Raw genomic sequence first — 143,068 nt, forward strand, 5'->3', positions numbered from 1 at the left:
GGAGGAATCTCTTTGAATCTGTGAAAACAAGGGATGGGTTGCACCATGCAAGTTGTGTCAGGTTAGGTCAAGCAGGAGCCATCAGCGCACTTGGGAAAAGCCGGTGTGTGGCCAAGCATAATGCTGGGGTTTATTGCTCAGCTGTGCCAGGAAAGTGTGTGCCCAACATGGGAAGGCACTGTCCCTGCTCCCGGGGCCACCATCACATCCCAGGGGGTTCCACAGTGCACCAGGAACCAGCACATTTACCTGCACCTGGTTGCACCTGCTGAGACCACTGGGTCTCAGAGCATCCCCCCTGCCCCAAGCAGCTCCTGCTGCAGAGAGGAACAGCCACTGATTTTGCAAGAAATAAAAACCCTACAACCAGTCTGGGATGAGGAGGGTTGCCATGCGGCTGAAAATGTCACTCAGTTTATAAAAACTACTTGAAGTTTTTAGATCTTTGCCTTTTCTTATTTCGCTTGGTGTTTGGTTTTGAAAAAATGGAGAAGGCAGAGATGAAAAGCCACAGAAAGTGGTAATTTACCTCCATCCTTGCAAAAGCTTCTTTAATACCAACACACGAATTCTGCTTTCATTGATATTTTTCCCACATAAAGATCCCTTTCACTCTCCTTAGAAATCTCTCTTTTCCAACTGGAGGGAAGAGCTTTGCAGCGTAAAAACTGTAGCCAGTAAAAATGAGAAAGCAAAAAAAACACAATGGGGAAAACATTTTTGCGCAGTAGAGACAGCCTCTACCTTCACTATTAGCACTTTGCCAGGCTAGTCTTGCGGTGGGAGGTAAATTGATCTAACAGAATTTCAAGGGTGCAGTGCTCCTGAAGAAAATGCACTTTTCTACAGCTATGACAGTGATGAGAGATGGGATCTGGGAGTAGGACGGGCCACTAATGTGGACAAAGCCACAACTGGGAGAGGGAGAGACAAGAGGAACGAGCTGATCTCTGAGGGGGCTGAAGGACTGTGCCCTGAGAAACCACAACATCCAGACTGGTAAGCGGCTGCACAAGGTCTTGAAGGTAAAACTAAGTGCAAAACAGTCTGCAAAAGAAAAAGCAGAGGAAAGGGTGTGAGACGGGAGTATTGTCAGCCTAAGCAAAGGAGAAGGATGGTTATTTACTAGCTGTGTTTGGCTGGCATGGAGCGGGGCGATGCCAGAGCCTGGATGGGTGCAGGGGAGCAGAGTGTGTGATCAGCAGGCAGGAAACGCAGCGTTGAAAAGGATGGATCACTCCAGGGCTATGGCCTATACTTGCTTCATTATTTAAAAGTAGGCTGAGGCAGGTAATTACTCATGAATCTGACCACAAGGTATTTAGCAGTTGAACCACAGAAGAAAGTGCACACATAGGCTACCTCTGCCTGGCAGGAGGCATAAGTTGATGATTAATACAGCTTAAGTCATTTACAGCTCACCTCTCCTTGGGCCTGTTTTCCTTAAGGAATAGGTCTGCCACATACAGCTCAGCTCCTGCCAGCTTAGGGATGCTGTAAAATGATGCCCACACCTTGCAAGGCCATACAGGAGCCAGGCAGAACGGCAGTCCCTCACCCAAAGACATCAATCACTCCAATCCAGTCACTCATTGTGGTGTCCCAGCAAGGCTGAACGAGAGGCTGGGTGCTGCACCCTTGGGGATCCCCGGAACCCATGAGTCATGGGCTGTTGCCTGGAAGAAGTGCTGCACCCTGAGGCAGTGTGGGCTTTTCTTCCCTTAGGGATGGGAAAGAAGGCATGGTCATGCCAGCCCAAAGTCACAACCCTGCAAAATGCTGCAGCCTATTTGCACATGTTGGCTTCTCAGCATGTACCTGGGGGTGCAGAGCTCAGCAATAACTTCTTTTTCAGATGTACTTTGCCTGTTGTGACAACAGGAGGCTTAGTTTTGAACAACACTATGAAAACAGTGAGATAGGTGGAAGTATTGGTTGGACTAGATGATCTTTTGAGGTCCCTTCCAACCCTTGGGATTCTGTATTAGCTCATACTCAATACCATGAATGACCTGTCTTTCATGTCCTCTCACTGTTCTGGTAGAAGTCTACCAGAATGCAGGACACATGTTTTCCAACTCAATAGCAGGTATACAGCTGGAGAAATGTGTTTCTCTGAATTATGGCCATATGCTATATATCCCACTTCAACATATCATATCATGTTCCATCTGCACAGAATTTGACACTGCACAAAACAATCTGCTTTGAATTTGAATGCATATACTTCCTTGCACAAAACAAAACCCTCTTGCTAAGCTATGAGCCTAAACGCCCTGGAGTTTCTGGTGAAACTTGTGCCACAAGCAGAAAAGACCTGAACCAAAGTTATAGGAGAAGAAGACATCACTCCTAGGCTGTGTCACCTGACATAAATTCCACGTTCGCACCAAAGAGTTTGTCCTTGGTTGCTAAGAGTGGACAGAGCAGAACCCGGAACAAGAGATACAAGCAGACATGCTAGGACTACAAAGCCGTACAAAGCATGATATGTACGAGTACATCATTTGGGCTTTCTCTAGGCTGCTATAGCCCTTTCACATCTTTAATGGTGAAAACACTGAAACAGCTAGAGTAGATGTCTCAGCAATTTCTAATACTATAGCACTGAGAAGTATAGTAAAATACAGAACATCTTCATGCCTGTTGAAGACAGCTTCCCCTTGCCCAGGACAACTGCTATGACAAGTCAACCAGGTAACACAAAGTGTTTCTTGTGTTTTTTCAAGAAAATGTGAATGCTTTCAAATTGTTTGCCACTCTTCTAATGGCCCCAGGGTGATCCCATCTGCCTCACCCCCTCAGGCATTTATCCTCTCCTAAGGAGGCCCATTCCTCCTTAGGAAGAAATGTGAAGTCAGAAATACTTGTGAATTCCTTAAATGATGAACACTCCTTGTTTATTGCCTCTTTCTCTCGCAAAACCTTTCTTTTGGACTTGCTGTAGCTGCTTTTCATTTGATGGCTCTGTTGCCTGTTTCATTAATGGCGGATTAGTTTGCACTGCCACCCGGCAGACCAGCCTTTGGCAGAGGTACATCCCAGGTTAAACAGGTTTTTAGACTCTAGTCTAAAAGAACAGAAGGAACCAGCAAATGGCCAATAGTCAAGGGTCTGTACAACCTCAACACCATCAATGAAAAGAGTCTGCTCATAGGGTATTGACAAAAAGGGACAGGAGTACATTTTACAGAATTCCAGCTCTGGATGGTGGTAGTCATTTATTTGACTTTAAATTAACAGAATAAAGCAACTAATATTTGGGAGCCTGTGTCATATTGGATGCTGATCTTCTCCACTAATGAAAGATACATGTGAAGGGGCTGATTACCAGGTACACTGTATTTAGTTCACTAAATACATGGGCCTGCAGACACATCCCAGAATGACTTTCCCTCAGATTTGCAAGGTTTCTGGTTCAAGATGGAACAGAGCTTTCTATTGCTTGTGTCTGGCTGATCACAATAAGGACCAAAACTCCTCTCCAGAGATCCTCATCTGAACCAAAATGAGTAGTAAATGACAAACAGAACAGCAATGGCAGATTAAAACTCTTGAGGACACAAAACCCAGTCACTGAAAAGTATTCGGGAATCAGATGCAGGACACAGCAGTGCTGGCTGCAGAATATCTGCTGGGAAGTGGAGATAACTGGTGGAGATTGAGGTTTGAGACTTTGCTGGCCAGCACTGGCATCTACAGGAGAACATGCCTGCTGAATTCACAGAAGCCCATCAAAACAGCACATTGTTGTCATGCCATGAGCCATTGTCTGGCTTATGATGGCAACAAGAGACTCTCATCCAGCACAGGACTCCACTGGAGTGAGAGCAAACAAAGGGTCTCTCTCATTCTGAAGCATTCAGCCGACTGTATTAAACTGAATGCCTTACATAAAGTTATGGGAGACATTTATTCCACTCTGCTCAGTACTAATGACATCCCAGCAGGACTACTGCCCAGTTTAGGTGCCACAATAGGCATTGCAATAAATCCCCCTTTTCCTATTTTAAGAGCAAAATTCAGGCTTGTATTTCTTAAGGGAGTTAATTGCAGATGAGTGCATAACAGTTTTTAGGAGTACCACGGCATCCAGTTCTCCTCAGTCTCAGGCAGTTTGTGATGAAACGAACTCATTCACTGTGTGCACTCCGTGCAGAGTCCCTGGGAGCTCCACTTCTTCCTCTTTTGATATCAAGGAACCAAGCAAGGCCCATCCCGGTAGGTGTATTTGAAAATATTTCTCAGATAATAGAGGGAAAGAAAACGTAGAAGGCCTTGTCTGTGGACCATGAGCTGTCCAGTCTTACATACTTATCTGTCATGCCTAGATATATTTAGGTCCCAGGCCTTGTTAGTCAGTCTGTGATCAGCAGACCACCAATGGTCCAGAAGACATCAGAAAATGATCTGCAAAAATATAATCCCTAAAACCAGACACAAAACTTTGCCTGAGCCCTCATTAAACCAAAGCACCATGGGGTATTTCTGGCATCTAATATCCCAGTTGTTATATTCTAAAATATCCTGAGCAACAGCATCATTTATTATGTCATATTCAGAAATCATTCCAGTTTCTTTCTTGCAGAACCATTAATGTAGCCAGATTTACATCTTATGCTTGAGGTTATCCTTCCTCAGGCGTAGTATTTTGCATTTGTTGCTATTACATTTCACTGTACTTATGTCAAGCTGCTCCTTTAATGTAGCAAGATCATTTGGAAACCCATTTTCTTAAGTGCTTGAGTTACATTTCACTCTTATCACAGCAGAACATTAGACCATTTGGATATGATTTGTTCTGGATAAACTCATGTTGGATGATTTTATCACCTTATCATTCTGCAGTAGCCATTATATGAAGTACTTGAATTTTCTGCAGTAGTTCTCAAAGTATTTGAGATATCTGAGACAGGTTGGCTGATACGTAATTTTTGGTGCCTCTTAATTCTTCTGTGTGTTCTTAAATACACTCGTTAATATTTCATAAATCATTGTGGTTAGTTCTTTAATTATGTCAGAGCAAATGTCCCCAGAACTTCCTGCAGTACTCAAATGTTCCTTCTTTTCTGGGGCCTGCATTTCAGTTCCTTTGCTAGCTCTAAATGTGTTCAGCCTCTCACATCAGGTGTCCCCTACTTGCAAAGAAGCTGTTTCACACTTCAGCCTGCTCTGTTATTTGTCATTTGTTTACCATCTCTATGAAGTGATAATTCTTTTCTTTCTTCTTACTTATTTTTCTGGTCCCTTTTGCATTCTATATACTTCAGCCCTTCTCTTTTACTTTTCCTAATACAGTGTCTTTGCTCACTTTTTGTATGATGGGTTTTTGATAAAAAGTTTAACCAAGTGGCTCCTGACTCAGACCCCCTGATTTCTTCCGATGCTGTCCTCCTTGCCAGCAGGATAGCTTCCTATGGAACCTTTAAATAAGGACTTCTTCCAAACTGCCTGTTTCCTTAAGCTCCTTTTGGTTCCTCCCTGCAAACCTTCCCTATCAGTTCCCCAACACGAGGAAGTTTGCCTTACAAGAGTCATTTCGTCTTGCTCTCCTCCTCTCGAGCCTCCTTTTCCACAGATGTATGAGTTCAAATTGTCTTCTAGCAAGTTTCTCTTTATTAGCTATATCTATCATAGCTTATCTAGCCATGTCTCCTGTAAATGCCTCCACTCTTCAAAACAAAAAGTTGTTCCAACACATTCCAAAATCTTGAGGAACTGTCTGTGCTGTTGGTTTGGGGGTTTTGTTGGTTTTTGTTTGCTTGCTTGTTTTTCTTACAGCAGATATCTGGTTAGATAAAGTCTTCTTTTACCACTACCTCACATCCTCAGGACACTCCCAGTAGTTACTCAAAAAACATGACATTGGCCTCCGCCTCCTCCTCCTCATTAAGTAATCTTTAGTAGAGCTTTACAGTACCTCTCAATTTTATCTCAAACAGCTCTGTCTCTCCCCTTTCTGGCCTTCTACACATTCCCAATATACCAGATAATACTCTTCCTTTTTTTCCTGCCTGCTTCCTACACAAATTATACTCTTTCTGCGAACATTGAAGTGCTGCAATTTATTCCACCGCGTCTCTGTGATGCTGATTAAACTGTAGCTTTTGTTGTGTCCCAAGACTTCCAGTTCTTCCTGTTTATTCTCCATACTCCCAGCATTAGTGCAAAGACATCTCAGATGTTTGGCAGTGTGCCCTTACGTTATCCCTTTTGCTCTTCTATGGCCCTCCTGCAATTTCCCCTTCCACTGCAGAAATGAGTTGTCAACCAGTCCTTCAGTTTTCTTATTCACCTGAGATCTTTGCTGCTCACCCAATCGAAAACTGGTGTCCTCAGAGTCTTCTCACTCATTTGTCTCTGGTAATAAAACTCTCATGTTCTGAAAAACAATGTTTCTTCAGTGATCAGGCAATGCTTCATAGAAATGATCATAAAGGTCTTTTCCAACACAAATGATTTGGTGATTCTATAGAGATTCTTCTAAGGGTCTCCATAAAAAATGGTGCAGAAAGTTGTTACTAGGAACGTGGTCTTGTGGGATAAAAGTCCCCAGTCCAATTTCAGGCTTCTCAGTTTCAGAGAGAGGGCTGACAGCATTCATGGTTTAAACAAATGCTAGATTTGTCAAAATGCTAGCACATGGGCAAATATAGGATCCAATACTCTGTGTCAGGCTGATGTGCAAAATTAGCTCTGGATAAAACCTTGGGAGAACCTTTTCTAATTCCCAGCAGTATGATACACTATATAGGAATGTATATTAACTACAACAGTGGTACTTTTCAAGGCTGCAGTCATCAAGGAATAGGGAGATGATGAGCACAGGAGTTGTTGACTCTCCTCCCTCACAATTGTGAACAGCTGGAACATCCTCAGTTTACAACAGGTCTGACACTGCAAAGAAACAAGAACAAATATTTGGAAATCTGATCGTATAATATAGCTCAACGCTGACAAAAGGACCCCACTCAAGGGGAGGATACTCCTTAATAGCACATGGCTCCTACGTGAGAGAACAAATTACATGCTATTGAAATCTGCTGTCCTGCTGCCCAGCATCTGAATGATTGACAAAGGTGAAGTTCAGCCACTCGACTTCCTTAAAGCTTCAGATGTGCTTCTGAAGCAAACAGATTATGAAGGCAGATATTTCATACAATGTGATCAACTCTGTCCCTCAGGTGATACTTGAGGTTAAACACTGAGGTGTTAAAAATAAACATGATTAATTCATACATTTCAGTGAACAGACCAACCTCTCATCTGCATGCAGGTAATAAAGAAGATTGGATCTGCTCTTCCTGGGGGAGGTTCCAGCATTCTACCACAAAATTCACTTTCAGAAATACACCCCTCCCATAAATCAATCCATGCAAGAGGGAGTCTGTGGTCCAAAAAGAAGCAGTCTTTACAAAACTAGGGCTTAAGCTCCATACTAATTTTTCCATTCGCATATTCAGAATTTAACTGTTCCAATGTATATCTATACGTCAAAGAGGAGCCAGCGGTTTTCTTGCATTTGAGCAACACAGCCAATGCAATGGATGAACCGTGTAATGTCTTTTGATACGTACCACACCATGAGCTAGACCGACTTCAGCTGCCTGCTGTCTGCTGGTGTCTATTCCCACTACTTCATAGATTCTGCTCCCTCTTCTGGCCAGCAGCATAACAAAAGAAATCGTTTCCCCTTTTTAAATATGATTTTGAGCATGGAGAGTTGAGAAATGGAAACGAAAATTCATATTACTTTGGCAGGACAGGGAGATCTGAGCTGTGCATCTGCTGAATTTCCATATTTGGGGTTTTCTGTAACAAAGGCTTGCAGTATTTGTGGCAAAAGCTGAAAAAATAATTACTGCTATTTTTCATTCAGTTTACTAGTTAGCTCTTGGGGGCAGGGTGAGCGAAAGAAAAGGAGGTGCAAGGAAGGAAAGACCATCCATCAGCTTTGCTGTATCTTTTCACTTCTCCTTCTCAGCACCATACCACTCCTTCTCAGTTTTGTACGAAAGAATACTGCAGACCTAAAAAAGGAAATGAGCGGTGATCCCATCTTTAGGAAGAGCAGACTTGCCAAAACGGGCTCAGATAATGTTATATTAGCTGTAGCGTACAGAGCACACACTCAGAAAGCCAGTGTTCCCTCTCTCTCAGTAAGTAAAATCAGAAAGGTTTGCCTCCAAAGCAGGTAATGCAGATCCTGACTGTTTTTGCCTTTCTTCAGCTCTCTCACTGCCCTTAAAAAGTTAACAAGTATAGATCAGACATTTGGGACAAATGGCTTTCAAACCTTTTCTGGCCATTCAAGAGGTCACCAAAAAATCAGCTAATGTAGAAGATACAAACTGCTCTGTACTGTACATCCAAGACAGCAATGTCTTCTCTGTTGCCTCTTTGAGGACTTCCTTTCAGGAGAGATTTCTTAGGCCTCCCACAGTTGAACTTTGTCTGATGAAGTTCCCCAAAGCCACATCTGAGGCGGAGCAGAACGGATGCCTCAGTGACAGACCAGCTTGCTACCAAGCGTGCAATGTAGTCTTGCAATAGCAGGGATGCTGGTTTTTACATGGAAAGGAAACTGCATTGAAAATCTCAGTGCCTGGTTTTAGCCAAAGCATTGTCTGTACATGTGATAATGCATTTGCTCACCAGGCAGCAAAATAAAAAGATGATTCACTCAATGTTCATTTCCAGGGGATGGCATCTTATGGATCCTGGTTACCATTCCTCAGAGAGCATACTGCAGCCTGTTAGGCATCATTTGCCCACTGCTTTCCTTCTTAAAGAGAGAGGGAGCTTCATCCATAGCAGAAGACTGAACCAGTGTTGTCAGAGCAGCAACCAAAGTTCACACCACTCCAAACAGTAAACCCAGCTTTAAAACTAAGGCTGTTTTTAAAGCTGTGGTTTCCGAATCTACTATTAGTCATGAACTTGAAACACTAGTAAGTATTAAAAAGAAATATTCCTCTGGCAATTGTACCAGCTCTAAAGCTGGAGTCTTCTACAGATCTCTCAGCTGCTGCTATTCAAACACTTGGGCATGATTCTGCAATCCTTTGTTCAAGCACCAGTCCAAGGGGGTGAAAGCTGGCCAGGCAAAAATGTGATCAGATCTTGTGATAAGGTTAAAAAAAAATCCACTTTCTATGAAAAGAACCTTGTTTTCAACACATTCCACAAGGTGAGCATCTCTTTCAGCCCTTCTGCATATAAGATGAGGCACTTTTTTTCCCAAGAACCCCCACACTGCCTACACCACCTTCTCCGCATGCATTGCTGCAAGAGAGGAGGGGAATCCTTCTCTTACTGAAACAGCTACTTATTTAATAGTTCTTCATTATCTAAGAGATAGCCAAGAAATATTTAATAAATAGATTACCCATTGCATCAAAATAAATATCATTTATAAAACATTCATTGTCTTTTGCTCATCAGCATCATACAGTGTATATAAACGTACCCGGTACAGATGAGATTTACAAAGGTTTGTCTGAATTTTTCCCCTTAATGCGTTCTCCCACTTACAGTAATCATTGCATGATATGCATATAAACATAATGCGGCTCTGAGCCACCAGCATATACCAAAGACGAAACTAAAGATCTTGTGAGAGTACAAAAAGTCTTCAGACAGGAGGAACGGTTTCAGGTACGTCTCCAAGCGGCCCTTGCTCCAACTCAACTCTGCAGCATTTGTAGAACTGGAGCTAATGTTTACTTGAGAACTCAGCATTACTTAACCAAATAATAAAACATATAAAAGCAAGCTGACTTTTTGAAAAACAAAATGTTTAATAATACAGTAATAGTTGTAGTACCGTCCAGTAAAGGTGTATTGTAAAAATGGTCTGAATATTAATTTACCTCAGATAACTTTCGAGTTGTAAATACTTGCATTATAGTGAGGTAGACAGTAAAAAAAAAGTTCTTTTCTCCATTATTAGCACGGAATTTAAATCTTGCAATAATATCTTCAGGAAACGATAATGTTAAGTAAGGATGAAATATTTGATTAATGCTTAATTCTGTACAACTCAAATATAAACTTTTAAAAATATTAGAAATTATAACATTTCGAGTGCATATAATGTTTTGTACATTAAAAAAAAAAAAAAAGAAATGCATGTTGTTCATCTCCATTTTGCACTTTTCAGTCTGTTTAAATAAACAAATATTTACAACTTTTATATGAACAACAGTGCATCCAAAGCAAAATGTGCATTTTAAATTATTGCTCCTGGTCGAGTCTTTTTATTAGCATTTTATATTATTATTCTCTTCTCTTTTTTTATTTTTTTTTCTTTTCTCCACCAGCTCTGCAAAACCAGATAAGACGACTCTGAAAATCAGTGGGGGAAAGCCTAAAACTACGAACATAACAGTTACATTAAGAAAGGGCTAGGCATGCTTCGAAGTGCACTTTCCTCAGGTGAAGCCGCAGCTGAGACCAAAGGCGGGAAAGGAACAGGAATGTTACTTAGAACGCCTTTTCCAGCACAACATTCGCGTATAATACTGCTGCAGGTTGCGAGGGCTGCCGAGCTAGAGCTACTTAGAGACCTGGCAATGGCATCCTTGCGCTGTCCTGAAATCCGAGGGAGTTTCCTTGCCATTCACCCAGGTTGTGCTTTCTGTAACACTTCGCTCTTCACAGTTTTTCATTGCTGTCTTAAAATAAAACCTAACTGGTAATTACAATCTCGAGCTTTTTTTTTTTTTTTTTTTTTAAACTTTTCTCTTTCTTTTTTTTTTTCCTTTGGGGGTGGGGGCCGGAGGCTATTTCTGGCTGGTAAGCTTGCAGGAATGTGAAAGAGAGAGGGCAGAAATGAAGCAGCCCTCTTCAGAGCAACTTCAGAGAGAGGGCTCGGTCTGTTCCCTCTCCCTCCCCCGACTCTTTTTGTACTTGTTAAATTGCCTTCACCTTTGGAGGGAAGAGGACAGATCGCCAGATAAACCCCGGGAGAGAGAGGGAGGGAGGGAGGGAGGGAGGAAGAGAGGGGGAAGAGGGGAAGGGACCCGGCGGGGCCCGGCCGCCTGCTCTGCCCTCCTTCCCTTCCCCGCACGGTGGTCAAGGGCAGGCGCTGCCCGACGCCCGCCGCCACCTCAGGCACCGGCGCCCGCCCCTCCCCTACACGCCGAGCCCGCTCCGGGCGGGCGCGGGCCGTCCCCGCTCGCCACCGCCGGCGCTTCTCCGCCAGACGCAGCCCCGACGGGTGCCCGCCCGCTACCTGCAGCCGCAGGACTCCACCACCATGTCCTCGTACTGCTTGTACACCACGTTGTTGCCCGCGTCGATGTAGAGGATGCTGATGGGAGTCAATTTAGTGGGGACGCAGCAGCTGGGGGGGGTGGAGCTGGGGTCCATGGAGTTCATGAGGGTCTGAATGATGGCGTGGTTCGTGGGCTCCAGGTGGGAGCGCAGCGGGAAGTCGCAGACCCCCTCGCAGTGGTGGGCCTCGTACTCCAGCGGGGCGATAATCCAGTCGTCCCAGCCCAGCTCCTTGAAGTTGACGTGCAGCGGCTTCTTGCTGCAGCGCAGGCGGGACTTCTTCCCGTGCCGCTTCCCGTGCCGGCTGGCGAAGGCGGTGCGCCGCTGGCGCCGGGGCGGCGGCCGGCGGGCAGCGGGCGGCGGCGCGCCCAGCTCCGCGCGCAGCTCCCCGAGCAGGCTCCGCCGCCGGGCGCGGGTGAAGACCACCAGCAGCGCCCGCTCCTGCGGCGGCCGCGGCCGGCGCCCGAAGCCCAGGGCCCGCAGGTCCAGCCAGCGCGGCGGCCCGCGGCCCGCCGAGGCCCGCAGCTCCAGGCACAGCCGCTTCGACGGCCGCTGCTCCCGCAGGCCCTGCCGCACGTCGAAGACCTCCCAGTCGGCGGCCGGGGCCGCCCGGGGGTCCAGGGCGCGGGAGTCCAGAGGCCGCGGTGACAGGCAGGGGAAGAGCTGCATGTGTAACGGGGCGGCGGGCGGCGGGCGGGAGCGGGAGGCCCGGCGGAAGAGCCGCAGCTCGGCCCCCACCAGCTCCTCCGTCTCCGAGAGGGTCGATACATCAAACACATACTGCTGCCGCCTCAAGGGAGCGGGCGAGAGATCGTCTGCGAGATAAAAAATAATTACAGTCAGTTGCGCTCAGGGGGGATCTGCCGAGAGGTCTCCGAGGGCAGCTCCTGCCCGCCAACCCCCCGGCCACCCGCCGGGCCCGCTCCGGTCCGGGAACCGGGCCTCCCCCGGGAGCCGGGGCTCAGTCGGTCCTGGGGGAGGGAGAGGAAAAGGAGAAATAAGGAGGAGAAGGAGAAGGAGGAACTCGGAGAAAAGAAGAAGGAGAAGGAAGAATCAAGAGGGAAACAGAAAGAGAAGAAGAAAGGAAGAAGAAGAAAGTGGAAGAAGTAAGGCGACCAAGAACACTGAGAACAAGAAGAAAGAAAAAGAGGACGAAGGGAGGAGAAAAATGAGAAGAAGAGGAAGAATGAAGGAGAAGAAGAAAAGGAAGAAGGTGGAAGAGAGAGGAGGTGTGGAAGGACCCGCACCACATGTAGGACTGTTCTCCCACACCAGAGGCAGCCCCTGCTCCATGCACATCTTCTGCCCATCAGCCCCGCCACCAGTGTGGGACCGTCAGTGTTTGTGTGCTTGTGTACATTGCACACACACACACACATATATATACGCATATATATTCTCGTCCAAAAGAAAAACCTGGACTTCTTTTTTGACACATTGGTGTACGCAGTGCAGTGCAGAAAGCAAACCAGATTCCCCTGAGCTGCTTTCCAATAAAATGTTTACAACCCAGCAAATACAAGAATTCCCAAAGCCCCTGGGTTTCCCCAGAAGCTAGTAAAGCTTGTGTAGATCTCAGTAGTAAAAGTGTCACTGGAGCCTCTGTTCAGCAGCCCATGGCCGCTTTTCCAAGCTCAGCCCGCTCCAGGGGTAGAAACTGAGACTAAAGCCCTTTGTTATTTATTGATATCAAAGGTCATTGCGATTTTAATCACTGTATTGCACAACTTCGGTTATACCTGACATATCTGGGGGAACCTCCTGCAGGGCAGGAGGAACACGGGGATGATTTATGCAAACCAAGACCTTCAGACTCGCCACGGCAATGTAAAAATCAGTGCGGATTAATGTGCTTCAGAGCAGATTAGCATGCTCGAAAGTCCGCTGCGTTCCCCACACGCCAAGAGGGAGATGGAAAGTGGAGTGCAGCAGTGCCAGGGGGAATTGCTGGGCAAAAGACCTGCCCTGCGGCCAAGCCACAGGACCCAAGGGGGAGCCCGTCCGCCGGCCGCGCCGCTCCCCCGGACCCTGCCACACCGGGCACCCCCGGCTGCAAAGCTGGGTGTCCGTCGGGCCCCGCACCCTTGCCCTGTCCGCGGGGCGAGGAGGCCGGAGCACGACCGCTGTCCCCGCCTTGCCCCTGAGGGTCGGTTCGGAAGAGGAGCCGAAGCCGGACCCTTCCGGAGGGATCCGGAGGGGCCGGAGCACCCCCTCCGGCACCCGGTCCTGAAAATGGGTCAGACCCTCCAGGCATCCCGGGCCTGCCGCATCCCGGCCCCCGCCTCCCGCCTCTGGATCAGCGATTTCCTTCCCCGGCGAGAAGCGCAGAGACGGGAGCGAGAGGCAGCCCGCCGGCCGCTCACCCCTCCCGCGGGGCGCGGAGGGAGTCTGTAAGAAACATACACACGACCCGAAAAATGTTGTCACAGCCGCAGGTGACGACAGCAGCTGCTCTATGGAGCGGCTGGAAAGGAAAGTGAAATCCAGCGAGAGCTGCCCTGAAGAGCTGGACGATCTCGGCAGCGCTGCAAGGATGAAGCAGGGCTTGGCCCATGGGTCGCTTGTGGATTTGAGGGTGTTTTCCCCCTTGCACATGCTTGGGCCAGTAGGCCCGGGGGCTGGGTTGAGAGAGTTGGATGCGGGAGCTCAGGAGAGCTCTGGAGCCATTGTCTCCTTCTTCGAGGGGGTTCCGGGCAGGACTGGGGCATTCAGAAAGAGGGGATGTGCATCCCTCGGGCAAGAACGTTCGGGTCCCCTTCTTCCTTCTCCTCGCCTTTGGTTTTCCCTGTGCCCAGCGTCTGTCAGATGCCCGGGCATCCGACATGGTGCAGACGGGTCTCTTGGACCCTCGAGCTGCATCCTGCCTTCCTCCAGCGGCTCCAGCGACCGTCGAAGAAACCAGATCAGCGCCTACCCCCGGCTTTGGGGTGTGGGCAGAGCTGGGCCTGGGCACAGCTCCACTTTTAAGCCATCTCTTTTCTGGAGAGAGACAGGGGGTGTCAGGATTGATTTCAAAGAGAGATGCTCGCCCGCTTTCGTTCTCTGTCGCGATACGGTGGAGGTGGGGTAGTGCTGCCTCCAGCCCACTGTCCCTCGGGGGCAGACACCACTCCTCCTCTCCTCCCCGTCCTACTCCCGGCCCGTGCCCCTGCCGTGGGGACCCCGCATTCCTGCCAGGGTGCAGGAGCAGGGTCACTGTCCGGCCGCCCAAGCTTTCTGGGGAAGAGAGGACAGCCCTTTCCCGGGGGATAGGGGGACACAGGGGTAGCAGCGAGCTCCCCACCCCCGGGAAACCCCCACACAGGCGGATGGCTGTGAGGCAGCCCCTTCGGGGGTGACATCTCGGCGTGCGGGTTAGAAGGGAGGGAGACGGGGAGACGCTGAACTCCCCTGGGTCCCCGCTGCTGAAGCTGTTTAAGGGTGTGCAGACCCCTGTCATGCCTCGGAAAGGACGGCTGGAAGAGGGGGGACGGAAAGAACCAGCTCCGGTCCTGCGAGTGCCAAGGGCTTGCTCAGGGGGTGCGCCTATAACGCGCTCCCCAGCAGCATCCTATGAATCTCCAGCTTGGCGGAGGTTGAAAGAGTCGCACGACGACTCCGGCTGGCTCGGTGGCATGGCACGCTGGGGACACAGCAGAATGGCAGAGAAATGTGACCCCAGGCAAGCGGGTCCCCAGGCTGGGCTCAGGCAGCACGACTCTGCGCTGGAAAACTCCCACTGCAGCTGCCGGCTCCCGCTCCTCTCTCCGAAAAGGGGCAGGGCTGCCGGTTGTTTCAAATAAGCAGCTTTGAATCCGATCAGATAAAAGCTATTTATTCACTCTCGTAACTTAATAATTCCAGATGAATACATAATCCTAAACCAGTACTGGCTCGCTCCCAGCGCTGTCGAGAGGGTGGGAAAAGCAGCGGAGGGCGGGGAGGCAAAACGGTACCTCCGGAGCTCCGCAAGCCGGAGAAAGACCGGTCTGGTTTGGGAACCCTTTGTTCCAGCCAAGCTGACGCTCTCCCGGCATACAAAGAACGGCAGCGGCGACAGCGTGGGGATACCCGGACTCTTCCCTCCTCTCCGTGAGACGAGCACACATGCAAGGGGGCTTGTCCTCTTCAGTTTTGCTTTCGATCCAAGGAGCTGCTGGGGTGAAACCCGGGGCTTCTCACAGACAGTTCGAGATCTGCCTTTCTCTCGGGCCGGTTGAGGCTGTCATTACCGTTATTCCCGTTACCGAAATACTCGGAGAGAGCAGCAAAGTCATGTCACATCCATCCTGGCTGATGAAAGGCACATTGTGGGAAATGCACCAGAGAGGTGTGTTTGTATTTGCAACGTTAATTTAGCTGAATGCTAGTTACGCTGTATGCATTAGGTTTTTTTCGACTCTCCGTTGTTTATTTTTTTCTGGAGAAGATAAAATACTGGGAGTTGGACGGAGCGGGAGAAGCAGGGGGTATATCTCTCTGGAGTTTCAGCGTGTGTCCGCGGCGGATGACGAGGGCAGCCCTGCTCCGCTCTGCCCTTCCAAAAGCTTCCGTGCAGCCAGCGAGCCCTGCGCAACCCGGGCAGAGCCGGACGAAGCCGAACCGAGGCTCCCCCTTCCTCCGCCTCTTGCCTTCTCCCCCCGCTTCCCTCCGTTGCGCGGTGGTGGCGGGTTTATCATCTCCACGGTAAATGAATGGCTTGGCTGGTACGTTTCCCTGTGCGAAGCCTCTCCCGCTGCCCGGGCTCGGTTTCTCGCTGGCAGCCGGGGCTTTGAGGAGAGCGGGGGGTTAACGAAGGCTACACGAAATTTCCCTTTTCATGGCGGATCAGGTACTGGGCTCCCTGCCAATTCATCAGGGCTCAGATCTTAACTTTACATCACTGCAAATTATACCCAAACCACATTGAAGAAGAATTTTCCCATTCCCAAATTCTTTTTCAAGCCATATTTAAACTCGCAAACCAAAAGCACATTTTCAGTTTAAAGAACCTTCGCAGGCGCTCTCTCAACAGTAATCTGGAAATTAAAACATATATCCCCGCTAACTGAGAGGGGCTGCCCACGCGTTGTCTGCAGAGTCGCAGGGTTGACAGGTATCTCTTTCGGAGCATTACCCGAGCTGTGGAAGCGGGGGACAGACTCTCCATGTGTGGTATTTCTCCGGGTTTCAGTTCCGCATCTCCCAGCGCCTGCCTCGCCGCGGTTTTTTGTTACACAGAGTGATTAGGTTTAAATGTTTCGTTCGCCTCTCTATCGAGTAACCGGGAAAGACCACACCTTCCTCGGACGCCTTCCCAACCCTGTCAAAACCCCAGCGGGCTGATGGAGGGCTGCTTCCATCATTATTTTCTTTTGCTTTAAATTCTTTTTCGGACGGAGCGGGGAGGGACCTGGCTGCGATACACCTTTGATCACCGCTTCCCCGTCCCTGTGCGGAAGGCTGCCTGCCCTTGCCCCGCTCCCGCTGCCTCCGAAGGCCGCTTCTTCCCGCCGCTTCCCGGTACCGCAAGCGACGCTCGGCCCTCGGGTGCAGAGGAACCGTGGCAACACCCGCGGGGCATCCCGCGGGGCTCCGGACCCCTCATCTGTCCTCATCCCTTCGGGAGATACGCCTAGGCGGAGAAGGGCTTCCCCAGAGAGATTCTACCTGCTTTAACAGATACTAACCGAGTCCTCTTCTCTTTCCCCGTTTCCGGCGGTTTCACTGCCCGAAATATTTCGATCGAGGAGAAATCATTCCTCCAAAAGTATTCTTATTGAGAAAATCGGACTGAATATTCCCAGCCCTCGGAGCTAAGAAATGGAGTGAGGGGACGCTTTGGGGGATATTTCTGAGCGACGTGTGTGGAATACAGCAACACAACACGCCGATCTAGCCACAGCTAGCCAGGACCGAAACGTCCCCTTTTGCTCATAAACCAGACTTTGTGCACGGAACGACGGTCAACCTCAGTTCCAGCCTGAACCGAAATCGCAAAGAAAGGAGCATTTCTGCGATTAGCTGCTTTTCTTTTTCTATAGGACTACGGAGCAAAGAGGAGAACAAGGAGGGCGAGTGAACGTCCAGGGCCGGGCTGGCTCAGGGCGGCTGCTCGGCTCCCGGTCAGGACCAGCACAGGCTGCGGCACAGCATCGCCCCGCGGGCGGCTGAAGATAAACAACTGCGAAGGGGAAAGCTCGGTCCTACCGTCCTCAAAACCAACAACCAAAACCAAAATTAAATACTGCTAATAAAAACCTGAACGCGATCTTTCAGCAAGCCCCGCAGAGGGGCTTCTGGATTTAAAAAGTCAAATTAAAATATCAGGATCGGGTCCCAGAAGAGCCACCGCAATGGCTTGAGAGGCTTTAATGACTCCTTCCCGTTAGCAGAGCAGCTCCGCGGCCGCGCACCGCCCCGCCGAGCTCCGCGGGCTGCGTCCCCCAGTGCTCTGCCTGTCCCTGACCGCCCTCCCCGCTGTGCAACCCCCGCACAAAAGAACCCAAACAAAATAATAACCACACCCCACCCCCTTCCGAAAACCCGGGTATTGAACGGGGAGAGACGAGGGGCCGCGGCTCCCGTTCCTCCCGCTCTTCTCCGCTCCCTCCCGCAGCTGCCGCAGCGAGGGGAATGAAACCCCAAAGACCCTCAAGATCCCCCCGGCGCAGCAGCGCGGAGCCGCAACCCGCTCTCTCCGCCGCCTGCCCAGCGCTGCCGGCTCCGCTGGTGCGGAAGCTCCGCTGGGCCGGGCCGGGCCACCAGGTCTTTACCCGGGCCCCTGGCGGGGATGAGAAGCGGCTGCTCGCCGCCGCACTCCGGCCGTCTGGTTTGCATTAGTGTTTTTATAAGAGGCTCAAACAAATCGAATACAAGGTCACCAAATAATTAACAGTTGTGAATTCCCTCCTTCCCCATTAAAATACTTCCCTGCTTATATTTCATTTTCCTTCTGCCAACGACAACACTGCCTGGGCAAAGGCGCTGCGCAGATTACACTACATTGCAGCTTTCGGTCCACCCAGAAACCCGCTGTTTTGCATAAACATGTTGCACTAGATGAACTTCAAGTGGGATTTACTCTCTTTTCCTCTGACACATGCACAGCCGGGCAGTTTCCAGCTTCTGCACACGGGATCCCCCTTTCGTCCTGCCCTCCCGTCCTCACCCCCTCCCGACCCTAATGGCAAGAGAGAAATAACAACGGCCGGACCCCTGCCCGTCTGAACCAGCTGCCTCTCGACTGGATCACGAAACGGCACAAAGAAAGCGGGGAGGGAAGAAGGAGACGGTCTAGACCCATTTCGAATTCCTCATCCCTTGGGTGCTGAGCTCAAAGCTCCGCACACAGGAGCCCGGTGCGGTACCGCCGCTGCGGGCAGCTCCGCAGATGCGGAAGGCAAAGGCCCTTGAGGCATCCGCTTCCCGCGGGAGATCCTTTTGAAAATCGCGCTCATCGCATCCTGGCTATTTCTTTTTTTGGTTTTGGTTTGTCCCGAGCCGTGCCGTGTTTCTTGCTAGCTGTGGATTTGCTTGTTTATAGGTCCCTTCTCCCGCTCTCTCTCTATTTTCTCCCCCCTGCCTGGTGGAGTCCTTGCAGCTCCTAATTGTCCTGCCTTACTGTGGAGCTCCAATGCTGGGGGTCCTGAGGCCAGCGAGAGCACCATCTGCGTTTTAATGAGTTACTTCATGTGCCAACAGTAATTTTCCTACATTCAGCTAGGTCCTGTCTGATCTTGCGACCGTAACAAGGGGAAGCGAGTGGGGGGCGGGAGGGGGTGTAGAAGTGGGAATCGCAAATCCTTCCCTCCTTTCTGCGCCCTTTTCCTACACATGGGGGGTGTGGGAAAATATGTATGTATATATATGTATATATAACGCTGTAGTGAGGCTTTCCTCTCTCTCGAGCTGCCCTGAAAGCGATCTTCCTAGCTCCAAGCGGGAAAGAAAGCAAGGAGCGGCGGGGAAGAGTGGTGCCTGGCCGGTGCTGGTCTCCGCACCCTCAGCCGCCGAGGGCACTGGGCCAGGCTGTCCCGGGGCCGTTACGGACAGGAGCCGACGCCGCGTTACCTGTCCCAATGGATGCTCCCACGGGCACGCAGGCACAGCAGCCCGTGCCGTGCGGTAAGGGTATTTCTCGGCAGGCAGGACTAAAAGCTGCTCCGTGCTTCTCTCGGAGCTGCTGTCCCCCCGAAATCCTGCTCTGAGGGATGCCGTGCGGGCAGGGCAGGAGGGACGTCCACCGCCGCCTCCCCCGGTCCTGCCGCTTAGGTAAAGAGCAGCCCATCTAATTGGGTTAATTTGGTCGGCTATATTGCCTGCAAATTAATTGACAGAAACTTCCCCTCCCCTTTCCCGCTTTCACTGAGCAAAGACTGTTCATCATCAGCACAACTCCAGCTCGCCAATTAACTGGGCTAGGAGCCCACGGGGAGGTGGGCAGTAAAATAGCTACCACTTCAGAGGAACGGAAGCTCTCTTGAAGTTTTTTGGTGATGTGCCATTGGCTGGTCCGCTTCATTATGGGAGACTAGACAATATTTGATATGTTATGACATGAACACTCAATTAGATCACTGAGTTGAAATACTCCAATCAGTGGCTCGATGCTAAGCAACCCTCAGAAGGTCCAGCAGAAGGTCACAGTCTGTGACACATCAAATCAAAATCAATGGGGAAAAGTGAGGCTTTTCCTTAATCAAACCAGGACTTCTGTTAGCAAATCACTTCCCCCGGAGTAGAATCTCCCATGCAGCGAGATGAGCTAAATTTGTTAAATTAACTGTCTTTCTTCTCGTTATCAAGAATAAGATGATCTTGAGCACGGCTCTAGTTCCCCGCGGCTCGTAGAATTAGCACCCCGTTTCCTTCCCGGCGGAGAACGCGGGCCAGCTCCTTCTGACCGCTGAACTTTGCAAACCCTGTTTCTAGAAAGCGAGACCTCTTCCTCCCCCCCCTTCGTTTAACAGCGACGAAAAACAACAACCTCCGCACGGCGACAGCGGAAGGCGAACCCCAGTGTCCCCTCTCCTCCCCGGGGGCTCCCGACCGCGAGCACCCACTGCGGGCGCTTCCACGCATCCTCCCGAGCCCCGAGGGGCGCGACGGGCACCGGGGGTGGGCGGGGGGGGGGTGGGGGGAGAGCCCAGCCGCGCTCCCTCCGCGGCGAGGAACGGCCCCGAGCCGGGGATGGCCGTAAGGCCGTGGGTCCGAGAGGAGATGGAAAGCTCCGAACGGGGGGGAAAGCAGAGGGGGTGGTTGGGGTTCGGTTAGGGTAGCGAGCGGCTCCTGGAGTTGAGGGGAGCCGTGCGGTTTTCCCGGCGCTGCGTTTTGCCCTAAAACTGCTGGAAGAGGGGAGGTCGGCGTGCTCAACTCTCTGGGTCCCGGGGGAAAGCCGCTGCCAGCCGCCGGCAGGTACACGGGCAGGGTCTCGCTGGGGGCGGGCGGAGGGGTGGGTCTTCAGATATGGGAGAGGGGGAGAAGGAAAGAATGCACAGCACGCATTAGGAACCTGTTAATTAGTCTGTCCTTAATGGCTCACAAACCAGGGTAATGGAAAAGAAATAAGAGAAAAAAAGGGGAAGCGAAATGTTCCTCCGGATCGCCGAGAAACCTGCACCCGCCGCCCCGGTACTAGCGATAAAACAACGAGGGAAAAACAAAGCAGGACCCCGGCCGGGGCTGCAGGTCGCAGGGGGAGTCCCGGGAGCCCCGCGGTACCGGTGCTGCCCGGCGAGAGTGGGCACAAGGCCTGGGGCCCGGCCTGTCCCGGGCTCCGCCGCCCGCCCCGTCCTCTGCCCCCCTCCGCGGGCGCGGGGCAGCTGCCCCACTGCCGGTCCTGGACAGGACTGTTGCGGACCAGCCTTCCCCTGCTCAGCGGACTCGGGATGCAGCCCCGAAGCAGACGGCGGGTCCGCGCCGCCCAGAGGAGCGCGGGTCCGGCGTTTACCTGGGCTCCGGGCTGCCTCCCCGCAAGCGGAGCCGGCTACGTCCCAGCCCCAGTGCTTCCAAACGGCTGGTACTCTTCCAGGTAAACCCGATAAAGCGACCCTAGGCGAGAGCAGCTTTAGGCAGCAAATGTTTGCCCTCGGTCAGTTTGAACTTTCTATTTGCCTTACAGCCGCGGCGATAAGAGCGATCCTTTCTCCGACAGACGCAAAGAAACCAGAAGAGCGATTTTTTTTCTTTTCTCCCCCGAGGTTGCATTTACACCCAAAACGCGCCTGCAAAGCTGGGGAGGGTTTCCCACCATCCTGTGACGACTCGGGGAGGAGCACGCGTATTTCTCGCATGCAGCATTTGCGGCCGCCGCGGTGCGGGTGTAGCGCTGCGGGACAGTTCACGGCGCTACACCCGCACCGTGGGCTCGCCCTCAACTAAAACAACGCGACGCTGCCATTTACCGAAAGATCCACTTTTCTGCGATACCGAGGGGGCAGGAAACACCAGCGACCAGTGCAGCACGCTCCCCACCTCCCCAGCGCCAGACTCCGCGGGCCGGCAGCCTCGCACTGCAGAACGCTGCGGGAAGGGGCGCACGTAGCCCCGGAGGGACGGTGAGGGGCGTGAGGGAGGATAAGGGACAGAACTTACCTAGTCCCTTGTCTACAAAACTAGTGATGGTGTTGGCGGATTTGGACGACTGAAAAAAGCTGGCGTTGATGCCCAGTTTCTCTGCGATGGAGTAAGTCCTGAACAGAGACAGCATGTACTCGTGGGGTTCCGCCCGTGGGAACGCCCGGCCCACGGCGTGTCCGCCTTGCCGCTGGCGGTTCTCCCGTGGGGACCGCGGCACCCTGCGGCCCCGTCCGCCTTTGGAAGAGGCGGCGAGCGCCGAGGCGGTGGGGAGGGAAGCCGGGAGGCAGCAAGGTAAATCCCAGAGGACGCTGGCGAGCAAGGCGGCGGAGAGCAGGGCCCGGCGTGCATTCATAGCGAGAGGCGGCGGCGGTGGGGAGGAAGAGGAGGGCGGCCCGACGTGAGGCTCCGGCGGCCCACGGAGCGGCGCGGGGACTGCGCGGCGGCGCGGCGCGGAGCGGGGACTGCACCCGGGCGGGCTCGGCCCGGAGCAGCCCGCCCCGCCCCGTGGGTACCGCCCCGCCGCGGACCGCCCCGTGGGGGCACCCAGCCCGCCCCGCGGGGCGGGACACCCCGCTGACGGGCGCTCGGGGGTCCCTTTCCCCTCTCCTCTCTGCGTACTCCGCGTGGGAAGGGGGCATGAGGGCCCGCGGAAGATGCTGCGTGCCTTGCTGCAACCCTTCGGGTACCGCTCCTCGTCAACTGGCCGATGCTTTGGCGTGTTCAGGTGTCCCTTGGGTGCTGCAGTATCGGGTGAGGGCAGGCTCATGCAATGCTAGCGGTCTTGCTTGATATCCTTCGTGTTCCCCTGGCTATGTGAGCAAGAACTTGCCACAGAGCAGGGGTCTTGCAAGAAGGAGAATCTGGTGGAAAGCGGGGGTCTCACCTTGGAGTGCGCTAGGGCCCAGTTAGTGGGCAGCCTTGGGGCAGAGGTGGAGACAATTCTCATTCTCTCAAAATTTGCAAAGCCACCATGAAGGGACCAGTCTGAGAGGAGCACATTCCAGGACCTGGGAAAATGCAGCGCTGGGCAGGCAGTGCTGGCAAGGTAAGCAGGATGGGGCAGGCAGAAGAGCTCCTGGGAGCAGGGCACAATATTCTTCTTGCACTGGTCATGCAGAAGACAGCAGTGGAGCAGAAGCAGGAGGATTCACCCACCCCTTTTCGTTTGGCTTTTCAGAGGTGCATCCTCTCATGTAAGACTGGTGTCATATCTCCAAACAATTTCATCCAACCATCTATCTAGGGTTCACAGCCATGGGCAAAGCATGGTAACAAGCTTGTGTTACCCTACCTGTCCTGTTCCCTCCTTGCTTCTTCCAGACCTCCTCATCCTCCTTTACTTCTCCAGTTGCTTTCTTCTGCTCTGTGCTGAGTTTCCCTCCTCTCCTCTCCTGATCTCCCATTCTCCACATCTTCCTACCTTTCCACTGGTGGATTTTCCTCTTATTCCACCAAGAGATGCTACAGCCTGAGGGTTGTGCAGTGAAAGATCAGTCTGCAGCAAATAATGGGCATCTGGCTTTCAGTCCATGTTGAATTTGACATCTCCTCTATCAACAACTGTTCTTCATGTCATGATCATGCAGTCATACACTGGACTTTCTTGTCTTTTTCTTTCCCCTTCTCATTTTCTACCAAGACAGGACAACTTATACCTGTGCTTTTGGCACAACTCCTGGTGCAACACACACATCAGTCAATGAGGCAGACACAGCTAGGGCTTATGGAGCCAGCAACTAGCCTGGTAGGTCCCGGTTTGCTTATTGGGAGCTCAGTCCCACCCTGCTCCCCAGCTCTTGGGGAAAGATGCTAGGGGAGATGAGGAGCACATTCAAAGTAAGTGAGGGACTCAGGTTCCAAGTGACCAAAGCTGTATTGCCACTACCGAAGGAGATTACTGTCAGGCGCTTCCCCACAGCCCTCCACATATGGCTCTGTTGTGGGTTTGGCCCACAGCAGCTAGCACTTTCCCAAACAGTGCCCAGGACTGTTACAAGTTATGGCTTGTGCCAGGGGCTGTCCCTAGACAGCCATTTGGATGTGACCATGTGGATGTGAGGCACATGGTATAACTTGGATTAGAGAAGAGGCCTACCATTGCCTTAGTTTCTTTCCGGCAGGATAGATGTGCTGTGAGGTGCTGGCAGATGAACTGTGAAGAAACAGGGCTCCAAAAGAGTATCAGTGACAGTGCAGAAATGAGGCAAGTGTTCTGCAAAACCATTCCCACGTTGTTCCATACTGTTTTTTCACCCCCTTTTATTTATTGTCCCCTGCTTCACAGCCGCCCTCCTGACCATTCCCCTCCCTTTTCATCGGCTGCTTTTCACTCTGGGACCTTCCCCCCTCCTCCTGTCCCTTCGGTTTCACTTTTCTGACGCCTCACCTTCGTTGTTTCTGCCCCGCTTTGCCACTCCCATCCTTTCTGCTCTGCACTTAGCATTTTGGCTATTTTTTTCTTGCCATGACCCAGTTCCTTCTGTAGCCTTATCATCACTTTTTTTGTTTCCTTCTGCCCCGTTTGTGCCCTGTTCACTTATTCCACGCTCCTGCTTGCTATCTCTAATCAGCTGCCCAGCTCCAGTTTCTTCTCCGCCAACTTCTCCACCAACCCTAGTCCCCCAGGCTCTTTCTTTTCTCCCCTGCTGCATTTCATTGTCCTATTTTCCTTTTCTGATATTGTTTTCACTTGCCACATCCCCTCCTTGTGGTCTCCAGTGCTGCTGCTGCACGGCTGCCCTTTCCCACTCCCACCCCGCTGATTTCCAGGGTCCCCCCGCTGCTCCCAGAGTGCCTGTTCCCTTCCTGCCTTTGTCTCGCAGTCTGTCTCTCCTCTTCCCTCTTTGTTCTCAGCTTTTTCCTCCCTTGGCCTCCTCCTCTCCCAAGGGAAGGTGGCTTCATACTAATGCAAAGCTGCAAGGGTCGAGTGGTCTCAAGAGCAACTTCCATCAGCCCGATTTCATTTCTACCTGCTGCTTTTGCACATTTTAACTCATTCTCTGAAATCGACTCAGATGGCTGCTTTTCACTCTTGATTCTCTACTGGGAGCCTGACTTGAAGCCTTCTGCAGTCAACAGGGCTTTCCCCTGGCTCCAGTGACCTTTCAGGCAGCACAGGGGCTGGGGAGGCACATACCCGGTTGTTATCACCCCTAAACATTGATGCGCACCACATGATAGCTTACGCAGGTAGTGGCAACAGCCATAAAACAGACAGTGCTGCTCTCCTGCCTATTCTTCACAGTGTTAGGCCCCATTGCTCAGGGTGTCCCTTGTCATTTCGGAAGACAATGCCATTGTTCAATACGGATAATTACCAGGATCATCACTTAAGGGAACAGCGAAGTGTAGGGAACTGAGAAGATGTAGCAGTCATGGTGTCTTATGCAGCTACACAGTCAGATCACTGCAAGGGACTTGAATACATCAAACCATCTTCAGAAGTTTTGGTTTTGATGGGCATTGGGGAAACTGTGTGGAAGCAGACCTGGGAACCACAGGCAGGAGTGGGCACCTCGCTAGGCAGCAGGACAATGAATCAGCGTCTGTGAAACATTTGGGATCCTGGCTTCAGAGCTCAGCAAAGAGCCTAATAATGGCAGCAACAATAAGTAGAGTAAAATAATAGCAGCCACCAGAAAAGAAGAATAGCATTTTTTAAAGTAATTTCCTTTCTGGTTTTCTTAACAATAAAAGTTGGCCAGATTTGCGGTCAGAATTGCATTATGAATATTTTGTAACTTTTTTCATTTTTTTTTTTTTTTAATTTCAAATGTGTTTCTTCAAACTAAAGCAATTTGGAGGCTGAAAAACTGCAGTTTTAAAACCAGTTTAATTCATTTTCTTGCACTAGTACACACAATTTTCACACCCTATGAATTTTTTCCTTTCTGTGAATTTTTTATTCTGGGGAAAAGAAAAGTCATCAGAGGCAAGTTCGAAAGCCAGGAGGCAGCCCAAATCAAATCAGTATTTCCCCCAGAAATTTAATGCAAATTTCTCCTGTTATAAGCATAAAATGAGCAGCAATCTTGAGGGCTAGTGTCAGAGGTTAAAATTCATCCCTGCACAAGTGGTCAAGCCAAGGCCTAAGCATCACTCGTTTCACCTCTGGTTTGTGGAAGACTTACTGTTGTGCATAAGTGGTATTAGTAAAGAGCTGACCAGTTTGCAGACAATCCTTAATATCTTTAATATTTTTACAGCTATGTTGTGGCTTCTTTCAACATGAGTGATCATTTGTAAGGTTTTTATTTCTGTGAAACAGAATCATTCTTTATTAAGTTGAATAAAAAATGTACCCACTCAAAATACGAGCTTCTTCCCCTTTTACCACAAAAAGCTCCAAAAAGGCTGTGGTCACACCATGTAATTAGGGGGTAGGAAATCCTACTGGCAGAGCAGTTAGCACAACATTTTCTGAGGTTCCCATGCAATCCATATGTGCTGGTTTTCAGCAGAACACCAGCCTGCACAAGCCTTAGATTTGAAAATGTGACTCGTCTTTCAAATCTGAGGCATTAAACTCCAATCACTTTTAGCTTCAATGATTTTAGCACCTCTGCTTCCTTGCTGAATTACTCCTGAAAAGGTTGGGTTTTGGTGCTGCATAAGAGCAGGAACATTTGTTTTCAGAAGATAGTTTTTGACACAGAAGCTGCTTCCCTTTCCCCAGATGAACTTCCCATATGGGTAATGTTCTAGCTCCTCTCCCTGCCTCCTTCCCGGCTGAGATGCCCTGCTCTCAGCTGAGAGCATTCTCAGTGACAATGCACCAAGATCCCTTCTCAGCTGTCTGCATCCTGGACCATCACATTGGCCAAATGCAGATCTTTTTGTGCTTAATAGAGCAAACTATAATTTCTCAGCATATGTGTTTCATCCTGCCCACTCTCGAAACTGTTAACAGAAACCTCAAAAGCTTAAGAAGACAAAGAATTTTAACTGTCAAAACTATGGTATGTGAACTAACAGGAGGTGAAGAAGCATACCCAAATAAATAGGGTTGTTTGAGGAGAATCTGAACCAGCTCCCACATTGTGGTCCTCCACGGAAAGTCCTATTTTGCTTTCCAAGCATCCTGCATGGGATCTGTGCCTCTCTCTATGCCCCATGGCCCGGGGTACTCTTCCAGGCGAGTCCCCCTTGCTCCAGCTCAACTGAGGCTTGTACAACCCTACAGCATGGGGACAGGCTTTCCCATTTCTCTTCCTTTTGCTCCTGCTTTTGGCAGTTGTTCTTCTCACAGTAAAAGTCCGGAGAAGTAGCGGGGCTAACCCTGCGCACCACTGTTGCTTTTTACAGTGTTTCATTTTGCCACTAACAGTGGCGATGTTGCTTTTCTGCAAGCTCTCTGCATTTTTGTCACTGCCTTAGATTAGAACCATATTGTTTCTCACTGACAGTTAAAAACTTAATATATGGGCACGTAGAGTGAAGCCACTCCTTCATTCTTGGTGCGTCAAAACACATCCTGACATCGGGGAAACAAAGTGCGGCATGTAGAGCAGGAGAAAAGGAAGGGGTTTGCATGAGCGGTTCTGCTTTCATTCGCTCCAGAGTACAAAATTCAAACGATGTAGGAAATCGTCCTTCCTGTTTAGGATAGATTCGGTTTTGAAAAATTACTGCGAACTTTGTAAACATTAAAATAGAAGCAATAACGATGTGAAATTTCACACAGGGGATCTACAATGTTTGTATAATTATAAGCATATGGTTACTTTACATGAGGTCTCTGTTATACGTTTATTTACTAGTGTTTGGGGAAAACAGAGGTTCTCGAATTCAGTGTTTATTTACATGCTTAGGGAATGTCACAGTACCCATTAACCTGTCATAATCTGCATTTCTGTCTCAGAGCTCCAGCTATATAAGCTGATCCCCCAGTTACGCTACCATTTCTGATTTGTTCAGCTACACTGCTAACTCACACAATTTCCGTCGCTCCTGAATAATGCATATCCTGCTGCCAGCGGCAAGATGGAAACGGCTTACCATCTCAGTGCCTGCTCATTTCAGCTCTTGGGGGCTGAAAGTGAAAGGCTGTTGCTTCGATGCAGTTTTCTCTCTTCTGAGGAGTTTGGTGGCGTATGAATTTGTTGTTTCCTTTTTAGCCTGACTTTTAGTCTGTGAGCTCAGCCTCAGAGGGTATCGGCATTTCTGCTTCTTCTATGCAAAATATCCACAATTCCTGATTTTGTAGGACACAAAAGGACCAGCCCTCTCCATTTGTGGGCTGAATAATACTATTTGTTGTCATTAATACTTAGTGGCCGTATGATTATGGCTGCTCTTTGTTTCAGTGCAGTGAGTGCAGGAGCTCATATATGCATGGTAACTTCTGATCTTAGAAAAAATTTGTGGAATAATTTCCAGACATTTATTGCACTTCTATGTTCTACAGAAGCACACTTACAGTTTTCCTAAGCTCAATATAACTGTAGGGCTTTGGGGGATTTTTTGTGGGGGTAAGTACCTCAGCTCAGGCTTTCAGCTTTGGCTTTGCTCAGGCTGGGGTCGTGGAGCAATGCTCACTATCATCAATGATCACAAACACAAGTTCTGCTTGGAGATGGACAGGGACATACAGCAAATTCCTATTTAAAAAAGATGAGTCTGTTCAAAGTGCTGCACCGTCACAGTTTGGCCCAACACCACAAAGGAATTTATTTGCATCCTTTTATTTTACAGTTCCTTTCTCTCTCCTCTCATTTCCCTTGCTTCCCTCTCATCACTCCTTCACGGGCACGTTGAGCACAGCAGCTGGGTTTTCTTGCAGGCCCTGAGATGACTTTAAGGCATCTCAGTTACTGTCCTGCTACCCGTGTCAGGATGCAGGTGAATAGCTTACCTGAGACTCCAAAGGTGTGGGTACCAATCTCATCTGTATTCACACTACCCCAGGAGTGTCACTCCATCTCTCCTTGATGCTGTTTCTACCTCATGCCTTGTTTCAACTGCAAACACCTCAGGACAGGGGCTGCTTCCCACCATCCCACTGATATTTAACTTCTTCTTAGTAGGGAAAATTTATTTTTTCCTTGTATTTATTAATTTCAAAGCAGTCTGCCAGTGCCAGCCCTGCTGAGCCCATGAATGTTGTTTACTGCTTTCCTAGGCAAGGACCTACAGCCGTTTCCACTAAAGAAACCCTTTTAGGAGTCTTGTTGCATACAGACCCAAACCAGGGGGTACCAATTGAGCAGCCTCTGGCAAAGGAAACCAAATCCTGGGAAGTCCAAAATCCATGTTGACTCTTGTCAACACTTTGGTGTTGGAAGGAGCCATGCTCCAGCAGTCCTCAGGCTGGAGACATGGAGACATTCTCTGGTTTATGGAAGTTGCCTGAAGACAGTGGTAGGGAAAGAGGAGGCACAGACTGAACTGTGTGATGGTCACAGCTGTCAAGTTGGTTGCACTTCCCCCCCCCCCCCCCCCCCCCCGGGCTTTTTTGTTGTTGTTGCTGGATTCATTAAGGAGGGAGTGAAATGCATAGAAAGAGGAGGCAATCAAGGAAGGAGAGGAAAAGGCAGGCTGGCAGTGGTTTCATATCAGAATGTCAGCTGTCAGCTGGACCTTCCCTGCTAAGCAGAGGGGCACCCTCAGTGTGAATTCAGGTCCGTCTCAGAAAACATCCCCACACACTGCCAGTGACCCTTTCCCTTTGCATTCTAATTTTGCATTTTAAAATCTCTGCAATTTTAAAAAGCCAGTTTCCTACCCCTGGTCCAGCGTGAGAGACAAGCACAGCGAGGGGAAGAAGCTCACTTTCCCCGGGGAAACAGTTAAAGTGTTTGTCCCAGGGGCCAGTGCTGCGGCACACAGCCCCACACCACAGAGAGCTTCCCCGGCACACAGAGCTGTGGTGCCGAGCCCAAGCCAGCCATGGTGTCCACATCCTTTCTTGGACCCAAATTAACTCCGTTATTTTGCTGAGCAAAAGACGATTAAACAAGCAATAAGATGTTATCGTTAGAGGCTTCCTAGTAAACTGTGACTGTAAATACTGGCACAGGGAGGATAAAGCTTCCTCTAGCTAATCATGTTAGCAGCTAATGTTTCCTTGAACATTGTCCACAAAATGCATTGACTGACCAAAATGTTTATCACTGCTACTTCTTAGGAAACCAAACTGGTTTATTTTCAGTTCCTCTGACTGCTTTATATTTAGTTCAGCAATGTGGTTACCTTTTACATAAAACTGCATCATTAAATAGATTTCCCAGACGATTTTCAACACCACAAAGGCAAGAGAGTAATACAAAGGAATGCTGAGGCTGAAGAAGAAGGATTTCACCAGTCAGAGCACAGCAAAAACCTCTCACCCATAGCATATTTCGGGTTGGGTTTTTTTGTTGGGGTTTTTTTTTGGTTTTGTTTTTGGGTTTTTTTTTCAGCTTAATTATTCTTCTGGATCTCCTTATTTTAAATACTCGTTCTGAGTTTAATTAAACCAGCTGGTCTGATCCTTGAGCTACCAATGTGTACACTTATTCTTTCTTAATGTAGGATGGATTTTTTCTATGCATGGGAGTTGTGGTAGCGAGCCAGAGCAATGCCAGTGTGCAGTAGCAAACAAAGAGCTCCGCAGCAGAAGTGGATGTCAGAGTCACTTCTCCCTGCCAGCGCCAGCACTGCCCTGGCACAGGGAATCGCACCCCTGTCCCTCCCACCACCACATGTGCAGGGCAGCTGGTGTGGGCAAATGCCAGCAAGGCAGGAGCGAGCCGTGATCGACAGCAGACTAAATGTGTTGGTGCAGAGAAAATGTGAGCATTGATTTTGTCCTGGGTATTTTATCTATGTCAATCGAGCAACAGAAAAGTCCTTTAGGAAAGCCAAACTGAAAGTGTACAAACAGTGTAGATAACAACCCCCATGCTCGCTGCAGATGAAACAGAGAATGAATGTGCAATACTTTGGGAGGTGCTGGTTTGCCTCTGAATTTCCAAAGTCCAGAGAGATTTATTCGTTTTGGGCCTGAGCCCAAAGCCATCTGCAGGCAAGGGGAGTCTTGGCTGGGGCAGAGGGTCGACCTTTTTATGGCAGGGCTGGTCTGTGGTGATCAGAAAAAAGCTGCTTCCGCTCAGCCCATGTCTCCTTCGCACAGGGAATTATGCAAATGGTGCTCTCACTGATGTTAATGGGAATTACGGTTGCAGTTTCACTTCTGTATGTGTGAAGGTATCCCACAGGTGACAGCCCGGGTGTGTGTACACAAATTAGTTCTTAACGCTGCACACATTTCTCCTCTTTATAAAAGAAGACCAGGCACTTTGTAACTGCTAAGAACAGGCTGTCTGAAAGGTGTTTTATTAACTGAAGCTGCGGAAGAAAATGAAACTGAAAAGAATACGAACGCATATTAAACTACATGAAGTGCTCGTGACAACTGGGGATCTCACTATCATAAAACTTTAACAGCTGAATGCAGTCAGTGGGGATTTTACCTTTTTCTTTTTTGTTAAGAAAGGGAGAGAAGGTGGTGGTGGTGATGGGGAGAAGCTTCGTTTTACTCGAGCAAGCTCTTTATCCAGCTCAGTTTTCTTTGCTTAGTATCAGAAGTTGTCTTTACTTCTCTATAAATCTCAGCACTGCCTGTGCTCTGCTGACACCATCCCTTTCTTGGGGCAGGGATTCCACAGCAGGAGGTGTTCAATATCCCCAACAGCAGCATGACAAGGCATGGAAACCAGAGAAATGCACATTACGGGAGACTTCCCCAGCGTGTATACAGTTTTCAGTACTTATGAAATAATGAATTGACATCAAATGTTGGCTCAAAATTCGTCAAGATTAATTTGTGCCTGAAATCCCACAGTAGTTCTTCAGCAAAAGGGCCAATTTCCCTGGTAAGTCAATAGCATCACTTTATTGTTTGGTTGGGCATCTTCTATTTCACCACATCTAATCACAGTCCCAGCTTTCCTTTATATACATTTCTTTTTCTTTATTCTTTATTTTACAGAATGAGCTTTATCAGAGCTATAGAAAAGGAGAGCATTGGCCAAAAATAACATAATGGGCTTTTTTTAAAAAAAAAAAAAAAACCCATAAATTAATACCTATGTTTAGAAAACAAGTCCAGAATTGTACACGACTTACTGGACTCATGTTCCTCGATAGCTCCATCAAGGACCACCTTACTCATTCAGGGAGTAATAGGATATTATTCAGCCTGAGCAAGTTTGATGGCTCTCAGTCTGACTTACACGGCTTTGCTCAGGCAGTCTTACAGACGTGCGTGTTTCCTCTGCTTGTTTTTGCTTCTGTGTCTGTTTGCATTTTATGCAAACCAGCTCCAAACTTGTGACTTCACCTTCCAGTGCTTACATGTGAATGTTTACTACATAACTCCTTTTTTCATTTACTGATGCCTCATGAAACCTACAACAGCGTCCACACATCCAAAGGAAATCTGCTGCTCTTGCTGAGCTTTCAGCCTGTCCAAACCCCACTTGTCTCTGAAGTCACAGGTTTCCCAGAGCAGAGGTTGGGTTCTGGATAAACTCCTAAGCAGTTCTGAGAACTGTGGATGGGCTTTGCCTCTCCCACAGGACTCGGTGCTGCACGCTTGTACGGGGTTCAGAACAAGGCAGGATGGAGCGCCAAAGCTGCAAAAAGCAGCAGTCACCCTGGGGAGTTTTCACCTTCAGTCTCCCAGTTCCTTCGGCAGGTTGCCCTGAATCTTGTTTTCCATGTTTCTCCTACAAAAGTAATTTGGAAACACCTGTTGGAGGGCCAAAATAAACAGCAGATGCTGACTGGAAAATGTCATAAGCTGCCCTTTGCCCAAGTGCCTGGAAAGGGAGCGGAGCACCCTGAAGGGAGACCTGGCAGTGCCCAAAGCAGTGAGCTGTGGAGGCAAACACTGGTGGGCACCAAAACGCTGGCTGGACTCAGAGACTACAGAGAGCTGGGACAGGGATCTGATCTCTGAATTTGGGGGAGCTTGTCTGGACTGTGATGGACTTCTGAATTGTGTGCTGGCTGCAGTACCACATGCCTCTGGACTCAAGTGAGATGTTACTAAACGGTACTGTGAAGCTGCTGCAAGTGTCTTGGGCAGAGATGGGAGCTCAGAGCCAACAGTACAAGATGAAATGATCAGGAGGAAAAACCAAGAAGCGTTCTGTCTGGAGAAGACCAGTTCATAGTAGGAGCAAACCACAGGGGTTGAACTATGTGATATATTTTAGAGATTGGTATGGGGCACGGGCCAGTGAGAAGGCTTTTACTTCCATTCCCAGATAAATTGGTACCCCAGGGGGTCCTTGGGAAAATCACTGTGTTCCTCCATGCATCTCTCAAAAGGGACTCACAGAACCCAAGTGATAAACCCACGCAGGCTGTCAATACATCCTCCTGGGGGATGTGCTCTGTTGAAAACAAGGACCACTGTGAGGGTGCTGAGGCACTGGCACAGGGTGCCCCGAGAAGCTGTGGCTGCCCCACCCCTGGCAGTGTTCAGGTCCGGGTTGGATGGGGCTTGGAGCAACCTGGACTAGCGGAAGGTGTTCCTGGCCATGGCAGGGCAGCTGGAACTGGATGAGCTTTAAGGTCCTTTCCAACTCAGACCAGTCTGTGATTCCCTTGCCCTGCCTTGCCTTCCCTTTCCGTTCCCCAGCCGCCGGACTCGCGGTCCCCTGCTCCGCATCGTTCACCCTCCCGAGCTGCCGGGCCGTGGCGTGGGCGACGGCGCCACCTGGCGATCAGAGAGAGCCGCGCCACCTCCCTGCTACGGGGCCGGACCTAGCTCCGAGCGTGCGGGGGGGACCCGCGGGAGCCCCGGCCGCAGCCCTGCGGGTGCTGTGACCCCGCTTCTGATGCACAGAGACACGCACGCTATTCTGAGTGTCTCCTGAGTGCCGCTGTGGCAGTCACACGGGTCTTTTAGAGGACGGCTTGCTTAGTCTTCATGGAATCACAGAACGGTTTGGGTTGGAAGGGACCTTAAAGCTCATCCGGTTCCACCCTCCCTGGTACAGGCAGGGACACCTACCAGACCAGGTTGCTTCAAGGCACCGTCCAACCTGGACTTGAACACTGCCAGGGATGGGGCAGCCACAGCTTCTCAGGGCACCCTGTTCCAGTGTCTCACCACTCTCACAGTGAAGAATTTCTTCATAATATCTAATCTCAATCTCCCCTCTTTCAGTTTAAACTCATTCTTCCTTGTCCTATCACTACATACCCTTGTAAAAAGTCTTGTTTGTGTCTCCTTGGATAGGGCTGTATATGGAGCTGAACTGCTGAAGCGCCCCAACTTCATGGAAATCTCTGACCTCATTTCTGTGTTCATTTGCTCTGTGTGCTCAGAGAAGCAGCTCAGAGGCTTTTTCCATGTGACACTTGCCTTGCATGCTGCAGGGATCAAGCAGGGATGACAGCAGAGATATGAAGCAGCTATTGAGAGCTTCCAAGGTGAGGAAACAAGAAGGTAAATGTTGAAGGCATCCAACCTGGAAATCACACAAGCCATTCCCAGTGCAGGGGCATGCAGGGAGCTTTTCTCCCAGCAATGAAGAAGAGATATGCAGGGCTATGAAAATTCTAGTTGTTTTCGTACACTTGGCATAAATCCCGAAATAGTGAAAAGTCTGGGGAACAGCAGCTCAGTGTGTTCTGGTCAATGGGCATCATCAGCCTGATGGGTGCAACAGCTACCCAAGGGGCTTCTGTGACCTTTCCTGCAGATGCTTTTGCAGAGAACACAAACTTTCTGAGTATTCAGCTTATAAATCCTGCAAGAACTCTGCCGGAGATTACGGGCTCACAAAGGTACGCTGCAAAATGGTAAAGCCAGAGTGAGCTTCAGGAGCAGCTCTGTAGCACTTACAGACCTGAAACCCATGAGCAATGCTCTCATGAGGCTGTGCTGGAGCCAAAACCATGCTGTGTGTGTAACTCACCAGTGTCAGAAACACCACTTGTGCTTCCAGATTACTCTTTGTTGAGCGTGTAAAGTGCTAAACTCTAAATTGTGGCAAACAGAATCACTTATATTCAATTTTGTCACCCCTCCTAGGTAGTAACGACTTCCAGCAAACCACCAAGAGGCTTAACATGTCAAAGAGGCATGGTGATGTCTTGTGGAGCCTGTCTGTCCACAGGAGCCATGAGATACACAGGCTTAGCATCTTAACAGTCTGTGGGGTGACACATATGGCTCTGCACCTTTGCTCACACGGCCAGGACTCAGGTGCAGGAGAGGTTCCTCTGCTGCACCCAAGCCCTGCAGGTTCCTGTTTTCCACTCCATGGAAAGATTTCTTCTTGATGTAGAATGGCCTTTTAATGATTTTTCTTTTCTAATGTTCACATGGATTTTCTCCCTTCAGCTCCCTGATCAACGTAGCAGCCTGCTTTCCACTTCCATAATGTGTTTGCCCATGAACTTAATCTTCCTATCAGACGCCGAGAGCTGCAGAGGCACTTGGAAATCTCTCGTCCCACATGCACTGCCCCAGACCGCACCTTCTCCTTGAGGAATTCCCAGGCTTTCATCTGGAGACTGTGATCTCTGTAAACGCTGTCTGTGATGTCTGAATGTTTGCAATACCTCTCATTGCTCAGGGTTTAGCACTGCCCAAGTGCACGGGTGGCTTGCCATTCACTGGCAGGGATGTGCCAGGCTTCCTCCAGCAAACCTTCCTCACCTCCCCAAGCTCTCCCACACACGCCCGCAGGCTGTCAGGGAGGGCTGGGGGTGGGGGGGAATCATGGTCCCCTCAGCAGTCAATGAAACCTTTCCACCGGCCTTTGCTGAGTCCACGCCATGTCTTCCATGCAGGCACTGCTGCCCCCTGCGATGCTTGGGCAGTATCCCAGCTTGGCACCTGACCAGGACTTCGGCTGCTCCTTACCGTAAGCTGCATCTGGATGTGGCAGATGCTGTGGCCAGGAGGCAAGAGCCAACCGTACTTGGTGCTGGTGTCCTGCTGTGCCAGCTACCAGCCACCTCCATTAGATTCAAAGAGCTGTGGACCCTGAAGGAGTTTGTGAGGTGGAGCAGAAAGGCACCATCGCTCTGAAACATACTCATGAGAAAGATCACTGTCAAGTCTTCAAACTGCGTATGGACCACTCGGTGCTTTTTGAGCTTTGGCACAAGAGGAGAGCCTAGGAGTTCCAGTGAAGGAAAAAAGCCCACTGTATGTAAATAAGATTTAAGACTAATGGAGCTGTAAGAACAGTAATTGCAGAGCTACATGCTGGTAAATTTTTATCACACAATAATACATATGGCACCAGCAGAAAGAGTCTCTGTTTTCTTTGCTTAAGCATATAAAGTACTACACATTTATAAAAGCAACCATTCCTATTCTGTTATGCTGTTTGGAATATGTTTGAAAAGCACATTAAAGTGTGGGGAAGTGTCCAAAAAAGTTGGATTGGTCTGGTTTATGACTGACAGGAAAGGCCAAGCAATTATCTGAACTCCTGATGGGACAATTTTGTTCAGATGTATTTTGGGGTCAGGAGGCAAGGATTTCATCAGAGAGAGTTCTTCAGCTTATGAAACATGCAATGTGTCCAAAACAAGGTCTGAAGTTGATTAGACATAAGTATTCAAAAGGAAATGATTTACATGACAGCCCTGGATGTATCGTCCTCTCAGTAAGATCTGACCCAGCAAGGCTGAGATAACTTACTTATGAAATAGGGCTTGTGGACCCAGCTAGGCAATTCTTTTTTTTTTCATTGTAATGCTTTGCAGAGAATTAGTACATAAATCTTCATGAACCAGGTGAAAATACAGGAACAGTTCCTCAGCTGGTGTAAATCAGCACAACTCCGCCAACTGTGCTGGTTTACATTAGCACAAAACCAGGGCCATGGTTTCTAAATAGGCTGAATGGCTTTGCTGTGTTTGGATGCTATTTGTCAGGTGCCTTGAAAGAGACATTTTGGAGCATTTTTACTTCATTGTTAAGTAACTACCATGAATAAATGACAGGTTCATGGATTTTAGGGGAGCTCCTGTAAAATGATGCCAGTGTGATTGGCGTTCAGCACTGAGACTGCTGCCTGGCTGTGCCACGTGTGCAGCTTTGTCACAGGCTGGGTCTGCTCAGGCACAGATGCCAAAGGCAAAAGAGATGGCTCACTTGAAACATGAGGCTTTGCTATGATGAATACATTGGGGCACTTGCACTTTGTACTAGTGGGCAGCAAGAGGAGGAGGGTTTTGTCTGGTGCAGCACTTCTCTATCACCTGAAGCCATACAGTCTGAGTGCATTCATAGGGAAAGATCACATAGAAGGTATTAAAAAAATAGTTTTCCTGCATTTTCCCTTTTCTTTTTCCTATTATGTTGTTTTGTTTTGTTTTATTTGGCTGTGGGGTTCTTTGCATTTCAATAGAAAAAACAGCTTATTTGGAAGTGTTTTATCCTTGGTGTGTTTGAACGCTGTTGTTTACTTCCACACCTGCATTTTTGTCTTCAGACTCTGGCACGCACATGGTTTGCTGTGAAAGATGGAGAATAGATATTTTAAAACTCAAATAGATTCACTTTTGAAAGCTTTCTTATTCCAGGTGAGATCCCTTTCTCACACCTTCTTAGAGGGCTTTGTAGAGGTCCCTCAAGCTTTTAGCCAGACAGGCTTGATGTCTCTGGAAGATTTATTATGAGTCACAACTTAATCAAGGAACTGGGAAAGATTCATTTTTCATGCAACTTGTACAGCATCATCACCTGAGAGACTCAGCACTAGTAAATCTTGCTGGCATACATTGAAGGGTGATCCCAAATTTTCAGAGACTCCCCAAATGCAAACTGAAGGGATACACTGCTTTATGTCTCCTTCCAAGCCGAAAAGAAATATGTTTGGGAAATAAGCCCTTTAGATGGTAATTTAATTTGGGGCAGATGTGCCCAACAGCTATGACATCATGCTAAAGCAGGTCTTTTCTCCTCCTCCACCCCTCCATCCCCAGCTTTACAGGAAAGATACAGAACGTAAAGGGATTTATCAGGTGTCTTATCATAAATGTGCTTTATATCCTGAAGTGCGTCTGTGAGCTGGTTCTCATAGGTAAAACCAGCTGTTAGCTCAGAATCAGGACAAATAAACAGAAAAAAAACCCACCCAGAAAGACCGTGCACAGGAAAGAAACGATTTCCACCAGTGATCATGCATGCTGCGGGAAAGAAGAAGAACATTAAATATACGTATCCTTTGTCTTTAAGCGTGTGATTTCTTTCGGCGTCAGAACTGTAGGTGAATTTGCTTTCATGTGAAAGTGAATTCAGCTCTGGATTAAGCAGGGAGCAGTGCTACTCGCAGGGAACCTGCAGAGACCATCTTCAGCTGGTAAAACAGTCTCCGTCTGTTTAATCATTGGCAGCTCTGCCCAGGCAGCCAACACAAATGTGAAGTAATGGTGCCTGTCGTGGTGGTTTTGGATCTGTGAAAACTTCCACCCACCACTCAGTTAACATCAATTAACAGTTACCATCATGCCTGAGGAGTGCATGGATGGCAGAAGTTAGGTGCCAGGGACCTGGGAAGTGCCCAAAGAATGTAGGTGTTTCTCCCAGGAGGAGAAAACCCTAAAGCCTAAATCACAGCCTAGGATCTAGGTGGATTTTTGAGCTTCAAGTCCCAATTCAGTTCAGTATTAGGCAGCCTAGGTCTTGCCCCTATTTCATACTGGAAGGATTTTATTAGAAGGAAGACACATGCGGCTTCGAGACATAGCAGGCATAAAGGGATTTTGTAGCACATACATGCTTCTGACAAAAACACAGAGGTTTTGTGGCATAGGGCAGCTTGCAGAGAACGTGTAAGACACCCCATCGCTTCAGGCAGTGCTTGTGCCCCACCACACTGAATGTGCTCGAGTCACATGATGGAAAACCCCTGTGCTTTCACCATCCAAAAGCCACACGTTTTCTTGGGTAAGGGGGAAATGTGTCTATCCCACAGAGAAGGGCTGCTGGGACAGGAAGTGTTGCTCATCACTGTGTGATGCTTGCTGGGAGAACAGAATGGCCATGCTGGTGTTGAGGGGGACAGAGGAAACTCTTCATGTCCATAAATAACTATTTGTTCAAATTAACAAAGAGGAAGGAAAAATGCTAAATGAAATAAATACATGAAAAAGGAAACTGCAGCACTTGGTTTTTTTGCTCTTTAGATATCTGCAGCCAGCAATGCTCACAATGAATGCCAGGAATACGAAAACGTTGACAAAGGGTGAGCACCAGCAGCAACAGTCTTTTCACACGTGCTGCTGCCGAATCGTACAGAACTCCACATAACTCCATATAGTCCCGTTTGGGGCTGTGCGAGTCATTGCCAAGATAGTGCCACCTTTGGGCCAGCATAGACTTTCAGAGTATGGAGAGCTGCATTGACCATTCTGAGGGAACTGGGGGGGGCAGGATTTATCCAAACATGACAGAAATACCGGGGGGGGGGGGAAGGAAGAAAGGGAAAAAAAACCAGGATAAAATTAATTCTTATTGCATCCATTTAGATCTTGGCTGTGTGAAAAATGTTTCAAGCCACTGCCTTTCTTTAGATGGGTCAGCAGGGCAAATCCAATGATAAATACAAAACTCTGAGATCATTATTCCCTTCTTGGATTTTAACTGATGAAAAGCTCCATTCTGTTTGGCTGGGCTGTGATCCAAAGCACGGTGACCACCCTGCTGCAGCAAAACGCTGAATTCTTGAAAAACTCAAACATCACTTATGCTTTTCCCGATCGGAAACAGATAAAAGTCCGCTGTGTGTCTATCTTTAATTGTTCATGCCCTTGCAATTGCCTTCCCCTAGGCTTGATAAAACCCTCTTGCAGTTGAAGGGTGTACCAGCTGTGGCACTTGCTGCCAGCAGAGATTTTGAGCTGGGATTTCACTGCTTGAAGGCAGTGGAGGGCTGGCTGCCAGCCAGGCAGCGGGTGGGCAAAGCTGCCCAAAGCCCCCAGTGGGCTGGGGTTGTGCTGCTGGATGAGCAGTGGCTGGGACACATACCTCCGTGCTTTTGGAACCCAAAATCAGGGTTGAGAGCATCATTTTCACTGGTGTTAGCAACATCGACTGGATGCTGGTTAAAGTAGTGTTTTGCTTCTGCAGGTTTTATTCTGGGACATGAGTTAGTACACTTTCTAAACTGTCTTAAACACCAATTTCCAGTGGTTTTGTATGCTTCGGCTGGAATATTTTAACATTAAACCCCACCTTACTTCTGATTTCAAATGAGGATGAGCATTTCAGGACAAAAAGAAACCCAAACCCCTTAAACCTATCCACCTCCCCTGCAGTAGGTGAAACTTGCTTTCCACAAGAATTCCCAAGCATATTATGGCAATTTTCCCCAACCTCTCTGCAGCTGTGCTGGCAGGGGGCCAGCAGACTAAAGGCAGTATCAAATTGAATGTAAAGGTGCAATATACATAGCCCAGAGCTACCAGCACAAAAGGCTCTGCCCTGGATCCTGTAACTGCAGAGGCTGCTGTGGCATCCAGTGCACACCCAGCTGCGGGCAACCAAAATGTGTATTAAAAACTATTTTTAATAGCTTATTAAAAATAGTTTTTGATGATCAGCAAGTTCCTGTCACTCCTGGAGCATCTCCTTCAACCTTGTGCCTGAGGAGCACAGGCAGCTTTCTCCCATGCTTTCCCAAGAGGATGGTTCTCCTCCCTCTGGGGAATGCTCCACTGAAGGAGGCTTCCCTAAGACTTCCTTGCCTTTAACAGTCAAGTTCTTGGTCTGGGTAAAACAATGCTTTGCCATTTCCTGAACTCACTGGAAGGGCTGCATGGAAATATTAATCCTGCCTTGAATCAAGGAGGGTGATTTTTACATTGAAATGACAACAGTGGGACATCCCTCCGCCTTTCCAGGGCTGTGGTGCTGCTGCTCTCACTGCTGGCTACCAGAGGTTTGGTTTTTGGTTTGGAAGAGACTATGAATGAACACAGGTGCAGATGCAGGATGAGTGAAGCAGCCTTCGGACAGGCTGCTGCCTGTGTGGGGTGCTGCCTTGCTCTCTTCCTTCCCTTCTTAGCTGTTTCTTTGAGTGCTTAGCAGTAGCATTACGTGCTCATGATCACTACAGACTCCAGCATTTATCAGCAGTAAGAAACACTGAATTTAACAATGGGGTTTTTTTACAGTTTTAAAATAGCAATTGCCAAAAGCTTTCCTGATCCCAACTAATGCTTTGCAGGAGTCCTCCTCCTCCTCACGGCCTGGCATGGCATCACCAAGGCAAATCTCATTCAGAAGAACAAAGATGTCTCCCCTCTTTTGGTGACAGGCAGGGAGGAGCAATATGTACCTTGACTACAGTGGGGCATTTGAATGCATCCCCCATGACATTCTTATGGGGCCAGTTAAGGAAATACAGGCCAGATGAAATCATTAGGTGAAATGGTTGAAAAATGTACAGAACTTACCACGGTTTGACATCAAACTGAAAATTCATTTCTAATGGGGTCACCCAGGGTCTGTTATGGGCCTGTTTCTGTTTGATATTTTCGTTAGCAACTCGGATAATGGAATAAAGTATGCTTATAAAATCAGCCCATCACACTAAGCCAGGAGGATTGCAAGCATATTGGGGCCCAGGATTAAAATTCAAAATAGCTATGAAAAATCAGAGAGGTTTTCCAGAATAAACAAATGGAACCGAAGTGAGATGTGCATAGTGCAAGGAGGTCGAAAGGACTTGTATTGAAACAAGAGGTGACTGACCAGACGGCGGAAGGGACCTGGGAGTAAGCACAGACTGACCACAGTGACACCTATGAGTGCATGCATGGGGACAGGAAAGCCAAAGGCTGGGAACTTCTCAGCTCACATGCTGTGTCCAGCCCTGGGCATTATCTTGAGTAACCATATTGCTTTGTACATCAAGCCAATTGTACACCAGTAACTTGTTGTCTTCCTATTTCCTTACCTTTTTTCAGTGTGATACCAAGAACTGTGTGAATGAAACAGAAAGCCTTGAGAGACTGACAAGGGTGTTAAGAGGTTTATAAAACCTGACCTGTGAGGAAAGGTTGAAAGAGCTTGGGGTTGTTTAGTCTAGTGAAGAGAAGATGGATGGGTCTAGAGGGAGCAGCCTTCAAAGATTACTGTAAAGAGGATGAAAATCTATTGCCTTGATGTCCACAGAGAGTGAGACAAGGAATAATAGGTTTAACTGGAAGCAAGGGAGATTTAGATGAGATATTAGGACAAACTTCCAAATTATAGTCAAGAATCAGCTCAGGAGCAAGCTACTTTTGTGTGCTGGGTGAGTGCAGTCATCAGAGGTTTTTAAGAACAGATTAGATGAACATCTGTCAGAGACAGTTTGTTACAGCACCACAGCATAAACCACACGGCCTACCTTGCAGTGATGCTTTATCTTTCCCTGCAGCAATTTGCTGGAGTTTTGCAGGAGCTGAGGGAGTTGTGTCAATAGCTCTTGGTCTGCTGCTTGGGAAGCAGAGCAGCTCTGGCAGGAGGAAAATGCAAACATCTACCTGGGACATGAGTAACATGAGCATGTGGTGGCTGGTACTTACATAGGCATTAGCCACAGCTGCATGTCTTTCCTTATAGAGCAAGATATTGCAGAGCTCCACTTAAATTCAAGCTGTCCTTGAGCTTCCTCCCTCAGTTGGATCCTTCTTTTACACATCTCCTAAAGCACCTGAGAGCAGCTATGAATTTCTTCTCTGAAACCTCATTCCTGTGTGTTCAAGCAGGTTTGGTACTCAGAGGTGGCTCTTACAAGAACCCTGTAACACCACAGTACTGAGGTTATAAACTGAGTCTTTCTGCACGACACAGTTCCTAACTGAAGAGCTAAAACGTAGGACATCAAAGCTACAAATGGCAAAGGCAAGCGTACTGCTTTGCACATTAAACCAATTGTAAACCAGTCAGTAACTCATTGTCTTCCTGTTTCACTACCTTTTCTCAACGTGATGCAGCCTGTGATAAAACATGCTTTAAAAAGCAGATGGTTAAACAAGATGTGCAATCTGCTTACTATTGTATCTTCTGCCCCAGGATGTGAATCAGTGCCTCTGCACTGTGACAGCCCAAGATTATTTGAGCATAAAGGTTTGTGTTCTAGGAAACTGTAAGAATTGTCTACTCGATAATAAATACTTGCTTCTTCTTTAGAAGCACTTGTTATCACCTCTTCATACTGAATATTTTTAGTACTGGCAAAGTACTAAATATCTTCTTTTCAGCTCCCTTGAGACATCTGCTCTCCATATGGTGCACTTGCTGCTGCTTCCACAGCCTTTTCTGGGAAGAAGACTCCTGATATGACAAACTGGAATTATTTCCAGGTCTTCAAACACTTCACTAGCTCCTGACTCATGTAATTGAACCTAAAATAATTCTGCACAATTGTACATGTTTTAATCCCTCTTGCCTACCTGATTTTTGTCATATTGCTTCTGCTGTCAGCAAGCTGCCCTTACAGCATCAGCATGAGGTTGTCGGCATCAGAGAGCCACTTAGGAGCCAGCACTGGTGCTGAGCTCACCTAGGGGACATCAACCCACTGAGCCACCTTGCTCCTCTGCTCCTCAAAGGAAACCCACTGGAAGTCACCTCATCCTGGCTGTGACTGTGGGAATGCTGGCACAGGAATATAGCCCCTTTGAGCACCCGTGCCAGCTCCTTAGCTCTGCGACTCATGCAAGAAAAATGGGGCTATCCTATTGCCATGGACCATTCTGTTTGCTTTCCTTGGTTTCTAAACCTCGTTATGTAGTCACACAGAAAGGGAACAGCATTTTTTCTTCCTTCGGTTTGGCAGCAAATGCCAGAGAATGGATCAAGAGCTAAAAAAATAATCAGTCATGCTTGTGTGTTGTGCATATATCTATAGTTACCCTCTTATTCCCCATTGTAGCCTGTGATGTGCGTGTACTCTCTGACCTTGCACTATAAAACACATGGACTATTCAAATATATTTCCTCATGCCTTACTATAGGAACTGTCAGTCTGAATTCTTCTAGAAGCTGTTACAGTACAAAGAGACATAAAGCTCTGTCAAGTAATTCACCCCACAATACCATGATATTGCAAGTAACAGCGAAGGAAAAAACACACAGCTGGCATTTTAAGGGAAAGACCTTAGAGAATAGGTAGACAGTACTGGATACTGGTACCTCTGACTTGCACTGTTTGCTTATTTTAGTAACACTCAAAACACCCATTCTCCTTCTGCACTTACAGAAATTGGGGAAATGCAACGCCAACTGCTCTGAAGAAAGCTGCGTGAGTGGGGAGGAGCAGTAACAGCACCCTGCTGAGCTGCAGAGAAGTGGGGAGCACTCCACATCAGCGGACCCCCAGCATGCTGACCCCCAGCATGCTGCTGGTCTTATGTTATACTGAAAGAACTGTGATTTCATCTTGAAAATTTGATGCTTTAAACTATCCACATAGTATTTTTTCCCAAGATCTATAGCTAAAACTCCAAGGATACAATATGCGGCCATGAGAAATGCATCTAGCCATACTATCTTTTCTATGGTAAATATTAAATCCTTCTTAATGACAAATAAGAAAGGTCAATTGTTTTGGCAGCTGAGTGCCACGTACAAGTGAAAGAGACAAGAGAAATGTACAAGAGAAAAGAAAAATACTCCAGATCCTACTGAAAATACTGTGGACAAAGTAAAACAGGGTAACCCTGTTGAAAAATAAAACCTGAAAAGAAAAACCCCAATGTTTTTCTTGAATTTTTGGTTACTGAGAAACTAACCTACCGGTCTTTATCCTTTAAGTAAGATAAATGGAGCAAAGATTTTGTTTCTTGTAGATTAAAATGATATGTGGACTTGCTCTTTTGAGGCAGCTCAGAAATCTGTGTTTTATGAAGATGCAAATAAAGTTTGCATATGAAGCAGCAGACAGGGCACATTCAGCCAGCACATTATCAGTTAGCTTCTGTGTATAAGACAGTTTCTGCAGCTAAACAATATGAAATGTTTTAGTAATTCATTGCACCATTAAGGACCTAAAGGGCAAAGGCGTGTCAAACTGAGTACGCTGCTTTGTCTCAACTCTTCCTACATCCACGGTTACAGCAGGACGGTTCAGCGGCATGTTCCCAAACACAGAGCCACTGCCAACATTTTCTTAATGGGATTAAATTGTGCCTTGTTACTGTACAAAGACACTTTTTAAGTATGCTTGGCCATTTATTTGATGCATGATTCTCTTTGGCTGAATTATTATCCGAGATTTGTGAATAGTAAAGTCTTTATTTCATTACTTGCTGTAATTCTTCTCCTAAAATTTATCCAATTAGTGATAGAGATATTAATAGACTGGAGAAGCAAGAGGAGTCACTGCTGTTAGTATCTCTATCAATAACTGAATAAACACTAGAACTACAGCATCTTCATGTACGTGCAATTAAAAAAATAATAGTATTGACTTGACAAACAGCTGTCTGGAGGGACTGTGCTACGATGACACTCTGCCTTGTGGAACCAGGAGGAGGAGTTTACAGATGACAGCAATGCTAACCACAGCTTAAATGAGGCACAGGCTGATCAGGAACAGGGCTTGGAGGCTGGGATGGGGAGGGTATTTCTGCCAAACTGCCTTCTATCTTTCTGCTGCAAGCAATAGAGCAGCAGGGATCATCACTCCAAGCACAGTCATAGTTGGGCCATGATACAGGCAGTAGCCACAGTCAAGGCAGATTAAATATGTTGAAAATATTTCTGGTTGCTGCAAATTCCAAATTAAATTGTAACGAGAAGGCAGCTGTCCCTCCTCTGAAGCTGGCCAGAGAAACGTCTACATGCTCAGGTCTACCAGGTCCTTTCCTGCCAGCTCACCCCTCACATGGATGCAGCAGCTCAGCCACCCAGCCTAGTGCACCACAGGCTGGTTTCACAGCGAGCCCAGCACAAGAGTCCTCCACTTGTCCGAGTACAGCAGAAACACATACTGTGCTGCTAAGACTGTTTTCAGGGTCTCATATGGAGCAGTTTGCTACTTAAGCCCCCGTAGCAACAGTTTGCAGGCAGAGGGGACTGTTTCCTGCTGTATCACTTCACTGCAGTAGCTTTACAACAGTACCTTGTCCTCAGGTCAGGACCAGTGTCTGGCCTGGGCAGAAATACCCAGCCTGATGCAGGAGAGAGGGAGTCCCTGCTACAGGGCAGTGGGCACTTCAGTCAGGCTGAGCAAATCATGCGAGTGCTGCCTGTTGCAGAGGTGGGGAGGAAACAAAACCTGTAATTAGATGTATTATATGCAGATGCCATCTCTAGGCAGGTGACACCCATGCAGGACCCAACCAGCAGTGCTGGAGACCTCTGCGTGCCCACAGCAGGTGGCTTGCTAGATAGCAGCAGCATGCTAAAGTCTTACGATAGCTGCAATCTGTATTAATGTGGACACAAGCCCTTGATGCAGAGTTGTTAACCATTGTAAAAAGTGTTCTACAGTAATTTTTTGAGAACTCAGCACTCAGTACAAACATATCATGGCTGGGACCCTAAACCACTTGGTTCCTGCAATTGTTCAGCAGTTGAAGTCTTTCACTCGCTCGAACACTGATTTATTAAAGACTTTATTCTGATCTTACTTTACAACCATGTAATTTTACTGCTATGACGTTATCCCAAATGACTTTCAAATACAATGCATAAATGTGGAAAAAATAGGATTGCCAAAAGGTGCATGGGCAGAACATTCATATATTTGATTTTGATGCTGAAGACCATAAGCCTGATTCTCCCCTTATGAAGACAAGTATATTCATAGAATCGTAGAATGGGTAGAGTTGGAAGGGACCTCAAAGATAATACCGCTCCAACTCCCCTGCCATGGGTAGGAACACCTTCCACTAGATTAGGCTGCTCAAAGCCCCATCCAACATGGCCTTAAACACTTCCAGTTTACTGCAGTTATGTTGGTAAATATGAAGACAATGACATTTCACAGATCAATGTTTTCTGTCTTTCATTTTCTTCTAAAAACCTTTCCATTTGTGTGTATAATCACCAACGGTGAGCACTGGTGACTAACTGTATTTTTTAATGAAATGTGCTGCTCAGCTCCTTCCCACAAAGGATTCAAGACAACACTACCAAGGCCTGCACTGCTAACAAGGACTGCACCACTTCCAGTGCAAAAGCCACCACTGGTAGAATTAGAGCAAATTTATGGCAAAAATTAAAACATTTATATTTTAACATCTCCAGACTTTATTAGGTGTTCTTTATACAGTCATCTGGTATGTTTAAAGAGTGAGCAATCATATAAAAGGAAATATGGTCATAACTGATTGAAGTAATAAAACCCTGAAACTAAATAACATCTCATAACTCATTACACAGCATATATTAGATTTCATTACATCAGTATATGACTTAGTAGTAAATTCTCCTGTTGGTCATAAACCTCTAAAGTGTTGTCATCTTGAAAAATGAAATTAAAAAAGAGAAGAAGACAATACCAGGAGGCTCCGGTGGTGCTCGTACTGTTACAGCACAGCCCCACCTTGTGTCAGGGTGCGTTGGCATTTGCGGCGATGCTGGGATGGGTGACATGCTTCTCTCTGCTGTTGCCATCATGTCCAGATGAAACCACCCCTTGACAAGGGGAACTGGCATTACCAGGGGCTCATTTTTGTGTAGCCAACCTGCTGCTGAGCTCATTATCTGTGTGTGCTGATGCAGCCATATCTGTGTCCGGCACTGGGTATCTTCCTCAGGGCAATGGGCAAGCGTACCCTCCCAGTGTGCACCCTGCTCTACACTGGGGGTCAGCAGCCCCGCTGGGCTGGTGCTGGTGAAGCAGCGATGTGCCAGTAATAGAAGCCTGGAGCTGTGTTCCCTCTGCCGCAGCACCTGGGAATGTTGGCTGGTAGGGCTGTCAGATGGAGGGGTCACTGCCTTGCCCTGTGCCGGAGGCTGTTACTGCAGCGGCATGGCACTGCCTCCAGTTTTCACCTGTGATCATTCACAGCCTGGCGCGCTGCTGTGAGCTGATGAACATGAGCTGGTAGCTCTGCTGCATGCTGTGGGGAGCTGAATGGACACCACTACTCACCACCTGCACAAAGGGCAAACAGCCAAGAGGCATGGCATGGCTGAAGTCCAGTGGGACTGTGAGTGTTGGAAGGGACCTTGGAGAGGCAGCTCACCAGCCCATGTGACCCCATGGAAATATCAGCATGGGGGCTTTCCAAAATCCCCTCTCTTTCTGAGGCTGAAGCATCTCTTAGCCCATGGGCTCCTGAGTCCCAAAGGCTCTTCAGTGTACTGGTGCCTTCCAGTGTCTTTCAAAGGGCTGAGCAGGGGGTTGCTGACCATCTGAGCACACCCCACAAGGCCAATACCTTGCTCATGGGTGCAAGGGGTAGCACCCACCCTTGGGGAGGAGAGGAGGTGGGGCTCATTCCTGACACAAGCTCACCAGGACTCTTTCTCCCAGTGCCCACAGCTTCTCTATGCTATGAGCTGCACAAAACCACACCTTTGAGCTGGGGACAGACTCTGGGAAGTGTTCGAGCCACCTAGCTACAGCGCCAGGGACTTGCTCCCCACCTTCTTGCAGCTCCCAAAGTGTTGAACTCCTGTTGTGCTGCAGCACAGCACTGACACCTCATCTGGGGCTCCCTCCTCCAGCTGCACAGCCCAGGTCCAAGCAGGAGACCAGCCCTGGGGCCAGGTAAGTTGTTTCCCCCCAGGACCAGCAAAGCTGCAGCTTTTCCCAGGTCTCCCTCCCCATTTGAGTGTCAGGGCTGGCACCCCCTCCCTCAGGAGCAGACAGGACCTGCTGGTGAGGTGGGCAGCAGATCCCTCACCGCAGGCTGGGAGAGGCTGCCAACATGATTTCTCAGCTAGTCCTTACTGGGGGGACTTGTGCCCTCTACAAAGCATGCCCAAGCTCAGGCATAAGGTAGGGTCTGAGTCATGTCCATCACACCAGCCTGGCAAAGCCAGGCATAAGAGGAGGCTGTCATGGCTCTGCGTGTCAGCTGTGAACAGTGAACCCTCTCTTTATTCCTCCAAAAGATTTCCTTTTTTAAATGTTTTTTTCCTTTGAGAATTAACCTCTCCTCCTTCATTTGACAGTTTATAATTACCCAGAGCAACCGATCAGCAACTGTGCCATTTGCAACATCTGGGAGATCTTAAAGCAGATCCCAGTCCAAGCTGCAATGATGTAATTGTTTTGCTGGGTGAAGGATGATAACTCCCCGCGTGTGTTTATACTCCTTCAAAATAATCCAATGGGTTTTTTTGAAGCTCACTTATGTCAACACGTGCTTTATTGTGTCTTATGCGTTTTTAAAGTGCTGGCTGGAGAAGTCCCCTTTCAAAGCATACCTCCTCATGCTCTTTTTGAAGTGGTTGTTGAATCATCATGAAGTATCAAGGCTTTAATGGCTGTTTTGGAGGTGTCCAGCCACTCCACTTGGTTTGACACACATGTGACATGCTAAGTATAAGAATTCATACAAGAGATGCCCCAAAGCTCCAGGGGTGGAGGTGACTGCATCTCTGCTCTCTATGAGAAACAGCAGGAGCCTGTGATCAGGTGAGAACAAGGCTGCACAAAGTCTGGCACTCTGTGCTCCAAGCTCTGCACCAAGACCCAGCTCTGGGGAACATCTACACACAAGTTGTCTAGCAGAAGATGCTGCTCCCAGCAGAAGTTGCTCTCAAGACCAACAAAAGATGGGGTGGATAGTGATGTTCTTTGGTGTAAGCCAGATGAACCTAGGCTACCATGTGCAAACACTAAACTACAGATCTAAACATCTAACCTGTCATAATTACATCATCTGTCTTATAATGGGGATAGCAGCCTCTCTATGAGACACTTCTGAAGGGAAATGTGCTTTCTAACAGTTTCCCTGGAATGTCTTTCATTCTGCTTGGGTTGGGTTTTGGTTTGGTTTTTTTTTTTTTTTTTGGTTGGTTGGTTGGTTGCAGGTTTTTTTTGTTGCTTTTTAAACTGAAGCATCTCTGGCTACTCCCAGTGCAGCCCTAGGTCCTGACTTCACCCTGATACAGCTTAAGTGCTCCTAGGCAGGGACGCCTGTCTCCATGAAAGCTCCGAAATGCTGGTCTCACCCCTCCTATGGTACCTTAGTTTTGCAGTGCACAGAGCAGAGCAGAGCTGAGCTGAGCCAAACCTCACCTGGCAGCAGAGTACATTTTGCTTTTTCTCAGAGCCACCTCCATGCTGCCGTGACAGCCTCGTGAGCTCCAGCAAGGCAGGCTGGGTGCCGAGCATCGCTGGAGGCATGCTTGTACACCCATGGAACACTAGAGCAGTTTTCTTCCATCTTCTTCAGGGTGATAGCCTGTAGCTGAGGAACATGTAGGATTTGGATAGGTTTTAGTTGAAGTAAACCAAACACATCTAGCTGCTTTTATGACTATTTCATAATAGTGTCTTTTTAAGCTAATACTCCACCAGGGAACACAACTTGCAGACAAAAAAGGCCTCTGAAGTGCCTTGAAGAGATCTGAGCTTTGGATTCTGAACTCAGCTGCTTATAAACAATCATTTCAATCTGCTAGGCCGCAGCGGGAGTATGAGGCTTCATAAAAGGGCTAAGGTGTTGTAATACTGAGTGCAGCAGTGCTTAACTCCATGTCTCGCTATCCAGCCTTCCCATGCAACCCAGAAGATTTAGACACAAAGAACCAGATCTGCACAGGCCAGTAGGGAACCACTTTAGGAACTGCTGAGGAGAGCACAGCCCAGCTGTGCTGAGGTACCTCTTTCTGATCAAGTTTCAAGCCCCAGATCCCTTCCCAGCACAGGAACTGAAGCAGCACACTCTCATAAAACAGCAATAGCAATTCCAGCACTTGTTCAGGGTTAGGAAGAGAAAGATGCAGTGCTCCTCTTCTGCTGCAGAGATACAAGCACCCCAAACCCAGATCTGCTCTGGACATCCTCTTGAATCCATGCTGGTTTTCATAGAAAGAACAGATGAGGATGAGCCAGAGGAGATGAGCACTCTGGAGGCAGGGCAAGGGCAGCTTGGGTTCTACTCGTGATTCAGTTCAATGAATGATATCCAAAAATTGTTTAGGAAAAACTTAATCCTCAGTGAGTGCCATGAACTTGGGGTTTCCAAGGTTAGGACATATGGGTGTCACCCTCTGCAGTGGCCTGCAAATCACCTTGACCTTTGCCAAACCACCACATACCTCCCTTTCCACACTATCCTACTCAGTCGTCCCATTTCCCCAGAATGCATTTAACCATGGTTTTCTTTTCCCCCACCTTTCTAGTGGCCATCTTTGGTCTGCACATAAATGCCCCAACCTCACCTCATCCTCACCACACAGCCCCAAAGCAGGCAAAGGGGATTGAGGTCAACTTATTTTCCCTCCACTTTTTCCAAATCTGCACATGGTTTCCTAACCTTGGGTTTACCACAATCCCTTTGTGTTTCTCCCTCCACCCCTTGGCTTATTTCCTTGGTCCAGGTGCCAGGGCTAGCTCAGGACTCAGGTGCTGCGGGAGAGAGCCGAGCATGGAAGAAACCAAGACTGAAGACAGTTAGCTGGTGGGCAGTAATTCCCCAAGCATGCAAGCACCTCTATGCAGGGGGAGTCAGGCATTGCCCTTATTCTGAAGCAGTCTAGAAAACAGCTCTAACCACCTACTCAAGTCACAGTCTCTCCTGGTGTAGTTAATTACACCTTTCAAAAGCAAAACAGAATTAGCCAAAGGGACAAACAGCCCCACTTGCACTCCAGAAAAGACTAAAGCATTCACAGAGCAAGCAACTGTGAAACCACACCTTTTTGCAATGAAAAAGAAATTGAGCCCACAGCTTGTTGGCATTAACTACCATTAAGTCACCAGTGAGCAGAAGGCATCGAAGGCTTCTCCTCCAGAGATGCCATAAGAACACCCACCATGTAATGGAAACAGAAGTGCTGTTTCTGGCACCGTGGGGCACCAGACCAGCCTGCCACCTAGCTCCAGCACAACCAACACTCAGGTCCTGGGCAAGCCAGGAAGTGTTTGACACTGAAGGGTTTACAAAACTGTCCCAAAGGAAGCTTGCAGCTCTGCATAGCCTGCAAAGGAGTTTGAGGAAACTGAGTTTGGGAATCAAGCCCAGTTCTTTGAGGGTACTTGGATGCTAAACCCAAATTGGTTACAATGGAAAGAGTTGCCTACAGATTCTTCTGGATCTTAGCTTGTGCTGAAAGAGACTAAGAGAAGTGCAGCCACTTCAGGCATTCAGGTCAGCTGCATACCAGACAGGACACTGAGCTCCAGCCTCAGTTTTCACCCAGGAGCAGCAGTGGCTCAGGTCACCTCTGCCTGTTCCACACTGCAAAGGAACTTTACTTGGTCTTACCCCAGCCAAAGTTTCAGTCATCAAAAGTGACCGCAAGAGCGCAGCAGCACTGTGGGGAAATCCTGAAGATAATCTTTGACCTGTGCTATCTAGAGAGAAAAATGCTTCAAGTAGGAATGTGTTTATCATATTAATGCTAAAACAGTTACATTATAATGACAAGCATGACATTTCATCAAAATTCTTATGAGATTTGTATCTGCTGCAGCTCTCCGTTGGATGGAAGTTGGATGTAAAACAAGCATATGTTTCTTGTTACAGTGCTGCAAAAAAACCCATTGTTTCTGGGTTGACCTATTCAAAATTTAAAGAAATCAGTCTGCCATAACAAACATGATCTTCAGCAATCAAAATGTATTCTTATATTTCACTATGAATTTATTAAAAGAACTTCAAGTGACATGCAGGTTTGCTTATGTGATGAAAATAGGTTCAACCTAAAACTGTCATCAAACTGCAGGATTAGCAATATCAACTCAGACTCTCTCTTAATTTGACACACGTAATTTAGATGTGCCAGATGTTGTGAACCCAAACCACAAAGAATCTGCATGGAATTTATATCCAAAAACTACAGTAATGAAGGTTTCAAAGTCAAATTATGAACTGCAAGACGCACCATTGCCTTTTGTGCAGGTTCACATTTTTTGCAGTAGGAACCCCTCTCTCATTCAGAGAATTATTTTCAATCCTCTTCAGTGCACAGCTCAACCTTGCTTTCTGCACTCTGTACAGGCCACAGATGTCTCAGCTTCTTTGCAAGTACTTATTGTCAGAGGAATAAAGATTGTGAGGTCTTTTTCAGATTTGTGAGATGTCCTGTGAGATTTGCGAGATGTCCTGTGAGATTTGCTCCTGCTACCACCACCTGCAGTATCCAGTGTGTATGGATGAATACTGACACTTTCACCCAGTATTTTCAGGACAGATCTACTGAACCTAGACATAGATGTGACTACTCCGCACTTGTGCGGATGTAGCCCGCAGCACCATATTTTAAGCATTTAGCAAAATACTCGGAGTTTCTGTGAACTCATAGAGTCTTGCTCAGCGTCAGAGAAGAACCTGATGACAGCAGCAGAAAGAAAACCCAGTCCTCCAAACCAGCATGCTTGGTCCTTCACCATCAGACTATCTTTTCACCTCTGGCAGTTTGACCCCCTTCACTATTATCAAGCTTTTCCTTAGAAGAAGTTCATTTCGCAGATCATAAGCTCATGGCTGCCACAGTCCTGGATCACTGACAGAGGAGCACACAGCCTGCACAAGGAATATGACAGGATCCCATAAAGCACTGCACAAGTGGGATGGAAGCATTAGGAGAAACTGAAGATCTGAAAATCCTTAACTTTTGCAACGCCATTCCTTCCCATCCCAAATATTTTTATGGATAAAGGCAAGGATTCAAAAAATGGGAATGACACTAACTCTCCAACTTTTCACCAAAAGGACTCAGATCTTTCACACAAGAAAACTCCTGTTTCTTCTAGACAGATTAATGCCTCTAGCAAAGACTGCACAGAGGGGACCACCCGAGTATGAAATACAAAATGTCTTCCAAGTTATTCGTCTATTAGCCAGTAGCACAAGCATTCAGATCCCGCATCATATTAAATAAGAGTTTAGAGTCTCTAACACAAAACTGTTACAGCTCCTGGTTCCCAGGCACCCCCTTCTTCCATGTTTCTATTTTTAGATTCTCAAAGAATATGCACCATCTCCACCAAAAAAAACCCAACATTTTCCTGACTAGTATCATTCTAAGATACAACTAAACAGTACTCACTGAATTTTTTCAAATACTTCAACAGGAGGCTACCGCACATTACACGAACTTAAAATTATCAATCCAAGTCAGAAGCATCTGGAAACACACGTAAATGAAAGCTGCCAAACAACCTCAGCCTCGGTGAGCAGGCAAGCTCTTAACATGGCTTCCTTTTCCTCCCTTCCACTGGACGGCTATAAAGATCACTTGGGAAGACTGTTATTAACTACTTCTACCTGCCTCTGACTCTAAAAATGCTAAATTTGAGTGTAAAGAGGACAGTGATTTCAGGTATGCTAGGCTAGTTGGAGTATGGCTGCTTTGCACTCCCCTTAAAGGTAATTTATAAGTGCCTGTTGCCAACAAAATCCTTTACTCTAAACCAAGTAATTTTTTTACATACTTTTGAACTGCACTAATCTTAATCCAAATTTATGGTCAAATAAGCAGACGCTGTATTTCTACAAAATCCCAGCTTTTGTAGAATTTTGACCATCTATACCTTTCAAGTGCTATTTCCATTAGACAGTTAGGTCTTCTAATGTTATTCTAACAGATTAACTAGTTCTAATTCCATTAAACTAAAATAAAAAACCAACTATTCTAATAATTCCATAATTATTATTATTATATAAAAGAAGTGTGAAAATTAAGGCCTCTTTTGCCTCTCAGAAGAAAATCAGAAAATTCTCAAAACAAACAAATTACATATGCTTCCATCGTAAGATTTTACTACAGGAGATGAAAAAACCCTCACATTCTTAGTATAATCTCCCCACAGACTTTTAAGGAATTTCAGTGATGCAGGTATTTCAGCATTTTGTTTTACCGCATCAGGCTGTGATGTTCTGTAATAAATATTTCATTCAGGAATCACTGAATTCATCCTACAGATGGGAACAACTGAAGCAAGAAGGTTAGTAACAGAGTGATGAACACAGCTAAAAGACTGTTTCCATTCTAACTTCTAACCCAGTATTGTATCATATGGGCATACAAATTCAAAACTACAGATACAGTTTACTCCATATTTATGTAATTTTGCTTTTTCTAAATTGCTCTAGCTTTTGGTCACTGGGCTCTTGAATTTGGCAGACAAGCATGCATAACAAAGAAAAACAAACATTGGGACTATCACACAAGACTGAGCATTTCACACAGAGGGCTGTACGATAGACTTTGAATTTTACATATAATTCCAAAAATCTGTTTCAAGTTAACACTACCACTAAACTGTGGAAGACTAAACTCGAGGTCTTCAGCAAGCAAGAGCCACTATTTTCTGGATATAACTGAAATCCTTCTGTTTTTTAAGCAGAGCCCAAAAGTGTATCTCTAATGTCATTAACCTGACCACTTAAAATATTTGATATCAATCACTGTGAACAACAGCATGCCTTAAGCAATGAAGAAAATATATGGGAAGTTAATTATGCTGTTGAAAATACATCAGCATATCACTTTTGCCCTATAAAAGGATAAAAAAAATCTCAAGAAACTGAAGTGAGATGGTCATTATGATTTATATGAAAACAGCCTTTTAAGGATTAACAATGTATCTGGTACAAAAACCTAATGAAACACTTCCTGATTTTGTGATTAAGGAATCACCTGTATTTTCCATTATTGTGCATCCAAACACATACATATTACAGAATATTGCATTCTGTTGTCTCATGATGCACTATAACATCCAGCACCGGGCCAGTATTGTTGTCTCCAGTGAGAAGTAATGATAGAAATAAGCAATCCCTTTTTAATTTAACTGGGCAACTAGCACCAACAGTTTTGTGTGTTTCTCACTTACCCCTACAACTGCAGAGAACAGCTGTACTATGAAAAGAGTAAGAATCAAAAAGCTGGAATGAAGACTGCATACCACTAAGCTAATATGTAATGTATATGCTCATAGGAAAGATCCGAACATTAGCTTGTTAACATTTGCAAAGAACTCTTCCAAGTAGTTTTTATACTTTGACATGTTTATTTTACTTGGATGAATAGATTCAATGAACAAGCTGAAACAGTATTCCTCTGCCTCATATTTGCTTCCCTGTAGACTTCTATATCCAAATGTTTAAAAATATCAGAAGTATGTGGATATTCGCATGAAGTAGTTCAATAGTTATTTCTTGTTCCATTCTTCTCTTTCAAGTCTTTCACGGATTACTTCTTTTAGGTATGGTTCAAGATAATGCTGATCCTGAAAAAGAAGAGATTATATTTAAACTTACCAGAAGGTCCAAAAACATAGCCATTCCTACAGACTACTTGTCTTTCATTTGTCCTCTGATTTGACTAAAACCTAACCTAAAAATTAAAAGCAAACATTACTTACTCTGATAAGGTAAATGTTGTATCTCTCAAGTCTGCAGTGACAAATTCCTTACCACAGCAACCACTAATTCCTAATGCCTTGCCAACATGAACAAGCAAAGCAATGCTTCCAGCTGTACCTTTAGAAACGATGTTCTTTTGGCAGACAACAAAATGTACAATATCCATTTTAGTTCTAAGTCCAACCATAATATACTCAAGGAACTAATTCTGAACTTAACTTCAAACAGCGCTGTGTACTTGGATTTGATAGAACATTTCAACAGTGTTTAACACTCACGAAGAAACTGCTGCTTAAGGACTACACAACCAGTTATTCAATGCAGCAGTTACCTAAATACCACAAGAAACAGTCCCTGCTTATACAGAGAAACATAATGCCCTTAGGCTATCCTATAGTCAAACATTTAGTGATAAGATTCCTCTCTGCCAGGTAATTTGGAGAAAGAGATGGACAACAATACAAAGTCTGTGAATCAATCACTACAAATAAAAATTTAGTTACATCTGAAAAGGAAAGTGTAGCTTGTTTTTCAAATTACAAGATCACACATATTTTAATGCAAGGTTTCTCTTTAAATTATCACTCCTTGGCATCTTCATGAATAAAAGTTTTGGCTCAGGATTTTCTTAAAATTCAGAAATTAATCAGAAAAGCAAGAGATCTTTCATAAGACTTTCCAAGCTGGTTACACTGTATTCCTTTATCTGATAGGTTAGAAGAAATGTTTTGTCTGAATACAAACAATATTCTATGGCTCTGAGCTACAGTTTCAGCTTTTTTACAGAAAAATTCTGTAAAGTTCTGTACACATACCTCTTCATACTTCACCCACTGGTCTTTTGGAAGGATCTGATGTTTCAGGCTTAGATCAAGCGCTCGCTTTATACGAAACATTCTTTCATTGTAAAGATGTTCTGGGAGTCTCCTCACTGCTTCTTTTACATCATCATCTTCATACCATGTGTCATCTCTCATTAATCCTGTACCAAGAAGATTTTACGGTATCACTGAGAAAATATTCTTACATAGAATTTAGGATGGACACAGATGCTTCTATGTAACATGGGAAAAATGCTTCCAATGCATAAAACCCAAAGCAATCCAGAAGAGAACCACTAGTCACTCACAGAAAACAAACTCTAAACACTGGTTTTCACATACTTTACTTATTTGTTTTTAATCCTTTTCTGAAGGAGGAATAGGGAAAATGGGTATTTAATTCAATATGTTTCATAAGAGTATATATGCAGAACATATATAGAAACTTATGAACTTATGGGTGAACTTATGCTCATCTAATTTTATACCTGTACTTAAGGTGACTGTCTAGGAAAAGGGTTTAAGAGCGCTGAATCCATTAGAGTCAGCCAGTCACAGATGTGACTAAAGAATAATTCTTCAGCACTGAAGTAAACTTCACTATGCAAAATGACTAGATCTCCATTGACTAGATTAAGTTACGGAAACCTGAAGCTAGATGTTTGTGCACAGGTTGGTTCCCTCCCACACTGCCCCAAATCAGAAGCTAAATCAGGGAGAAGCACCTAGTTTTCTAAACCAAGAACACCTCCACACTGTCTGTGGAACAAATGATTCCTGAAATTCAACCAACCCTGCTTTAAGTTTCAGTATTAACAACATACAACAAAATGTTATTTCTGTAACATCCCAAGACTGATGCAGATTGAGTATACCCACTGACTTGTGGTTAACAGCTTTGATCTCACGTGACCAAATTAACAGTCTCCCAGTAAACCAGAAATTTCTTTTAAGTGACACATTCTTGAATTCAGGTTTGTAATTCATTTCAAAGGCACAAGGAGCATGGCTGCTAATTTAATCACAACATTAAATGTGGTGTTCCTCCTCAGTTTTTAGCCACATTCCTAGAAAAGCGGCAAAAAATACTAACACCCTGAAGAACTCTGGGCTTTGAGCAACCTAGTCTAATGGAAGGTGTCCCTGCCCATAGGGAGTCAGAACCAGACAATCTTCAAGGTCCCTTCCAACCCAAACCATTCTATGATTCTATGAAGAATTTTAGCAGACAGATATAAAAAGAGGGGCTAAGCACTGCATCTCCAGAGGAAAGACCTAAGCTTATTCTTCCACAATTTCCTTGCATTTTTTTTTTTCCCAACTTCCTCAGGGCAGGTATGTTACATTTCTTTGAAATATTTGCTCATATTGTGGTCAATAGTAAATTAAGGCCTCTGACTATTCAGATCCTCTTGTCACCCAAGGACAGTTCTACCATGTAAATAGTTGAAACAAACTTCGTAACTCTGCACAAACTTGGTAACCTCCTCTACTTAAGGAAACACTATTTTTACACCTACTTCACAACTGTGCAGGCCAGAGAGACACCAAGCGAATTTATGGTGATGCAAAGGGCAGAACTAACTCAATCCTTTTTTGCACTTTGGATACTTAGTATAAGTATTGCACACAGACTGACTGCTATCAGCAGGAACCTGTCCACCTTCAAGGGCAGACTTTGGATTAGAAGATACTGGCCAGTGAAAGTGACCTGGTAGGAAGAGATAAATAATAAAGCTCTCAGGACCACTCTGTGAAAGTTTTTTTAACTGCTCCAGTTTAAGCTTAGCTGTTTAAAGTTATTTCACTGAAAAGAAGGGCAAACACACAAATAGTAGAAAAGTCAATGATTCATTACCAGGAACAACCATGATGACTAAAGCTATCACTAACTTTTTCCCCACAGAAGTAGCAGCTAATTTTGACCAAAAAGACTTATGTGAGCTGCATGCACATACACCAGTTATGAACCATAACTTGTTTGAAGACTGTCACAATTGCAGAGTTTTTAAAGCTCAGTGAAACACTTACCTAGTTTGTTGAATCCAGCTGCATTGTAATACCACTTGCGAAATTTGTCCATGAGGCGACCGCCTCCTGCGACTGAATGGGACCATCATCAGTTGCAGAGCAAGATAAAATTCAACATTTAAAGACTACTATGACAGCACACAAACAGTTGTTGGCCTCCTTCCCATGCACTAATGCAACACTGCATCAAGTTTGACTTAGCCTCTCTGCTTTTCAGCATCCCTTAACTGACACTGAACAGGTAGAATGACTGCTTGTTACATACAGTAATTTGACCTCTGTTTCACTAAATTTGAATATTAGACTGCTTTAAAACTTGGATCAATGCTAAGAGTTCAGTGTCAAAGACAGCACCAACACTTTTAAACTGCATAACTTTTATTTGAGCTAAAAACATGATGTTCCACATACAGCAAAACCATCATGCCTGCAAAACAATTTACTGAAATTCCACATCTCTCACTAAGGATTAATGCAGTTTCAAAGGCAGCGTGTTGTTATATTGTTAACCTTCTGCTCTCCTCTCCAGTTACTTAAATACTATTCCAGAGCTTCCTTTTTCAAAAGGCTGACAAAGTCAACTGAAAAGTCAATACTGAAACCTCAAAAAACTGCTTTAAAACTAAAAATAATAAAGCACACCACATGCAGAATGTTCACCTTTCCTTAACTATGACTTTGGATAACAAAGGTGTTTTTACCTGTGATCAAGCACAGTGTAGTACCAAACACCATTCAAGTAACTCAACAAGAGGTCTAGAAACTCTGAACCCATATAACACGGGCCATGAAGCCAGGGCACGCTGTTCTTCATGTCATCTCACTGTGACATCCCATAAAACCAGTGCTACGTGTGATACCAGTACATCATTTGCACATCCCCTCATCAGGCCTTATTCCTCCGTTTTGTAGGGCTTGAGAAGGAATAACATACCATCTAAGCCTGGTGCCAGTATCTGGGTAGGACAGCGCTGCCCTCGAACACCTTCTGCCCCCTGATCTCAAAACCCCTCGGTTTCGGACCCAAGTTCCTGCGCTGAGGCCCAAACCGAGAGGCCGCCGCTCGGGAGGGAGGTAAAGAAACCCGCCCGACAGAGCCCTGCCGGCGATACATCAGCTGCGGCGCGGCCCCTGTCAAGGGCACACAGCGCCCACCGGCTCCCCACCTCCCTGTCACGGCCCGCCTCGCCTCCCCCGCGGCACGGGACGGGACAGGGCCCAGCGAGCCCCGCCCCACACCACAGAAGCGGCAGGCACGGCCCCGCACGACCCCCCACCCCCGGGAGCCCTCCGCCGCCTCACCCGACGCCCTCGCCGCCATGTTGACCTCGGCGCAGCCTGCTGCCTTCTGGGTAACCCGCAACGTTCCCGGGGGCGCGCCGGCCCCGCCAATGCCGTCCCGGCTCTGGCGCATGCGTCCCGGCAGGGCGGAGGCACCGGGCTGGCCGGTGTTCCTCGCCGCCGTCTGTACACGGGCGGGCGGAACATCCCGGAGGGCGGCTGTGCCCCGTCAGTCTCCGCCGTGCGGCCTCTCCAGGCTGGGGCGTCTCGCCAGGCCGTCTGCTGCCGCAGGGCACCGGGCTGCTCTGAGGCACCACCCGCGGGCGCAAAGAGCAGCAGAGGGGAGGCGCTGGTGGACACGGTGAAGCGCATGATTCCTACAGTGGTTTTAAACAGCGGTTTCGGTGTTGGAGGATCGGTAATTAAGACAGGATTAGGCAACGCTTGCTCAGAACGAGTGAGAGCGCCGTCTCCTCCCACTGTGTTTGCACCGCGGTGCCTCTGCAAACGGGCAGCGATGCAAAACCCAACATGTTAGGGCACTAGGCCGAGCATTGCCTTTGCTAGCAGTGCCCGGGTACTCACCTGCATGGCCACTGCTGTAGTGCATGGAGAGGTGGTGTGGACGAGCACTTGCTTTGGCGTAACCCAGCTGTCAATCAGGGCGGCAGAACTGGGTGCTGTGAAGATTCTTTGGACCAACAGTTGTGAAGGTGAGTATCGGCTAAAAATCAGTTCAGAGCACAGTACACACAAAGTCAATCACAGAAAGATGTAGAAACCTCTCTCTACTGGGGTATGGCAGCTGCCAGGTGAGCAGCTGTTTCCTGAGGCACCGATCACTGCCTCTCCCCAGCAATCCCTTTGTAAGCAGACCGCTGCACTTCTAAAGAAATCAGTATATGGAACTATACTAGCACTATTGCTACAGTAGACACTTCACTCAAAAGCATGCAGCTGAATGTGATACACAACAGCACAGCTCGGACCCTGTGTCAGCAGAGCTCAAGCAGCCTTTGCCGTGTTGTACCCATCAAGCCTCAATTAACATGCTCAATCAAAAGCTGCTAGCCCTTATCAAGAACAGCAGAGTACAGTAAGTTCTGGGCCAAACATTTCTTTTACCCCCCCTTTTTTTTCATCTTAAAGCCAAAAAGTATTTGGCATGATCCTCAAAAAGTCCTTCTATACTCTTTCCCCTTTTAGCACTCCCATAAATCTTCTGCTTTGTTTCTTCCTGGTATTTCTGGGAAGCTATTTTGGCATAAGCTCATGCATTTAACATTTCAAAAACCCTGTTTTAGCTCTGGCAGCAATTATTTTTACATTTAAAAATATTAAAGGAATTAAAAGCCCAAAGTTGGAGACATTCAAAATATATGCATTATGTAATATAATTTTGTATTATAACAGTTTGCCACATGGTAATACAGATCGTGATAAGGACAGCAGAGTAAACCTGCAAAAGCAAATTCTTTGGCATTATGGAGCCACTTTTAATTAATACTTTTAATACAGTCAAAATCTAAATAAGCATATTGAGTTAGATATAAAGTGCTCAGCCATCACATATCAGCCACCATTTTAGATTAAATTTGTTATGCATCTTTACCAAGAACAAGCTACTTAATAGAGGATTTTGAGTGATCTTCCCAGGCCAGCGGGGTGAGAAACAAGAACAGAAGACAAAAGAGGACATCTCAGATACTATTACAGAAAATAAACGTAGCTTTTTACTGTGCATAAGTGATGGCCCAGTAAATTGTTTTGCACTCTGCTTGTTCTGACAACACTTCTTTACTTGGGTATTGTAATTCAAATTCCAATTTTTTTATTCTGGATAAAAGACCCAAGTAATAATCCAGGTATCATTACTGTACTCATTCTTTAAATGTCTCTTCTCTTTAACCTTACTTTATTTCCCAGCTATTACGGGAATTTAACCTTTTGAAATTTATTCTGCTATCTGCATACAAATTGGTATTTTAAGCTCTAACACTGAGCTTTTAAAACATTGAGGGTTTTTCATTAAATAAGCTTAAATCCAAATGAAAACATCTGGATTTCAGTTTTCTGAACTGTTTTAACTGAAAGAATTGAAATTTCTGAACAAGAAACTATCAGACATTTTGCATTTGGGTTTACTCCATTTCTTCACTTTACCACAATAACTTGTGAAGCATCTGATCATTCCATATTAACGTGACTCGTTTCCTGGTAGGATTAAATACTTTAAATGCCCCTGCAGTTATTAATGTTAGCATTTACTTCACTTGTTAACACTGAACAAGACAAATTATGCTAAGTATATACTACAGCTACTTTTCATATGGTTACTTGTTTACTAAAGTCATATAAATCTCACAAGGATGGGAAAAAACCTGCTCCCCCTAAACAAGAAGAGACAAGTGACTTAAAATAAGCTCTTCTTAGATTTCAGGGACATTTATAAGGTTTATTTTCTTTCTGTAATTTGCCTAGGTCCAGTTTGCTGATTTTCTTTGCTATTTCCAATGAAGTTTCACTGCACAGTTTTTAGGATATTAACTTCAGCAGCCAGTCTCACAAAAAAGCACCTTTGTAACCTGTTTTGAAAATGCTTTTTTATATGATGGGCTCCACATAATGTAACAGTGTACTTCTTGCTGCAATACAAGGAAAAGAATAACATTGCTAGCTGTTAAGATAACAGCAGGTAAACACGTCACTTCTCTACTGCATTAGCTTGTTATTGTAACTTTTGGGGGGAGGTGAAGGGGAGAAGACAAAGGGTGAGACAGGGCGTAAGTCACTAGCCAGTTTTTCCATCTCCCAGACCTCTGGAAGTACGGAAAGAAAGAAAAAAAATAAAGAAAAAGAAAGAATCCACTTTAATTTACTTTTCTGTTAGTGTGCTGCATCATTCACTCTGAAGTTAGACATTAATTACAAGGATTGCATCAGTAACAATCAACATATTCACTCAATTCTTCTGAAATACATTCTGAAGAATCTTACTGTGAGCCTTTAAATCCTACAAATGTTTCAGAAGTAACAACTTCTTAAACCAGTAATTAAGAAGGGAATAGTTTTATAAAACATGTTTATTTCATAACTTCATTCCTTTTTACATTTGCTACTAATTAAAGTGTTTTTAAGAATTTTTCAAAGTCCTGTATAGAAGCTTTGGCAATCTCTGTACAAAACACCTCATCAGGCAAGGATACTAGCTGGTCCAGAGAGATGTAGCTGGGTTGTGCTGGGTCATACTGGGCTCTTCCCAAGAACGTAAGAAACATGTGTCTCTCTTTGATGCGTAATAGCCTTGAGTTGAAAACCTAAGAAACAAAGAAAGGGAAGAATCTTTTAGGTTGTCTAAATTTCAGACTCTGGCATTTCAGAATCAAAAATAAGACCATTATTTTTAACAAACTGAAGATCTAGGAAGCGAAATAATTTACATCTTCTCATTTATGTCAAACATCAGGTAGGTTACATTCATATATAAATTACTTAAATTCTAAATAAATGCTTCAATACAATATGCTGACGTACACACACCACAAGGGAAATCAGGGAGTGATACAACTCTCAAGCCAGTTAGGTTTTTTGTTTATATAGGTTAGCTATATTATTTTTGTGTAATCACAACCAAGCAAATGGAGAGGAGACATTCAGAAACAGGGATCAGGAATATGTAAGTATTTTCCCTATACTATCAGAAGTGTTTATTTATACAGACAGATTCAGATAAGCATTATCATAAGGAAGAAATGAGCAGGTGACCACAAAAGAGTGAACCTGCACAGTGGCAACGGAAAAGGAGTGTCTGTGTCACCTGTCATAATGCAGCCAAAAGGCACAGCAGTGCCTACCTTTGAAGATACTTGTTACAAAAAGAATTCTAGACAGTCAAAGGCAAAAGCAATGGTAAGGGAAACATGAAATAAATCAGTGGGACATCTAGAAGTAGGGAAGACAAGACCGCACAGTTAAGAAGTCTTAAAAGCAGAGATCTAACTGCATTGCTGAGAAGTACAACTGAAGAGAGATGCTGCTTTAGAGAAGATAACGGTGAAAACATGAATACTAAAGCAATGAAAGCAAGCAGAGTTTTTACTAAAAAGGAGACACTACTGAAGGGAGGATGCATGAGGATGCAAACTAATTTGAACTAGGACAGAAAGCAAAACTGAAATTGAATTTTAAGAGGGAGTCAGAAAAAAAAAGGAAAAAATCCTTCATCACCATTTATAGAGCTGGCTGACAGGAAGGATGGTTACAACAGCTGGTGAAACAGAGAACGTGACAAAAAAATCCTGTATGCCTCTATTTTCAGCATTACTGCTACTCAGGATAGAAGCAATAACAGATGGAAACAAGCATGTGAATTTGTGAATGCACAAATTAATGGCCAGACCATATACAGAGTTGAATTAGCTACATCCTGAAACTCAGTTTCTGAGGATGGAAGGGAAGAACAGGGAAGAGAAATGGTGACTGCATCAAGAACAAGGAATAGAGGATACTCTCTCCCCTTGCTCTTCCAAATAATAGGACAAAAAATGAGGTGAACCACCACAAAGCCAACAGTAAGACAACTGAGAAGGAAGTAAGCAAGACTTGGGGTCATTTACACATCAAGGAGGGCGAAAGTGACACTCTAGTTATAACAAGGATCTTTGTTAAACAAAGGATAAATAGCAAGTACTGAAAAACCTGGGGAGTAGTTTGATTTCACCATCCAATTTCAGCTTTTTAGCCAACTAGATTAGACAGTGAGATTCCCTACAAGTCTTGCTTTAGAAAGAAAATTACTGCAGTTCTGAAGATGTAATTTGTGCTTTTTTTTTTTTCCTAGCAAGAAGCCAGTGTCAGCATGTCAGCACTGGATGAAATGATTAATGCTTTCAACTTTTAATTTGTGAGGACATAACAGAAAGAGGAGACAGATAAAAAGAAAATAGTCATCAAGAAACTAATCTATTTTCACTCCTGTGATTTTTTTTTTTAGCTACCGACACAGCACTAGAAAGGTCAGTAAGATTCTGGTTGTCTAACAGACAGGACTTCTCTTACCTTAAACTATATTTTCAGAACCTAGGATGTGTAAAATTTATTTTAAGTAGACAAATCTGAAATAAATGTCATATATGCATATTATGCGTGATCTGTCTTCCCTTGTGACTCTTAGGTGGGATTTCAGGACAAGGAATCCTTAAGCAGGCAGTTATGTACTGATCTTGAAAGAATCCAGAAAAGATGAGCATGACTGAATTTTTCTGCTGAAAACTTAAAAATTCACAAGACCGAGGGTGGTGGTGGTGGGGGGTCACTTGTGCCAGGGGAAGCAGAAGGGCACTTCCACACTGGAATTCTCAATAGTTGCCAAATTGCTAATAAAATTTACCCCAATTAGAGTAAAAGCCACAGACAAGTGGAATTCATGTGTGTCCTACATACAGTGAGGCTCCACCTTCAGCACCAAACTAGCGAAGCAGTTGTGCAAGGAGTACCTACAGTTTATTCCCAGATAAACAGCTCACCTGAGGAAAGCGAGTAAGCATATGGTGGGGAATGCCCATTATGTTGTGTAAGTAGTCAAATGTCTGTTTGAGTTTGTTTCTACTTGCAGTTAAAATCTTGGGGGTTTTAAACACAATCTCTTGAATTTCATTCCGTTGAAAACCAAGTTCAATCTGACAAACCTGAAAAAGAGTACAATTTTATCTTCTAAAGTCAGCTACAGCAAACTTAATTTAATGTGCCACTGAAATAAACTGATGCAAAATTCTTCTACCCTTTGTCACACAGCAACAAGATGCAACCCACAATAATATCTGCCACTCGTTCTTCTCAAGTCAGTGCAAATTATTTATTGTTCTGGATTAAAGTGTAATTTGTTTAGGAAGTATCCCTGGAGTAAAGATTACTTCTGTGAATGTTACGTAATTTTCACTTTCTCTGAGACATGAACAAAAAAAGTTGTGTCTCAATATGCACAGCCATTACAAGCATAAGAATTTTCCCCTAACCTTTTTTATCAGATTCAATACCAAGCTGTCAAAAGAGACTGACTTTCTAGTTGTGGAGCTGTTGAGCTTTGTAAAACACAGCAATCAAATAGCGAGTGACTACTTTTGTTAATGTGTTAGTTATTTCACTAATGTATCCAAATTATATTTTTATATTAGGGAGCATAATTTCAGTCCTGTCATCTTCAGCTGAAGTCTGTTGAACCTGAAAGAGATGTGCAGAATATACAGTGTATTTGATTTATTTTACAGTTGGTGAATGTCTAAAGTTAAGATTTCTTTTTCAGAGACTGCCTTGACTTCAATTATGGTTTCCCAAAAGGAAAACAAAACACATTTTTTCAATAAAATAATGAGCACTCCTCCCAAAGTGCAGAATGGCAAGCAGTTCATTGAGTTGTTGAGAAAGGAATTCAGTATACAAGGGTGTCTGGTAACTGAGCCATTTCTTCTATCCTCCAGTGACATTTACAAGCAGCTTGTTTTCAGTCACAAAGTGGGTGTGCTTGCCAGTCAACATAACCAGACTTTTAAATCCAACTTAGGTACTTCTTCAGTTGGCACAAAGGTGGTGCTTTTTGTTTTTGCAGTTTGATGTGCCAAGACTGCAGCTCTTTGCCAAAACTGCCTGGCAAATACAAAGGGATGGGTTTAGGATCTGGGTTTTGAAGCTACCTTAGGACTTCCAGATCCTTACAGGAAATTGTTTCTAGAGGCAAATAACCAGGTCTTTCAACTCCTCATTCTTCCTTATCTGCTTTATAAATATTTGCGTATCACATGAAATATTACTCAGATAAGACAGCATTCAAGGATGAAAAGATGTGTTTGCACTTTAGCAACGTCTTCCACAGATCTGAGCTGGAAGGGGTAATTTACTGCATTAACATACAAGAGTAAGATCTGATGTTAAATAGCTGGCTGCGCTGTAGATGTAATTGTGAGAATCTCAGGTTTTTCTTTTCTACTCTGTGAAATGGAACAGCTCTCTTGACATGAGCAGTGAGCTCAAGTGTAAGTTGCTTTGACTGCACTCAGTTTGACAGCAAACCTTTAAATTCACTAATATTCTAGATCACATATGCTAATACTTTTATTGTGTGAGCCCCAGCAATATTCAACATACTCGGTATGATTCCCACAACAGGCAGTGGTAATGCAAACTTTCCAGTTTTACACACCAGTGAATCTAATTGTGCTTGATTAAACCTTCAGAGGCTGGGATAAGCCATCCTCATTCAGCCCATGATTGGTATCTTCTGACAACCACGTCAGCTGTGGCAGTTGTTCTAAGTAACAGCCAACTTGGAACAAGGGATACCACCAGATCACTTCTGAATTACTGGTCTATGATTTCACTTTGAGTACTGCCTGCTCATCAACAGCTTAGGTCATACAGGTCTGGACACAGATTTTGAATCTGAGACATCCAACCTCCTGAAAGGCTGGAGCTGCTAAGTATCAGTAGATTCGAATAGCGGGGGTCTAAAAATCTTTCCTCCCTTTCTAGAATACGTTTAAAAAACGGATGCTACACTGTACACTTTTTCGTAGATAGACAAGATAGTTGCATAGAACTGAGGATCTTAAAAGCACATTCATCATAATATACTGAATCCCTAGCCTGTGGAAACAATGTTCATTAAAAAGAAAGCACTTTTAATTGGAACAGTCTGCTACTTTCCAGTCTCCTCCCTTACCACACACACACATTTCAGATTGCAAGATTTCCAGTGCTTAATAGTTTCAGAGCAGTGAGTCTGCCCAAAATTATACATTTTAATCCATAGTTATGCATTACAGGATAATGGGATTTCTGAAATTGTTACACTACATCATGCTGCTTGGCCTAGATGGCTTTACAGCACAGTAATCAAACCAATACATAGTTACATTTCAAAAGGGAAAGAAATCCCTACGGTTTGAAGTTATTTACCCAACAGTTGTTAATAACGACCATCTGCTATCAGACAATAAGTGTCAAATGCATATTTTGGCAGACTAGCTACCTGCCAAGAGGAAAATAATCAATTGCACATTTCTTACTTCTAAATCTTCATGGACAATCCAAGTTAGCAAAAAACTATAATAATTAAGCGGAGAGAAGAAAAGGACAAAAAAAAAAAAGAAAGAGGAAGCAGGCCCTATTTTTCCCACTTATTGTAAAGAAATAGGTAATGATTTGTGTCATCAGATAGCAATTTTGGCAGGAAGGGACTCTAACCTACATCAGAGTGGAGAACAGAATAAGATTCTGCTCCATGCATGCTGTAAGCTCGCAAGCTATAAAGGAAAACATATTGTTTAACAAACCCCCCAGTTATTTTATATCCCCACTAAAATGATTTCATTTAATTATTTCTGCTCAGGATTCTACAGGAATTTTATCTTCTGACAACTCTTAAACTATGTGGATACACAATACACTTCTAATATCTATTAATAAGCTCACCTGAAGATTTTCTTTTACAGGCTCTAGTTTGCCAGTCAGAAGCCTTGGAAGACGGATTACCAAATCCTTTGTCTACGGTCAGGGAAAACGAAAGATAGATTATTACTGAAAGCTTGCTTGTGAATCTGTGAATGAAAGATAAAGATACACAAACCTCCCTCCTGCTCCCCCCAGCTGGAAGAGGATTCACTTTCACTTACATTTCATTTCTACCCCAAAGATGAGTTTGCATTAAGCAGCAGTATATTAAGATGCAAAAATACGTTTTTTTGGAAAACAAAAACTAACATAACTGCTGTAAAAGAGTCAGGAAAAGGGAGTAAAAGCATAATAACCCAAAAGCAGAAAGTACACTCAACTGCCCAATCTCTCTCAGTGCTCAACCTGTTCTTCCCACCTTTATTTTTAATTTATTTTTTTTTAAGCAAACAAAACACTACCTAATAGAGGCTATAAAAGGATATTTTCAGCTGCAGTGGAATTTGTCTGTCTCAGGATCTGGTTTAACCTCAGTATTATGGCAACACAAGAAATGACTTCACAAGCCCTAAAATGTGTGATTATTTGTAATCCACCCTGAGTACAAGGCAGTTACTAAATCCTTTTCCAGAGAGATCTCTTACCTCAAGCATGTAAAGCCTAGCAACAGGTACTGACAGCTATGTGACTGTTCAGCTAATAGAAGCCAATAGAAGAATACCAGATTCCACTTGGAACTTGACATTCATTGCAATCCACAGCTAGTGAAGAAAACAACTAACAGTGCCCACTTATTCCCAGAAATCCAGGTACTACCCCCTCTGAAGATCCCAAAGCATGGTGCTAAACACCTGCTAAGCATGCTATGTGGTAAGCACTCACAAGTGAACCCAGAGGCTACCCTTGGTGAGATGAGCATGTGATTTGGCATTTAGTTTAATGTGATATTCACAGATTAGACTATTTTTTCCACCAATGAGTTAATATGTTACAGTATCTTAAAGAGATAAGAGAACCAATTAATTTTCTAGAAGTTAAAAAAATGCTGCTTCCTGTTTCAGTAATGGATTTGGTACTCTGACCCACCTCAGATGACAAAATTGGACACACACATACTTGTTTGACAATAACTGCAGCAGATCATCTTCTAGAAACTTTGAAAGTCAGATATCCATACTGCTTCTGCAGACAGTTAAAACCCTGTTATCCTCCCATAACCCTCTGTGTTACCATTGGTAACATCACCAATGTTTGTGGATAGCCTCCAAACACTTGAAGTATTCATGTTCTAAGGCCTTAACAGTTGTTACTGACAAAATACCTGAGGACTTCAGTGTACAGTTTTTACCTTTTTTACACTGAAACCAAGTTCATTTTTGAAGAAACCCAGTCTGTTATCCAGTCTTTCCACTGAAAACAACAGCAAATACGGAGCTCTTGAGACCATCTGAGCAATTTCTGCCTTACCAAATTTTTTTGATTTTAGGTAAGCCACTCTAGAAAGAGAACAAAAACAAAATAAAATCCAGTGATGAAAATTTTAATGCCTCCATTTATTCAGTACTTGCTTAAATTCCTCAGCAATATCTTATAAACGGACAGATGTTCTAGCATTAACATGTAACCCTGCCAAAAATAATTAGGGAGAAATCTGCAGTTATCGTAAAAGCAAAATACCATCCCTTCCAATTAATTAGAAGTAAAATAAACCTCAGAGCACCAGAATGTCAATACTGAAGAAAGATTTTAATTCCTTCCAGCTGTACTTAAGCAGATAACTATGTTAACCTATGTTTAACTACCAGCCTGTCTTCTGGATTGGAAACACATTAATGGATCATCATAGGGTATGGACAAGAAGATATATACAACCTTTTGCTATTTTAATGAATTCCATTTCTACTTTTGAAAGAACAGAGTACTGTACTTATACACATCCCTGTTTTGCCAATAGCACTAGAGTAGAAATATCATACAAAAATGCTATCCGTAGAGACATTGTCCAAAAAGACATTTCTAAATCAGCTGAAGTTACTTTTGTTACAATAGGTCCCTACTTTCAGTCACTGGTCCAAGGATTTAGTTACAAAACATCTGGTTATCAGAAAGGAAAAGGAGCTGACTAAAGGTTTTATAAAAAACTTCCAAACTTTGTTGAATTCGGTGAAAGTGAAATCCTATTTCAAGTACTACTTGCAGTAGAGTATTACCATAGCTCCCAGAAAAAAGAAGGGGGAGCAGAAGTACAGCACACACAATAAACAGACTTACTGACCCACGTGCCCCCTTCTACAAAAAGCAAAAGCCAACCAAACTACAATTTGAAGAAGTTTACTTTGGTTATAGATGAGCATATACAGGAGTATTTGCTGCCAGATGAACTTAGAGCGTACAAGGACCAATTTTATCTGGCAGTAATTAAAATACTAAATAGATTGCAGAATATTCTGCAGAAGCAGATATCTGGCAAAAAACGGGCTGCGTGTTAAATCATGTCTTGTGGAGAGAAAGAAAATAAAAATACCTTCCAGTCACGACAACCTCCCTCTCTCTTCACAAACCCTCAAAAATGAGGTAATTGCAAGCCTCTAATGTTAGATATAAGATCTAAGAACAAGCTCTAGAGGACCAATTCCTAACAGCAGGCACCCCAACACAGAAGGTAGAACCGTAGGCTCCAGACAGTGCTGATGAACTGGCTGCAGGAGCCACAGAGACAAAATGAGTTTAAGAAGGGGGAGAAATGCAGAACACAACAATAAATAACTGGCCCTTCAAAAATTACCCCATTATGTTTTGAATGCTGCAGCTTGGCTGCACTATATTTCTTCCATTGATTTTTTCAAGGGCACAAGTGCCAAGCATCCTAGAAATACAGCTAAGTGAGCAAATTAAAAATAAAACCTTTCGGTTGTCCTGACTCCCTTCACTTGTTAACAAGTCATGAAGATTCATACCTGAAGCATTTCTTTGCATCCTGGAGAAGCAAGAAGCTTCAAAGAGGGATGGCAAGACTGTAATAACCTGACTCTAGAAACTAGTATAGTAAAAAAAGCACAGTTATCCAACCTGACCAAGTCTGAGATAAATTTGTGAGTATTGGCACCAAGGTTAGGCCTCGTTCTACTACAGGGGTCAGCAGTTCTATGCAGCATGTTAACAGTTTCAAGTCATCATTAACAACACCATAAAACAAAGAATCTGGTGCAGCTGCAGTACAGACACTGATTTGCAACTGTCAGAATTCTTATGAATTATGGAATGTTTTGACTTTTACAGTGTTTATCTGAAGTCAAATGCCAAATCTATTGAAATTTGTGTTTTGTTTCCTGGCAACGTGGAATCCATAGCAATAAAACATTCCAGAGTGATGTAACCAATACCATGTCCATCTGCACCAAAGTGTTTATGCAAAGGTGATACTCAGCTTTCAAAAGACAGCTATCTGAGACACATTCAATCCACAGCTTGCCACACACTCTCCACAGCACACTTACTTTGCAGGAAAGCATTCACCAGTGCCAGAGATAAACTTACTGAAAAAACAGGCTGCAGAAAACTAGGAAGAAATTGGAATTGTCCTGTTCAGCCTCTACTTCACTAACTAGGCAATGCCACAGGACAATCATCAAAAAGCAGCTGACTTCTGACTTCACAGGAGAGTCAGAATATCATGCCAAAAGTATTCTCTTCAGAAGAGTATTAGCAACTCTGACATTTAGACTCAAAACTATTGCTGGGAAAGTGACACAGATTCTTTTGATATATTTTTCTGAAAGGAGGATGGAAGAACAGAGGAGAACAAAAGAAAAGTTGGATCTGTTAGACATGAGTCTGCTAACATGCCCATTTCCAAAAAAGCCGTATTTTCAGATTTCTGTCTTGGACAGCTACTAAGTGCAAAGCCAAGCAGAAAGACATTCTTTTCTGGAATTTTTAAATACCAAGATGTTTTGAGTTCATTACAAAGTGTGTGCTATTGCAAGCCAGTCCAGAGTAGTTTTAAGAATAAAAGTCCATTTTATGGCCTGAGAAACAGTATAGGTCCATACAAGTGTGAACACACACAAATTAGTTCATTGTAGCCTTGTGCTCAGTTTGAGCTCAATGATGAAAAAAAAGTTACCAAAACCAACTGCTGTAGATGTACACAGAGAAGAGATCTGGTCTGCTGCTTTTATAGCAGAAGGTATGGGTAGACATGTTATCTAGAAGAGTGGTCTCAAAGCATGACTGAAGAAGTTAATACTGTTCCACAACTTCAGGTAAAGCGTCAGGGACTGTTTTGGAATCTAAGCTGATGCAGGTAAAGCAAATCGCTCAGGATGGCAAGCTGCTGCTTCTGTGCCAGAGAAACAGGGATGAGCAGTAAAATTTGTTAATGGTCCATTTTCAGGTGGATCAGGGTGTTGACTCGACTTAGAATATCATCACATGTTAATGTTGACTGAAGAGAAGGCACAGGAACACAGAACTGGGGATCAAGGGAGAAAGGAAACAGCAGCAATGCAAGTTCAGGCAAGGTTAAGCCAACTGGGAAACTAGATTTTCAAGCCAAAGCGCTTAGCAACTTCCTGCTGTTTGAAAGGCTTACCTGGTTTCCAAAGCTTCCAGATCTTCAGCGAGGATGTATGGATTTTTGGTCAGGAATGTTCCCAGCTGATTGTCTTCTACACCCACATCCTTAAGAAACAGAAGTATTTTTTTTATATCTTTTTCAAAGTCCAAGGTCAGTAAGAGCTGACCTGCTTTTTGACGTTTCTCCACTTGTGATAAGTCAACTCCTACAACAAACAGAATTAGAAATTGTTTTAATTGTATACAGACCCTACTTCCTATAAATGTTTCACGAAGACACACTGGAATTCATAGGACTACTCCTTCTATGCATTGATATAATATACTGAAATTGCTTAACACAGCAAGGTCACAACACCTTGTATACCATGGAAAGATTTCATATAAAACAAGCAGTCATTTTAGACACTTTTGCTGAGTTTATTTTTTTGAAAGAAGGCATTTGCAGTGAATCCTGCATGTCAGGAATCAAGCACACTAGCTCATGCCACATGTAGGTACCTACTCCTGTTGCACAGAAGCGTATGTACAATGAATTCCCAACTCCTTTATACAAGGGAAGGTGACAATTTTGCAGTGAAGTGCCTTTGGATACTGGCTCAGGTGTAGAAATTTGTTACTACAGGGGCACAGATCTCCCCCTCAAATATCTATTTCTCCATCCTCTTTCTAGTTCTCCTTGCACTTTTGAGGAACAAGGAGGTGGCCAGCAACCTTGAGCTCATCTATCCCTTCACACTCTAAGAGCTTTTAATGAGAAGTAAGGTTCTTTTCCTTCCTTCTTGCCTCCCCAGTTTACTGTGCCCCACTGGTAAGGTTCTGCACAGAAATTACTCTTCCTTCCTTCCACGGATGGAAAACTGCAATTTCTTTTGTAGCAAATTATAACATCCTTAAAGAATCCAAAAGAAGGACCAATCAAATTACACAAAGTGCTCCCCACCTCTGGAAGCTGTGGAAGAGCAAGAAATAGCAAGATTTGTCTTCAAGTAATATAGCATTGCTAGCGAGTCATGCAGTCCCCTCTCTTTTCTTTCATTTACCCTGGAAACTGCTGCTTTTAGCCATTGGTCACTGCTTCTGATTTCAAGTTTACAAGGCAACCAGTCAGATCAGAACACAAATTATAGAACCTCCAAAGCTCCAGAAGTAGGCAAACCACACAAACAAAATCACACATACCTAGGTGGACAAGTTTTGCCAAGGTTTCTGAGTGGTCAACATAATCTCGGAGCGTGGAAGACTGAAGGGGAATAAGCGGTTCTGCAATGATCTGCACAGCTTCTTCCTCAGAAATTTCCTCCAAAGCAGACGAAGGTGGGACATCATCCCAGTCTAAGAAACAAATATAGAAGACTCAAATGCATTTTGTGAAAGACAATGCTGCTCCTACTGGATGCTACGCAGATGTCTTAATCTATTTCAAAATGCAAGAACACTGTGCATGAGATGAACACCCAACCTATTATTATTTATCAACATAAGAAAACAGACTCTACTCCCAAAAACTCAGACAGTTTTTGTCTCTGTTCCATGTCCTTGTCAGTGCCCATCAACTCTTGCTCATGTGGTCAAATCTGAGTGTGGCACCCAGCGAGCCTGCCTTCAGTCTGCAGCCTTGATCATTGCCGATGACAAATTACATCACCTTCTTGAAAAAGAATCTCTTTCATGGCTTCATAAATGCATTCTTGCCCTTTCATATCCAGATCAAACGCTACTGTAAAGATTATTTCTCATAATCTGACAAGCCCCTTACTTTTGTCCCTCTTCTGAATCTGATGCCTGAACTGCAGTTGTTTTAACTTTCAAGGTATTTCACAGCCAACTCCAACCAAGCTATCATGTCTTATCCACTACAGAATAGTTGCTGACTTCACCACCTCTAATAGCTAAAGAAATAAAGCTCTATTTCCTACTCATCAAGATTTTCCAAGTGAACACCATTATGCTGCTTTCCCCTTCAGTGTTCCATATCAGAGAGCTCTTAAAAAAAAATAAAAAAATCTCTAAACTGATGTATTTTTCCATTGACAGGAGCTCACAGCAGCTGGATCAAGATCACTGTTTGCAAGCTGGCTGCTAGTGTTCACCTCAATTACCAAAAAGATTATTGACCAACAGCCCTAATTATAAACTCTTCAGGATGAGGATTTTATGTGCCCTGTGCCTTTGAACAACGATTTCGTAGAAACCAGGGTAACACTCTTCCATGTCAAGAAAACAAAGCCATACCAGAACTACCAAGACAGATTTTAAAGTAAGATGATCCTAATGTTCCAGGAAGAGTTGCATAGACTAGCTCAATAGCTGTTGAAGGTCTTGCCACTTATCTTTCTCAAAGCCTCAGGAACAAAAGCACAGTAAAATATTTTTAGCAAGGTTTACACCTCAAACGGTAATAAGAACTTGCTAGAAGTCTTTACGGATATCAAGTATTTTCTTTGAACTTACTGAGGACTGAACCAATATACACCAAGATCTACTCTGGAAGTACAGATCCCCTTTTTTTGCCTAAATTTCTTTAGACCTGTGAGAAAACATACCTCAAGTTACCAGCAAGAACATAAAAATTAGCTATTACGTTTATTCCATTATATACACTGCCTACTGGGCAAAATGCTCCTCACACACACAACAGCAAGCCTGCTGGCAGATAAAAATCTGGCATGTAGAAAAACTGCACCACAGGTGCAGACGCACATTAGCTGGCTGACCTGTCAGTCCTGGTGCAGCACTGTTTCCAGAACCAGCTGCACAAACACACAGACCTCAGTTGCAGCTCTGAGCCGCCCCAAAAATAAACTCTACAGGACCGAAGTTGGCAGGGCTCGAAGCAGAATCTGAACATACAAGACTACTTAGTAATCCAGAGCAAGCTTCCTCAGCATACTAGAATTATTTTCAGGGGGTGGTATTTTTTGTGTCCTCACTTAGATATAAAAAATAGAGAAAAGTGAGGCAATTTCCTCGGGGCAACACCACCAAGGCGACCTTGTAAGTAACTCCTTTGCTCAGGAGACAGTTGGACGAGCCCATCTCATGAGAGCAGCGCTTAAGCAGGCTTCGCACTGCTGCCTCCTGTTGTTCATCCCTGACGATACAAACGGTTGTGTTGTGTGAGATGCTTCAGGGATGGCCCTCCCTACCCTTGCTCAAAAAACACACGAAAACCAAACAACCCTATTTATGAAAGAAAGGCAAATGCTCAGCTGCTGCAAGCAGAGTTATGAAAAGTCCTTCAAGCAGCAGCTCCAGACAGACATTGTTACTGGAACATTTACACCTTTATCTTGGTTTAAAGGTATTCTTTGTATGCTAGAGTGACCACAGGAATTCTGCATTAACTATGGGACTAACATCAAGTGAATGTCATGAACTTCAGATAAATATTTTAGATAGGCAGAAAAAAAAAGAAGAACGAGAGCTAATACTGAAAGCATGATACAGAAATTCAGGGGAAATGCTATCCCTGAGGCCTCTTACCTTCATACAGTATTTCTGCATTCAGATCAGGCAATGGTTTTGCTTTTGCTTGTTCCTGTTCTACTGGTGAAGGCAAGTTACTTTCAGGAGAAGAAAAGGATCCATCCTTGGCACTATCAGGCGGAGAACAGCTTCCTACAGATACATGTCTGTATGCTTGCAATCTCCACAGAAGAATATTATTTCTAGAGGGCCGCAGAGCCAGAGGCGCAAACGCACGACATGCCTGAGCAGTAATGCCGCAGCTCCTCAGCCTCCGAGAAAACTCAGCAGCACGGGCCCTTCTGAGCAGGCAACACCAGCGGGAGACCTGCCGAACCCCCAAAGCCATCTTGCACTTCAGCACAGCATCCTGCTGGGAGAGAAACTGCTGAGGAGTACCGCAAGCGCTGTCCCACCTCGCCCGCAGGGCTGGGAGTGTAAGCGTTAATTCCCTGAGCATTAAAACCAGAAATTACTCGCTACAAAGCGCTAAGTACCGCTTCGAGGCTTTGAGCGCGGGACTGAGAAGACGTAACTGAGAAGAAGCGGCTCTAAACGCCACCGCCCAACTGCTGCGACTGACAGCAGCTCCCTTGGGAGCACAGCGGAAACGCAGCCAGGACCCAAACGCCCGCGAGTGACGGGGCTCTCCGTGCAGAGGGCCTCACACCCCGCCACACGGAGAGGGAAGGGCGGGTAGACGCCGGGCCGCGCTCACCGCCCCTTGCAGGCCTCTGCAGGCCGGCAGCACTTGCTCACAGCCGGCATGAGGCCGTGCCGCCCCGCACGCAGCGGGCCTGGCGAAGGAAGGAAGAAGGGGAGGACCGGTGAGCACAAAGCCGGCCGCGCCATCGGCCCGCAAGAACGCACTACCACCTCACCTGGCCCCCATAGCGCTCCCGCGCGGCCTAGCCCACGTGTGTAGCGCCCGGCCCCACCCTCAACTCGGGTGAAACCATTCGGGAGCAGGGCTGGGGGCGGGCAGGAAAGGCTCCTTCCCACGGCTCGTTCAAAGGGCGGTGTGGCTCCGCCTCTCCCCCCCCGCCTCTGTTCCTTTCCTCTCTTTCTCCCTCCTTCGCCGCGTGAGCGCAGAGCGCGCCGGAGCGCAGTGCCAGCTCCGCCCCTCAGCGCGGCGGGCGCGGCGCTGCTCGGCGGCGTCGCCTCAGTGGGAGGCGGTGCGGGCGGCCGGGCTGGTTCGGGTCCCGCCGCGCCGCGCCGCCACGGGAGAGCCAGTGCCGCTCTGAGGCGAGGGGGAAGGGGCGAGATGGCGTCGTGCGTGGGGAGCCGGACCCTGAGCAAGGACGACGTGAACTACCGGCTGCACTTCCGCATGATCAATGAGCAGCAGGTGGAGGACATCACGCTGGAGTTCTTCTACCGGCCGCACACCATCACCCTCCTGAGCTTCACCATCCTCAGTCTCATGGCCTTCGCCTTCACCAGGTGCGCGGCCCACTGCTCCGCCGCCGCGGGGAATCCCCGCCCCGCCCCTGGGTGCCGGAGGCGCCACGGCTGCGCGTACCCGGGGCAAAGGGGGGGTTCCTGGGGAGGGGGCTGGTACCCGGAGCGAGAGCGGGCGGTGGCTCCTGTTGGCGGAGGGATAACGGAGAGCTGGTGACTCGCTGTGCGCTCTGCAGGGGTGTTGTGTCGGTGGGATGCTGTGAGCACCCTGCTCGGGAGGGAGGCCCTCCTTTCAGAGAGCCGTTATCCTCTGCTGAGTTTCCTGGGAACTTGTTGGTCATTTTCAGGGTTTCTGTTAAAAGCCTTTACCAAAACGTGCGCTTTAAGCACTTATCCAAAATGGCTTTTATGAGAGTATCAAGAAGCCCAGCAATTACATCATTCAAGTAGATAATTTATCAAGTGTTGAGGGGATGGAAGCGACTGTTCTGTGTCATTTTTATACAGCACACTGTCTGTGGCCAGTCACACACTGACTTAAGCCTTGGTATTGATATGGTACTGATATGGGTAGCCACATCCTTTCCCCACGGCAGAACAGCTCTGTGGACTTTGCCACTGCAGTCATTCATGGAAATAAAGCTAATGGACACAGTTATTTCCATGAGCGTTATTTGTGAATGCAGTCTGCATAGCAGTGCAGCCTCAAGGGTGTCTTGCAGTATTTCTAAGTTGTGCATACTTTTAATTGCCTCCTACTGAATGGGGCTGTGAAGATTATAACTTAATCCTCCTTTAGGCTAAATTGTACAGTTTATGGGCAAACAGTGATACCTGGGAGGTTTCAGCTGAGTTGTATGTTATATTTAGGGCTCATTTACTTTTATGGCATTGTATGTGCACAATCAGATTTCAATGGCCTTGTTGATTGAACTCTGCATTTGACATAAGAATATCATTAGTCTCTAGGCCTGAGTTCAGTGTGTGCTCTTCCATCATATTCTAAGAATCTAAATAGATTTTATCTCCTATGAAAATAATGGTCAAGCCTGGGCTGAGCTGAGGAAGGAGCATAAGGAAGCATAAAATAGTATAGCTGCGGATAGTCTGAAGCGTGCTTTGTCTAGTTTCAACTTGTGCATGGCCCCAAGGAAGATATTCTTGGTGAACACATCCCTTGTTTAACTTAGATACTGTTACCTTAGCTAAGGTAGAATGTCCCAGGGGCTCTCCTCTTAAATCAGAAATATGTTTCTGTGTTTTGGTACAACGTTTAATTAGAGACCTTTGCTACAAGTGTTCCTCTTTGTCCAGTCTCCCTTCACCTGATCACTTTTCTCACTATAGGGCTAATTTAGGTCAGACTCGTGAATTAGTAACAGATACTCATCCAGACATCCTTTTGCAGGATTAATGGAATCGATCACTCACCTTTGGGAAAGGAGGGAATTTTGCCATTAATTCGTTCAAGCAGAGGCTGGGCCAAGCAGCAGTTTCAGAACCATGGAGTCTTCTAGGCCCAAAGAATGGTGCTTCACTTCTGGGTTTTTTGTTTGCATTTTCCCAAGAGGGGCTTTTCTTTCTGTTTGTCTTTCTAGCTTTCTTACTTTGACTTCTTCAGTTTCATTTTCTTCTTTATCTGTCCCTGGTCTGCCCAACTTCCTGTGTTTAAATAACTGTTGACTTCTCTCTAACTCTTCTCTGTTTCTTCTCAGGTTGTGGAAACTACTCTGATTTTTTTTTTTTTAATCTCCTTCCCCTATACTCTTTTGCTGTTTCCAACTGTTGTAGGAGTTTCCTCAATCTTCTGAGAGATAGGAGAGTGCTGTCTCCATTGCCTTATTTGGGACACTTCCCAAACCGTATGTACTCTTTGAGAAACTGCAGGAGAGGAGGTAGTTCCCCACATGTTTCCAGGTCTGGCCTTTCTATTCCCATCACCTTACTGCACTGAGTCTCCAGTGGCTTGTGTTTGTATTTCCACCTCCTGGGCGTAAGGCATTATAGACTTCCCAGTAAAGTGTGACAAGTGATTCTTTGCTTCCTCTGTGCTGTCATAGCTCTCCTGATCAACTTATTATGCAGGGTATTTTCTATGTTGTTTCATACTGATGTTGTCAAGTATAGTTTATTTTTTTCAGAAACTTCAGCATAGACAGAGGAAATTCTTCTTCCCTTAAAGTCTTTCTTGTCTCTTCTATAATTATTTTATGTCAGAAATATATGGGGCTTCAGAAGATTATAGAAAAGGCTTTTCCTTTGGATGTACCAAGCAATAATGTAGGGTCTCCCTTGTGATCACTGGGAGCAGCTGATGCTGACTTTGAGCTGATAGATAAGGATGAAGCTGACTTCAGACAGCAGTAATCTTCAGGTAGCAGTAATAATACAGAAAATGAAATGTGTGTTTATCTTTTCCACATTAAAGTGGGGAGTGGAGGGTATTCTGGTTTTTAAAGCGTGTCCTAGTGCTTCTGACAATGGCTGCAGATGTCTTGGTTATTTCCTGCTGAGTGATCCAAGTGCAGGCTCCTCTGCTTCCAAGCTGTGCTTTGGAGCAGAGGCATGGGATGGCTCTAGCTTTCCCTGTATTCTTCCTCCCTAGAGAGAGGGATGTGGCCTTCTCTGAGCCCAGAGGCAACCAGCAGGAGGGCAGGTGGGTGCTTTAGAGGGGATATTTTGTGGAGCACAACAACAGGACTGAGAAAGGTGACAAATCAATAGCTTCTGTGTGCAATTTCAGGGGTTTGTGGAAACAGGAGTAAATAGTCTTTCCAGGCAAATACTATAATTCTTACCTTAATTAATTAGTGCACAGAAGTGAGTTTCTCCTGATTTTACCTGCTTCTGGCAGGAGGATTGGATGTCTGTCCCGTCTGAAAGGTATCTGCAAGGTGTTTAACACTGCATACATCATCTTTGTTGATTATGGGGGAAAGTGGTGCCAACATGACTAGGACAGCTTTCCTGAAACTGAATAGCGCCTAGAACCCCGATATGCAAAGGCGAAGACCCTTCAGTGCAGTTGGTGTGACAACTAAGTGATGCAATCACAGTGTCTGTCACTTCTGTCACTTTCATGCTGAATTGTGCAGTGATGTGACTCTAGTAATCTATTCTTTCTTAAAAAATAAAAAAAAATTCCTCTTCTTGGTGGCACCTGTGACAGCATGTGCCTGTGTTATTTGTGCATGTTAAAACAGGAATGTGGTTTTGCTATCCAAGCCACTGGAGCCTGAGGCTCTGGCTAGGAAGCACACTGGATGGCATGAGGCTGTTGAGATTGCTAAGGGAGCCAGAATTAAGCACTGAAGCTTGGGGTTCATATCTGGTGTAATTAGTGTCAGCCTGTGCCACATGGCTGCTGGAAAATGACTGTTAAATCTGGACTGAGCTGGTTTAAAGAAAAATGCTGTGTGGAGTACCTAAGGCCTGCAGAGAAACCATTCATGTTTAATGTACTTTTTCCTACCATACGGTTAAACTAACGCAGTGCTTAAATGCCTCACAATGATGAAAGTCTGCTGTGGAACTGTTAAGGTTCAATTTTGAGGAAAAGGGAAATAATTCAGCAAAGTGAGAAATACTTTGTAACTGTAGCAAATATGGAGCACATTTATACTGTCACACATTTTTTACTGAACCATCCAGAAATGTGACAGATGATCTGCCAGGTGGAACTTTATCCTGCTGAAGTTTGCTGGGAATTTTTTTTGTATCTTGGGTTGGGAATAAATAAAGGAATATATTTAAATAGATAAACTGATCCTAAGTACCTGAAAATTATACCAATTTAAAACTTTAATTTCAGTTCTAGTTGGTAATGCATTATGAAATATTGGCTGTACACATTTTGATAGTCTGAATATTGTTTCTATTGATATTGCCAAGGCATCCTAGAACCTGTTTGTTATAAAATTTGGGTGGGCTTGTTTTTGTTAACCTCACTGCTGTTCACAATATTCTGCCTGCCTGAACAGAAAGAAGAGTTCAGTCAAGTTTGCCTTGGCATTCCAAACTGAATTGTTAGGTCTCTCTTCTGGCCATAGTGTGACAGTAGCACAAATAATACATGGTATTTTATTCAGAACTTTGGCTTAATAGATTTAAAGCAAGATGATATTGTCTTTGGTTCTTTTAAGTTGTGCTGTCTCTGTTATGCATGAGTTCTAAGATGTGCAATTATTATTTCCAAAGGCTGATTGTAGTTACTGTTTTTGCCCTGTCTGCACTCACCTCAGGCGTTTGGCATTGGAAGGAGGCTGAGGGAAGTGAAAGGCATTGTGAGCAGCACCAGAATAGGAGAGGGAAACCTAGGAATTGCATCCAGGCTTCCAGTATTTTTGGTCTAGGTCTCTGTTTGCTGTGTAAATGTACTTTGGATGATGCTTCTGACAACATTTCAGTGGAAAGAAGCAGGAAGATTTTTTTCACCTTGTGTTTAGTTGTTGCTTCTGCATTGACTTCTAACAATGCTTGTGGCTGGCATGTGTTGATTATATGTTTAACTCTCTTGTGAGAAAGGGGTACCCAGAAATGCAGAGTGAAAATCATTCAGCGCAGTTACTGTCTTAATTTGTTATATAATCAGCATGCTTTTTTTTTTTTTTGTGTTATACTGAATTTCCATATAGTCTTTATTTAAATAATAAAGCCTTTCAATTTCATCCTTATAATGTACTTTAACACTTTGATGTTGTCTGTCTCTTCAGGGATGATTCTGTCCCAGAGGATAATATTTGGAGGGGTATCCTCTCTGTGATTTTCTTCTTTCTAATCATCAGTGTTCTAGCTTTTCCTAATGGTGAGTAAGGTTTAAACTGTTTATATTTCACTTTTTTGTAGCATGTGAATTTCTCTTTATTGCCACTGAATTTATTTTGATTTTTATTAAAGTACCATTTTTTAAATGTATTTTTTCTTTTTTTAATTCCTTTATGTTAAGGAACAGTCTAAAAATGGGTTGCAGTCATACTGAGTGGAGATAAAACTGCATTTTCCAGTTATTTATAGTCTGTCTGTGTCTAACAAGGAAGTGAGGTTCTCAAAATTGGTGCCTCTATTTGCAGGCGCATAGTTGCAGCTCAGATTGCTAAGTAATGATGTTGCAGATCCTTAAATAATGCTTAAAAGGAGTCTGCATTAGTGTGTTTCAATAAAAGTGTCAATCTACAAATTTTCAGAGGTATAACAGCTTACATAAATCACTTTACCAGAGGGTAGTGATAGTTAGAAATGGTCTTAAGTTGCATTACAATGTAAAAACATGGTTCGTCAGTAGAAGGTTAAGTTGGGCAAAGGTTTTGGTAATTGTGTGAGGAGCAGGAAGTGCAAAAAGATGAAAAAAACCTTGTGTGACACTTAATTCTGTGAAGGAAATGCTCTTACTGCTTAGTTTTGGTTGGGGGGTTTTATTTTTATTATTACTTTAATTTTTACTTATTACTGTCAGCAAGAGCATAGTTCTTGGGTCAAATCTAAACTGTCTCATGATTAGCAGTGCTCAGAAAAAACAGTACTTGTGCTCAGGACTGCTTTGTGCTTCAGAGCTGGGATGTGTTTTTCTCATTTTAAAAATCATTAATCCGTACTTTTCACAAAGTGATCCCTGGGAAACTGAATGCCACAGAAAAATGAGTTTTACGCATACAGTGGTGAAAGAGCAGTCTGCAGTGTGTGCTGAAAATATTTGTACAACTACTTCTTGCTCCCTAAGTGTATGATTCATGTTTCCAGGCTTTCTAGTTTCACCAGTCTTACCTTCTATGCTCTTCACATTAACTGAGAGGTTTTAAATCTCATAAAGTCAGTTTAGTTGCTGATTCTAAAGTAAATCATATTGACACTGGTAAAGAGCATAGGTATCCTCTTGTCAGCTATATATACTTGGTTTGGAAGTTTTAGGAGGCCTATTTCGTAACATTTCATGGTTGTCTGAAGGCTAAGCACCATGGTTCTTTGCTAACACACAGACATTTATAATTGATAACTTCACTGGGAGCAAGCCATGTGTGAGGTGTGGTCTAGAAACTGGATCAAGAAGTCCTCGAGTACATCTGGGATATTGTGTCTCCTGAGCAAATAGGGTACTACTGTTCTGGAAATAACTGTGAAAATAATGGAAAATGTTGTCTATACCCTACTAATTGGCAGTCTCATTTTCCTCTCTGTAATCTGCTGTTAACATTTTTTTTTTTTTTTTAACATAGAGCCCCAGTTTTTGGGTGTATTACATAGTTTGGTGGAGAACTGATTCATGCTCATGCCAAATCCTTGTGAGATATATTAAAAAATAGATTGTTTTCTAATAAGCTTTTTGTTTACTGTGCACAGGACCCTTTACACGTCCCCACCCTGCAATATGGAGGATGGTTTTTGGTAAGTTCAGGTTGTGTTTCTGACTTCTTCAGTGCTTCTGCACCACCATTTGCTTTAACTTCCAGATGAATGGAATTGTTATGAAATGTAATTGTGCATCAGACTTGTGTGAATGTCACTTTCACTTCTGAGCAAAGGCTTATAATCTCTTCTTAGTTGTGTTTGGGAATGTTGTAATTATTCTGTGTTAGGATGGTGTAAGTTAAATCACCAGAAAGGGATCATACATTCTAATACTCTGTTTTAATCCGGTTTTGTGTTTGTGCTTCCTAATCTCCTTCCCCCACACCCTTCCTACTGCCATCTTTTCCCACCCCAAAAATGTTTGGGTGTTTTTTAATAGCTACCGTATATACTATCTGACTTCCAGCTAAATCCAGTTTAGCAAGGTGCTGCTTTTCATTATTGGCAAAATATGCTATTACTTTGTATGTTAATTAAATTGTGTCATTGTATAGCTTAACATACGTTTATTAATATTCTTAAATTTATATATTCATATTCTTAACTTAAAATTTCCATAGAAATACTTGTAAATATTTGCATTCATAGTTTGGAAAATAATTCTGTTAATTACAGAACTGACTGAGGAGTCTTGCTCTTTAAATATCTGAATTACATAGAAAAAACATAAGGAATTTTATTTTGAAATAATTCAGGGTTCACTCAGCATATCCCAGACTTTAAGCACATTTGCAGAGAATTAGGCACACTGGATTTAAAAGCTGATCCCTTTCTTTTTAAGGGGACCAAATGTTTCTGTCTCCTGCCACTTTATATAGCTAAAAATAAGTAGCCTCCCAGAGTAGCTGATTACTCATCTGTTGACATTGTGAGGATACTGCTGATTAGATAGTACCCATTAAAGAATCCTGCTCCTTGTGAAGTTTGGGGAGACAGAGGTCCTACTGCTCATTTGAGGTTTCAGCAAATGGAAAGTAAAAGGTCTTTCTCAGTGTTGATCCTGTCTAAGCTTGACCCCCTGTACTTTCAGGAAAAGGCTGCGTACAAAATCTAGAGCAATGTTTTTCCCTGTGTAATTCTGCTGTTTCTGGACTGGCTTATGTAGCCATGCTTGAGGTCTTGGACCTATTCATGAAATGATGAAAGGCAGAAGTAGTGTCTCCTCAGTGTTTCAGGATGCACTCTTGCCTGCAGGCTGTACTGTTCGTAGCAGTATGGCCTCTGTTTACCTGGTGTGTGTTTAGACTGTATTGCAGAGGACAATGTTTCAGTTCATGTGTGTGCACTTGAATGGAAGTTGTTCTCTAGCATACACTGGGGATTAATAATATGTAGAGTCTGGTTATAGTTGAAAATATGCTTTTTTGAATTGCTGTAGTTTACTTTGGGTAGCAGATACTGAATTTATTCACATTAATCTTTCTACTTTCCATGACATTGCTGCGGGATACAAGTAAGTTTGAGTGCTAGACTGTGAAAATGGTATTAGTGTCTATATGCCTCTTCCAAATGTGGTATTAGATATCTGTGAACTTGAATAATGTAAAGATATGCTCCCAGCAGTGGCTTCATCTGCCCACAGGTCCACACCTCAAAGTCTTAACTTCTCAGAACTTTCTTGTTTTTTGAAAAATCCGTATTGAGACATTGGGAGGAGAGAGGTAGTAGTCCCAAATGCAATAGTGTTTTGTAATTTATAATGGTGTAAAAACAAATAGTAATAATCTTTACCTTTAAAAGCTTCAAGCAGCAAATTTTCTAGCTCACAAAAGTAACTCAAACATGCATTAGTTTAAGTACTCTTTATTGCCAGCATAGGTCAGACTTGCCAAGTGGGATTATTACATTGATCTTTGTGTTGAACTCTGCATGTAGGCCTAGGGACCTGCATTAGTGAGACCAAAAATACTTAAAGGGACAGAGCTCATCCAGTCCTGAGATCCTAATATATCTCTTAATAAAGAGTTTCCTGATCATAGCCTTGTAGTGCTTGTGTTTGAACTAATTAGACTATGTTTGGATTGGGTTCATGCAGTCAAGCATATATTATGTCACTTGAAACAGGAGGCGATATGAAGGGGCTGAGTGTTCAGAGATTGCCATCTGACTTGTGTTTCTTAAGCTTTTTGCAGCTAGCTGCCATATGTAGAAAACTCATCTGTGCAAACTGGGCATATACAGAGCAACAGTTTGATAGTAGCTTTTTAGATGCTGTGTCCCAAGGAGTCCTGTGAGTGAACATGATTTTAAAGCTGAGTCTTTTTTGCAGGTCTCAGTGTGCTCTATTTTCTGTTCCTGGTGTTCGTGCTCTTCCTTAACTTTGAGCAGGTAAAAGCAGTGATGTACTGGCTGGATCCTAATCTTCGATATGCCACAAGGGAAGCAGATATTATGGTATGTACCCATGGCACCTTATTGGATATTTTGGCTATTTTAGGCGTGTTGTGAGTGAGTGGGAAGGTATAAATCTGAATTTGCTGGCATAAGCAGTACAAGTTTGTGCTTATACTTGACAGAGTCAATGAGCCGATTTATTTACATTATAATAAATTGGTGTGAAAAATGGTCTTCTCTGTATTTTTTTTCCAATACAGGTGAGTGTACACTTGGGAGTGTGAGATATGTTTGAACTGGGGTGGCTTTGGATTCCTTTAAACAATAAATATGAGCCTGGATACTGAAAATAGACTTAGTAAGGTAGTATCTAAATAAGGCTGATATGGTGTGTATTTGTGTGTGTGTCCCAGATCAGTTGGGTTTTTTTGACGCCTCAGTGCTGCACTTGAAGAACTTTGATCTTTCCTTATTGCTCTTAGCTTAGTACATGATTGGCATGCTACCAAGTATGTGGAAATCCAGGTGCAGCAACTGCAGGGCTCTCCTGCCTTCCTTCCAGTCACTAGCTAAGCACTGGTGCTGTTACCATTGGGAAACTACTTCCACAGACCATGATCTGGAGTGGCATGGAAAGCCAGGCTTGTTCTTCTGTCTGCTGAGCAGCTTGCAAGGAGTTTTTAATACAGAGAACATTGTTTTTCAGGTGGGGACACTAGCGCAGGGATTTTGGGCAGTAAAAGGAGGCCTGGGAAACTCATGTGAGGTATCTGGGGAAACGGGCAGAAGAGGGTGTGAGCAGTTGAGCACCAAGCAGGAGAGGACTACTGTGTGAAGATGAGAGTGCTGTTATCAGACTCGTGCCTCCAGAGTAAGGAAATACATAGATTGATTTTTCTTTGGCAAATAGCAGGTTTCTGCATATGCAAACTACTGCACAGCACCTAATCAGCAGTGGCCGCAAACTCCTGCTCTTTAGCAGGAATGAAAAACTTTACAGTGCAGTGAGCTTATATAAATTGATTGATAGTGAGGGCTGCACACAGGCTCCTTACCTGGAAAACTTTGGATGCTTTAGGTGTTGCACCTCAGCAGTACATTTTGTACAACTCCAGCATCCAGAATAGGGCTGTGAATTTCTGTCCTGCAGGAGATGTGTGGTGGTGAGGTGTTGGCAGCCTACTGTTAGGGTTGTGGGAGGACACATTGCGAAATGGAGCATGAGTGTGGTGCTTGGTGATGTTGCTGGGCAACAAAAGGGAGCTGAGCTGAGGAGTCTTGGTAGGTCAGGTTTGCCTGGCTCTCCTGTCATTTGAGTTAGAAATAAATAGATTCAAGTTAGGGGAGAACTAATATTACTATTGGCACACAACCACAGTACTGTTGTAGTCAGCAGAAACTTACTCTGTAGTACTTTGCAATCCTGATAACTGTCCCTTAAAGTTGGAGCAAATTTTTAAGTACAACTACAGTGAAGGCTGCAGCTTGGTTTCTTGTACAGGGCTGGCAAAGTTGCTTGAGTATAGAAGAAAGTTCAATGCATTTCACTGACTGGCAGAGCCACAGCTGGGAAGATGATATAGAGAGGGGAAAAGCCCCAGTAAAAATAAAAACAAAAAGACAAAAGCCGTGAAGAAAAGCTTACTTTTATAGTAACCTTGCTGTTACTCACTCATTAGAGTTTCAGATATCATGGGGTAGCTAGGAGCCTGTGCCTTCCTTTGTGAATTCTGTGCTTTTCATGCTGGGAAGTGAGCCAGTTTTAGATGTTTTGGGGTACACACACTAAAGCTGCAGCTTTGCTGTCCTCAGGACAGGTGGCACAGCTTTCTCTGAATGACCAGCAGCACTGGCATGTATGAGAAGCCATACCGTGATTTCACTTCAGAGAGCACCAGTACAGTGGGACTAAAGTAGTATTTGTGTGAATTGTGCGTTTTTCTCTTTAGGGAGACCAGGATTTAAGTCTCGCTCTGCCGTCCCCTTTTCAACTTGGTCGTGGTTCATTTGTGAACGATTAGCAATAGTTCTGGTCTGAAAGAGAATCTGTTAACAGCACTAAGTAAGCAGTGCTGCGTTGTCGCCTGCAGGTGGCAATGTACATTTTAGGAATGTTGAGAGCAGAGAGGTTTGGTGTTTTGTGTTGGTTTTTTTGTTTATTTCCATTTGGGAATAGTTCAGTTTGTGCCCAGTGACAAGACAGAACCTCACAGATGCAGCCTCCTGCTGGCATAGAGATTTGGTTGTTTGGCAGTGGTTTCTAGCACTTGCTGTACAACATGGCAAGAGAAAACATTTCCTTTGTTATGGATGGCTAAAATATTTATATTCTTAAGGAATCTGCCTCTCATCTGTGACAAAACAGTTGCAAGTTCTCTATAATTTTATTTATTTAATTAAGTAATTCAGCCATGTAACTGAACTTTCTCTCAGAATGTAGTCTGGGAAATTTCTTTCGTGACGAAAACAGAACACAAAAGATACTCAAGTGAAGAATGAGAGGAGTAACATAGCCTTACAAACTGGCGAGGGTTAGCCAGTTGTGAGCCACATCTGAACACTAGACAGCATGAAAACGGGGGAAGGTGGTTGTTTCAAATCAAGACCCACAAAGAAAAGCAAGTAACTGCTTTCTGGAATATTGTTTGCTGGTTTTATTAGTGCTGATTTTACTGCTTCTGCTGCTCCTCTGTCACATTAGAAATGCATGTTCCTTCAGGCACCAAGGTCTGTCTTTAAATGAGAGCTGTAACTGGCGATACTGAGTCTTAATACTGAAAGTTTTCCTTTCCCTCTGAGGAGAGTTTAAACTCTCTCCTCCAGAAAATTTAGAAGCACAAGAAAGCAGAATAATGCTTATTTTAATATTTTCATAATTTCAGGCTTGTTGCACTGGATGGAAAGAATTTTCTTAATTCTAGTGCTTATGAACCTGCCTGCTGATTGAGATGATTTTTAATATTATTTTTTTTTCCATTAACAGGAGTATGCTGTGAACTGTCATGTTATCACCTGGGAGAGAATCCTCAGCCACTTTGATATATTTGCTTTTGGGCATTTCTGGGGCTGGGCTATGAAGGCTTTGCTGATCCGCAGCTACGGGCTTTGCTGGACTATCAGCATCACCTGGGAGCTCACTGAGGTAGACCACACACTTATCTTAATTGGAAGTAAATGTGTGAGACTTGAATTGTTCTTGGGGAAGTGTGAATGTTACTGGAAGGGCAGTCACTAGTTCTCAGTCACAGATTTACATTTTAAGCCTTATAAACCAGATGCTGAGCAATTGATGCAGTTGCATTATTGGACAACAGCAAACTGAGGTTTAGGTGATTTACTACCACTTGAATAGGGGGAAGTCTAGGGCAGCCTATTGGTGTCACTCACAATTTGTTTTTCTGTTGTTCTGGGAGTCGACAGATTCAACACCCATGGTACTTCAGATGTTAATCAATTGCTCTGAATCAGGGAATATTATTCTCCTTTTTCACCTTGCAATATCTGTGATCTACTGTCACAATCTCCTTATCCCAGATACAACAGTGTTAGGCGCTGTGTATAGACATGCATACTGTCAAGTAGAGTGGAGTTGAGAGATCACCAAGGAAGGTGTGAGGACCTATGAGCAGAAGTCTACATGGAATGGCAAGACAGCATTTGGTGTGTTGTTTTCTGTCATGAAGCCTGAGCTTGTAGCCCTTCTTTTGTTAAATTGTACCCCACAAGTCTAGTTAAGTCGAGTTCTTTGACATAAAAATGTGAGTTTTTTACTAGACATAGATCTAAGCTAGTTCACACATGGTGTAGTCCCCTGTACCATGGTTTGGAGAACCACTGTCAAGATTCACTGCAGTTCTCCTAAGCAGCTGTGTAAGTAATTTGACTGTTGGCACTTTCAGGTCCTATTTTGGATTAAAAAAAAAAAACCCAAAGAAAAAATACTTGACTTGCTTCAGTCAATTAACTGTTGCTTGGACTAGTGGTTCCTATTGTTAGACCTGTTTTCAGAATTCAAGCTGATTAATTGCTACTCTATAATTATTTTCATTTGCATGTAACCTGGACCTTGATTAGTAGAATATGTGTCATGTCAGACCCGAGGATGCATTTCTATAAAAGAGTTAAATTTCATTGAACTTTTTGATTGGGCAATTCAGAGGAAAAAAATTAAAAATCTGATTTAGAGCCTGCTTTTGGGACACCATGGTCTAACCTGTCACACTTAATAAGCGTAGGTGTAAACACCTGAATTTAATCTTTAAAATCATAGTTTTCTGTAGAGCCTGCTGTCTTGAGAATGCTTGGCTCATATGACAAAGCATTTATCAGTCAGAAGCACAGATAAGCATTTAGTTGTATAAAATCTGAGTTTGAAAATATTGGTGCCATGAGTTCCTTTTCAAAACACATTTTTATTCTGTGATATTGAAGGTTTTCTGAGCTATTTTGAAACTGCTCAAGATTGGGATTTCAGAAGTTCCCATCCACAAAAATGAACTTTGCTGGTTATTGTACTCATTTTTTCCTTCTGGAAAAGAACAAACTTGGATTTGTTTCACATGCACTCTTATCATTCAGTTGATCATCACACAACCATCATCTTCAATTTGACACCGCATGGGGTGTCTAGTATTCCCTGTTGTTGAAGAGCAGATTATTGGAACATACAGTGTGTTGGGTAAGGTTCAACATATAGAGAGGTTATCACCACTCAGATGGATTTTTAATGAATTAGTTTATTCAGGAGAGTCATTGGAAACCTACAGAAGTTATCAGGGCAGTTACACAGGGATTTAGCTATGCATCTCCTGTTAACATTAATGGATTTCAGCTGGCTCCCTGTTCTGAAATGGGACACTTAGATCATGCTCTATGCTATCAGATTGAATTTGGGATACAGGCAGACCTTGGTGTCTCATTCTGAGAAAAAGCACCTTAGAGCTGGTTTGGTTAACACCTCTGTGCTGATTTTTGCTGCCTTGTTATCTGTAATTTCTGCTGGGTTTGGCTGGATTATTGCAGACTGAGATTTGTAGCCTACTGCCCCTTTCAGATTAAATTAGTTTAAAATACGAAAGGGAAACTGTAGTAAGATAATCAGCAACATTGTGTAGCTTGGGGCATGAAGAGAAAGTCAGATTTTCTTTTCTAGAGGTTGAAATTTCCATTGCTTTGTCAAAGAAAACTGAGTTACTTTGATAAACTTTTGCAGGAGTTTTCACAGGAACTGTCATGGCCTATATCAGTCACTGTACTTTATTATAAATGGTCTAGTATTCATTGCTATTTGTAGAAAACCTTGTTCCTTTTCCTGGATCTGGGTTGTTTGGTTGTTTGTTTTTTTTGTAATATCGCTTTTATACATCTGTTAACAAAAGATACTTTATTACAAAGTCATACCAGTAATGTTCCACAGTGTATGTACATTAATTGACAAAAATGGTTCTGTTTTTCTGGAAGTAAGAGTATTCATTATTTTGCTCTGTGTTTTATTAAGCATCTCCTTGAGGATTCCAGGGGGACTGCTTTAACACATGGCTGTCTTGATATCCAGTCCACAGCTAATTTTTTCCCTGATTTTCCCTGTAGAATAGAGAATATTATTTTCTCTTCAAGGACAATGAGAGGTGCTGAATTCATTGCTACCCCTCAGTAGATCATGTTTACATCTTGCCTTAACCCTGTCCGCTTGTTCTTCACACTATAAAAGTGTGAAGTCATCAAATGTATCTATAAATACATTTATTTGCCTTACTAATGCCTCATAGTGGTATTCAGAAAGAAACAGATTTCTTCAGAGGCAAATGATTTGTGAACTTTCAGGGGAAATATTTAAGAAATTGAATGTCCAGTTGGTGTCAACTTTAAAATCTGATGTAGGTTCATTTCTGGCTTATTTTCCAATATCTTAATCATGTAAGTACCTTCATCATTAGTGCTTAACATAGACCAAGCAGGAATATCTCCTTAAACTTGAGCCATTCTGAATCAAGTATAGCAGCAAAGCTTGTAGTGTCTGAAATATTGGTGATGTCTCAATCTTTTTACAGTCACTCAATTTTCTAAAAATAGTAAATGAAAGAGTTTTGAAATAAAACAAGTCTTAAGCCCTGAACTCCTGTTAATACTGACAGTTGTTACAAATGCATTCATTTTACTTATTGCATTTTGTTGCTGGTTTAGAAAACATCCTTAAAACTATTTAGCTAGAATAAGCCAAAGATGCTCTTCAATTTAGCACAAAACACCTTCTTTCCCCAGGGAATGCAGTAGTTTTGCTTGTTTCATGCATTTCTATTAATGTTTTGTGTATCATCTTTTGAGAGGCCAAGTGCTGCCTGATATCCTTATGTACACATAGCCCCAACAGGGAAGAGTGAGAAAGAAACCTCTAATGTCTTTTGTGGTTCAGTCCAAGGCCTTCTGAAGTTAATGGAAGGATGCCCATCAAATTTCAGTGATTGTGGCTCATGTCCTTGAAGTATGACATGTACTGAAAAGCTGATTTTTGAATGTGTACTTAAAAAGTGAATTTGTATGAATTCTGTACTGTTCCTCACCCAGAATCTTTTTGCTGTATTCTGTAGCTCTTCTTCATGCACCTTCTGCCTAATTTTGCTGAATGCTGGTGGGATCAAGTCATTTTGGACATCCTGCTTTGTAACGGGGGTGGCATCTGGTTGGGCATGGTAGTTTGTCGTTTCTTGGAGATGAGGACCTATCACTGGGCAAGCTTCAAGTAGGTCTAAATTAAAATAAACATGTTTAATGTTATAATATTAAATTAATTTCCTTGGGAAATAGACCTCCTTCTTTGCATATCTAAAGTGCTCTGTGGTGTAGAGGGAGCATGCATCCACATGTGCTGGCAGTGCTGTAGATTTATTTTAAATTTAAAAAATCTATCTCATAGTGATGCTACTGTGCAGCATATATTTGTAAATATGGTTGTGTATATATAATTTTCCATTGCAATCTGAGTTACAAGCATTAGTGCCAAATGAAAATATGAAGTAATAAAGCTATTTGCCTTTTCAGCTCATTTTGTACAAGCAAAACTTTGAAGAAGTTAGTGAACAAAAGCTGTAATTGTTTTCTCATTATATGATATTTTTAAACTAGATTTGGGCTCACCTTGATGAGGCATTAGTGTGGCAATCCTGTCAGCACTAGCTGTTATTGCAGAAGAATAATCAGGCTGATTGTACCTTTGCTGTGAATTGTCTTACTCCATTGCTGACCCTCTAAAACAAATGGAGTAACTGCAAAATGAAGCAGCATTTGTTGTGTAAAAGGGCCACAGCTTGTGGCCTACTAAGTGTAGTTCCTGTCCAGTTTCATCCATAGTTTTTTGTCCCTCTCCTGCCTTCCCTGCCAGTTGGTGGCAGGGATAGTTATCTGGATGTTGCCAATGGTATGGATGAAACAGATCAAGTACAAAGCCAAAGGATATTGCTTTGGGGGATGGAAAAGAAGCTCACATCTTGGCTTCCAAATTTGTATCCTACATGAACTTCTGTACTGCTTGCTTTTCTTACTCACAAATTTGTTAATTGCTCTGAGAACCATTCAGCCTTTTGTCTCAATTCAATTTTCCTGCATTTTCATCAGAGTTGTTGGTCCCTCTGTTTTTAGAGAGTTCCCTGAAAAATTGAAGCAGCGGAATATCTATGGCAGGACTAGTCTTTACTGTCTTTGTGAAATAGTTTTTCCTACCATTCGTTTACATGCATGTGTAGATTTTTTGATCTTTAATATGAACAGGAGCTGCATAGAATAAGAAGCTTTTGCTTGTGCCCTTTTGGTGGTTTTTTTCTTTTTCTTTTTTTTTTTTTTTTTTTTACTGCATAAACACGGATCTTAAGGATTAGAAGGCTCCCCATTATCGAAGATCCTACTAGCCTAAAGGAACACAAATATCAGAAATATCAAATCTGAGTATCTTTTAATTATTTTTTTTTTTTTTTGTCCAGAAGAGCCAGAGAAATAACAGGATGAAAACTGACTTTTGTAGCCCTGCTAGTCTTCCTTCAGAAAAGGAAACTTGAGTTTTTCTTAGACTCCCCATCCTATGGATGCTGTTGCTCATCTGAATGTTATCAAAACCAAAAACTAGTAACACTTCTGCCAGATGAATTTCCATTCACATCCCTTTTCAGAAGGGAATTTAAAAGCATTCTAGCTTTTAATGGTGCTATCAGATCTCTTCAGAAGATTTGCATGCCTCTAAAGTCAGAACATCAAGGGTTGTGTGTGCTGGAAGTGCACTGTTTTCAGACTTGTGGAGCCAGCCCCTCCTACAATTAATGATAATGAATCTCACAGTTTCTTGAAGGGGTGATGTCCGTGAGCTCTAGAACAAGGAGCCTTTGGTATACGAGCAATGACAACATAGATTAGGAAGAAGTACCCTTTAATTTTTCCAAAGGAGTTGCAGAATCAGGATCCTGGTTTCTTCCCTTCATGGGGAGAATGATAGGTATGTTTTGTAGTTAGTTACTGACTAAGGGTAGAGGAGGGTGGACTTCAGGGTGGAATGTACCCTTGCTGAAATGCCTAACAGATTATATTTCTTAATTCACCCTTGCCTGGTACACTGTGGTATCTGTGAACTTCTCTGCTGTCCAGCAGAACAGTGTGATTGTTCCAAAACACCAGTAACATGGTTATTGCTTTTTTTTTTTGTGGGTTATTTTTTTCCCCTTGCATATTCCTCGTATTTACTCCAGCCGTTTTCTTTTTTTAGGGACATTCACACGACCACAGGGAAAATCAAAAGAGCTGTATTACAGTTCACACCAGCCAGCTGGACCTATGTCCGCTGGTTTGACCCTAAGTCTTCATTTCAAAGAGTGGCTGGAATCTACCTTTTCATGATCATTTGGCAGGTAAGCAATTCTTTGAAATCAAAGCTGCTATCAGCTCAGTTACTTACTGGCTGTGTTTGGCCAGAAGATATCTTAATGCAATGTATGTCTGTCATTGAAATACACAGATAAATGAATTGATAATACAGAATTAGTCAGGGCATTGTTCACAGGAGTTACACGATAGTTCAGAAGTGTAATTACAGAATCTGTGGGGGAAAAAAAACCCAAATGTTACAGATTGCTGTACTGGTCATCAGATTGTTCTTTGCAATAGATGCAGTTTTAAGAACTGCTATACTGTGGGGTTTTAGGGCGGGCTCATTTTTTGTTTGGTTTGGTTGTGTGGGGTTTTTTTCTTTTATTTTGGTGTGTTTGTGTTTTGGGGGTTTTTTGGTTGGTTGCTGTTTTTCTTTCCTATTGACTGTTGGATGGATCACTGATACTTAGAATTCTGGCCTTGATCTAGTAAGACTACAATATGTCTCAGCTGTTTTGGTCATGCAAATACTAGAGGTCTTCACTAAAACGCTTTTTTAGTTTGCTGAATTTAGTTTTTAAAAGGAGAATTGGAAGTGTTTGATACACTCTTTTTTTTTTTTTTTTGTTCTTGTGGTGGTGTTTTTTGTTTTGTTTTGGGTTTTTGGTGGGGGTTTTTATTGTTGGGGTTTTTTTTTTTTTGTTTTTTTTTTTTTTCCATTTAATGCTCTCTTCTCTACTGAATTTGCCTCAGTTATTTACCCTTATTTAAGATATGAAAGTTAGGAGAAGACCTCTGCAGTGTGAATTACTGTCTGGTCCCTTAATGAGTTTCTGGAAAGAGAGTGAATACTTTCACAGAGGTGTCTAGGGGAAGATTCATCGTTTTACTGATGTATTCCTTGCTTGTCCTAGAGCAGGAATCCTTGATCTAACCAGCAGGGCTATAGTAGAGCATAAATAGTTTTCCTTCTGTGTTTTAGTTTCCATATTAAATATCTGCACATAACTTGTATGCTATTGGCTAACTTTTTTTTTTTCCCCCTAGCTGACTGAGTTGAACACATTCTTTCTGAAACATATCTTTGTGTTCCAAGCAAGCCACCCTTTGAGTTGGGGGAGAATTCTCTTCATAGGAATCATTACAGCACCCACTGTAAGGTAATTTTGTTGCCATGTTGTTTGTTCTTCAGTTTAAAGTAGCCTGACTCCTAGGCATGCAAGAACTGCATATAGTTTGTGGATAAGTACAGCACACTTCAAGAAATCTATGCTTTTGCTACTACAAAAAAGCAAAACAGTCATTGCTTTTCAGTAAAGTGTATTTTCTGACAAGTAAATTAATAAGGTATAATGTGTATAAACATGTGTTTCCATAGGGATGCAGAGCCATCCTGTTCCATCTCCCTGTTTTGTGAGTTAGCTGCATATCTTATCCTTGAGGTCTGCATGTAAAAATATCCAAGCTGGTGAATCAGGTGCTCACAAAAATGTAGATCAGGAAAAATAGGAGTTGTTGGCTCTTCTGAGTTGCTTATTCTGTTTGTTTACTGGAAATATGGGCATGTTATGTGGAAAGATAAAGCGTTACCATATTCCGAGTAACAGAACAGTATATATGCAATGTTAATAGTTTTGTAAAAAAACATTAACCTGCTTTTAGTCATGCACAGTATTTCACATTGTTAGAAGAGTTCTTTTTTTTGTCCTGTGACATAGCTGGAGGTAGATAGAATGCACACAGTGCTGAAGTTAGAGGCAGGGAATTTACCATTCATGAGTAAAGTGATGTTACTTTGAACAGTTAAGTGGCAACCATGCATTGGTTTATTCCCAAAATACAGCTGTTAATGTTAGGCTTAATGAAGTTATGTGCAGTGATTTCACACTGTTAATTAAATCACTTTAAACATCCTTAAAGCACCTATATAGGTGAGCTTTGAAGTATTTAATGGCACTTGCCATCCTGTTGAAGTCTTTATTCTTAAGCAATCCCTTTATTGTTAGATTAATAATATTTGTCTTTCTTACCTGTCATTGGAAATCAGAGACTGAGAAGAACAACTTTGGTTTTGCTTCTTTGGAATTCCCCCCTCTAAGATCCTAAAATTCAGGAGCATAAAGAACAGTGAGGAATGGTCTGCTGACTGATTTCAAATCAGTGAGAATTTTTTTTCTGTTAATGGGAGGAAAACATGCCAGTGGTTAGACCACTCACCCAGGACACGGAATAGTTACATTCAGGTTCTTTCAAGATTCAGACTTGCAACTCTCAAGAAAATGCAATTGTTAATAAGCTAAAGACTGTGGAAGAAGTGGGGAATTCTCTTAATTCTTCCAAAGGTGTTGCACTTTGCCCAGAAGAATTGGAGATTCAGTGGAGAGGCAGGAGACAAATATATAGCTTTGTTAGCCTACTAGTTTGGGTGCTTTCCCAGTCCTTGCTCTCAGGATTTTCTGTGTTGTTTCAAGCTATTTGATCTATGCAATAATAGGTTCTACCAGAGTTGAAGCCATCTGATAAACATCCAGCATGAGTGCATGTGATTTTAACCATCAGCACTTCGTTTTCAGTACAGATACATTTGTAACATAAACCTGTTTTCCAAATGTAAATCCTCTGGGGACTTTCAACTTCACTGAAGAACTTTCTCGTTTCCCTTCTCAGGCAATACTATGCATACCTCACAGATACACAGTGCAAGAGGGTGGGAACTCAGTGCTGGGTGTTTGGGTAAGTGTTCTTGCTGCATTCTTGAGGCACTTGGACAAATGTTTGGTGTGAGTCCAGCACAGGAACAGGCTTTGCATGAAGCCAGTCCTTGTCTTGTGTTTTTTTTAGTATAAAGGAACAGTATGGAGAGATTTTCTTTATTTATTTTTTTTTCTTTTTGCAAGTTCAGAGGAAAGGAAAATTCTGGATTTGAAGGTATAACATGGGAAATGATGGAGTGAGTAAGGAGAAGAACAGAAGGAAGAACTAGAAACTGCTGGATAAAGCTAGGCTCTTTCAAAGTAGCATTGGCTTTGCTGCCCATATTTTCAGTCAGGTGAGAAGGACAAAGCTTTTGCTTCTACCACTTGCCTGTCATCAGAGCAGTGATTACCTGGCTATCAAGGTGGGCATTGCCACTGTTAGTGGAATCACAACAGGGGAGACAGTGAAACAAACCATAGTTATAATCTGTTTCTATTCTCAAAGAGGGAAAGCAATAATACTATGAACAACAGTTACCTACAATGTCTTTCAACATACCTCTTTGAGGAGACCTGTAAATGAAGAGTTTGCATGATTGCTTCTGGTGAGAACTTCCTTCTCCAGATGGCTTGACTAAAACTTACTGTTCTGGAAACCTGAAGCATATGCTATTGCAGCATTGTAAAAGCTTCTTGTAAATAAAGCGGTGTAGTGTCCCTTTTGATTTAGGGCTTGGAAGCTTACAAAAGAGAAAATAACATACAAGATCCTAAATCGCATCTTAAAGAAAAGAAATATGTATTTTAAGAAACTATTCAAGAAGCTAATTTCTGATGGCAGTTATTCAAAATAAAACCAGCCATTTCATTCTCTTTGTCAAGATTAGTGTTTTACTTCCAGAATTGTCTGAACCATTTTCATGTTTAATAGAAGAATCTAGTACTGTTTTAGATTGGAATAGCATTGCAATGAGCCATTAAATACTTAGATCTAGTTTAGAGACAGTGCTCTGGGCAAACTTATCTTGCCTTTACTGTTAGTCTTTGGAATGTTATGAAATTTTTAGGAATAGTGCTGGGCTGGAAGGCTTGTTTCCACATGCACTGCACCATGATAAAGAATATCCCTTTCTGAACATTCAATTGAGATGAGAGCAGAGCATACTGCAGTGTAATTGAAGCGGTTTCTACTCTTGCTTTGATGTACCCTGGCCAAGGTGACACATGTCTTCTTGGGTTTGACTGGGGTTAAATATTCAACCTCTTTCACTGGCTTACCACCTTCCTTACTGTATTAAACTCAGGACTGTAACATCCATTTACATACAAAAGGTGGTAATTCTGTTCTTGTCTAGTTTTACTGGTGCTGTGTAGGAGCTGATAGTAGTCTCTGTAAGCCTAAAACTCCTTACTTAAGGAGGATTCCCCCTCCTCAAAACACGCATTATGATTCCTAAAGAGAGTCTGTAAAATACACACTCCTTAAAAAAGGACTTTTAAAGTGATTATGGCAGAGTGACCTGTCTTTCTGGGTTTGGTATGGATCGTGCTTTTAGTACTGAAGGTAACTAACTAATTGCACAGTTAATATTACTACTTTAATTTATAATCAGAATCAAATAAACTTGCTCTGTTTGTGCAAAAACATCTTAGTAGTTGCAGATCAACTGTATTAATATTTTGGAGAGCCATGTTTGAATAGGCATGTTACTGAAATCTATAAACAATTTAGGAATTGAGATGTTTTTATGAAAAAGGAAATTTTCTCAACTATAGATGGTAATTTTAGAGTTGTATACAAGACACATTGTAAACAATTTTTTAATTCTGGGGGGAGAATTTTCAAGTTCTGCATTAAGAAAGATGCGTTTCTGTTTCATCTAAGAGAAAGAGTGTAAACATATTCCTTTGGAAACCAAAGGGAAATACGATGCTGAATGTTTACTTTCTGGCTCTAAAAAATTAAGTATTGCAGAAACCCTTATCCTTGGTTCAGAGCTCTCGCTGAACACGTTAATGTCACGTATGTCAATAAATAGGTGCTCAAATATTTCTTTATAATCTCATAACAAGAACTTCAATAGAATATTCATCTATAGTCCCATCTAATTGTGGGAAATGTGCATGGAGTATTATCCTTGATACTGCTTATTTCTTTAATCTGCAGAAAAAACGGAGTAACACCAGGAGTTCCTGTTGTCTGTTGGAAAAGTAGTGATTTCCCAGAACTTTAATTACCCAGAATATAATTTCTGAATCAATTAAAAGCAATTATATAGAATATTCATAGCTGTGTTAAGACACTTCTAAAGGCACAAACTGGATTTGTAACAGCCTAACCGTGGGAATAATTAAAATTAGTGTCTTGCATTAGTATGAAACTGTGCTGTGTGCTGCTACTGTAGCAGCACTCTCAATAGATGGACAGTCAGTGACACAAGGGATGAACAAGGCCAGTGCAACAGCTCTGCTGGAAACTACACCATTTTCATTAAGGTGAAGCCTTTCAAAAAGGAATATCTGTTAGGATGTTATAAGGCCATTTTGACTGAATAAACACTTAATGTCTTTAATTCTATGGAGTATTCTCATGACCCTTCAGTAGGACACTAATACCTTCCATTGTTAACATTCTTCTGTCTTTTGATTTACCAGTTCTGTAACTGTAAGAGCTGTCCTGTTGTACAATGTGCTTAACCCAAGCATTCTTGACAAGAACAATGGAAAGAATGTATAAATGCAGCACAAACAGTTGTATCATTTTTTGAGTCCTTGTTGAAAGTAGCCTATTGTTTTATACCTTCCAGTATATCATACCATCATATGTTTGTTTCCTGGTGATGGTCTTTGTTACTGCTGCTGGAGTTCAGTTTAACTATTTTCTAATCTGCAGCTTGTTTAGTAAGAATAATATAAAGCCAAGAAAGAAAAATAATTGGTGATCCAGTAGAGTAACACTGCTCTCAAGCTTTTACTAATATGCACCTCATGTGCCTGCAGTATTGGTCAATAAGGCATTAATTCTGTGATTCTTAATTTTGGCCCCACTCAATGTGCTGTAAGTCACATTAGATGATACAGAGAAAGCCATCATTTGTTATTTTCACCAGGACCATCTCTACAAAACCAGTGGTTAAGTCATGCACACATCTTTCCTCCCTCTTTCATGGAAAGAGCTAGGTCCTGTCTGCCAAGCAGGAGAGCCATTTTTGACAGCTCTCTGGTCATGGAGAGTACTGGTAGAGAATGTGTCCTGTGGTGGTGTGTTTGGGTGACTGGAGGACTTGACCTGATGTTAAGTGTGCCTGCGTGTGTTTGAGGAGTAGTTTTCATGCATGTGTTCATATGTGCTACCTTGAAGACATTATTGAACAAGTATTAAACTTTTATAAGATTAATAGTTCATGATTTGCTTCAGCTTGAGAAGAGTCAATTTTCTACACTTTTGCTGCACCAGTCATGCTTCTACACTTGTATTTGTTAAAAATACATATTTTTTTTTTTGTCCAGGACCCATACAAATTAAATATATTCCCATGGCAGGTGATAGATTCGTAACCTATTGTAGGAGGTGGTGGACAAGCCTCCATAGCTTTGAGCCTGAAAAGGTGCACACATCTGGTAACAAGGAGAGAGCTGGAAATATTTGGTTTTATTCTTATAATGTCAGAGAGGAAAGTAAATACTGCAATATTTTCTCTCAGATTTTTCCTGAAAACCTCTGACTATAGTGTGGATCCTGAGTTTACACATAAACCAGAGCAAATGCGTGGATTCTCAGAGAATTTGAAATGCTTTTTCATGTTAATTTTCTCACTGAAATCCATCTGAAGTAAGCAAAATAGCCTATTTAGAATTGTAGTAAATTTACATCCAGTAGTGAAATACCCTTTGATATTGGCACAGTTCTAGTTCTCCCAACAGGGAGTCGGTTGATTGTTCAGTGTAGAAGAGAAATTTATGTCTGCTGAGGGCTGAAGCACAGTGGTAGGTATAAATAGAAATCTCTGTGGTTGGCTCGCACTCCTGTTTGTTCCCTGGACAAACAGAGGCTCATGGAATTGTGAACTGCCAGTTGATCACTTTTTGTATGCTGTTCATGCTGATGAAAATTATAGAAAGAAAAATAAATTTCCCAGAGAATTTCAGTTAATGGTGGTGTTGGAGTGCTTGCTAGAGAGTAGTGCTTGTTTATTGTTGATGGTCTGGGGTCTGGGTTGTGAACATACGAGTTAAATCCTCAGTGTTTGTAACCACTTTACCCCCTCCTCTGTCTTTCGTTTACCCACAGGGTTATTGCTTTCCTTGAAGCTATTGTGTGCATAAAGTTTGGACAGGATCTTTTTTCCAAAACACAAATACTGTATGTTGTGTTTTGGCTTCTCTGTGTGGTAAGTGAGATTTCTCATGTGAAACATAAAGCATGGCAAAAGCATTGAAAGCATCTAAAGAGTTTCCTCTCTGGAACATTGCAGCAGGGGATCGTTGTGGGGGCAATTCTGGTAAAGAGCTATGTGTATGTACTAGGAAAAGCAAATGCTAGATTGTTCAGAACACACTTTGAAGGGACTAGAATAACTTTTCTCATTTCTTCATATAGCAGAATATAGTCACTTCAACAGTGTTTAACGATTAAACAAACACTGGTTTTAGGGTGCTTTATGAGACAAAATGTGAGTTTGAATGGACCTGACTTTGGTGGTATTTGCTGTAGTATCCACTGGAAAGGAACAGGAGTTAATGAGTAACATTAATAAGTAATGCATGTTGTTTCACACTGAAGTCTTACAATGACATAAAGAACCCTGTTTTATCAGGCAAATCATTCTTCCTCAGCCTGCAACTTTCTGTATGTTAGTGTGATTACTGCAAATGCAGCATAAATTCCCCATTTTATAACAGTAAATGGATGTCTGTCTTGCCAAACTTGTAACTCTGATGCCAAACACATTTTCAATCATCAGTGAAAAATAAGGCATTTATAATAGGCTGACAGATAAGTACTCCCTTCTAGTTGGGAACAGTTTGAACAGGTGATAGGGAGTCAGATTGTATTGTTCTCTTATTTAGCATGACAATTTTATTCCTGAAACTTTAGAAAAGTATTGAATTGCTTCCTGAGATCAGAGCACCACAAAACCAAACATGTAACCCAGCCTGAAGGAGAATTAGTTTTTCTCACACGCTGGTTGTTCCTGATAATATACACACAAGTGCCTTTGTATGATGACTGTACAAGGTGAAGACAAGTACCATAATGCATGTGTGTGGGTGATGTGTATGTATTCTCATGCTTCTGCCAGGAATTGGTCTGCACACCAAATGGTGGCAGAACGTATGTGTACCTTGCAGCTGAAGCATGAGTCTTACTCATGCTGACAAAAGATGCAGAGAGAGAGCATGAATCTCTGAATGTAGACTCTCCAGGGACTCTGAGACCTTGACCCAGCAATAAATTTGGAAAAAAGTTTTACAGATTATTTTTGCTTCTCTTTCCTTGTTTAGGCCTTTACAACTTTCCTGTGTTTATATGGCATGGTTTGGTATGCAGAGTACTATGGCCTCCGAGAAAAGGTACTTTATTAAGATGCCCAGTTTTGTTTTACACCAGAGTTAATACTGCTAAGCTCATAGATATTTGAATTCTTTACCAGAGCTAGTATAAATGAGGGTGAGGGCAGGATGGCCTAGAGAGTAGCTGAAGTCAATAGAAAGAGCTCTGAATTCAGAGAGCCTTGGGTAGATCCCAAATTACACTGTGGTTGCTAAAGAATGCTGTCCTCTTAGTTACTCAAAATGAGGCTGTAATTTTAGCAAAGCTTTCAGAGATGAATGGTTAGCTAATGTTCCCATTGTACAGGTGAAATGCTAGGGGAATATTAAGAATACTTGGTTACATAAGAAATCACATGGCAGGTGGTGAGTTCCTTTTGTATCATCTATGTTGTACCTTTTAACTAGAAAGCAAAAAGTCCTAAGTACTGGCTGAATGTTTTATGAGGACTTCTGTCACCGTTCAAGTTTACAAGTCTAATTGCAAACAGGAGAAGTGCTGATCACAGGAGCCATCAGCGTCCCGATGACATGTGTCCTTGTTTTTGCAGACCTTATCAGAAAGTGAAGACAGCCCATACAGTCCAGATGCTTCCTGGCTTCATTCTAAATTCAGTAAAGGTACTGGCACTTTTGCTCCTATATTCTCGAAGTGATAGCATTAAGACTCAACACTAGGAAATGACGCTTGAGGAACTTACCTTGCAGACAACTGGACCTATTTAAACATCCATGCAGGAGCTATACAGATCTGTCATCTGCAGAGCTATTCTGCTTTGCAGCTTTTTCTCTTCTAACTCTTAGAAATGTATTTATTTTTTAATGAAGCAGATGGATTTTTCTGCTGTTATTCCAAGCCATTCTTGTTAGGTTATTATGCATTTCATAACTGTTGTGGACAGGTTTGTTTTTTTTCTGAACATTGTATATTTGATTTGAAACATGAATATGAATTGTGCTTTTGTTCCTGCTTGTTAAGAAACAGTCAAGAATGTGTGCTGGAGCTTGTGTTCTTAACTGACACTTGCCTAGTCAATGTAGTGCTGATGGTCACAAACAGCAAAAGCAGCCTACTTCTCTGACTTAACTGACCTCTAGTGTAGGAAAGGTAAGTTACCTGCCTCCTCCAGTAACTCTACAGTGTGGTCTTACTTATTGAACAATTATCAGGATTCCCACCTGGAAATTATTTCTCAGAGTTTATGCTTCATGTGTTTGTATCATTAAAAACGATTTCTTATTTATCATAGGCTTGAAAAGCACCTACAGCAGAGCTGCTTTCTATTTCATACATGTTTTTTTCTGGATGCTGATGTTTATTCTCAGTGTAGTTAAATTTGTGGATTTTTGTACTTTGGAGGAAAATTGCTTGAACTTGATTTACACACACACACACACACACACACACACCCTGCCCCGCTTATGTATGCCCAAGAACTTAGGCCAAGTAAATCTTTCCATGATTTTCTGTTACTTATTAATTACAAACTTCAGCCTCTTTCATCTTTTCCTCCTGAATTCTTGTTTCAGTCCCCATTGTCTCCCTCTGCTTTCTCAGAGTCAAACAGAAGAGTTGAGCTTATTCAGGCTGGAGAAGAGAAAGATCAGGGGAGAACTTGTAACAGTTTTCCAATACCTAAAGGGGCCTACAAAAAATCTGGAGAGGGAGTTTTTACAAGGGCATGGAATGATAAGGCAAGGGGGAATAGTTTTAAACTGAAAGAGAGTAGATTTAGATTAGACATTAGGAAGAAGTTCTTTACCAAGAGGGTGGTGAGTCATTGGCACAGGTTGCCCAGAGAAGCTGTGGCTGTCCCATCCCTGGCAGTGTTTAAGGCCAGGTTGGATGGGACTTTGTGCAACCTTGTCTAATGGAAAGAGCCCCTGTCCATGGCAAGGGGATTGGAAGCAGATGATCTTGAAGGTCCCTTCCAACCCAAACCATTCTACAATTCTATGGTCTGTCATATGAAAGACTTGAAAACAAGAAATGTAATCTTACAAGAATCTGGGACCTCACTTCCATAGTTTTTAATTTCTCATAGTAGCACCTGCCAGTAATAAAAATATGGAGGCTTAATTACTGATGTCATTTAACATGGAGGATGTTTCAGCACTGTATCCTGCTACAGCAAACTTCCACTTTTATTTTTATTTTGGAGGAAGAATTTTACAGAAGTCTTAAGAATTTTTATAAAAAAAAATAGGCCACTAGATGGAGTGTGAGTATCAACCAGTTTGCATTAGCTTGAAATCTATACTTGTAAACACTGTAGCTTTAGATAGCCTTACTGTCTTTTGGACAACAGCTCCACAGCATAAAATACATAGTAAAAAAAATAATGTTTCTCTTTCAGCAGGTGCTGACAATAGTCCACCAAAACATTCAGTCAATAGTGAAAGCCATTCATCTAGAAGGAGGAATCGCCACTCCAAATCAAAAGTAACAAATGGAATTGGCAAGAAGTAAAAATGGTTTCTGAAGATACCCTACAGTGTGACCAGAAGTGACAAAGAAAATCAGACGTGGCTCTGAATTTCCAAACCGAAGATTGATTTTTAAATTTAAAGATTAAAGAAAGGATCTGTTGGAGAAAAAGGATGGTCAGGATGGAACCACCAGTGTAGTGGTGATCATTGCCTGTTGACACTTGCCATTCACTGATTTACATCTAGTTTCTTCAGCATGTGGCACCAAAAGCTAATGAAGAGTGTGCTGGAAAGTAATTTTGTCATAGCAGGTACACCCTGTTTTGTGTTCAGGTGTTGCAAGTTCATTTTTAATATCTTAGTTGAGGACTTAAAGGCTAGTAAACTGATAGTCAGTTGGCATAGTTGATTTGTTTTGGTTTACTATGTTTTTGTTATTTTCTAGAAGAATATGCAATCCTTTGACTAAAAGCAACTCTGCCCTTCTTTCTCAGTCTCACAACTAAACTTTTCTATACACCAGTTAGTAAGTATTTAAAATTTCCATACTTCTATCTGCTTGCTTTTATGTAAAAGGCTCTTTAGACCTGGTGATGAGATTTTACCAATGAAGGAATGGGTACAGGTTTCTTTTAAAGGATGTGAAGTCTTTGAACACAGTTCTTTTGTTCCGCATTGTCCTTCTGCTTGATTGTTACACATTTGATTTCTTTTAAGGTTTTAAAATACTTGTATAAAAACCTGTTGCAGAGCAGAGGGCCATGCCTCCTGCCCTCAGGGACAGATGTCATGTCCTTTAGTTGTTTTTTCCAACTTTACATCAGTTTTTCAGCTGTGCCACATTAGGTACAATATTCCTTCCCATTCCCCTCAATTTGCCTTTGCCTTAACTGGAACCAGAAATCCCAGTGTCTTTAGACTGATATCAGAAACTGCTCTGAAGGCTCTGATGTCTTACTGAGCCTGGTGATAAGGCAGTTTTTTGCTGAAGCTGAGTTGCTTGCTGCTTCCGTAAGCATCATTATTTGTGAAGGCTTGCTGTAGTCTTTGGTATCTGAGAGGCAGCATGATATTACTGTGATATACCCCATTGCTTTGGTGTTTCCTATCATGCAGACAGAAACCCAACAGCAAAGTCAGTCTTTCTTGCAGTTTTTTTTGTGTGTAGTTTTTTTGGGAGGGGTTTGTTGTTGTTGGTTTTTTTCTTGTTATTATTTTTTAATGTATTGACTATGACATGTAGCAAAGTGGATAATTCTCCAGCAAGGAGCTTAATGATAAGTTGAGGTTAACAATCAAGAGCCATCAGTTCCTGTATTAAGTTATCAAAAGATTTTTGTGCCAATTAGATTTTGGGATTTATGGGGTTCAGATGGGTAGATAGCTTAAGCAAAGATAAGTAATACCCATTAGTCACTTAGTCTTCATAAGAAAATGGGGTTGCCTTTTTCTTTGAGTAATATTATTGTGATTTGCCACAGGCTAAGTACTAAAACCAAAACTGCAGCAGAGACTTTATGCAAGTATATGATACTGTAAATACAAAAAAGTATCCTACGTAATCCATTAATTCCTTTGTGCCACAGATTATCAGTGTTTTCAATGCACTTAAGCGTTGCTGCTGAACCCCTCAGAGGCCCTTTGTTTCCCACCCCCTTTCCAATCAGGCATGAAGTGTACAACTTAGGAAGTAACATAGTAGAAGCTGCTATATCATCTTTGCTACAGTGACATTAAACATCTGTTACATGAGCAGGTACCTTAGGAAGACTTTCAAGCTTTCCTACAGCTACTTGGTTTTCATTCATACTATAGCAATTCCTTATTTGTAATGTACTGCATATTGATGAATGTATTTGTAGATTCCTTTGCATACTGAGACTTGTTACTTTTTAATTTTCTTGGTTAATAACTCAGTCTGTGTAAGACTGAAGAATGGCATTGTAAATTTTCTATTGATTCAATACCAAAGCAAGAGATTGGAAGTCTAATGGTTTAGGTATCTTAAATACCATGGTTTTCAAAGATGAGAGCTTGTTTTGTACTTGCAAGGTTATACACACCAACTATGTATATAAAGCTTACATGTATAATAAGCACATACTGAAGTACAATATCTACTTGCCTGAGGGGACAAGCACATGTTTTGTAAATGCAAACCTGGTGCTGACACTGCTGAACTGCACCCTAAAAATGTTGGAAAGGCAAATGTGAAGTGTCATCTTGTTGGAAGCTGACTTCTGTATACTATTACAACAGCTTGGCCTTGAAGAAATGTTGTTTGACAACACCTTTAAAAATATTTCCCATGAAATTTTTTACTTTAATTTTGTATGTTTGGTTGGGTTTTTTGGGGGTTTTTTTGGGTTTTTTTATTTTTTATTGGTTTGGGTTTTTTTGCTACTTTAAAGGAGAGATGGCCAGGGAGAGGAGAAACTCAAGTAAACTATTCAAGTGCTGCTTGGAAAATGGCCCTTTGTGTCCTCTGTCAGCAGTTCTGGCTGGAATTCTCATGTGTTCTCACAAGTCCTCCACTGACTGACAACTGTGTGTGCAGCCCCACCATTTTGGATGTGAGCTTTGCACTGCCAGGCATTGGAAAGGTGCTTTTGATCACTGCTGTAAAATAAGTGATCTCAATTTTATCATGTACTGCGCTATTGCTGAACTCTATATGTGTGTAACACCTACAGTGACAAATCACTTAGCAACAAGCATCTGTGTATGAGTTCTGCTGCGTGAACAGTGTTTTGGAACAGTCATGGATGCACTGTCATGTTTTTAATTACTTGTTCTGTCACAGCCTCGCATTCCTACTTTACTTCTTCTAATGTTCTTCCCTTTCTCTGTCCTCTAGTGATCTCCCTGGCTGTTATGGAGAGATCTGAATTGGCCCTCCGGAGGCTGGCCATCAATGATGTCAGTCATTGAAGGGGAGGCTAATTCAGGGCAGTGTAAGCAGAGGTAGTGACAGGAACTTTAAATATTGGGTTAAATAAAAATGGAAAATTTAAAAATGCAGGTATACAGTGAACCAGAGCTAGGCTTGAGTACTGGATTCCAGTACTGAAGTTGCTGCATAGATCATGAACCACATCAAATTAATATTTGGAGTGTGATTTCAACCAGTGCTTTTGTTACTCTTCTGTGAAGATCATAATTTGATGTTCCAGCTGTTAAAACTTTGATATTTTTTACTTTATCACAAGAGGACACAGATGTTACCATGTATTTAATAGTTTTTGAATAGACTTGCTCTGTATTGATTGCAAAGTATTGTATTTTGCAATAACTCAGTAAATCAACCCATGTGAACAGTGTGTGTGTTTGTCTGTACCTGCAAGGCATAGGAAATGATTATATACTGCCTTTAGAAGCTATTACATTTTATTGTATGTAACTTCATGCTGACAATTCAGCAGTTTCTGAATAGCCTACAGTGCACACTAAGGTTTTGCTGTAATTTATTATTTTGGAGGAGCAGATCTGATCACATGAACAGTTACATTATGCCTTCTGAAGTTTTTCTAGTATACAGGATAAATCTTGTCTTCATTATTCTTTCTTGGTTTTACTGTTGGATGGGAGAGCAGAATTGCAAGATGGTCTCATGATAGACTTTCTTGTAGAAGAAATGCGACTTCCTCTAGAAGAACTGCAAGACTGGCTATTGGCAAGTAAACTTCTGTCAGTATAAAGGTGTCATTGAGTATCAGAAACACTTTGCTTTGGCTTCCACTGCTGCTACAGTTTCCACATCAGCAGTTTCCAGTTGTTTTATATCCAAAACCTATTGTGAGCTGTTGATTGCTCCTCTGCTGTTGGCACAAGCCTGATGTCTACTGTGTAAAGAAGCATGGCTTTTTCTTCCTTGGTTCCTTGTCTCTATAGGCCTTGAATACTGGAAGTTTCCACATTGCTGCGAAGGGCTTTTCTTTATCTTTTTGAATACCGATTTACATCATGGCACCAATCAGGCCAGTAACCTTCCTGTACATGAGGGTTGTATGTATAAACCACCAGGATGCCTCAAGAACCCCAGTCACGTCTGGCAGAAGTACTTGGGTTTTTTTCTGTTTTCTGGAGTATTCCAGACATGCTGTTGCATTTGGCAGTGTACAGTTTGCTATGCGTCGCCACAACATCATGAAGAGCAGATCCTGCATGAGTCTTTCATAGTGTGTTTTTCACTCTCTGTTCACTCTGGACAGCTGCTCAGCAAAATTCATCAAGTTCCTTCATATTCTAAAGATTAGTCCAACTCACGGTTATCTCAAAGGGCTTTGGAAATGTTGAAGATCATTTTTTATTTCTAGCTCTTTCCTATGTCTTTAGTTTGGACTGTTGGAGGAGTCGCAGGTGATGGTGGTAGATAACCCATGATTCAGGCCCATATAAAAGAGTAGACAGTACAATGGCTCTATAGACACTAATCTTTGTACTTTTCTTCAGGTGTTTATTGCACCAGACTCTTTTATGGAGTTTTCTGAAGGCTCTACTGCTATCACCTGCAACTCCTCGAAGGCTTTCATCAGCACTGCCTCCATACAATTCTAAACATCCATTGGAGTGACTATGTGTCAAATGTTACTGTCCTTGAACAGGCAAGGGTCACCAGCATCCAGGCCATATTGTTGAAATTGCAGCTGCGCTGGGCAGGGCACATCTCTAGGATGAAGGATCACCTCCTCCCTAAGATTGTGTTTTATGGTGAACTTGTCACCGCTTGCCTCGAGAGAAGCTCCCCAAAGAAGAGATATAAGGACTCCCTGAAACAATAACTCAGTCTTGGCCATACTGACTCCCATAGTGGTCCACCTTGGCCTCCAATCGGGAGATTTAGAGACACACTATACATAACACTGTTGTCTCCTTTGAGAACACACATGAAATTAGTCTTGAGGAGAAAAGACAATGTAGAAAGAATGGCACCCCACCTATACCACCCAAGGAGACCTTTCGCTGTGTTTTTTGCAACTGGATTTGCCTATCTCACGTTGGCCATTTTCGTCATCAGTGTGCTTGTAGTAAGCGTGAGTAAAGCCCTTACCAAATCTTCATTTGCAAAGTCAAGCCATGATGATGAATTTGGACTGTATCTTCTTGCGTTTCCGTCATCTCTTGGTTAAAGCTGGAATTGGTGTCTCATGTTTGGACTTTGCTTTTTTCACAAAGCAGCAGTCCTGCCCTCAACAGTCTAAATTATATTATCGTAAGACAAAATGGCTTTTTACTTCAGAAAAAAAGAAAGTGTGGGAAAGAATGTGAATTGTAAACATTGAATTCCTATAATCAGCAACTATGTGACTGCCAGACTATACTAAGCATACACATGGGTTTAATTTTCATGGATCTCAGTTTGCAGATGATCATGAAATAACTGGATGGCTTATTTAATGTTTTTTAGAGTAGGGGAATTTACAGCAGTAGCATTCCTATGGCCATGATCCAAAGTGTGTTCTTCAACGGCTATGCCCTCCAGTTCAGTATTTCAGCCGTTCTTGCTTAAAAAAATGCATAAATTACTTGTGTATATGCATATATACATATAAATCTACCAGATGAGCTTTCTCATCAAAATGCTTAGGGCTCGGTTGAGTGTTGTCTCTGTGATGATGTCTGCCATGGAAGCATCCAAGTCTATTGTACCCCTGTAATGTCAGGGACAATTCAGTACTAATCTCAGTTGCAGCCCCTAGGTGATGCTCTAACACAAACACACAGGGAACATGACCTGGGATTGAAAATGTTGCTTCTAATTTTGGGCTACTGGCTTTAGCCACTCTGGCTCAGTTTTAAAGACTTCATAACTCCTGTTGACTTTAATTACATGTGCTGTGTACACAGGCCTGCCATGTGCCAGTCTTGTCAAACTTGCTGCAGAACAGCCAAAGCAAAATAAAATCAAATGAGTAGTTTTGAGGAGGCTTTTAATTAAAACATTAAATGATAGCTCTAGTCTTTGGAGGACAAGAGTGAGAGACTTCTATTTTGGTTTCTACCAAACACACAGGCTACCAATTTATTGTGCAAGTACCTTTTCCATTTGAAAGGAGCGCTGCTTTCTCCACAGGATCTTTGGGCTGAACTTCTGGGCATGGTTCTTCTGGCTTGCTTTCTGTTCCCGCTGCCCTTTGTGTAGGGCACAGGGGTGGGACGGGGTGACAGCTGTTTGGAAAGGTTGTTTGGTTTTTGCTCCCAGGATCTCAGTGGGACCAGGCCACAGTCTCCAGTGCTGCCCACTTGCCTGAGTTTCTGGCTCTGGTGGTGAAGCTGTGAGGTTATCTGGTTGCTCGGAGGAGCCTGTCCTGCTTCCCTGCCATCCTGCTTTGGAAAGGGAAGCCACCATGAGCAGGTTATTATTGTTTCATGTATTTATGTGAGTTTGGGATGGCTCAGCATGTTTGAGCAAGCATTCAGAACTTTATACCATCTGCAAAGAATTTCTGTTTTTCTATTGAGAGCCACTGAGCATTTAGTCTATAAAGATTTGGAAAATCCTGTTCATTACAGACCTCAACAGGGCAGTGGACTTTTATCAATTATTATGAATTCTGTCTTCTAACACTTAGATATTTTTATTAGCATAGGAAAACGTCTCAATTTGTATATGGACAACTGAAGAAGAAATCACAGCCCTCATTTCTTGCAGGAGGAAGTACAGCTTCCTTGCTCTTCTCAATTGGGTTCTGTGCCACTAGTAGAAACCTCTATTAGTTTTGTGGTAGCCTGACTTTAGTACTTAATGGAAAGGAAGAAGAATGCAGTCAAAAATATCACTAAAGGACACACATTTCCATTAATCAAATAAGTAATCTGGAAGAAAACCAAGACCTTTTGTTAAATTAGCTGAGACAGTTGGGGTTTCTTTTCCCCCATGTATGTGCTGTGAGAGCTGTAGGTGATGTGAAATGATGCTTACAACCTCTTAAGTATTCAGATTTCTGCCCATTTGCTGACTTTGGCATATTTGGATCCCAAGTCCGGATCTGTGCATTCTGTTTACCCACAGTTAAAATGCATTTGGAATAGCAGGACAGAGGTTAGGGTGGAGAAACCAGAGAGAGCTGAATTGCAGTTTCCTGGTGACATGTTCTCTAAACATCCCAAAATATCTTTCTGGGTGAAGTGTTCCACTTGTTGACTTCAGGTTCTGCAGTACATGCCATTCATTCAGTCCTAGTGCCTCTCCTACAGGGATGGTAACATGATTACCAGTAATGATCTTTCATGCTGTATAGTTTTCTTCTTGCACCACTTCCATGTTGAAGGAATTTCTTTGAAACAATGCATAGGACATTGCAAACTTGATGGGGGGTGGCCAGTAAATTCATGTTAAAAGATTACAAATGAGGACAAAGGGTGACTTGTTTACATTTCCTCAGGAAGCTGAAGACAAAGAGAAGAATAGGATCCCAGACCTTTGTTTCCCATGGTGTAACCAGTAAAGTATCATGGGACTTGCTAAAAAAGGGCTTCTGTAGGAAATCCAAGAATGTTATCTGCATCTCTTAATCCCTAAAAATGAAAACATACTGTGTTACACAAGGAGGGAACAGGAGTGATAACTCCCCTCCATTCACATATTCTGGTCTTCATTTTATTTTACTAGCTTACTTTGACTTACTTACCTTTTCGAATGAGCTTTCTTGACCAGTACCTTGGCTGTTGATTTAACAGTAGGGTTTGTTAAATTAGGTCAACACATGCAGGGCAAAGTAGAAGATCTTTGCATCTCCAAGGTATGCTGGGGCACCATGGTTCTGAATCAATCTAGCAGCACTCTGCTTTTCTTGTTAGCACCTGTAGTCCAACACAGTTGCTTTCCCAAGGGATGAAACAGGCAGGCCATTTTGCCTTCTTCAAGTTCATCAAGACCAGCAGTCCTGGTTGAACCAGGGGCACAGAAGGGACAGCAGACAGAGGCTGGGAGTGGGGTTCTCCTGTGTTTGAATCAGAACTGATTTTAAAGGGAAATTTTAGTTTTTTGAAAGGCTGTTCCCCCACATACATGAAAAAATAGCAGCTGGAACTATTATAAAATGTTTTGGCAAAGAGTGTTTTGTTTTCATGGGCTCCTTGCTGCTTTTTGGGGCACACGCAGGTGCTGTACCCACCCTCCCTGCAGAGCCACACTCTTTATTGAGATGCTCCACATCTGAACTGGTGTGTGATATTACTTCAGACACTTTCCTTCCCTTGGATGTGTCTATTTCTCAATAGCGTGAATCAGTTTTATCTCTCAGTTTGCTACCAGATTGTCCTTACTGTGGGCCCTCACGATGATCCTCACTTGCTTCTTGCTTTGACCCCTAGCAAGTTTCCAGAGGACCTTTCTGAGAAAAGCTGCTGTCATTGCCTGGTAGCACCCTCCTTCTGCATCTCTCCCAACAGCCAATTTCTCGTCAGCTTGGTTATAGAGATGGCTATGAATACTTCTTATGTACCACTGGCTGTTAAAACTGGCATGGGCCATGACTTCATGCCAAAGAACCATGGTATTTCCAAGCAGCTGCTGACTCAGAAATGCAGGCTGTAAATCACTTTGAACACAAAGCATTGAAGCATCAGTTCCCTCTCTGAAGACCTTGATGTCTGCAAATCCCAAAGCTGGGGTAAAGTAGTAGTTTGACCATCACATCAATTTGAATTTTCATGGGTTTTTTTGATCAACAACTCCACGTTGTTGCAGAGAAACCTGTTCTTCATGGGTTTATGTGCCCAGGCACGCATTGCCTTCTGGCACCAGCATGAGGAAACTGTAACTTGTAGAAGTGATTTGGCACAGCCCTGTCACTAATACCAGGACCTCAAGGCCCTCATGGTTTTGGTTTTACATTCGTCAAAAATTCTGGGTGATATCCTTTGCATTCTGCTGTTTTCCCTGTTTTGTTACAGCAAGAGTAAAGGAGATGATGATCCGAGTGACTTCGTACCACCCAAAAAAGTTTCAATTTCTGCTGTTTCAATACTGTTCTTGAACCTGTCCAGGCTCTGGTATTTGCTTCCATCAGCCGTGCTCTTCTGCCGTGACATGTCAGAGACTTTTCATCAAGGACTAATTACTCCTTGAACTCGATAGGAGGATGCCAGCTATTTTAAAGTGAAAAGAAAAAGGAACCAAAATGCAGCTTTTGTTTCTCAGCTGGTTTCCTGGCTCATCTCTATCCTTCCAGCTGATGTGATCCCACAAGATATCAGCCATTACTGGGTGACAGAGGTGTCCTGGTAACAGCGGTTCAGCCTCTATTCTGCTCCACTCATAATTACTTTTTGCTCCTCTCCCTCAGTAGCCATATTATTCTCCCTCTTGCAGTGGCCAGCCTGGCCCCTTCCTGCAGCAGTTCAGACTGTTGATGGAAAAACCTAAATTAGGTGCAAAGTCTCTGCAGGCTTCCTCACCAGTCAGTGATATTCAGTAGGCACCTTCAAAGAGCAAGGGAAGCTGCAGATGGTTTAATCACCCTCTGCAGTCCCAGGTGACCTCTGAAGGAGCCTCTACTGCTGGCAGCAGGCACAAGCCCTCATTGCAGCACCTGCTGGAAGCACCTAAATTACAAGGAAAGAGTCCAACCTCTTATCCTGCGTTGCTCCCCTGGTTTGAGGCATCCATCTTTTTTTCCTGTTGGTCCTCACAGTGCGATGCTGTTTGCCAAATGCTGAAATACTGTACTCCAGCAATGGAGCATTTCCATCTGAGGGGATGGGAATTACCTATCATCCCTCTTCCTGATGGCATACTTTTAGAATGCTGGTGATACGCAGATGGTTACAGCACCAAAAAGAAAATGAAGGGATCAGTGCTGGAACAAACATGTCATTCCTTTGCTTTCTTACAGGACCTGCTAAATTTGAGGCTGTTTTCCTACTGATATGATAAGCGATATTAGCATAGGAAAAGACAAGTGCAAGGTCCTACACCTGGGTCGGAGCAATCCCAGGCACAGCTACAGATTGGGCAAAGAAGAGATTCAGAGCGGCCCTGCAGAGAAGGATTTGGGGGTGCTGGTCGATGAGAAAATGAACATGAGCCGGCTTCAGTGTGCGCTCGCAGCCCAGAAAGCCAACCGTATCCTGGGCTGCATCAAAAGGAGTGTGACCAGCAGGTCGAAGGAGGTGATCCTGCCCCTCTACTCTGCTCTTGTGAGACCTCACCTGGAGTATTGTGTGCAGTTCTGGTGCCCTCAACATAAAAAGGACATGGAACTGCTGGAACAAGTCCAGAGGAGGCCATGAGGATGATCAGGGGACTGGAGCACCTTCCGTATGAAGATAGGCTGAGAGAGTTGGGGCTGTTCAGCCTGGAGAAGAGAAGGCTGCGTGGAGACCTCATAGCAGCCTTCCAGTATCTGAAGGGGGCCTATAGGGATGCTGGGGAGGGACTCTTCATTAGGGACTGTAGTAACAGGACAAGGGGTAATGGGTTAAAACTTAAACAGGGGAAGTTTAGATTGGATATAAGGAGGAAATTCTTTCCTGTTGGGGTGGTGAGACACTGGAATGGGTTGCCCAGGGAGGTTGTGAGTGCTCGATCCCTGGCAGTGTTCAAGGCCAGGTTGGATGAAGCCTTGTGTGGGATGGTTTAGTGTGAGGTGTCCCTGCCCATGGCAGGGGGGTTGGAACTAGATGATCTTGAGGTCCTTTCCAACCCTAACTATTCTATGAATCTATGAGAGACAAACCCCTGCTTTCTTCTCTCAGCTCTCCCAAGCTGTATTTCATCTTGCCCAGCTTCTTTCTATAAGAGCTAGCTGCAGCTGTTAGAAGAGGGTTAAGCAATCTAACTAGGAAGCAGAGAACTTTATCATAGCTAAGGAGGATTAGTGCACGCATAATCCCCTCACAAAGCCACTTGCCTTCCAACTCCAGTGAGTAAAAATAAAAAAGGATCGGATCAATGTTATTTTTCTCATATCTAAATGCAGAACAATAGAGCACATTAAGTAATTAAAATGTTCACCTGTAAGGTGCTTAAAAGCAAGGCTGCTGGCAGATACACAATTAGCTCAGTTAGCTGCTTGCTTGTTTACTGCAGTTAATTTACCTAGTGTGGGGTCTTTGGGCTCAGAGCCTTATTTAGAAAGCATTTTGTTGTTGCATAAGGTAATGTTAAGGATAGTCAGGGAGCAAAGTAGAAAAATAGAGAAAAGATAATTTACTTAGCCGACATATGTGCTAATATAGGCCATTTCAGGTCCTCTTTGTTATGTCATCTGCAGATGCCGGCAATTTGTCTTTGTCAGAACTATAGCTCTTAACAGGCTGGGTAGACTCATTCTGAATGTTACTATTTTTCTTGTGTTGTTTTTCTTCCACAAAGGGCCCAGGCTGCTCTGCTTGTCTCTGCATATAACATACAAAGCAGTAGGTTTACAAATTTCCTTAGAGGAAGGATGACTTAGAAAGATGCAGAGGTGTGCATGCCCGGACCGCATGGGCATTTTGAAATGCAGAACATAGCAGGGCTACTGCCTGCACCACCAGACATAAAACAGCCTTAAATTACGGGGGTTCACTGAGTGTGCTTGGTCCTGTTTTGTTTATGCACATGCGTGGTGATGCATGTGAGGGGGTGAAGAGCAGGATTTTTGCCTGGTTTTGCACACCACCTCTGCCAGCCTGCTGGCTGCTTGATAGCCAGAGGATGCGGGTTAGCAAACCATGGCAGGACAGACAGACAGACAGAGACCCGAGCAATGGAAGGGGAGAGGAGAGAACATCAGATACAGGCTGCAGTTAACAGCTTCCTCACCATGAGCTATAGGCATGGCTGCCATGGGTCAGGTCTGTTCATTTCACTTGGCTTTTATAAAGTGTCCTAAAAGAACCTGACAGCACTGGGAAAACAAACCTCAGGAATGATTTGCAGTTATTTATTGTTCAGATGTTACATGTGAATGGGTGACTGTGCAGAAGAGCCCACAAACAGCGTTTATGATCTGGATAAGACATAAGGGAGGCTGGAAGATAAGGAATGACACCGTGGAGCAAGGGGAAATATTATTATACCAATGGTGTGTGAGCACTGTAGAGGGAGTGAGACTTTAAAGTGTGAAACCTCCAACACTTGAAATGATAAGCAGTGCCTACAGAAATCAGCCTGTGGGATCTGTTCCTCTTGCTGAGCTGCCTTTGAAGACTGGGGAGTCGTTTTGCTTTCAGCTCCCCTGGGGAAATTTTCCCACCTTTCTAGCCTTGCCTGCTGATTGGAGCTACACTTCCAGCTCTGTAGGCATCTGTATTCCAGTGGCAGGCTATGATAAAGCCCAGTGGTTTATTGCACAGTATAAATGATTGTTCTTCCCTGTAGGTCTCGAGTTCAACAGCCACAGGAGACTGAGCCTGTCAGCAAATGAGCCCTTCACGGCATCTGCTTTCTTAGTGAAGTGTTGGTTTCATGGCTTCTGACAAGTGCATCTCAATATAAAAATCATGTGTACAAGCTGAATTTTTTTTTTTTGCCCTTTTCTCCCATGGAAAACATTTTCTTGCCTTCCTCTACCCTCTTCCTCGGGGATCAAGGATTAAACAGCTGCCTGTCAGCTCTCCTGCTGAGCTCAGGGCTCCATCTTCCCTTCAGGAACTGCAAATGTTTAAGCAACCAGATGATGTCCAAGTGGCCTTGGATAGACTAAAGATCACGAGAAGCTGCTCTTTCACAGCCTGCTTCAGCGTTTCCAGCTGTTAGCAAGATGGAATGAGATGTGAGCAAATGTTGGGGGAGTTTTGCCAAAGGTGGATCCATCTATCCATTCAAGTTACTCAGGTTACCTATTTATACCCACAATTTACTAGGTTTGATTCAAAAAATGAAATAAAAAATTGACTATCCTGGAAGCAATCTGGGTGCCCGACTCTGAAACCCCAGTTTCTCACTCGGGGTGGGGGGGCGTTGCTTAATGCAAAGCTGGCCCCTGTGACACCTGACTGATACCACAGCTCAGTATTTCCATCACCATCAAACCCACCAGCTCAACAGGGATGGCTACATCAGTTCCCCCAGCCTACTGCCACATAAATGCATTTTTCCTTGTAGAGCAGCCTCTGCCTTCCTGAGGTGGCCTGGCAGGAGCCAGCAATGCCAGGAGAGCATGGGACCTGCACTTCCTGTGCTGCCATGGAGCTTGTACACCACCAGCACTGTGCGATGTCACAGCCCAGCTGCCACTCCTACTCTTGGGTGGCAGCCAGGCACATGTATGGAGCCTTGAAACTCAACTCGGGCAACATGCACAGGGTTGGAAAGAGAACAAATCCCAGACACATGGCATTCCCCCTCTTTTCTATCCGCTAATCTTTCTTGCAACACCAAGTCAGCAGAAGGAAATCCTACCAGGGAGCCCCAGACCAGACTTAAGTTATTTTCCAGACTTACAGGAAAGAAATAGGGTCTTGTATCCACCAAGAACAGCACCAGCTACCCCCAGGGGTGGGTAGTGATGCTGCAAGAGCTGGGCAAGCACAGCTAGGAGCAGCTAAAGCTGCTCCATCAGTAACGTTTGTGTGAACAGCCAGGACAAAGCAGGAATCGCCACATCACCAGATAAGAAAATCCAGACCTTGAGAGACTGACTCAGAAATGGGACAAAACGTAGCAATTGTGTTTGTTTATCACTGCAAAGATCTGGCTCACCCTCTGACCTCACCCTTCCCGCTTCAGACAGGTCACCCTGACCTGAATTTCAGCCAACACTTTTCCATGTCATGGCCCCATGATGAAGCCTGGATAAGTAAGAGCACAGAGAGCTTTCCTGGTAACTTGCAAATGCAGGTGGGCTTGGATTCAGGTCTGGAGAACAATGCAGTGCAAAAAGTCCTGAACTCTGTTCCTTTCCCCTGGCCCTGGAGTCCGGTGTTTTCTTTACAGGTCTCTCCATTACAGAGGTGGCCGGTGGCAGGTTGCAGCGGTGTAACCAAAAGGGCCAATGCAGGAGCGTGTGGGGCTACAGCTGGAGAAATCTGACCTGGGGTTTCCCATTTAAGCTCAATCTCTTCCTCTCCAGCAGGGATAAAGGTTAACTCAGCTGTGCAAACTAATTTATATTCAGCCACACGTGGCTGTAAACTGTACTTTTTGTTCCTGCCAAATATGAATATGGTATTTGCTCTGAAAATTCACCGTTTCTCATGCAAAACCTTTCCCCTTGCCATTTGTCTGTGAGATGCTGAATTTTGCTTGGCAGATGGACAGTGCAGGAGGGTGGCCAGGCTGTGTGGGCAAGAGTGAGTGCCTGGGACATGGGGTATCCTCTTTTCCTCAGACAACTTGTGCAAGTTTTACTCGTTTAATATGGTGAAATGTAAATGCATAAAAAAAAATTGTATATATATATATATATCTATGTTCTTCCAAACTGTTGAGCGCAAAGGGAAGACATCCTCCAGTGAGAGGGTGGATAGGACAGTGGTGGGTACAGCAAGTGACAGAAACCTTGTTTCAAGTCATTTTCCTGCTTGGATATTGGATTTAAATAAGGGAGCTGTCAGGACTCAGAGCTGATACCCAAAGCTATTTTTTCAGCTGCCCTCCCTGTATCGCTGTGTCTTTGCTCTGAATGTAGCAGCCTGGCATACAGCGTCTAACGAACTGGAAGGAAGCACCCACTTTCACTCTGCTGAAGTTTGTCACCAAAAAGCACCCATCATGACCAGCATGTCACAGGACTCATTACACAATTTTTTGGTAGCGTTAAGACAGGCATATCAGACCCATCTCTCAGTTACCCAGCCAGCTTTGCCACTGATGACAGAGCTACTTGAAACAGGTCTGTCTCAGCCTGGAAGTCACTCAATGGAGGATTTTTCAAAGACTTGAAAATTTCATTTTTAAAAGCTTCCCACTGCCTCAACATTGGTGGATCCGGCACCCTCTTCTTCTGGGATTATCATCTCCGTCCTGTAAAAACTAGGAAATGGCTACATAATGTCAGTCAGGCAAATGGTGCTGAGAAAGTTCTGCTTGAGCTTGGGGAGCTCTCCACGCGAGTACTTTATGTTGCAATGTCAGAAAATGCGCATATATATGCGTGTGTGTGCGTGGACATTTGCAAATCATTTCCCTTGCTCTTTGAGCTGGGAAAATGATGAAGAAAAATTATTATATAATATTCTGCTGTTGGCCACAGAGCTGTTTTGAGGTTATTATCCAGCCTGTTGCCCTCGGCACAGAAGAGCTGACTTTACATTCCGCTTGTTCCCAAACCCGTCATGTTCAACACGGGACTAAACCACAGGCACAGAACTGAGAACAGGGGAAATGGAAAAGCTATTCAAGAAGCTGGCAGTTGTCAGTGAGATCTTAAAAAATGATTTCCTTGGATTCAACAGAATTTCTTCTTCCCCCGCTCCAGACAGGGCTCTGCTAGGAGACAGCTTGGTCCTCTGCGGTTGAATCAGTTGTTGGAATCCCAGCCAGCTCCTGAACAAGAGAAAAAGTAATGTGAAGCTGCTCTCAGCAAGCTCTGCTTTCCCAAGCACTGCCATGTGCTGCCCATCACCAGATCAACAGGCAGCTTATTCCAGCTTGGGCCATGAGCACTGCCTCTGCCTTCTGGCCCTGTGCTATGCCCTGATTCCAAAGCCCTCAGACTCATTCAGCAGCCCACCCATATCTCCAAATGTTATTGCTCCTTAGCATGGGGACCTCACCACACTGGTAGAATCACACCTACTAGTTTGACAAGCCCTATTTGAGATGGAACAGTCAAGGGGTGTTGAGGGTTTTTGTGTTAGGATTGTATCAGACTTCAGCCTGTCAGCCCTTGAGCTTCCATTGCAGTGGAGCGTCTTTAGGATGTATCTCAGTGCTAAGACACCATTTTCAAAAGCACCACAGACACGAGGGACTCAGCTGGAAAGCTGGAGAAGAAGTCTGATCTGAGGGTGTCTCTCCAGCAGTACACTTTTTCAACCAGGGAAGCTCTCCTGATACTGGTACAGCTCTATTAGGAAAGCTTGGTGGTCTGCCTAGGCTCGTAGCATGAATGTGAGCCAAGTCATCCACATCAGTGAAAAGTTTCTGATGTTCCTTGGCTTACCCGCTAGATTTCTGCTGGCACAATGCTATTGATCTAGGACCAGGGCTATTTGCAGACCTGACCAACTGTACACCTTTGACCAAGGGGCCAGGAGGCAGAGCCACTGCTCCAGGCTTTGATTTGATGATAGGCAACATATTGCCTGGGTGAGGGGGAGCAGTGCTCAGGAAAGCAGAGCTTACCGAAGGCAGTTTCTAATTAGTTTTTAGCTCATTCAACATTTTAGCTGGGATTTCTACAGTAGGTTACAAAGCTATTCAGAAGACCTCAATTCTGCCATCCCTATGTCTTCACCTTTAATCAAATGGAGGACATTTCAAGGCAGCTGCACAATAATGTGTGTCCCTCTCTGTGCTGTGGCTCACAAGACCAATGGGGATTAAAAGGGACCAGTGTTTCCCTGGTTGGCTGTGTGAGTGTCCCTGCCATGGCACAACAGGGCACCATGAAGCCACCCCAGCTCTTCCAGCTGCACAAACAGCCAAGCTCAATCTTGCCCTGCCATATGTTTTTGCTGTTAATCCCATGGAAATGGCAGAGATGCTGAGGCTGGACACATGGTTTCAGCAGTTTAAACATAAGCCCAGCTATGGTTTATGCTGAAGTCCTGGCCTTTACATAGCACTTGATATGAGGACTTTTGTGGCTGGCATACTTGGGGTCCTCTTGCCACAGAGGTGGGCTCAGCTGCAGCCCTCCAGCAGTCCTTCTCACTCACATGTGCTGCAAACTCTTCTCCGATGATTAGATAAGAGGAATTGCCCATTTACTTTCATTTCAGTTGTGCGTGACTGGATCAAAGGATGTATGTTCTCTTTGCTTCAATTATGCATTTTGCTGTAATGTAGTCCAGATGGCCATTTCATCTCAGCCTTTATATTTATTCATGACCTTTCTATTTAACTTTCCCAAAACAAATACTCACTCATAGGTGTATATTAATTCAGGGACAAGAAGTGCCTCAATCAATATGTTGAGGTTAAGTTTCTATACCACAATAGGTCCTATCTCCATAACTTCTGTTTTTATTACCCCACAGCTAGCCTCAAGTATATGAGCCATTTCTTTAAAGAGTTTACTTTGGCTTTTTCCTAAATTTAAACAAATTACATCTTCCCCGATTATTAGATTTACAATATGCAGATATTCTTTCATTGACCTTTCCGTTAAACCCTTCTGCAAACTTCAGCTGAATATCAGTAAATTTACAAAAACACCAAGGAGCCCGAATGTTTGCCAACATGATATTGCACCACCTCTGACCGCCGCTTGTGCGTCCAGCAGAGGATAAAATTTGTTGCTGAATTCAAGTGCAATCCCACAACCAATGTGTGAAAGCAAAGAGTGGAAAAGCTTGAGACACCAACCAGACAAAAACACCCAGACTTTTCAGTTTGCACCCACATTGTCTTTTAAAGTGGAGCTGGAGGTTGGGTGCTGTGAATTGACTCAGATGCTGCTGGTGGAGCGCTGAAGGCAGCACCCAGCAGGACGTGTCCAAAGAGGAGCAGTGTCAGGTTTGGGGCTCAGCAGCAAGACAAGCACGTGTGGTGGAAGGGACATGGGAAGTCACTGTTTAATCTGTCTGGCATTTGATTTGGGCTTTTGGTCCTTGTTTGGATAACGGGATTGCGATTCCTCGCAGTACACTTACAATGAGAACATCTGAAACTCGGCTGCAGCCAGGCAACAGACTTTCATTTCGCGTAATCTGATTTTAGCTTCAGTGATTAGCTGCTCCGTTGTCAATGGCCAAATCTAATTGTCATTGTAGTTTCTCTTCTGGAGCCAATATGTGCTAATGTCTTACAAGCTGGGTTTTGCTTCACTCCTTCTTTCACAAGTAATGCCTCCCAAGGCATTGGGAGACAAACAGGAGGTGGGCTCGGACCTAAATGTGAGGAAGCTGGTAGAAATCACTGGTCAGTTTTTCTACCACAGAAAAAGGACATAGCCATCTTTTAACATTCTGGTCATTAATATTGGCCTGAAAATCTTATGTGTATCTAAATATATATATATATTTATCACTCCTCATATAAACAAACTTTTCATGACATATATTAGGTGAAGTTTTCCAGAACCAGATTCTTTGCAGCACTTTACACCCATATTTTTATATGTGACTGCTCCGGAAATCAGTGCGAAATGGGGACTGGAGGGGTTTCCAGCTTTAATTGGAGATTATTTCTTGTTTGTAAAATAGTTTCCTCCAGAGTTTTCTTTCTTTTATTAAAAAAAAAAAAAAAAAAAGAAAAAGGGGTAACAATTTATGGCAGCTTTTCCCTCCGCTGCCAACCCTGTTAAATCAAAAAGCCAGTTAGAACTGTAGAGTTAAGTACAAATCTTTAGCTTGGGAGGAAAAGGAGACAGCAATTGTATCAGGACAAGTTTCTTCTAATGCCACTTTCCTTTTGGTTGGACTTCTGCACTGAATGAAGCTTTAGGTTTAGCTCCATAGCCCATCTTCCAGGCTCACTGGCTGCGGCTGGGAGAAACTATTCCAGTAGCTTCCTTGGCTAAAAGCAGAAATTAAATGCCATGATGGCTTGGAAGGGCAGATGAAAGACAGCCTGCTCTGTTGTGTGTGGTGGATAACATTGCTAGCACCACATGTGTATAAAACAGTATCCGTACAGTGCGGCTCAACAGCCTTTGGACTCTCCACACGTGGAGCTCCCTTTGGGAAACCCTTAAAAGCCAGTTGAAAGTCATGCCCAGTCCGTGCTTCAAAGAACGCCCCCCACAAACGCATGTGAGAAAACAAGCGCTTTCCAATGAAATGACCTTGCGCTAACTGGAAAGGTGGGAACTGTACACAGTCATCTTCAATACAGCAACCTACAAGTTTGCCCACACAAATTAAAGTCCATCCATCTGTCAATATTTCTCCAGTTTCCAGGCCACCAGCATGCTTGCTTATGCCCAGCTCCAAGCCATGCCAGCCACCACAGGCAAGCACACACAGCCTGCAGTGCTGGGATGGATGGAGGCAGGACCTCTGGGCTGGACGCCATCCCTACCGGCCCACTGAGGTTTTCTAGGTACCTAAACTGCTCGTACCCCACTGCTGACGAACAGCAAAGAGGCCTTTTGTTGGCTTATAATGGTGTGAGTAAGGCTGGGGCTGGCCTCAGGTCCTTGGACCAGAGCAATATTTTCACCATCAGCTGGGGACTGCTCCCCAGACTCCCACAGGTCCCCCATCAGCACTGACTGCTATGGGCAAGGGACCACCAGTCTTAGTAGCAGCATGTGCAGAGATGATGTGGGAACAAGAGAGAAAAGAAGATATGGGATAAGAAGATTTGGGATAAGAGAAGATATGGGATAAGGATGCTGTGGAGGGACTCTTCGTTAGGGACTGTAGTGATAGGACAACTGGTAACAGGTTCAAACTTAAACAGGGGAAGTTTAGATTGCATATAAGGAGGGAGTTCTTTACTGTAAGGGTGGTGAGGCACTGGAATGGGTTGCCCAGGGAGGTTGCGAATGCTCCATCCCTGGTGGTTGTTCAAGTCTAGGTTGGACAGACCCTTGTGTGAGATGGTTTAGTGTGAGGTGTTCCTGCCCATGGCAGGGGGGTTGGAATTACATGATCTTAAGGTCCTTTCCAACCCTAACTATTCTATGATTCTACGATTTTGAGGGCTAATGAGATAGTCTTTCCAAAGAAAGGACAGGGAGATTGTTTCACTCCAAACCCCCCACTGGCAAAGGACTCAGCAAAGAGCCTTGGTTAGAAATAGTCTCTGTCTTGGCTTCAGTGTAACTGTGCATACCCTGGGCAGTACAAATCCTTTCAGTTGCTGTGGCTACAAGAAGAACTATTAATTAGTCAATTTTCTGGGTAAACAATAAATACACATGTTACGATAAAATCCAACCACAAATTTGCTGGTTAGAATTTCTGTCCCTTAAATAACATCTTTGTGAGCATGATTTCCAGATCCCTTCCCAGACTTACCCACACCAAACCACCCAGCATTTTGGAGGGTGTAGGCTCGTACAGGGCCAGCAGCACAGGAAGAACAGCACATCATTTTGGGTTACTCTCACCAGTCCCTACGTAAACAGCTGAAATCTGCAAGATCTTGTATTACAACTGTTTGACGCATCTAACGCACACACACCTGTAATGATCACATAGAAATTTAATAACATTAATGGTGTTGAAAAGAGGAGTCAGGTTTCTTGCTGTTTGCTGTTACGCATCTTATCCTGGATTGACTTTTCTTTATTGCTGTGATTTTCTTCCCTTTGTTTTAACTAGGCCCCAAGGGCCATCCTTAGCCAGATTGCTGACAACTGATTTAATTGATGTTATAAAGATGAACTCTGAGGGGTCTGATGGCAAAGCGTGAGCTGTCTGGAGCTGGCAACCATCATAAAGTACCCCACTTAATTTTCCGTTTCTACTTACGTTTGTAGCTTGAAGTGACAATGTTCTCATAAGTGAATACGTTTTGGACAGCAACAAGATGCTACACAGTTTTGAGAGTTTGTTACTGTTTTTCATAAATGTCACTCTAATGCCAGATGAGAATTAAACTCATGGCTAGAAATTAAGAGGCCATCAGTTCTACACCCCGCATGGCCGTACAGGCTGAGTCAGTTCTTCTTTTGGGTACCTCTATGTGGAATAAGACAGTGAGTGCAGTGCAAAGGAGCTGGAGGCAAAATAGGTCATTAGGAGCCATGTCTGGGGTGCTGGGGAATGGACTCTGTGCTGGGCCAGCTTGCACCGAGGGCAGGTTTGACTCCTTCTGGCAAGGTGTTGGCTGGAGAGAGCAGCATGTGCAGGTGACATTGAGTCAGTGGTGTTACTCACTCCTCTGGCGTGAGATCGCTATCTGGGAAGTGTTAATTTAGCAACCGAAAGTGGCTTTGTGTGAAGGGGAAGTACACAGAGAGCTTTGAGTAAAAGGCACATGACTACAAAGGAGGGTGATTACTTCCGAATTGTGAAATGATAAATGAAAGTGGCTCGTGTATTGTCTTGCTGTGGTGGTACTTACAGAGTGCAGTTGTAGAGCAGCACTTGAGTTTCCTCTCTGGAAATAGGCTGTAGACCACAGGAAATTGCTGAGTCTAAATAAACAGGCTTATAAACTAAATAGGAAAGCTACCAAGTCCGAACTCCTTATGATCACATTTTCCACTGCATTCTGGTGACTGTTTGAAACTTGGGCAAAAATCCTGAAACTCCAAATAGCTGGAGCCACATGGACTGTCCCTGACTCGAGCACAGTTGCACGAGGACATAAAGACGGACCGAAGCATTGAGTCATGAAGCCTTACTAATAGATATCTTTCCCAACCTTCACAGCGTGGGATCTCAGATAGCTCTGACTACCCAAACTTTTGGATTGCAGCTCTCCTATTTCCTTGCCATTTTCTCACTTCCCTTACCTTGTTATGGGGGCTAACTTCACACTGCAGAGATAATTGCTGCTGGCAAGGCGGGATGTGGTACTTGTCATGTGCCAGAAATCAGCGCAGCTAAGCATGCCTGCTTCTGAGATGCCACCAAAGTGACTTGACTCACTTTGGAAATGCTGCAGGTAGTGGCAGAATTGAATTAACTTCATACTGCCATGAGGGAAGAGCGAATACCAGGGAGGCAGGCACAAGAGACTGGTAATATAAACTGCTGCCCATGAGACATATTGGAAAAATATCATGCTGAAAAATGTTGTTTTAAAGTCATTTGATTCATTGGTTTCTTCCTTGGAAATGTGAGAGGAGTGGATAAAAATACCTTAGAAATAAAACAGAACTAGGCAATATGTTCAGGGTTAAGAGGGAACCTTTACTGCCATAGAGTGGGCAAAGACTGACTAAACAGCATCTTTAAAAGTTAGTATCTGAAAACAGAACTGGCCAGTTTCTGTAGCTCTGCACAATACTCCAGGAGTTGTCTGTCTGATGCTGCCAGGGGTCCTCTGGGAGCACAGCTAGTACTATACAGGTGGAAAAACACAGAGCCTATAGCTTCCTAGGAACTTGGGGCTCCCAGGTAACAGAGAAGTGGTCCAACAAGTCATTAATGTTCTCTACGAACTGGATCAAGCTCCATCTTGAAACTCATCAGCTTCTCTTGTCTCCACTGCCCAGACTAGGAAGCTGATCCAATGCCTCTATGTCCTAGATGGCTAGAAAAGGACTTAGAGATGGCAGTTGCCCAGGCCTTGCTTTGGTAGGCTGGAGGAGCCAGCAGCATGTGGGGCAGCCAGAAAGCCAGCAGGGTGGAAACACTCTTCAGGAAGCTCTTGAAGTGTCATTTCCCTTCATTACCCAGGACAAGGAGCTGCCCAGCTGTGCTTCATCTCCCCTGACCGTGATCCTAGGTTTCACTTCTCTGAAACCTACAGTGGGGACATGAGGGGTGCATGCTGCCAGCTCCTGCCTCGCAGCAGGTGGGGATGAGCCTGACACATGCACTAAGACACTAAAGTCCACCTGGTTTGGACAAGTTAGACATGGTCTCCTGCTCCATCCTTGCACTTTTTCCAGTCTTAGTTCATCCTTTCCGACTGCTGGTAGCCAGAATTAAACACATTCCTGGGCTGCCTCTTACCCGCGGCTTGAAAAACAGTACCGAAAATTCCCTTTTCCAATGGAAATGTCTCACTACTTTCTGCACTGCCACATTGCACTGATGATTTTACAGCCTGGCAATAACTGTGGCACCTACATCTCTCAATTCTTCTATTGCTTTTAATTCCTGTTTTATTGTAGGAATCCTCATTTATTATCACTGAAATCCCAAATTCTTATTTTTCATTCCACTTCTCCAAGTCCTGCTACTTGTGCCTTCATAAAAGTCACCTCGTTCTCCTCATCCAATATCTCATTCCAACCTGGCAATATCTGGGAGCTGTTTGTCACAACCAGACTTTTTTAAGGATTTGGGGGTGCTGGTCGATGAGAAAATGAACATGAGCCGGCTTCAGTGTGCGCTCGCAGCCCAGAAAGCCAACCGTATCCTGGGCTGCATCAAAAGGAGCGTGACCAGCAGGGCGAAGGAGGTGATCCTGCCCCTCTACTCTGCTCTTGTGAGACCTCACCTGGAGTATTGTGTGCAGTTCTGGTGCCCTCAACATAAAAAGGACATGGAACTGCTGGAACAAGTCCAGAGGAGGGCCACGAGGATGATCAGGGGACTGGAGCACCTCCCGTATGAAGACAGGCTGAGGAAGTTGGGGCTGTTCAGCCTGGAGAAGAGAAGGCTGCGTGGAGACCTCATAGCAGCCTTCCAGTACCTGAAGGGGGCCTATAGGGATGCTGGGGAGGGACTCTTCGTCAGGGACTGTAGTGACAGGACAAGGGGTAATGGGTTAAAACTTAAACAGGGGAAGTTTAGATTGGATATAAGGAGGAAATTCTTCCCTGTCAGGGTGGTGAGGCACTGGAATGGGTTGCCCAGGGAGGTTGTGAGTGCTCCATCCCTGGCGGTGTTCAAGGCCAGGTTGGATGAAGCCTTGTGTGGGATGGTTTAGTGTGAGGTGTCCCTGCCCATGGCAGGGGGGTTGGAACTAGATGATCTTGAGGTCCTTTCCAACCCTAACTATTCTATGATTCTATGATTCATTTCAGTGTTTTCTGTTCTCAGTCTGATCTCTTAGTTCACCATACACCATTCATACTTTCCTATTATTTCTTTTTCTTTCCCATTGAGACTTCTTACTGAGATCCTCTCTTCCCTATCTCAGCACATAATTCCCCTTGTGTCCTCCCATCGGTTGGTTCACTGAAGTTCAGACAGATGAGATCTGTGACCTGTAAAATTCCCATCATCCATGCGATCAGCTCCTTACTAAAGAAAAATCTCTGTATCTACCATTTTAGTCTATTTTTCAGTTAACTTCATGCTTTTAAATACCTTTCCCCACAAAATGTATTTTAAACAGTATGGAGCCTTCCAGAACTGAATTTTATGGGTGTTTGGGAAATAGTCTGGGGATTATCCAGATTGTTTTCCTCTCTGCTTCCTTTTTAAATATAGGGCTTTCATTCTTTTAATTCTGAAGATACCCAGTGCCGTTCCTGATGTGAGGATTTACTACAGCTCATCACTATCAAATCTTCACTTTTGCAAAGCAGATCTTAAAGGAAAACTTGAGCAGACTTTGCTCCCAGAGTGTTGCTTCTCCCCTGATACATCACGGTATTTGATGATAATGAGGGTGTCTAAATGATGCAAAAGGTGGATTGACTGGGCACCTTGGAAGGGATGTCTAGACCCTACAGGGAAAAGACAAGGCACGGAGTGGGTGGGAAATGGCATGGCTCTGTCAGGAAGGGGGCCAGCAAAGAGGCTGCCCCAGGTCACCTTCAAGCATCAACCGCTCCCGCTCATCATCCTGTGCCGGAAACTGATGCGCCTGGCTCTGCGCCGTCCCATACACACATGGCTGAGGAGGGCAGAGCTGAGCCCGTGTCGCCAAACAAGAGCAAGTCTCTGGCTCTGCCAGGGAGGAAATGAGTTCAGGCCTTAAAGAAAACACTGGCAGGTCACTCTCCCTTCGTGGAGAGGATCTCTGATGTGCAGTTATCTCTCTGTCCAATTAAGAAGCAAGGCTAATGAAGGCTGTCCTGACAGAAGGCTGCTGGCCATCGCCTGAACAGCCACACAGCCCAGAAATGCAGCTCTGGGGGAGAACCCCATGGGACTTGGCTGACATTCACCTAAACACCCTGCAAACCCCTCCAGCAGCTCTTTAAAGAGCTGGATCTTGACACTGATTTCAAAGGGGGCTTGAATTACTTGCAATTTTGTATTACAGCCACGTTACGCTCGAAGGCAGAAGTGTCCATGAGGGTTGTTCAAATGCTATTTTTGCTTTTGCAAACAAAGGAGCCCTTGATACCAAATGAGTGACTGTATCCCCCAAGTATGCTGGCCTGTCTAAATATGGAGATATTAGTAAGCATTTATTTTCATTGTCTGAAAAAGGAGGATTTACTGTTTCTATTTTTTTTTTTCCTAAATTTTAATGGGGAGAGAGAAAACAGCCTTTTGGACAAGGACACTTTTCTATTTTCCCAAGAAAATCACTTCTCTGTGTGCAATGCTGGCCTGGCTTCTGCAACAAAAATATTCTTTCAGGCTATTTTGATGATGTCCCTTGGGGGGACACCATCATCAGCTGTTTTCCAGATGTTTTAGTCTTTCTTAATCATACTTTCTCGCTAGCTGCGAGATCTGATTCAAACCCAAAGAACGTCATTCCATCCGGCACAGCTTTTCTGAGTCCCCAGGAAGTGTTTGGGTTTTGCAGCTTTACAGTCATGAATTGAATTAAAAGATAAACTGAAATAAATCTATTTAGAGTGGACTTACACATAGACATGCTATTGGCATCTGAAGCTTACCAGCATTGCCACTAGGAGTTTCTCTCACGTGTGTTATGCATCAGGTTGAACTTTATAACTCTGCTCTGGAGAATGCAAGGTGCCTTGCTATCCTGAATACTTGCTCTCAGCAGAAAATGTTCTCACCTTGTGGTCCACCACTTGCTCTGGGTCATTTACAAGTCTATTGAACAGCAGGGCCCAGAACAAACTGCAAAGCCTCTCAGTGACCTTCCTTGGTTGCAAAAAGTTATGTTTTGTTTTCACGCTTGTAACCAAGCCTGCAGTTTCCCCAGGGCCCTGCTGAGGAGTTTTGTCAGAAGCCTTTGGTCTGATGGGCAAGGCGGTCTGATTCTCTGCATCTGCCAAGAGTCAGCGCACAATGGCTCTTCCACCAGCTCCACAATGCAAGGATCTGCCTTTACCACAAACACCGGACTTTGGCTTTTAGACTGAAGCTCTCCACCAAAAAGACTGTTTTCCCAACTGCCCCATTCTCCGAGTAGTCATTTATTCCTGTGTGTAATAGAGGTAAACTGCTCCTTAATCAAAACCGTGCCTTCCACATCCATTTCCTATTGTCTAATAAAAACAACTGCTCTTAAAAGTAAATTGGCTGTGCATGTCACAAAGAGTTTACTCAGGGCCTTGTTCAGTGGGGTCCAAGCTGTGTGTAAGGCCTCTGGGATCCTTCTGAAAGCCTAATGTGCAGATGACAGCCCTTCTGTGTGACTCAGATTGTGTCTGCTGCACACATTGCCATCCTGACATGTACCTTACTCTGCTGAGGGATGTAGTCCCTAACCAGCAAGCAGAATTTTTGCAAAATTGAGCTCTGACTCAATTTTGGGTTGAGATTTTGGGGGATAATTATATAATTATAAAATTATAATTATATATTTATAATAAATATATAAATATATAATAAGTAATTATAGAAAATAATTTCTATTATTTTCTGTAAAAATCAAAATCTTTTGTTTTCATTGTTCTTACACTATTCGTCCAGGACTCTTTGTTTTGACGTATATTGAGTTCAATGAATTTCTCGTTTTCATTCATAAAGGACAAAGTCCTGCAAACACCTGAACATGGTACAACTTTACAGGGAGTGGACGCACACAGCTTTATACGCACTCTCTGTTAGCTTCCTAGACACATACCAGCCAATATTATTTTTCTTTAGGAAGGGAGGGAAAAAATAAAGGGTCCTGTTTATGTGGACATAGAAAATAAATATTTTTTAAATGGATGCCAAATGTTAAGCTAATAACCTTGAGAGCTTGGGCATGCTTCCCAAAAATGCAGATGAAGGGAAAACTCTCTAAGAAGTTTCTCCATGTTTTACTCTGGATTTTCCCAGTTATTAGACTCCTGGGATTTGCAGTTTTGGGAAGAAGGATGTGGTGTGGCCCCTTGGCTTCATAAAGCCTGAGAGTGCATGAAGTGTCCATTTGCCAGACTGAAGACAAGACCTATCATCTCCTTCCCACTCCCTCATTGCGAGTCAGGCAGAAGTCATGATACCACCAGCATCCCAGCATGAGCTGAGAAACCATGTGCCTGGGCTCCGGAACTGGCTGGGAAATGTACTTCTGCTGGGCTGGTCTCAGATGATGTGGTTGTCAGGCTTCTCTTATTTTCCTCTACCATATGCAGATGCACGCAAATACCTTCCCAAGGCTCTGCTACCAAGAGCAGTTACCAGCCTGTTCTGAGCACACACGCTGTCAGGGTTTCATCCTCCCTGGCCATCACATTGTTTCTTTCTCTTCAAATATGTTGCCAGCCAGCTGAGATAGTGGGTCCTATGTGTGTGTCCACACCTGGGCATTTTGCTACTGCAAAACGGAGGGGTTGTGACCCCATCCATCCTTGCTTTCCCCATGACAGAATCAGAAAGGAGGAAAGAGCCCCAACATCAAAAATTCTCAAAAAAATAAGGTAAAATAATTATTTTCCTGCCATATATTTTTGTCTCCAGTCTACCATTGCCGTGGAGGAGAAGCCCACAAAAGTGGACAGCAGAGTAGGTGAATTATGTGAGCCAGTGCGCAATTCCCATTACCATCGACCTACCTCCAGGGGCTACAGGGTTGGAAAGTGAAGTTTTCCTGGCACAGGATTGCCTGAAATTATTTGGGCACCTGCTCACAGACTTCCATAAGTCTCAGTTAGGGGGACAAAGAACCAGAAATCACAGGAAAGAAGCATACATTGGAAAGAAAGGATTGCTGGGGCTATTGTTGGTTTTTTTTGCTTTCGAAAGGCAGCGGATGCGGGTGAGCGAAGAAAGGACGCAGTTGCTTATTTCGGGACATTTGATTATTCAAATGCCTAAGTTCAGTAAAAAGCTAACCTGCAGCTTGGCAGTGTACAATACTGTTATCCCATAGGAAGTACAGACTGTTCATTTCAGTGCTATCTCTTTCTGATTTATAACTCCCATGTAAACTCTATGCAGACTTCACAGAGCAGAACAGCGGCAGGTTCAAGGATTAAGGTCTTCACTGTACAGTAACATTAAAAGAAACCTCATATTTGCCAGGGGCAGCCTCCAGTTTGTTTTCATAAAGAGGAAGTGCACTGAACTTCTTCATGGAGACTTCACTTACCATCTTCCTCATTTTATTTCTCCTTCATCTTAAAATAGACCTTTTAGGCTGAAAGTTGATGGTTCCACTTTGTACACAGAAAGTATAACAGAACATAACACAGTGTGAGATGAAATGTAGGAGCTAGTCCAGAATGATGCAAGGAAGAAAACAGCTTCAGCTGCAAATGCTGAACCAGTCAAGATGTGAAAATCATTTCTCTCCTCCAAGCTGAAACAAAAATGTAACTGAAATTATAATTTCTGGGCAGCGTGAGCAATAGTCCTGGGATCAGTTGTAAAGAAAAGGAAATCATTTAAATGTGTGAAGTTTGTGTTAGGAGCTGTTGGAGGGCAGACAAGGAGAAATTATTTGCTAATTGTGCCATACATTTTAGAGGTTCTCCTCATTTATTCTAGTCACATATAAATGCACTGATTCTTTCACTATGAAGAGCTATTTAGTCCACAGAGAACCACATTTCAGTGTTCATGCACTGTAAAACTGCTATAGGAAGAGTGTTTAGTGAACAGTTAATGACTTCCTTAAAAGGATAATACAGTTAACAGTTGAGAGGATGTACAGCTAAATATGGCCCTTATAAAACTTAGCAGATTCCATTAAAAAACAGACGTGCAGGAAGTGTCTAGTTCCTATTAGAAATGATTGTACACAGTTGCATGGGAAGAAATAAATTTAGTGTACAGAATTTTACATCACATCCTTTGAAAGCACTGAAATTCTCTGGTGTCCACAGATCTGTGCATCTGGTCCACATACACACACATACACACACAATTAACTGGCGTGCAATCACTTTAAAGGAAAATGTGCATCTAAAAGTCAGAGCCTACATGTGCTGAAGTGAACAGCAATATCCTACTGAATGCAGCAGGCCTGGGTTTGGTTGCGCCTGAATCTGTAAGCTAGGTTCTCCTCTCATTGATACCTCACTCACCTGGAGGGATTCCGCATCTATGCAAAGGAGGGGGAAATCTGTTCCTGTAATTTCTCTGTTAGAGAAGTCATTCCATTCTTTTTGATCTAATTTTCTATTTTGGAAGTTAAAACAGAGCTAGCGCTAAATTTCTTTCATTAGATTGAGCATTTATTATGAACAGCAATTATGCACTCAGTCTTACTCAACTGATTTTATGGGATTCTGAATGTTTATTTTCAAGGTATTATCAAGAAAAAGGTCTGGAGCCAGAACCATCTAGCATCGAAAGATGTCTGCTCACAGGAGCCTCGAAAACCTTTCTCAACTGTATTTGAAAAGATTTTTTAATTCATTTCATGGAAATCAGAGAATTAATTTACTTTAGCCACAGTCCTAGTGCTCGCAGGTAAACCAAGGAAATAATCCAGAGAGCATCAAGACAAATCCCTGATGAAATCTAATGCAAAATTGCCTACCAGAAACCTAAATAACTGGATTCAGAGGATATTCATGGACCCAAGCCCAAGTTTTTTATTCCCCAAGGAAGACTGACTTCCCATCAACACTGAGTGCTGTGAGGATGTCCCAGCTGGGTTAAGGACCTTAGGAGGAGGGAGGTTTCAAGCACTTGGGCTGCCTGTGGACAGTGCAGGTTCTCACCTTTGAGCAGTCGCTTGGGCAGCTCTGCAGTCCACAGTGGGGACAAGAATTGTGCAGGGCTTCCTTGCTCCTCATGGTGCCCTGTGGTCCAGGAGCTGAGGAGTCATCAAGGAAAGAAATATTTAAAACCAAATATCCTTGAAACCTCTTACTCTGCAGGATCCCCTGAATAATCCCCATCCTTTGGTGTCCAATCCATCAGGAATAGAGCTTAAAAATTCAGATTGACAGAAGAGAGCAGCAGCCATTGTACCATGGAAAAGTCCTTTGGCAGGTTGATAACAGCACAACTTTAGTAGTGAATTTCGCTTTTCATATTCTAAGAGGAAAATTAAACCAGTGTGGCAGACCCATCTGGGCTCGCAACACCAGTAAGCAAGAGGGAAGTGAAGAGTATCACTATCATGAAGAATAACATTTAAAAAATGAAGACAACTTTTTCATTGTGAGATCTGGGTTTTATGTTGTATTTTTATTACTGCAGATGGTTTTGTGTGGAATATGATGGCTATCCTGCTGTGTTGGAAGAATTATGTTCAATTCAAAAGCCTGAATTTCCAGTCTACAGGTTTTATAGGAAATAAATAAACAGTTTCACACAGGAAATGAACAGAAGTCTCTCTGCAGCACACAGCATTTACAAATCATTGATTCGTCATCTGATATTTATTGGGTGACCTTACATCATGAACATGGAGACAAAAAAAGAAATTAAGTGAATAACACTGTCCAATACCTGCTAAAAGGGCAGAATTAGTCTTTACTCTGACCAAAGGTGCCTGTTCCAGCCATGTCTTGGCATTTTAAAGAACATTAGGCAGTATACAGGGTTGTTTCCCTTGGCATCTGCTGGCTTTGGTACAAGCTTGTGCTGCAAAGCCTCTATCCATAGCATTAGCAGGCATTTCTGTAAAATGGTGTGACTTCAAAGCTCTGAGAGCATGCTATGTTACAAGAATTCAAAGCAGCAGCAGAACATTATTGAACAGCATGCCTACCTCATTGCTATTGTTTACCATGTGGTAAATGTTAAATATTATTAATAAATGTTATTATTTACTGTAGATTTCAAGAGCCCCTAAAAACCACAGGAAAGGAGCTCCAGCAAGTTTTTTAATGTTCTTCATAATGGTTTCCTTACAAAACCTAAACAATTCTCCTGTTTAACGCTACCCGAGCAACAGAAACATCCAGTAAAAGGAACATGTATAATTTAGTACAGTGTTGCTTAGACAATTCCTCAGTTAAATTTATCAGGCAAGGAGAGGATATTGCCATATTGCAAGTATGACCTCCCTACATCAGCTAACCCATGTTGCTTCTTGGGACATTGGTAGATCAGAAAGAAATTTTAGTTTTACCCACTAATGGCAGCATCAAGCTTACGACGAGCAAGCTTGCCTTCACAAACAGCACTGAATCAGCTTCCTAAGAGCCCTTGCAAAGTGAGTGGAGTCCCCAGCATCTCTTGCCATATCCTCTTTCCAATTCTGTTGAAGCACTTGGGCAAACAGCAGCTCTACCTGTTGCAGTTTGTCCTGAGCTGGAGTGTTCATTTATGTGTATATATATATATATATGTAAAAATATATGTCAGGCTGTAGAGGTGTTGCTTAGAAACCTCTTTTAGCAACCGAATCAGCAGACATCTGCTTCTGCTGAGTCTGGGATGTAACTACTTAACAAGGGCTAACACGAGCTGTTGCAGAAGACAGCAACTAGCTCTGGTGATACTCTAGTAGGGCTGCAGCCAACCTCTTCCTTGCTTTTCACAGCCTAACCAAAAAGCCACTGAAATCACTGTTAGAACAACAGAAGTCCTAGCATGCATGATACACCTTGTGATTTGCCATATTTGCCCAAGATGAGAGTGCAAGTTCAGGAGTTTCTTGCCTCATCCACCCTAACACTGGCATTTCTGGTGTGATTCAGGTTCTTGGTCCACGGGTAGACAGCAGTAACCCCAGTCCCATGGCAGCATTGCTTCCATCCACAGCCCTCTACCATGGCTTGGATCTACAAGGTGTCCCCACTATCATCATGGAGGGAGTTCATTAGCTCAGTTCTGTAACATCACATCTCATTGCGTTCATTCTGCATTGAATGATTTCCTTTGCCTGTCACAGGTTAAATCTGGGGCTTCCAGCTTCCTATTACAAATTCCTTCAACACACAGGTTCTCTCAATAAAGATGATCAGAAAAAACTGGAAGAGGTAGGTTTTATCTTTATAGCAAAGACTGAAGAAAGAAATTATAATTGTCATATCCAAAGTGGCTTTTTCTCACAACTATTTTTATACACGTACTCATTGAGGTGTTGAGACCCAGGTAGTTACATCACCACACTATTGCATTAACACCATGAAAGAGCCACCAGCCCACGGTCTTCTCTGTAGCAGTGGCAGATCAGGGGAAGGTCAGTCCTTCAGGAGATTCCTGTGTTACCTGCTGGCAGCAGGAGTTGAGGGAGGCAGCCTGGCAGCTCACATCATCTCGTAAGAGCAAACCCTTGGCTGACTGCCTGAATGACCCTCAGGCAAGGTTTAGGATGACCCAAGTGACATAATCCTAGGAAAATCTCAAGTATATCTTCAGGAGAAGCATATTGTCCAGCAGCTCCTGCAGGCAGTGTAGGTGCCCATCCCTCTCCCAGATTAATCCACCAAAATTTTCCCAAAACCACCAGCATTTACCTACACCCTGAGGCCACCAATCTCTATCTTTAGCATGCTGCCACTGTTAGCAGCCTCTTCTGCCTATGGAGATGGGCTATACCTTTTCAGTTACTGATCTTGTAATGCTGTGGGACCACAATACACCTTCTAGAGGGCTGTTTTCCTAAGAAAGGCTCCGTCAAAGGAAGGATGCAGCCGGGTATCTGCCAGGCTCGGAACACCTACGCCAGGCAGGGAGGTTCTAGGTAGTAAGCAGACCTGGGAGATCACACAGAGAGCTTGTAATCATGCCTGTGACCTCCTTGGAACCAACCACAGTGGGTGAAGATATTGACTAAAGCAGCTACTGCAAAGCCAACATAAAGCAAATAGCCCATATACACCAGTGAAATGGGATGAGGAGTAGAAAGTGCTGAGCAGTTGGTGGTAATCTGTACAGCAACCCATGCTCCAGGGCTTAGCTAAGGAGAGGCTGGTACTGAACCAGGTTCTTGCTCTGTTTTCTGAGGAGCTGCTGGAGGAGATTGAGAGGAGCAATGTCTAAGGTCCACCCCAGAGACAGGATCTAAAAGCCAGACCTACATGTCATTATGAGTCTTTGCTGGCAGTTTGGTTGAGAAGAAGATTGGAAACATGGTGCAGCAATAGGCACTGACTGACAGCAGGTATGTTGGCTGTGCATAAAGTGCGTTTCTTCTGTCTTCATCTTACTTTTATATACTTTTTATATACTTTTATACTTTTATTCGCTCTCTCTTGTTTATAATCCCTGAATACAGCATACCGTTGCTAGACTGGGAATACAAACACATGTTTTTGTGCATATAAATTCAAGGACAAAGCATGTGGCCGTGAAATTGGAGACGAACAGATAAACTGTTGCAAGCAAAGAGATGGGACCTCCACTCAACTCCTTGGAGGGGACTAACCAAGAAGGAGGTGGCATATCCCTATAGCAATCCTCTGGATGTGTCCCATGACCAGGAATACTGTCAGCCCTCACCCCAGGGTGGCCAGGCACTTTGTCTTTACACTTCAGAGACCAAGCACACAGAGAGTGTCAAAGGTCTCCTTCAGGGAACTGCTAATGGGGGCCTCCAAGTGGAAAATAGCTGTAGCAATGCAAATAGAGGTGGATAAGCCACTCAGGTGCTGCAGCTGTACCTCTGTGGCTTGCCATCCACATTGATTCCCCAGGGAGCACATCAGGTACAGTCCTGGCTAATTTCTAGTGACATCTGTGCTTAACACGGGTCAAGCCCTGGCCCTGCCATTCTCAAAACAGGCTTAATAATTATTAACTTTGGGCTGGATGAGCAGAAAACAAACGTTAGCTAATAACCTTGATTTCCTAATATACACCAAACCTTTTCTATTTTTTAACATTGGCTCTGCTTGACTCTCTATTTGCCTGGGAAACACCGATCTGATGCTTTGCCCCCTGCCTGCGAAGGGAAGGACAGAAAATCTGGAATGATGAATCAGTGATGCAAGGCGAAGTTGGAGACGTGTGCGAGTCAGCGGGTACTCCAGCATGCCGACAGAGCCGGGGCTTCTTTTCTTCCCTTTACCTTATGAATTAATTTGCCTCCATGTCAGTTCAATTGTAACCAAGCCTGCTTCTTTTCTTCCTCTTTTTTTTTATGATGCACTTTGCAGCACTTTGCATAGCCTGAGGGTCTCGGTTGGCATGTAAATGGATATTGCCCTGCAAGCTGCATTCTGCCATACAATTGTCATCGTCTCCTAACTCTTAAAAGCCAGAGCATGATGTGAATTATAGGCTTTTCTTCTCCATGTGGGGCTTGCAGCTTATAGTCCTGAATTACATTTTGTCAGACTGTTAAGAAAGCAAGATAGAAGCCCATTAAAAATAAGCTGCAGTTATGTAAGTGTTCATGAGTGTCTAAATATTAATGTCAGGACACTGCATAATGGAAGTGCTCTAAATAATCCTTTTTAGCCTTTGTAGTTTAATCTCTACTCATATTTTATCCATTAGTTACCTCTAAATAGCATGGTTCTTTTGATAAGTTAGAGGCTGGGAATAACATTCACTGAAATTTCAACATTCTTGTCTTTAACTGCTGCAGCTGAATGTGACTGTTCCTGGGGCTGCTTGGTCTTTGGTATTTTTATTGCAAATGAACTATGCAACCTGCAGCAGTTTAAACAAACAAACAAACAAAATAAGGGCAAACATCCCACTGCCCAGCTCCTGCCTCCATCTACGGTCTGCAGAGGTATTTGAAATCTCAGCCCACTCACATTATTGGTGCTTAACTCGTACCACTTTTCTACATGGTGTTATTTGACGGCTTCCAAATCTTACCAATCAAATGCTGTCTCAATGTCAAAGTGATGAGATAAAATGACAAAAGGCAGGAATTAGAAGCTTTCACACTGTGCCTAACTAGCTGCCAGTGTCCACAACCAATCCATTGTGTCAGTGAATTACTAGGTTTGGTTGAAGGTCCCAGCGGTGGGTACCACATACACTGTAGCATCCAGCTGTGGAAGAGGAGGGTTTCATTCATTTTGAGTGCTTACGGTACAATCCCTATCCTACCAGGGATTTCATTTAGGAAAAATGCATGAGCAATACCTGAAGGCAAAGGATGTAATATTTGCACATTCAATGAACGACCTGAAGTGGTAATTCACCATGTCATGGACCTTGTGCAGGGGCAGCCAAAGTACTTGCTAGAGTCCAACAGATCCTTCTCCTCTCATCCTCCTTCCCTGTCAGCACATCAATTTACCATATGGCAGATGCTCTGCTATGGTGAAGCGGCACATGCAGGCTTCATCCTGCTGCATGGGCAAAACAAATGGCCTTCAAAGTGGGTTTCCCCCTGCCCACCACACAACCCCGTGCTCACTACCATGGCACCCAGAGTCATTCCAAGCCCCCTGCCGCTACATGAGGGTTTCTGGCTGTAGGCTTGGCAAAGGGGATGCACAGGAAGGTGCAGAGACAGGGCATAGATACAGCCAGGGGATGGGTCTAACAGACAAAAAGCTGAATCTGTTTCACAGCCCAATTTGCAGCTCTTGCTCACAGCCCTGCACAGAGAGAACAGAATCTGTGGGGCAGCACTGCAAGCAACTGGCATCAAGTACTAATGGTTTTGGAAAGGCAAAAATAAATCCCACAAATATCCTGGCCCTACATTTCTCAACAAACACAGCAAGAATCTCACTTCTCACTGCTTCGATATGTTGTAAATAACTGACTATATCAGGTAGTTATAAAGGTTTGAACTCTGTTTCCAAAACGTTCAGTAATTTGCTTGTTAATTTAGATTGCTCTTCTTTTAATAAAAATAGCCAAGCGAGAGGCCTTGAAAAACTGCAAAAGGACTCCCAGTGGAAGAACTGATGCTGTTTAACTCTCTCCGTTATCGTTGCTTAGGGCCACAGAATCATAGAATCATAGCTTTTCTCACATCCCCTCAGCACCATGGAAATGTCATGCAGCCAGCTGAGGAATAGCTGTCGTCAAGGAATTCCTCACCACTAGATTTATGGACAAGGGTAAATTCTAGGTTAAGACACAGTCTCGTGTCTGAAGATCCTCTTGTGAAAGCTTTGCCATTGCAGTTGGGTTTCTAAGGAAGTTGTGACAACAATACATGTTGATTAGAAAGCGCTACATGCTGGAGCTGAATGATTCACAGTGTCACACTGGAGGATGTTGCAGAAATAGCTACTGGTAGCACAGAGCATCCCAAACTCTAGCCTACAAAGCAGATCCTACAGCACGAATCACGTGGGAGTGATTCTTTCTTCTTACTTCCAGCTGCTCAGTTGATTAAAAGATTGCTAAAAATATTACTATTGCTTAATATTACCCTTATATGTAGTCTTTCTGCAATATCATCTTGCAAGTTGTATGGGGAAATCCTCCCACCCATGTGACAAATACATTTGATAACTCTTCAGAATCTAAATTTTCCAGTGGACGCATTCACTTGCCCTATTTTAAACACATCCTTTCTATTTTGGTCAAATGACTGTGATCATTACATCATCAATGAGGTGAAAAGGAACTCTCAAAAGAAAACACACCCAAACCCTCACTTTTTGTTAGCCCTGAAATGTGCTGGTGGGGGAGGACTTGCTGCTAAGCTTTGCTTTCCCACAGCCTCAAAATCCTGCTGCCCAGCCCTTGGTTGGGAAGAGTCGTGGAGCTGTGAGGAGGGCACAGTGCACTGCTGCCCTGCCCCAAAACACCTGGGATCACCATCACTCTTTTTTGGGGAAACATCCATGTGGATAGCTGGTTGGATGTTGTATCAGG

At 43.9% G+C, this 143,068-nt stretch overlaps 4 protein-coding genes across 7 annotated transcripts; 1 reads left to right on the top strand and 3 right to left on the bottom strand.

Moving 5' to 3' along the window:
* Positions 1–9,452: 9,452 nt before the first annotated feature.
* On the bottom strand, positions 9,453–22,297 carry GDF6 (growth differentiation factor 6). Its single transcript, XM_065669417.1, has 2 exons — positions 21,832–22,297; positions 9,453–12,092 (listed from the first exon to the last, which is right to left on the bottom strand). The coding sequence occupies exons 1-2, from the start codon at positions 22,166–22,168 to the stop codon at positions 11,233–11,235; spliced, it is 1,197 nt and encodes a 398-aa protein (XP_065525489.1). The 5' UTR covers positions 22,169–22,297; the 3' UTR covers positions 9,453–11,232.
* A 33,599-nt stretch (positions 22,298–55,896) lies between these two features.
* Positions 55,897–60,555, bottom strand: LOC136008839 (cytochrome b-c1 complex subunit 7). The gene is made up of 4 exons (XM_065668641.1): positions 60,429–60,555; positions 59,127–59,198; positions 57,090–57,256; positions 55,897–56,138 (listed from the first exon to the last, which is right to left on the bottom strand). The coding sequence occupies exons 1-4, from the start codon at positions 60,538–60,540 to the stop codon at positions 56,061–56,063; spliced, it is 429 nt and encodes a 142-aa protein (XP_065524713.1). The 5' UTR covers positions 60,541–60,555; the 3' UTR covers positions 55,897–56,060.
* Positions 60,556–63,254: 2,699 nt separating this feature from the next.
* Positions 63,255–77,899, bottom strand: MTERF3 (mitochondrial transcription termination factor 3). Of its 2 annotated transcripts, XM_065668645.1 has the most exons (8): positions 77,780–77,899; positions 76,917–77,268; positions 74,613–74,765; positions 73,447–73,636; positions 70,201–70,348; positions 68,874–68,945; positions 65,933–66,094; positions 63,255–63,724 (listed from the first exon to the last, which is right to left on the bottom strand). In XM_065668645.1, the coding sequence occupies exons 2-8, from the start codon at positions 77,245–77,247 to the stop codon at positions 63,530–63,532; spliced, it is 1,251 nt and encodes a 416-aa protein (XP_065524717.1). In that variant the 5' UTR covers positions 77,248–77,268; positions 77,780–77,899; the 3' UTR covers positions 63,255–63,529. The 2 variants fall into 2 exon arrangements, with proteins under 2 accessions (XP_065524717.1, XP_065524718.1); XM_065668646.1 differs by lacking the exon at positions 77,780–77,899 and having other exon boundaries at positions 76,917–77,286.
* Positions 77,900–77,970: 71 nt separating this feature from the next.
* On the top strand, positions 77,971–109,816 carry PTDSS1 (phosphatidylserine synthase 1). 3 transcript variants are annotated; one of them, XM_065668643.1, is made up of 13 exons: positions 77,972–78,341; positions 83,012–83,103; positions 84,633–84,677; positions 86,911–87,035; positions 89,959–90,117; positions 93,563–93,714; positions 95,722–95,863; positions 96,870–96,982; positions 98,490–98,555; positions 102,810–102,909; positions 104,024–104,092; positions 104,623–104,692; positions 106,432–109,816. In XM_065668643.1, the coding sequence occupies exons 1-13, from the start codon at positions 78,163–78,165 to the stop codon at positions 106,539–106,541; spliced, it is 1,422 nt and encodes a 473-aa protein (XP_065524715.1). In that variant the 5' UTR covers positions 77,972–78,162; the 3' UTR covers positions 106,542–109,816. The 3 variants fall into 3 exon arrangements, with proteins under 3 accessions (XP_065524716.1, XP_065524715.1, XP_065524714.1); XM_065668642.1 differs by having other exon boundaries at positions 77,973–78,341; positions 106,429–109,816; XM_065668644.1 differs by lacking the exon at positions 98,490–98,555 and having other exon boundaries at positions 77,971–78,341; positions 106,429–109,816.
* Positions 109,817–143,068: the final 33,252 nt, after the last annotated feature.

This window comes from Lathamus discolor, chromosome 2, assembly GCF_037157495.1.
Source record: "Lathamus discolor isolate bLatDis1 chromosome 2, bLatDis1.hap1, whole genome shotgun sequence".
NCBI lineage: Eukaryota > Metazoa > Chordata > Aves > Psittaciformes > Psittacidae > Lathamus > Lathamus discolor.

Excerpts from the sequence above, each read along its gene's own strand:
- GDF6 (XM_065669417.1), bottom strand. The coding sequence starts at position 22,168 with ATGAATGCACGCCGGGCCCTGCTCTCCGCCGCCTTGCTCGCCAGCGTC. Across the intron at positions 12,093-21,831 it reads TTTTGTAGACAAGGGACTAG|ACGATCTCTCGCCCGCTCCC; the intron begins GTAAGTTCTGTC and ends TTTATCTCGCAG.
- MTERF3 (XM_065668645.1), bottom strand. The coding sequence starts at position 77,247 with ATGGCTTTGGGGGTTCGGCAGGTCTCCCGCTGGTGTTGCCTGCTCAGA. Across the intron at positions 70,349-73,446 it reads CTGGAAGCTTTGGAAACCAG|AGTGGCTTACCTAAAATCAA; the intron begins GTAAGCCTTTCA and ends TTCTCTTTCTAG. Across the intron at positions 63,725-65,932 it reads TGCTTACTCGCTTTCCTCAG|GTTTTCAACTCAAGGCTATT; the intron begins GTGAGCTGTTTA and ends TTTGTTTCTTAG.
- PTDSS1 (XM_065668642.1), top strand. The coding sequence starts at position 78,163 with ATGGCGTCGTGCGTGGGGAGCCGGACCCTGAGCAAGGACGACGTGAAC. Across the intron at positions 95,864-96,869 it reads TTTTCATGATCATTTGGCAG|CTGACTGAGTTGAACACATT; the intron begins GTAAGCAATTCT and ends TTTTCCCCCTAG. Across the intron at positions 104,093-104,622 it reads ACTATGGCCTCCGAGAAAAG|ACCTTATCAGAAAGTGAAGA; the intron begins GTACTTTATTAA and ends TTGTTTTTGCAG.
- LOC136008839 (XM_065668641.1), bottom strand. The coding sequence starts at position 60,540 with ATGCGCCAGAGCCGGGACGGCATTGGCGGGGCCGGCGCGCCCCCGGGA. Across the intron at positions 59,199-60,428 it reads CATGGCGGCGAGGGCGTCGG|TCGCAGGAGGCGGTCGCCTC; the intron begins GTGAGGCGGCGG and ends GGTCCCATTCAG. Across the intron at positions 57,257-59,126 it reads AGCTGGATTCAACAAACTAG|GATTAATGAGAGATGACACA; the intron begins GTAAGTGTTTCA and ends TTCTTGGTACAG.